Raw genomic sequence first — 112,683 nt, forward strand, 5'->3', positions numbered from 1 at the left:
TAATTGGATGTAAGCACAAAAATAAATTGAAATGAAATTGAAATGGTAAAGCACTCGCCAGATGCATGGTATCCTTTGTTGGGCCCATTCAGCTATTTCTAATTCTAATCAGTTATTACACAACTGGTGTAATAAAGGCTGTGGTATATTATTATATCCTGTCTGTGGGATGGTGCATAAACAAGATATCTTGCTGCTAATCAAAAAGAGTAGCCCAAGGAGTGGTGGCAGCAGCAGGTTTTCTCTCCCTTTTCTTTCTTTTTTTCTTTCTTTCTTTCTCTTTGTTTGTTTGTTTCTTTGTCTTTGTTTGTTTCTTTTTTCTTTCTTTCTCTCTTGTCACAACTGAATGTCAAAGAGTACAAACTAGAAATGTCAATACCATAATTTTAATGTTGCAAGAATAAACCTTGAATAGTAATTCTTTATGGATGATTGGCATGTTGTGTACGTACCACATATGGGTCATTTTAACTTACTTTTCATGCATCAGGGAGTATTTAAACAAAACATAATGTGTTTACTAACAGTTTATTACAGTCAACTAGCTGCCATTTCCATAAACACTCCTACAGGTATTTTGTTCATATGAAGGACATTTCAATAGTCTAGGTACTAAGTGTGCTTTATAAACACACAGATACACAAGATTGCTCTTCGTGTGTGTGCATGCATAAGTGTGTGTGCGTGCATGTGTGTATGTGTGTGTGTGTGTGCATAAGTGTATGTGCACATGCATGCATGTGTATGTGTGTGTGTGTATGTGCATGCATAAGTGTGTGTGTGTGCATATGTGTGTGTGTGCATGCATAAGTGTGTGTGCGTGCGTATGTGTGTGTGTGTGTGTGCACATGCATGTGTGTGTGTGTGTGTGTGCGTGCGTGTTTAAGTGTGTGTGTGTGTGTGTGTGTACATGTATAAGTGTGTGTGTGTGTGTGCATGCATATGTGTGTGTGTGTGTGCGTGCACATGTATAAGTGTATGTGCATGCATGTGTGTGTGTGTGTGTACATGCATAGGTGTGTGTATTCATGCACATGCATAAGTGTATGTGTGTGCATATGTGTGTGTGCTTGCATGTGTGTGTGTGTACATGTTTAAGTGTATGTGTGCATGTATAAGTGTGTGTGTGTACATGTATAAGTGTGTGTGCATGCATAAGTGTGTGTGTGCACATGCATAAGTGTGTGTGCGTGCATGGGTGTGTGGGTGTGCATGCATGCATAAGTGTGTGTGTGTGTGTGTGTGTGTGTGTGTGCACATGCATAAGTGTGTGTGCGTGCATGTGTGTGTGTGTGTGTACATGTATAAGTGTGTGTATGTGTGTGTGCGTGCATGTATAAGTGTGTGTGTGTGTATAAGTGTGTGTGTGTGTATAAGTGTGTGTGCACATGCATGTGTGTGTGCATGTGTGTGTGTGTGTGTGTGTGTGTGTGTGTGTGTGTACATGCATGTATGTGTGTGTCTGTCTGTTTGTCTGTGTGTGTGTGTAGCCATAAGTGATTTTCTCAAGTAATTTTTCAACTGACTCTTTTGTTAAGAAATAAATAATGATTTTTCTTTTAAATACTTCAGTAGGCTACTTTATTAAGACCTTGTTGTTTAAGAAAACCTAATCACTCCCGCACCCCATCACTCCCTTGAAGCTAGTTCAGTGACAGTATTATAAAAGAATGAAATACCAATGCTCAATATGGTCACATCCTAAATGGCATTCTATAATCTAAGGTAGGGGAACAATTATTCTCTACCCTCAGTTTTGTTCATGGTGAGATGGTCATATAGTGAGGGATGGGTATCTTAATTTGAGGAAACACACAGAGCTATGGGCAAATGAAAGTGTGTTTTTGTTGTGATTGACTAGTTCAAAAAGTATTATAAAAGAATTTAATACCAATGCTCAATATGGTCACATCCTAAATGGCATCCCATAATGTTAGGGGACAATTATTCACTAGCCTCAGTTTTGTTCATGGTGAGATGGTCATATAGTGAGGGATGGGTATCTTAATTCGAGGAAACATACAGAGCTATGGGCAAATGAAAGTGTGTTTTTGTTGTGATTGGCTAGTGAATGATAAACAAGTCATGTAGTACAATGTGTTTAAAGGCAGTATCCCTTGGTCAGATATAAGATGTAAACAATTTTCAGTGTAATATACAGCTGCTCGATAGACCATAGTTTTATTGGTTGAACGTCAGACATTATATAGACCAATAAAATAAATCTGAAAGCATTGAAATGTGAAGCTAATAATAACACTTCCAGTGTTCATGGGCATTTGAAAGTAAGTTTATGTGTTTTGTTGTTGTTGTGGCAAAACATCTTGACTGGAAAAGCCTTAACAAGAAATTAATAATAAATCATGAGAAAATTACCTTTTGCAGATAGTCATTGTGTGTCAGTGATATTGTAGTTTTCAGTAAAGCAAGGTAGGTAAATAAAATATTGTACATGTATTATACATGTTTATATCACACATGTGTCAAAGAATATTTGATGAATAGAGTTACAGGGATTTGCATGACATATAAAATTAATAACTTTTTTTTTATTTTTTTATTTATTTTTTTATTATTATTATTCCTGTAATAAAAGTAATGAACCTAAATTGCAAACATTTGCCAAACATTTGAAAATAGCATACTAAAATTGTAAAATTTTGCCAATATTGTTTTTGTTTTTTTTGGTTTTCAAATATTTAATATACTATAATTTAGATGTATATAAAATTTAATATTATTCATTTCATCTTATTATGCTAATATTCAGAAGAAAAATTACATCTATAAACATCTGGTGTTAGTCTGATTTTAGTAGTTTAGTTTAGTTTATTTCCCTAAGGAAATTTGAAATGTTGGGATTTTAAGACTAGTAATATATTTTATGCCATCTATAGACAAACGTCATGTTATAAAACATGTAAATACATGTTTTGTACATCTAATACAAACAATTCTGTTGACTTGCCCTACTGGAACTAGTCCAGCCCTTTTTGTTTTTGTTCTGTGTTTATAAACAACCATTCCAGCTAGTGTATTTAGGTTCGAGAATGACACCCATCTTAAGACCTTGTTAACTCTAATTTTATCCCGAGGTGCAAATTTATGCAGAAGATGAAACGAGTCTGAAGAATCCACCCTCACAAATCCAAACAACCATTCTCAATTGGCACGACACAAAAACTGCAGTTTACAAACTGAGTGACCTGGGTTGAAGCTATTTTCATTCTTTTCAGCAAATATTAATTTTATATATTCCCTATTCATTAGTATTGTATACACGGTTTCCTACCAATATATCACTGGTTCGGTCAATATGGTGTTCTGCTTGAATGTCCATGACTGATCAGGTGTGTTCACATAAACAGACTGAAGTACTCCGGTCCTTAGCAAGTACAAATTGAGATTAATATCAACAACATAGGGAGGAAGCTTTTAAGAGGGGACATGGGCTGTGTGGGAGTGAAAGATAAAAAAATATATATGTTAATTTTATTTCAAAGATAACAAGTATTAGTCGATATGATTGAATAAAGAGGCTTAGATTGCTTATGTATAATTGAAAATCATGGTGTGGTGACATTTTTGAGATTAATATCAACAATTTAGGGAGGGAGTTTTTAAGAGGGGAGATGGGGTGGGTGGGGATGAAAGATTGCCAAAAACAAATGTTAATTTTATTTCTAAGATAAGAAGTATTACTAGATTTGATTGAATAGGGAGGTTTGGATTGCTTACGTATGGTGTGGTGACGTGAATTAGCATTTGACGTCATTAGTTGCGGGACGGGACGTAGCCCAGTGGTAAAGCATTCGTTTGATGCATGGTCAGTCCAGGATCTATCCCCGTCGGTGGACCCATTGGGCTGTTTCTCGTTCCAGCCAGTGCTCCACAACTGGTGTAATAAAGGCAGTGGTATGTACTATCCTGTCTGTGGGATGGCACATATAAAAGATCCCTTGCTGCTAATCTAAAAGAGTAGTCCATGAAGAGGCGAAAGCGGGTTTCCTCTCTCAATATCTGTGTGGTCCTTAACCATATGTCCAACGCCATATAACTGTAAATAAAATGTGTTGAGTGCGTCGTTAAATAAACCATTTCCTTCCTTTCTTCCTTCATTAGTTGCAGTACACCACCTAATATTTTCTTCCCATTATTGACCACTTCTCAGCTGGTACCGTTCACACATAAATACAGACTTGGTGTGAATATATATATTTAATGCAAGTTATTACAGGGCCGCGGATTGTATCTGAAAGTGGAGGAGTCGCTGTCAATTTGATGGTCTGTGGAATGAACATACATGTATTTGAGAACCCAAACCTTTTAGACGGGGTTCGAGGGTATGTTCCCCCAAAGAAAAATTTGAATTTAAAATGTTGCAATATAGCATTTTTAGCCTTCTGAGCACAATAACAGGGTAAAGTGAGGAGCCATAGCCCATGCACGCACGCACACACACACATACACACACACACATACACACCACTGTCCCACAGTCCCGTATTATGCTTTTCAAAATAGAATTTTATTGAAATATCAGTATTTATTGCATTTCCTCACAAACATTGTATTAAGAAGACACCATAAATATAATTATGTTGCCATGCATGTAAGCAATCTAAACCTCTCTAATATTACATTTACAACATTTATCTCCCCTCCCTTCACACCACTGGCATACCGGCCCCGGCTGGACTGCTGGTGCTCCCTTCCTTCCACCACCCCCACCTTTCCTGTCCTGGATGGAGGAGCCGGCCAAGGCCAGCACCTGTGCCCAGGACAGGCATGCGCTACAACAGCTTGCTCGGAATGTGCACGTTAAACCCTCTGACCTGACCTGACCACTGGCGTACCAGTACATTGCATCACACATCACTTGCATGTATTGCATCACACACAACACTGGCATACAATGGGAGTGAAAAGGATGTTTTTGAAAACAGCTAGAGGTCATTCATCTTGCCCCATGCTGCAGTGGTGCAATTGTCATGTTATTTGGTTTACAGTTGCTAGGTACAGAATTCATATCCCATCCCAGGATGTAACTCAGTTTTAAGAGCACCATTAAGCTCAATAATTTTGAATTTTGAAGTAGAAATATTTCTGCCACATAAATAATTGATATTTGCAATGGAAGGCAGTTAAGTTATGTAGGGTGCCATGGAATATTTCCCCATGAAGATATTTTTTAATTGCAGGTTTTCTGTTATTTTAAATTAGAGAGATGGAGTACCGACTTGCATATATTACTGGTGTATGTAAAGGATATGTTACAGTTAATTAGAAAAGATAGCTTATGTGATTGCAATTTACATGTAGGTGTCTTCTTTATCTGGGATCTTTTACAGAGTGATTGCAATTTACATGTAGGTGTCTTCTTTATCTGGGATCTTTTACAGAGTGTCACATCTACCATAATTTAGATGTCACCTTAAGGGGATTTATCAGTTGCTTCCGGTCACTCCCTTGAAACTAATTCAAAGAGAGTAATTTTTAGCTCCCTTTAGCATGTAAATTTATATTGAATCAATATGGTAATATCTTAAATAGCTCCCCATGATCTCTGTTAGTGACAAAATTAGTCATTTCTCTCAAAAACAAGTTCATGTCATGGTCTGTAATTATGTATGGCAACTAACTGGTCATGTCAGATCATAGGGTTTAACATGTACATTCAGAACAAGCTGTTGTATTGCACGCCTGTCATGGACACGGGTGTCGGCCTGGGCTGGTTCCTCCATCCTTGACAACTAACTACTGTTGATTAAACTATATTCTGAGTACCACGAAACATTCCTTTCTTTTACCATTTAGCGATTTCCCTAGAAATTAGGCAAGGCATGGTAGACCTAACACTTTTGGGGCATTTTCAGGGCACATGTATTTCATTAAAAATACACAAAAATTAATTGAAATAAACATCAATGTAATTTATGTGCTTGATTTAATAAATGAATGGCAAAAGATATAAAAGGCATATTTTATTAATTAATAATACCTTTTTTTTAATGTTTTATAAAGGCAATTTTAGAATTAATTACTGAAAAAGGCTTGTTTAATCTCAGGGCAGCATGGTGCTGATTAAGGCAAGATGGTGCTAGGCTATTGAGGCATGGTGCTGCACCATGGTAAAATAAGCTAGGGAAAACACTACCATTTAACAAAAGCCATCTTGGACACTTTACACTCAATGGTCCTTTATGTACCGAGCCACCCACATCCAGCAGTGCTAATAGGTGCCGGACATTCCCAACGATCAAATATACCACTTTTCAAGAAAACAGAATTAAGAAAGTCTCAAATTCCTTTTACATAAATACTGTCATCCTTTCCACGTTTATTGTTGTAAGTGATTTTTCCTGTCCTTTTTTGTTTTCACAGACCTGCGAAAAACAACCTGTTGTGTCTTAATGCAGACAATGAAGGGTGTAGTTCTGCAGTTGTGGGTTGTCACCGAATCTAGTCCTGAGGTTTAGAAGCCAGCCGTGTATACTATGACAAATAGACAGAGGGATTTTACCATGCTTGTGGAATGTGCTGGGCAATGCAAGCAGCACGTGTCACGGTAACTCTAGAGAATGATGTGGGCAACAGTAATGTAAGAAAAGCTGTGGCCTGGCTGAAGGTAGGTTTTAATTTGTACCAGTGTGATTGTGGTTAACATATATGTTTAGCCAGTTCACCGAGTGCGGGAGGCAGTAAGTACAACTCTGACCATGCTGTCTAAATTACTTGTTGTATTATAATGAAAGTTTGTTAGAATTTTCCATATGGCTGTTTACTAGTAATTACATAAGAAAATTAGAGAGAGAGAAGGATTCGTCACAGAATATGAAAAATATCAACCAAGTCTTTTTTAATCAGTATTTGTTGAGGCTCTACAAAAACAAATACTAATTAACTAGACAAAAAAGAAAGAAATGTTTTATTTAACGATGCACTCAACACATTTTATTTATGGTTATATGGCATCAGACATATGGTTAAGGACCACACAGATTTTGAGAGGAAACCCGCTGTCGCCACTACATGAGCTATTCTTTCTGATTAGCAGCAAGGGATCTTTTATTTGTGCTTCCCACAGGCAGGATAGTACAAACCATGGCCTTTGTTGAACCAGTTATGGATCACTGGTCGGTGCAAGTGGTTTACACCTACCCATTGAGCCTTGCGGAGCACTCACTCAGGGTTTGGAGTCGGTATCTGAATTAAAAATCCCATGTCCCGACTGGGATCCGAACCCAGTACCTACCAGCCTGTAGACCGATGGCCTAACCACGACGGCAGAGGCCAGTCCCAGATAAAGAAGACACCTACATGTAAATTGCAATCACATAAGCTATCTTTTCTAATTAACTGTAACATATCCTTTACATACACCAGTAATATATGCAAGTCGATACTCCATCTCTCCAATTTAAAATAAGAGAAAACTACATAATTTAACTGCCTTCCATTGCAAATATCATTTATTTATGTGGCGGAGATATCTCTACTTCAAAATTATTGAGCTTAATGGTTCTCTTAAAACTGAGTTAGATCCTGGGATGGGATATGAATTCTGTACCTATCAGTTGTAAACCAAATAACATGACAGTTGCACCACTGCAGCATGGGGCAAGATAAATGACCTCTAGCTGTTTTCAAAAACATCCTTTTCACTCCCATTGTATGCCAGTGTTGTGTGTGATGCAATACATGCAATGTGTGATGCAATGTACTGGTATGCCAGTGGTCAGGTCCGGTCAAAGGGTTTAACGTGCACATTCAGAGCAAGCTGTTGTAGCGCATGCCTGTCCTGGGCACAGGTGCCGACCTTGGCCAGTTTCTCTATCCAGGACAGGAAAGGTGGGGGTGGTGGAAGGAAAGATCACCTACACTAGAAGGTGCAAGGGAGCACCAGCAGTCCGGCCGGGGCCGGTATGCCAGTGGTGTGAAGGGAGGGGAGGTAAATGTTGTAAATGTAATATTAGAGGTTGAGATTGCTTACATGCATGGCAACATAATTATATTTATGGTGTCTTCTTAATACAATATTTGTGAGGAAATGCAATAAATACTGATATTTCAATAAAATTCTATTTTGAAAAGCATAATACGGGACTGTGGGACAGTGATCCGAACCCAGTACCTACCAGCCTGTAGACCGATGGCCTAACCACAATGCCACTGAGGCCGGTAATTAACTAGATGAGGTTGATATTTTACATATTAAAAACCCGAGAAGCTAATTCTATTTATATCCTATGACATTTCTAAAATAAGGGCGGGATGTAGTCCAGTGGTAAAGTGCTCGCCTGATGCGTGGTTAGTCTAGGATTGATCCCCGTTTTATACCTTGTTTATTGTTTCCAGTGATGCGAAACAACTCTTAATTACCAAACATGTTAGGTGAATATCGTTTATAAGAAGATCAAATTTAAATTGGATCGCAAATTTGTGAAAATTTGGTTTCTTTTAACAGTCACATGTTCTGTCATTTTCCTTCTTTTTAATTTGATTGGATTGGAAATGATTTAATGGTGCATGTTCATAGCAAGCTGTTGTAGCACACGCCTGTCTTGGACGCAAGTTCTGGCATGAATCAGCTCCTGCATCCAGGATAAGAGTACTTTTTAACATTTTATTCATTTCAACTTATTTTTCAGTTAAGGTTCTGGCATGCTGTCCTGGGCACACACCTCAGCTATCTGGGCTGTATGTCCAGGACAGTGGGTTAGTTGTTACTTGTTAGTAAGAGAGAAGAGGGTATAGTGATTTTACACCTACCCATCGAGTCATTAAAACTTGCTCTGGTACCTACCCAGTACCTACCAGCCTTACGTTCCGATGGCTTAACCATGGTTTTAAAATGTAGTTTCTACACTTTTATACAGGCAGTTCAGTTTGGTTTCATAATTTGCTTACAATCTCCAAACATACTCAAGCTTCAATGACAACTAAAAAACATATAGCTCTCACTGACTTAATTAGTTTTTGTAAAAAAAGAGGTCCAAATTAGCATTTTATTTTCCACACCTTTTAGTATATATAATCTTTATTTCATTTTTTTCCAACTATCCAATTAAAACAAAGCACTCTCAAAGCTTGCTGTTGATTGGCCCCCATGACTTGTTTACAATAGGGAAGTTACCTTGTGGTGTGGAAGTGTAAAACAAACAGCACTAGGTTTTGTTAATCACCTAACAACACCCTGATCTGTGTGTCAACATAATTACAGTCCATTTGTTTCAGTGTTCCGCCATCTACGAGGCACTTCACATGTAAACGGTACTATACCACAGGAAGTCCATCCTTCCTGAGCTACCTAACCTTCAACATGTTCTCAAATATTAGTAATTACAGTGGTTTATGTCTGTAGCCACTTCACTTTCTCATAACTGTCAGATTCTATCAGTGAATATCTATGAATTTTGTTTTATTACTTGTGTGACATACTCGACTGTGACATATTATCAAACAGCTGATTTTCATTGGCTGACAGAAGATCAGTCTTATGTGGTATTGCAGTAAGTTTGCACTTGGTGACACATGTTTTACCTGTTGTTTGATGAATTCAGTTTTTATTTATTTTGAAGCGTGTGACTGATGGGTTTTAAAATAATATTATTATGAAATAAATTTCTTGGGTGTGACCTGAAGCTACGCCCATTGGATGGGGGTGTTTTTTTATTGCACCAATGAAAATAAGTTTAGCTTCTTTGTGGGCTTAATCTTTGAACACATATTAAGATATATGACAAATGTTTATGCCACATACTATTTTTAAAATATTATTTGTTACGCTATGATGACTAAGGGAAATTTGCCAATCATCTTTGTAGTCTTTATTCTGGACAAGAATAATTAAATATAATAGAAGAAGACAGGACAAAAATCCTTACATATATTACTGATTAAACAAATATATTTTAATACAACAAACATATTTTACAAAATTAATTTCTCTGTTTTCTCAAGAATTTTGTTTTACTGGTAATGATATAATTTCGACTGTTCTTACTTTAATGTTTTGTGTGATAAATAGAAAATAATACATGAGTGGCCGTTAGATACCATTTATCTCACAACGAGTTGTTTTAAAATGTATATAATGAGTGAAAGCGAGATTGATACGTTTTTAAACAACAAGTTGTGAAATAAATCTAACAGACACGAATGTATTATTCTATTTCTTACATATCCTCAAAAACCAGGTTTAAAGCAAATTTTAACATCTTTATCGTCTAAAAGATATTTACAACCCTTTGCACTTGTAGCTGACTTACGCATCACAGACACATGATTGCCAGATTAACTATATGTCACAGTGTACGGTAAACAATTTCCACCATGCTGCTTTTTTATTGGATGTATGGCTTTGGTGACCTGGTCATCACCTAGGAGCAGCTAGTCATATGTCTTGAAATTGTTAACACACGTATGTCTAAATATCTATGTGTTATCAAAAATAACACATGGTGTTCTCACCAACGTGTGTGTAAGTAAATGCATTTTTAAAAACATTATGTCTCATTTTGTGTTTATTTTTTGGCTGTTAGGAATGCTCCTCTGTGATCATGCTGCACTGCAACATCCAATCCTGGCAATTAAAAGCACACACTGTATAGTTCCAACCTGTAAAAATGTAAACTAAATGTAACTTTGGTTAATTTACAAACCTGTAACACATTTGGATAAAGTTACAATTGACTGAAACTAGAGTCTATGACATCGAAACGGTGGAAAATAGCCTTAAAAAGTAGACTATACAGTTGATCTCCATAACCAGTACATGCATTTTCAAAAATATGAAAACTGTTTCATAGAATTACAAACAACAGAATGACTAGAAAGACTTCGGATGTATAAATATGGATAATCTAAACAATAAAATCTAAGTAATGTCTGATTTCAATTGTTAAAAACTGAAAATACTGTGGTAATCTTCACAGCATGGCCGATTGTCATGGTTAATTGCCAGGGTTGACATCAACACTATTTCATCTTTGGGCTCATTTACAATGAATGTAGTGTGTGTAGGTGTGGTCCAACTCTTGCATGTGTTGTGTCTGCCCTGTATACCAGCTGCATTCCAGCCACAGTTAATTAGCTAACTGCAATGCCTTTTTATGTCAAACATATTGAAAGTAGAGCTGTGTTTTGAACATTTATAAGAGATGTATTTGTCATCTTTATTATTGATATATACATATATACCGTTATATTATAGCGATATATTTCAGTGAAATCCCTCTAAAGCAGACACCAATGGGACCAAGTAAAAAGTCCAGTTTTAAGTACTGTAAATCTTAAAATTTAGCAAATCCAAATAAGTGACATATTATCGACAAAAAACTTTAGCGAGATCTATCATATCAGAAACTGAAAAAAGAAGAATTTAAGCTTAAGTTGTAGGATCAGCTGAAATAATATTTTTGACAAATCTTAACATTACAGCTTAGACATCTTGAATTTAGTTGAAAATTGCAGTGATGTGCATGCTATCTAACTAGTGTCATTTCCTATCATTTGGTTTATTCAATAGCATGTAACCATTGTTGCGAGTTCAGTTAATCATAAACAAGACAATTGCACAATTTTGTTTTTAAAACAGTCTGTTGTACATCTCTATAAATTTAGCGTCATCAAATATTTGTGTCTTGTATGACCTCACTAAATTCTCTAACATTTTATGCTCACTAACATTTGCTGATTTACAGTACATTGAGTGTCATATCTGTTTTATTTACAATTTTAAATCTGTTATCAAAGTTATAGTCCCTATACTTTTTTTTAATACAATCCCATATTCAGTAGGGTTATCATTATTTTTGGAGTGGAGGGATATCCAATATATATATATTCTTACGACTGGTACTGTATATTAAAGCTCATGGTATGTGCTGTCCTGACTGTGGGAAAGTGCATATAAAAGACCCCACATTGTTAATGGAAAAATATAACTAGTTTCCTTCAAAGATTTTATGTCAGAATGATCTAGTGTTTGACACCCAATAGCCAAGGATTGATTAATGAGTATGCTCTATGGGTACTAACCAAAACATACTTTAATTTTTTAATAAATTGATTCCTGTTAAAAAGCCAAATTTACTGGTCCCAAATTTCTGTCTTATTTGTTCCGTGTATTAAAAACTCAATAAGCTAGAACGTGTCATGCAAGACTGAAAACAGTATTGATTTTGAAAGTCACGAAGGTATTGTCCTTAATTAAGTACCCTGAACAATAAAAAACTGGTCTTCCAGAACCGAATGACAATGGACTCAACTGCACACTTAACAATGACAATCAGAAATTGATATTAAGTCACAGATCACCAGTTTCTGGAAGTCCCAGTCCAGAATGTCAAATGCTTGATTGATCTCAATTGTATTCTCAACAAAAACATTTGTAGTAAAATGCTCACAACAGTTTGTCAACCAGGCTTCGTAGCACTGCAATTAAGGCCATTACCTGTAGTCTTGTGGCTGGTCGATACTTGGTTCACGTCCCCAATGCTGGATCCAACCCACAGTGGGCTCTAATGGTATAGTAGGGAGGTATATGGCTTCTATGCCAAAGTATCTCTCACTAACCATTAACAACTACCCATTGAAAGATTTTCGCCTAGTAATCCCCATTATATTGATAAATGACATGTATAAAGAGGGAATCTCATTCGATCCCAAAACTAAACCTAACCCTAACACGAACCCTATTCCTAACAATGAGGTCTGGGTGTGTGTGTGGAGGTGGGGGGATGTAACAGTGGGATATTTGAGCCCAGATAGCTGAGGTGTGTGTGTGGGGGTGGGGGGGGATGTAACAGTGGGATATTTGAGCCCAGATAGCCGAGGTGTTTGTGTGGGGGTGGGGGGATGTAACAGTGGGATATGTAACAGTGATATTTGAGCCCAGATAGCCGAGGTGTTTGTTGTGTGGGGGTAGCCGGGGGTGTGGGGGTGGGGGGGATGTAACAGTGGGATATTTGAGCCCAGATAGCCGAGGTGTTTGTGTGGGGGTGGGGGGGGATGTAACAGTGGGATATTTGAGCCCAGATAGCCGAGGTGTTTGTGTGGGGGTGGGGGGGATGTAACAGTGGGATATTTGAGCCCAGATAGGGGTGTTTGTGTGGGGGTGGGGGGGATGTAACAGTGGGATATTTGAGCCCAGATAGCCGAGGTGTTTGTGTGGGGGTGGGGGGGATGTAACAGTGGGATATTTGAGCCCAGATAGCCGAGGTGTTTGTGTGGGGGTGGGGGGGATGTAACAGTGGGATATTTGAGCCCAGATAGCCGAGGTGTTTGTGTGGGGGTGGGGGGGGGGTAAGTGGGATATTTGAGCCCAGATGTATGTAACAGTGGGATATTTGAGCCCAGATAGCCGAGGTGTTTGTGTGGGGGTGGGGGGGATGTAACAGTGGGATATTTGAGCCCAGATAGCCGAGGTGTTTGTGTGGGGGTGGGGGGATGTAACAGTGGGATATTTGAGCCCAGATAGCCGAGGTGTTTGTGTGGGGGTGGGGGGATGTAACAGTGGGATATTTGAGCCCAGATAGCCGAGGTGTTTGTGTGGGGGTGGGGGGATGTAACAGTGGGATATTTGAGCCCAGATAGCCGAGGTGTTTGTGTGGGGGTGGGGGGATGTAACAGTGGGATATTTGAGCCCAGATAGCCGAGGTGTTTGTGTGGGGGTGGGGGGGATGTAACAGTGGGATATTTGAGCCCAGATAGCCGAGGTGTTTGTGTGGGGGTGGGGGGGATGTAACAGTGGGATATTTGAGCCCAGATAGCCGAGGTGTTTGTGTGGGGGTGGGGGGGATGTAACAGTGGGATATTTGAGCCCAGATAGCCGAGGTGTTTGTGTGGGGGTGGGGGGGATGTAACAGTGGGATATTTGAGCCCAGATAGCCGAGGTGTTTGTGTGGGGGTGGGGGGGATGTAACAGTGGGATATTTGAGCCCAGATAGCCGAGGTGTTTGTGTGGGGGTGGGGGGGATGTAACAGTGGGATATTTGAGCCCAGATAGCCGAGGTGTTTGTGTGGGGGTGGGGGGGGATGTAACAGTGGGATATTTGAGCCCAGATAGCCGAGGTGTTTGTGTGGGGGTGGGGGGGATGTAACAGTGGGATATTTGAGCCCAGATAGCCGAGGTGTTTGTGTGGGGGTGGGGGGATGTAACAGTGGGATATTTGAGCCCAGATAGCCGAGGTGTTTGTGTGGGGGTGGGGGGATGTAACAGTGGGATATTTGAGCCCAGATAGCCGAGGTGTTTGTGTGGAGGTGGGGGGATGTAACAGTGGGATATTTGAGCCCAGATAGCCGAGGTGTTTGTGTGGAGGTGGGGGGATGTAACAGTGGGATATTTGAGCCCAGATAGCCGAGGTGTTTGTGTGGGGGTGGGGGGATGTAACAGTGGGATATTTGAGCCCAGATAGCCGAGGTGTTTGTGTGGGGGTGGGGGGGATGTAACAGTGGGATATTTGAGCCCAGATAGCCGAGGTGTTTGTGTGGGGGTGGGGGGATGTAACAGTGGGATATTTGAGCCCAGATAGCCGAGGTGTTTGTGTGGGGGTGGGGGGATGTAACAGTGGGATATTTGAGCCCAGATAGCCGAGGTGTTTGTGTGGGGGTGGGGGGATGTAACAGTGGGATATTTGAGCCCAGATAGCCGAGGTGTTTGTGTGGGGGTGGGGGGATGTAACAGTGGGATATTTGAGCCCAGATAGCCGAGGTGTTTGTGTGGGGGTGGGGGGGATGTAACAGTGGGATATTTGAGCCCAGATAGCCGAGGTGTTTGTGTGGGGGTGGGGGGGATGTAACAGTGGGATATTTGAGCCCAGATAGCCGAGGTGTTTGTGTGGGGTGGGGGGATGTAACAGTGGGATATTTGAGCCCAGATAGCCGAGGTGTTTGTGTGGGGGTGGGGGGATGTAACAGTGGGATATTTGAGCCCAGATAGCCGAGGTGTTTGTGTGGGGGTGGGGGGGATGTAACAGTGGGATATTTGAGCCCAGATAGCCGAGGTGTTTGTGTGGGGGTGGGGGGGATGTAACAGTGGGATATTTGAGCCCAGATAGCCGAGGTGTTTGTGTGGGGGGGGGGGGGGATGTAACAGTGGGATATTTGAGCCCAGATAGCCGAGGTGTTTGTGTGGGGGTGGGGGGATGTAACAGTGGGATATTTGAGCCCAGATAGCCGAGGTGTTTGTGTGGGGGTGGGGGGATGTAACAGTGGGATATTTGAGCCCAGATAGCCGAGGTGTTTGCCCAGAAGAGGATGCTTGAACCTTTATGAAAAGGAAAATATGTAATCAAAGAAACAAATGGTTTGGGATGCAACCGCTAACACAAAATTTATATGTTTATAGTATCTTGAATCATTATTATGATTTTCTGCAAGAATTAAAAAAAGAAGTAAATGTAAACACATTTTACGACTTGCAAATATGACAACCTGCATGAGATGTTGCAATGTTTCACTCAGTAATTCTCAGATTCATTTGTTAACACACACAGAAATGTATGTACTAGCACTAATATTGGAGAATTTCAGAATAAAATAATATTCCCAATGTCCTTTACATGAAATTGTTTGAATACTACAGAATAGAATACTGTTTTTTATGGCATTGCCATTTGTGGAAACATACTAGTCCATGGGAATTTGAAAACTGAGATAACTATGCATGCCTGGCAAGTTTGAGTTGAAGGTCAATCTCTTTGCAAGTGAAGATGACATTCATCCTATACTTATCTTGGCAGCTGAAATAATACTTTGCAAACAAATACAATGCCTCTTGCTAACAGTTGCATTGCTACATGTAGAAACTAGCTAGAAACTAAATTATAAAAGGAACTTACAATATTAAGAAAATGTGTTTATGGGTAGATTTCCTTTTTAATTTGAATTTAATTTAATATACAGTGAAACTCCTCTAAACTGGATATGCTAGGGACCAAGTAAAAAGTCCAGTTTTAAGAGGTATCTGATTTGGAGAGTTTCTCTTCCGCACAGATATTTAAACAAGGACTATGAAAAACATCTGGTTTTGAGGGAATTCCGGTTTACAGAGGGTTTGGTTTTGAGAGGTTCCACTGTAATTAATTTTCTTTAAGCCATAATTTATATGCATTGCTTATTATTCAGTTGCCCTACCTTTATAGCATTACATAGGCTATTGAATTATTTTAATTCAACAAACACGTGACACATAAAAAGTGTGAATATTAAAATATATATACAGTGAAACCTGTCAAAACTTGAACCTGAACAAACAGGAATCCTGTCAAAACTGGGCAAGTTTAATGGTCTCACATTTTCTAAATTCCAAAAATAAATGCCAAAATCTGTCTAAATCGGATAAATATTAGATCTCTGGTATGATTCAGTTTAGACATGTTTTAATTTTCAATTGATATATACTCGAAACTTGTATAAAACTTCAACTGCTTGTTAACTGTATATTTTTAAAATCATTGATATTCTTTGTCTTACTATTATTAATTATTAAGAAGAAGCGAAGGTTGTTGCTTTAACAACACCTTAGAGCATTGTGTATTTTAATATCTATCGGGCGTAGGTAGCGGGGGCAAGGGGGGAAAGGGGGCATGTACGTGCCCCCCACTTTCCAAATATTTTGCTTTATATTTATTTTATAATAGTATAAAAGTGTGCCCCCCCCCACCCCCCCCCCCCCCCCTTTTTGGCACCTTCCTATGTCACTGGTTATGTGTGCAGGAACATAAATATTAATCATCTTAAAGGTAGGGTCAACTCAAACAAGAGCCTTATGTGTTGGAAAGATGCATACCCGGAGCACCAACACATACCAACACTTTAGCAAATGAAAAACGCATAATTTTAGAGTTAATAAAAAAACATGATTATTCCTGCTAACTGGGAGCAGCCATTTTGTTTCGTTTTTGTGACGTGCGGTGGGATAGCTTGGGGCGAAGTGATGTCAGCTCCTGACCATCTCCTGTATGTAGTGTAAACAAAAGCAGTAATTTTCGACAAGGCGCTTCTCTTTGATCAACCGGACTTGTAAAACAGCATAAATGACGTAATAATATAATAAACTATTGAACTAAATATATTTCAAGTTGCATTAACGGAAAAAAATGGGGTTATAGTATTTTTCTCTGTTTAATAATCGAAAGGAAAAATGTACACTATTAGGCCTATTGATATGCTATGTTAGAGCAAAAACGACAACTCACGATACCGAAGTGATAATTTTCTTTTCTTTGGGACTATGTAATTGGTCAGTTCTGTGGTTTTAGATGGAAAAGTCTACTTAATCAATAGTTTTACAGAACTATTTACAGTAATAAACCATGTCCATTACAATTTTAGGGGCGACAGGTAATATTCCACAATACCAGTATGTATTTTTGTGTCTAGACAGCATCAATTAATTGGCTCGTCTGGTTACCAATCAAATACACACCTGCCAATCAGGAATCACAGGTAGAAGCAAATAACAGCATAGACCAATTAACTAAGAAAACACTCAGTGTATCATTTCAGTACATAGGTTCATGCATGGGCAAAACACTGTTAATTGTTTCGACTCGTGTAGCTACTTTGACAATGGTATTTTATTTTGTATTGAAAAATAATAAATATAGTGCTGGATATACTTATTACTGGCTTACGGGGATGTGTATTATTACAGAACATTGCAATGTATGACTATTTATCATCCCGCAAAAACCAGGTAGATTGTGTTTCTCTAGTTCTAAGGCTCATTCCTGACGTGACGCGTTAAGTATTACGTAACCACCAGCTCGCCAGAGGGCATACTCACTGAGATGGTACAAAATGGCTGCGCCCGTTATATATAATAGCCGTCACATTTAACCATTTTATTATATAACTATACGATTATAAGTGTTGATATTAAGCAATAATGTGCATTATATATCGTTGAATATGCATACCAGGCCAAATGCCTTAATTGTCCTCTCCTTTAAAGACATTTGCAAATTTAAAAATCCCCCAACAAACTCTTAAAACCCCCAAAACAACAAACAAAATTAAACCCAAGACCTAGCCCTAACCGTAACTTATTTCTATTTGCATACAAATGTCCCCAACACATGACTGCATGATTTCACGAAGGTATGTATTTGCATAAATTACTCTATTCCAGTATACATCACTATTTTCTGATACACGGACTCACCTTGTTAATCAATGCATTAATTGTTATCTACATGATCTTTTTATTTGTCTGATGAGGTCAATTTAGTACTTGAGCGACTCCACCCTGAAATGTGGGGGTTTGGCATGGCTGGTTGCATCTCCTTGCATGCCTAAGGCTCACTAATATGCATTGGTATGTGAAACTGCCTTTCCTCAATCTCTCCAAGAAGCTACATGTATCTCCACATGTGTGTATGAGTTGTGAGCCATATGAGAAACATTTTCAGTCAAATGCCAACCTTAAGTGTTTACAAGTCGTTCCCATAGATAGTCCGTTATTGTTTACTCAGTATAGGTTGTTCCACTCTTAGACATTCATGAAATATGAAGTGTTCTTTTTAAAATAATTTTATCTGCATTTATTAGATAGGGCAGTCATACATTTATTATTAGATTTTAGGCTGGGTTACTTATTTTTATTTACTTACAGTGAAACCTCTAAAAAACGGAACCTCTGTAAACCGGAATTCCCTCAAAACCGGACATTTTTCTTGGTCCCTTTTAATAATCAGTACAAAACTTAACCTCTCTAAACCAGATACCTCTTAAAACCAAACATTTATTTGGTCCCAAGGGTGTCCGTTTAGAGGGGTTTCACTGTATTAATAATTGGGTTTCATTTGTTTTCTTGACTTTACAAAGTAAAAAAGGCAATACATGTAGGGACTATTTTGCCTATGTGTCAACTTTTGCAGTTAGCTAGCTCAACGTTAAAGTTCCACATTTAGCTTCAAATAAGTTCTGCATCAATGAAACTTGGTTTGTAGTTATGGTATGAATATTCAACTCAATGCATGCTTAAAAATATTAGAAATTTATTTAATTAACTTTCTTTTTCTTTTTTTTAAATTTTAAAGTTTAATTTTTAAAGGTGTTTTATTTTTTTATTATTATTATTTGTTTGTTTGTAACATAAATGTTTTGTATTGCCTTGATGAAGTAGAATGTAGGTGTTATTTTATAGGCAGTTGGCAGTAACAGCATCAAGTTTTGTTCAATATTATAACTCCATTTCATAGAAACTAACAAAGAAAGAAAGAAATGTTTTATTTGATGACACACTCCACACATTTTAATTACTATTATATGGTGCGAGTCATATGGTTAATAACCACAGAGATAATTAGAGAGGAAACCTGTTATTACCCCCACCATAAGCTACTCTGTTCAATTAGAGCAAGTGATCTTTTACTTACATCATCCCACAGACAGATAATACATACCACAGCCCCTCCTGCCCCGGAACTGGCCACTGGCGATGTCAGAGACTATATCCGGGGTTGGCATGCCTGAACCTTTAAGGATATGGGCACGTTAATAGAGTTCCCAATTCCCATATCACAGCTTTTGTTACACCAGTTGTGGAGCACTGGTTAGAATAAGAAATAACCCAAAATTGGTGACCATGGGTGGTCAAGGTGTCCAGACACTGTATTTTGACTTTATAATAGAACATGCATGGAAAGGTAGTAATATAGGCCAATGGTACATTTTCTAATTTACTTATACATATGAAAAGAAATATTGTTTAAACAATTATAAACATACATGCTGTGTTCTGTGGTACATGTATTAACATTAATTCTTTCCTGTCCTTCATCTACCATATATTGTCAGTATTTGATCCAGGAAATTGTTTTACAACACCCATTATTGTACTGTAATCAGTGGCTATCAGACATCAACTGGAAACTTCTATAGAACCAGTCTATCCATATATCATTGTTAATTAGATTTTGACTTTGTAAGTGCCATCATTTACAAATATCACTTCACATTAATTGACTTAATATTGATATAGCATGGAATCGGTTTATTCTCAATTAAGGCAGCAAACTTTTATTGAAAAACAAGGTTTTCTCTACATCATATTGTTGTAAATACTTTTTATAATAAATTTATTAAAACATACCACTTTTGATTAATCAATTTTTAAACAATAAATTGGGCAAAATTGTTTTTCTTTTTTTGTTTTAAAGACTTGTACATGACCACACTTTTTCTGGTTATAATGTTTTTTCTTGTGAAAGTCACAAACTTGTATCAACTGATTAATAATAAAAACATATTCTATATTAGATATTTAGTAAACTTGTTTTTGTTTTAAAGACTTGTACATGACTAAACATTTTGGGGGATTGTAATTTTTCTCTTGTGAAAGTCACAAGTATTAACTGATTAATGATCAAAATATAGATATTAAATCTTTAGTAAACATGTTTTTGTTTTAAAGACTTGCATGTGACCACACATTTTTGGGCTGTCATTTTGCTCTTGTGAAAGTCACAAGTATTTACTGTTTAATAATCAAAATATTCTGTATAAGATCTATAGTAAACATATTTTATTTTAAAGACTTGTACATGACCAAAACTTTTGGGGTTGTAATTTTTTCTTGTGAAAGTCACAAGTATTATTAACTGATTAATAATAAAAATATAGATATTAAATTTTTAGTAAATATATTTAGCTTTAAAGACTTGTACATGATTAAACTTTTTAGGGTTGTATTTTTTCTCTCATGAAAGTCACAAATATTAACTGATTAATAATCAAAATATAGATATTAGATCTTTAGTAAACATCTTTTGTTTTAAAGACTTGTACATGACCAAAACATTTAGTGTTGTAATTTTTCTCTTGTGAAAGTTACAAGTATTATTAACTGATTAATAATCAAAATATTCAGCATTAACTCTATAGTAAACATCCTTTTGTTTTAAAGTCTTGTACGTAACCACACTGGTAGATCTCACAGATAACAGAAACAGACTGTAACAGTGGTTAAGAGTGAATGGAAGGAAGTCATTAAGTAGTTTGCATTGTTGGGGTCTGAACAAACCACAAGTCAAGCTGTCGTAACTTCTCACCGTAAAACCAACCCGTGTACTACATGAAATATTTCTGAGCTGCGGTTGTATGAATGACGTTTGTCACGTGCCAAGTACAGGCTTTACCTATGAAAACATACAGGGAGCCGGCCGGAAGTATTGCTTCCTTAACGCTGACTGGTGTGATGTCACAACTAAAAGAGTGTGGTTTTGTAATGCACGTGGGCTGGGGAGGGTCCTGCGTTTAATGTGTGTTTGTGTGAATGGAGGCTTAGCCCAGCCAGGATACAAAGGGATGTGAAGTATATAAATATGAAGTTCAGCCACATGGCTCAGTTATTGATTGTGCTTATCAATAGTTTTTGTAAAGTTGGTTTTGTGGAAACAAGGTGCAGACATTTGAACTGTTGTCATTCATAAAAGTGTTCTGCTGTATATGTTTCAATCCAGTGTTGATATACACTCTGCTGATCTGTTGAATTAGAAAGTGTAAACTTGTCTTCAGTAAGTATTTGAACATATTTAAATATTTTCAAACATATATACTTTGTTTTGTTTTTTTAAATGTTATTTAACTAAATAATGTTGTTGATTTTCTGGAGAATAAATAAACTAAAAAAATTCCTATACCTGTATTTTTAAACTTTTATTGTATGGATATAGATTTACAAAATTCTTGTTGTCCAATTATACAGTAATTAAAGGCTTATAATACGTTTATTTTTAGCACTATTGTGTACTGAAATGTAATTTTAAACACATTAGCTAGTTTTTTATGATTAATTTAGTATCAAAAGTTTTAATGTAAAAATTGTTTCTTAAGATTTATTTCATAAATTTTATTACCATAGATGACTAATCAATTAATTGATTGATTTAGTTCCTGCATAACTATTAAATATATAGACTTTGGGTTTCTTGATTAATCACAAAACTGTCATATTTGATTTTATATAAATATTGTTTAAAACATTTAAAAAAATTAAATATTAGAAATAAATCTATCAAAAAATTACATATAGAATTCTAAATTTAATACTAAAAGTTAAAAGTTTGATTTGTTTAATGACACCACCAGAGTATGTCGATTAAATTTAATACTAAGTATATGACATACTTAACAGTGGACAGCCTAATAACGTGTTTCAAAAGAGGGCAGTGTTTGTGATCTGATTCCTGGAATGTGCTTGAGGCCACTCCAGTTTTTCACACCTCTTGACTCTGATAGCTAAAATGTCAATTTGCCTACAGTAAAACCCTGTTTTGAAATCTGTCCATCCGTGTCCACATAACATTATGCAAATGTTACATGTTTATTATGAAAGCTGTCTCCATAAACACTGTCTGCTTGAACTGTGAAGAGAAAATAGCTGCTCAGGTAACAGAATGTATTTGTTTAGGGTACAGATTATCTAATTAACATGGTCGATGTTCATGCTCGTGCAACTTTGAACAGTTGTAAGAATTTGTAGTACTTTTGGTAAGTGGCATTTCATTGTGTATATAGGTTGCTATTTGATGGTTTTACAAGTTGGCATAAATCAGCTCTTGTGAAACGATGACAATATGTAAATATGTTGGAACACTGTTCAGGACATACCAGTACTGCGTACTGGCGAAGTTGAAGGCTAAGTCCGGGGTGGGTGTGCCTGAACCTTAAGATAGTTCCCATTCCAGTATGCATGCTGTTCTTAATGGTAAACGGACATAACCCCACCGGAAAAAAATGCACACAGAAAAAAACCACTCGGACATAACCCCACTCACTTATCTCAATATATAACAAAATCTTATCTGGAGTATTTCTTTTTTATACAAACAAGTGTAGCAAATACAATATATCTACCTCTCCCACCTCTTTCTCACACAGCTTGAGACCACCCTTGTTGTTCTTGATAACCTCCTTAGTTATATTTTATTTGATTCTTCCAAAATAGAAATGCTAACTTTATTTCACATCTTTCAGATTTATGTGTAAAATGGTCACAGTGGGGTTTTGTCCGGGTGGGTTATTTTTTCCAGTGGTTTTTTTTCCCCCGAGTGGGGTGATGTCCTGGATTCATTCTTAATAAATGATGGTCTGAAAAATAGTTATTGACTGGAACGCATCATGTCCATTTAAGACATTTTATGACATTTCAAAATGAATTGTTGATTATACTGTAGAGGCCATAAAAACATCTTAAATAGCTCAAAACTACAATTCACTATCATGTGGTCATTTAGACTTCATACAATGGCTAAAGTTAGATATGTATCTATAAAAATAACCATTAAGACATCTTACAGTGTCTCCATATTTAGGAAGTAACCATGTGGAGTTTTTATATTTGTGGTGTGATAAGTGTCTCTTTAATGCCCACAAATGTCATTTTTGACCAAGGTTAAACATATTTTGGCAACAGACACACACATACTATATATATTCACCCACAAATCTGAAATCTCCATATGGCATATCCTGAATATGTTGGGAGGGCATTATTTAGTTTTTTAATAGAAATATCTATCCGACTATACAAACTGTAAACCCATCACTTTCTAATGACTGGGTCTTATTGTCAGTTTGATGACAGCAAAACAATGTAATTAACCAATCACATTACGGAACATGCATGCTCACTTTCAGTTTACTCATTCATTCATTTCAACTTATCTTCATGCTTATATCCAATTAAGGTTCAAGCACGTTGTCCTGGGCACACACCTCAGCTATCTGGGTTGTCTGTCCAGGACAGTGGGTTAGTTGTTAGTTGGTTAGTGGTTAGTGAGAGAAAAGAGGGTGTAGTGGCCTTATACACCTACCGATTGAGCCCGTAAGAACTTGTTCTGGATTTGAGCCAGTACCAGGCTGCGAACCCTGTACCAAGCAGCCTGTAGTCCAATGGCTTAACCACTGTGCCAACGAGGCCAGTTTTAAGTTTACAATAATTTTTCACTGAACCAATGGGCATTTAAACATTTTAAAATTTCGACATCAGTATAGGCCTATATAGTGCTTAAGCCTTTGATCTTAAGGCTGGGAGGAATTTAATGCTGGGCTTGTATACACTGTACCGGTACCGGTTCCCACCCAGAGTAAGTTTAATAATGGTTCAATTGACTATTAGCTCCTAATTAAGCATGCTTGAACCATAACAAGATACATGTATTAGCATAAAAATCAAGTTTAAAGGAATGAATTATATGCATATAAAACAACTCCACTTTGCCAATAGTATATACATGTAGCTACAATGTATATAGAAGCAGTGAAACTGGCTTTGGTGGTGTCGTGGTTAAGCCATCAGACATAAGGCTTGTAGGTACTGGGTTCGCAGCCTGGTACCGGCTCCCACTCAGAGCAAATTTTAACGACTCAATGGGTAGGTGAATAACAACTAACAACTAACCCACTGTCCTGGATAGACAGCCCAGACAGCTGAGGTGTGTCTGGGCTGTCTATCCAGAACCTTAATTGGATATAAGAATGAAAATAAGTTGAAATGACACAAAGCAGCAGTGCAGTCTTTGCTCCTTTGTTAAACCAATTAGTGCTGCAATAATTATCACATGTCGACTAGCTAGCTAGTCTGATGATAACCCATGATAAAACAGTGTGCTGGTATGTTAATGTTACACTGGCATTCCTTTCTTAGACCCTGTCTGTGGGATGGTGCATATAAAAGATCCCATGCTGCTAATCAAAAAGAGTAGGCCATGAAGTGGCGACAGCAGGTTTCTTCTCTCAATATATGTGTGGTCCTTAACCATATGTTCGATGCCATATAACCATAAATAAAATATGTTGAGTGCATCGTTAAATAAAACATTTTCTTTCTTCCTTCCTTTCTGTCGATTTAACCTCTTACTCTGCTTTGTTTTCTTATGAGGTATTGTAAACAGTTTCAACTATATAGACAAATATTTTCGAGATATTTTTAAACCTGCTGTGTCAGTTAGTTCTTGTACAAACATAGTATGAATAATCCTGATCACAAAATTGTCATCATGAATTTAAGCCAATCTTTGATCTGTGAGACTTTATCTCTCTTTTTTTTATCATTTTGACAGTAAATGCTGGGTTAAATTAACCACTAGGGTGTCTTCTTAATGTATTCTTTCAGTCTTGTTTGTGTCAAGACGCCAGTGTTCTACGTAGCACGAAGACTGTAAATACAGATTCTAGTTAAAACCATGTGTAGTGGGGCATATCGCTTTTTTATTGTTTCATTGGGTGTGCAAGTGGAAAATGGGCCAAACTTCAATAAACTGTTGTAGTAAATTATTATAAGTTTTGCAATTTGTAAGCAGGAAATTAAAACAAAAACTTGCTTGCGATGTTCATTTGTGATAATTACCAGCAGTTAATTCATGAATTAAATACCAGTGTTCATTTTTGTTAATTACCGGCAGTTGATTTATGAATTATATACCAGTGTTCATATATTGATGAGGTTAGTTTGGTGTTTGTTGTTCTAGTATTGTTAGTTACAGGAATGCATATAATAATTAACCAGTTAAGTGTATTTTTATGTGATAAACAGAGTACACTATAGGAAGAAATTTCATCTCAGGAAAGAGGTAGGTCTAAGTGTATTTTTATGTGATAAACAAAGTACACTCTAGGTAAAAAAAATCATCTCAGGAAAGAGGTAGGTCTAACAAGTTCTTACGAATCTTAGCTAGGTAAATATGTCTATAGCTATTAAAACTGTAATTTTTGTATTCCACATAAACACAGATGATTATTCTTTGTCTTATGACTTAAAGCTTAATTAATTAATTATATTAATTGTTTTATATAACACATAACTATGCAGGTATCTTTATTGCCAATTTTATAATGATTAAACAAAAATGTTTGAAGAAACTCATAATTAATTCTTTAAAATTTTCTTTAGTGGTTGGTAGATTGTCAGAATTACATATGAAATTAGTGTAAGCAGAAATTTATATTAAGATATTACATACATTAGGATCACAAGAAATGTATTGAATACACACAAAAATTCATATAGTAATAATAATAATGAAAATGTAAACTATGTTATAATTTTACTTGTGAAACAAGGCTATATTGTTTAAGAGCATTTTACAATGACTATAAATTCAGGTTAGTATTATATTAAGGCTATTTTTGGTGGAGTTATTAATTACTATCACTGATCAGTTGGTAATTACAATTATTTGCTTTAATTTATATTGAAGAAAGGGTAGCAAATGAAAAGAGAAACAAAATTTATCTGGGCAATTTTGGTGAATTGATCTGGTTTCAGTAGCAAAGAAAATCATTTATAATACATTTTTAAAATTCAGAGATAAAAAGCCTTCAATGTTTTGTTATTATTTTTTTTTAATGGTTGGATTTTAGAACCACCTGAAAACTGTTCCTGGCCTTTTTCTTTGCTGAAAAGCTGGTAATAATCGCCTAACTTCCTTTCAAGACATTGCATGTTTTGTGGATTTTAGAACCACCTGAAAACTGTTCCTGGCCTTTTTCTTTGCTGAAAAGCTGGTAATAATTGCCTAACTTCCTTTCAAGACATTGCATGTTTTGTGGATTTTGTTTTGTTTAAAGTCACAGACCCTAGTTTCAACCCATGAAAATGGTCACTAAGTTCCGTTAATCTACAAACCAGTAAAACATTTGGATAAACTTACAACAAAGTGAAACAAGAGTCTATGACATTGAAACGTGAAAATACCTTTAAAACTAGACTAGATCTTGTGTTCATTAATGTAACTTATATGTAAAGTATATGCAGGGTTGTTTTAAGTATGACAAATTAATTTCTTGTATTAGAAACACCATGATGACTAGAAACACCAGATGTACAGAAATGGAAGGAAGGAAGGAAATGTTTTATTTAACGACGCACTCAACACATTTTATTTATGGTTATATGGCGTCAGACATATGGTTAAGGACAGAAATGGATAATCTAAATAATAAAATCTAAGTAAAGTTTGATTTGAATTATCAAAAAACAAATCTAATAGTTAATAACAATATGCCATAGTGCTTAAAAACTAGAGTTTGTCACTTTAAGGTCCTTTTCATCTCTACAAATGGGTAATTAATTTAATTTTTTTTAAAACACTTTGATTTCTATACAAAATTTTAAAACAAACTTTACCTTGATTTATATATTGTATTATACTTTCCCGCACAGCTCCGTACACTGTGGTTTTACATAATTACATAAATAATATTTTCATATACATGTACTTACCTTTTGTGACAGCTACTTGTGCTGGGGTATCGTTAAACATTCATTCATTCATAAAAATGGGCAAGATAGTTCATGTACAAAATCATTTAATATTTATAAAGAAGTAAATGGTTTTGTTAAATTCTTCTTTAGGTTACTTCATGTTGTGAATCACACTACCATATGCAAAGTGATCTTTTCATTCATTGTTGTTATATATGATGAAAAGATTGATTTGCTTATAAATTAACTGTATTGAAATAATCTTTTATTATCAGTCCCAACAGGTATTTGGTATATAAAATTAAAATATAATTTATAAAACATTTTAGAGTGTCAATAAGTGGTAAAGGATTCATGTTGGTTGGCTTTTCGTTCATGTTAGATTTTCTCCAGAGAAATTTGTTCAATCTTGGTCATTACAGTACAGGTACATGTATTATTTGATTTTTAAAGAATCACTGGCTTCATTACAGGTATTATTTGATTTTTAAAGAATCACTGGCTTCATTACAGGTATTATTTGATTTTTAAAGAATCACTGACTTCATTACAGGTATTATTTGATTTTAAAGAATCACTGGCTACATTACAGGTATTATTTGATTTTTAAAGATTCACTGGCTTCATTACAGGTATTATTTGATTTTTAAATAATCACTGGCTTCATTACAGGTATTATTTGATTTTTAAAGAATCACTGGCTACATTACAGGTATTATTTGATTTTTAAAGAATCACTGGCTTCTTTACAGGTATTATTTGATTTTTAAAGAATCACTGGCTTCATTACAGGTATTATTTGATTTTTAAAGAATCACTGGCTTCATTACAGATATTATTTGATTTTTAAAGAATCATTGGCTACATTGCAATCAAGTAACGTAAAAAATCAACAATGTGGATGTAAAACAAATCCATTCTAATAAATAAAAGTGAAACCCCCTCCGTTAAACAGGAAAGGGTTCGACGTTTCTAACTGCATTCAGGTGCATGCGTTTGCAAAAAGTATTATACTGCGCATGTGCAGTTAGTCATTTTCCATTTTTAAGGCAACTACATGAAAAAATATATGTTTCTTAATTATGTACAGTTGTCGAACACTTAATTTATTAATTTTTTTAAAGGAAAAATTCAATTTATCAAGCGTTCTGACCGGTCCGCATTTTATCAACACACATCGCTCACACTTGATGTCAATACTGATAGGCATTACGTTCATACCTGCGAATAGTTTGTAAAATATCATTTTTTTAATGAATTGATTCTAAATTAACACAATTTATATACTCAAAATTATTTACAACCGTTATGAATGGATTATGAATACTATTCACTACAACAGAGGCACAAAAATGTAAAATACCTTTTGCAGATTGAATATAATAATTGAAAACAAATTCTAACAGGGGTCTTAAAAATTCAATTCTTTGGCCTTGTTGATCTGGCACGTGTGAGGTCATGTGACACACACCGAATGTTAATTCATCTTTCTCCATTTTAAGTCAATTTCTATGAGTCATGTGGACCCGATATCGGTAATTTTAAATAATAAATAAAAACGACTTACTGTCCGAACCAAACTGTTAACAACTACCAAAAATTACTCTCCTACCTTTATTTTTCGTTAGATTTTACTCACATTTTGTCTTGACAGAAATCTAGGAAAAACCATTGCAATGACACAGATTCCACATACTAGATGATAACCATGTCACCAATATCGACATCGCTGAGATCGCATAGGGCAAAAAGCATGTAATTTTGTGTCGGCTGCCATTTTGACTTTTTATGGAATATTCTCCTAGAGGGGTGAAAGGATATGACTTAATCTAGCAACGTCATAACATGTTATGATATAAAAGCAAATGTGATGACGTCATATTAAATTTTTAAATTCTTTTTTGTTTGTTTAAATATACCACTACAGATCATTGATTTTATATTAATTATGTCACATACTTTGGAGGCTTTCACCCTTCTTGAAGAGTATTCCATAAAAAAGCAAAATGGCAGACAGCAGAAAACTGCATGTATTTTGCCCAATGCTATCTCAGCAAAGTTGATACTGGCGACATCGTTAAAGTCTCATATGTGGAATTTGTGTCACTGTAATGTTTTTTTCACAACTTGTGTGTGGACAAAATTTGGGGGAAATGTAACGGTAATTAAAGGTAGGAGAGTAATTTGTTGTAGTTGTTAACATTTTGGTTTGGACAGTAGTAAAATTAATGGTTTTAGGGGTTTGTAAAGTTTTGTATTTAGATACTTACTTTTCTCAACTGTGTTTATAAAAATGTTACTGAACTGTGAAGAAAAACCTCATAAATGAATGACATGCCGATGACAACAAATTGGATGTTGATTGCGTGAACCGTGCACGAGAAAACAAAGTGAACGGAATTTGAAGCATAACGCAGTTAGGGACGTTGACGATATTATTTGATTTTTAAAGAATCACTGGTTACATTAGAGGTATTATTTGATTTTTGAAGAATCACTGGCTACCTTACAGGTATTATTTGATTTTTAAAGAATCACTGGTGTCGTGAAATTAATTGTTTCAAAGAGCATGATCCTTTAAAATTAAATTTCAATGTTTCACCGTGGCGTGGTCATCTACGTCTAAACTTGACGTTTACCGTTATTATTTCTTCCATTATTTGAAGTAATTAACGTGTAGATGGACGGACCAATGTCCGAGATTAAATGGTATGTCATTATAGTTCAGTAAATACTTAACTGAATATTAATATTGGAGTTATTTCATAAAAAAACTTAAGTATTTCTCGAGATAATGTCGTCTGCTTTGCGAGCGGAAATGCACAAGACAAACTATTTCCGGTTTGCTGTAAAGCACTGTTGGTTAATAGACCGGAACCGTGGCGTTATCGCTTAACCTGCGAAAACAATGTTATTGTTTTAATTAATGTTATGGATAATAATTAACATTGATATTAGGAATACATGCTCAGATATTTGTTGATTTGTGTATCCGTTGTTTATTGTAAATTGAGATTATATTTGACGTCATACCAGAGATTCAAAAAGACCAGTGACGTCAATGTTGGGGTATAAATAGAACTGTTACGTCAGTTGTAAACAGTGGGATCCAAATTTTGACAACTATCAGCTGATCGAGCTAAACTTCACAATTATAACGTTTTATTGAATATTTTTACATGTTGTTTGGACAGCATTGAGAGGTAAATAGACGATTGTTTTTAGCTTCCTTTGCAATCTTTCTAAATTAATAGGTTATCCAATTTAAATTACTTTAAAGTAAAGTTTTGGGATCCAACTCAATAATTACACTTTCTTGTTTATTTAAGATAGATAATTAATTAATTAGTCATTGAGAGCATCTTGAGATAATGGGCAATTGTCTAGTCTCCTGGTGTTGTAGTCAGTCACTGAGAACACTCAATTGATAATCATAATGGTTGATTGCCAAGCCTTTTGGTTGTTTAAATAAATATCTGTAACTGTAGTTAAATATTATAGTTCTTTTGTGTATAACTCTTAACTATTGTCCGAACCAAATTGTTAACAACTACAAAAAATTACAAAAATTACTCTCCTACCTTTAATTGCTGTTAGATTTCCTCCAAAGTTTGTCTAGACATAGATCGCAAAAAAACCACTACAAATATACAGATTCCACACACGAGACTGCAATGATGTCACCGATATCGTCTTTGCTGAGATTGCATAGGAAAAAATACATGCAGTTTTCTGCCGTCTGCCATGTTGCTTGTTTATAGAATATTCTTCAAGAGGGGTAAAAGCCTCTAAAGTATGTGACACAATTAATATGAAATCAATGATCTCTAGTGGTATCATTAAAAAAATAAAAATAAAAATAAAAACTAATAATAAATAATATGACGTCATCATGTTTGCTTTTATATCATAATATGTTATGACGTTGTTAGATTAAGTCCTATCCTTTCACCCCTCTTGAAGAATATTCCAAAAAAAGTCAAAATGGCAGCTGGCACAAAATTACATGCTTTTTGCCCCATGCGCTCTCAGCGAAGTCGATATAGGTGACATAGTTATCATCTGGTATGTGGAATCTACATGTAGGCCTATGTCATTGTAATGGGGTTTTTTTTCAAGATTTGTGTCTGGACAAACTTTGGAGGAAATTTAACGGCAATTAAAGGTAGAAGAGTAATTTTTCGTAGTTGTTAACAATTTGGTTCGGACAATAACTGTTCATTGAGAGCATCTTGAGATAATGGGCGATTGTCTAGTCTCCTGGTGTTGTTAGTCAGTCACCGAGAACATTCAATGGATAATGGGCGACTGCCTAGTCTTTTGGCTTTTTAAATAAATATAGATTTGTAACTGTGATACTTGTAATTGACGTCACTGGTTAACTATATGTTTTCATATTTTTTCATAGTTTAGTGTTAATAGTATTCTTAGTTCATAGCTTTGGTTGACGTAAGACCTCCTCAATGACGAGACCGATTAACCAATGAAAAGGGAACCTTATAGCATCCAGGGCCGTATGCTAGATGGTTTTACTACTATGACTTTCTGGCATCTTTCTACTGGTTGATTGAACCAGAATTAACAATTGAATACCTCTTGGAACTGCTCGTTTTAAGAACCATCTGACCATGTCTTGACATTGCAGCACCATCATTTTAATCACTACATGGGTTTTTTTTAACACACAGCAAGGCTCAAACTTCATTTTATAGAGTAGGAAGCAATATTTGCTTCTCAAATATTAAGCTAGAAAGTGATTTTTAATGCAAGGGATTTACCCAGACATTCTATGGGACCAAACATACATTTATAGGCCCCTTCCCAAAAGAAAGTGTCTGAAAATTTTCAAATTCTGTACTAAAAATTCTGAATAATTATATTTAATTATGTCTGTTGTAATAAATGTTATTGAACAGTGGTATACTGCATTATTCAGTGGCTTGAAAAAAAGATTCCAAGTATAACCTACTCATGCTAATTTTCCGAATCGCATCAGACCCTGGTGAAAACTCCTGTATAAATCCCTGATTGCCCCTGTCTTCATTTTGTTTTTTGTTTGTCACAATAAGCAGATGTCATTTATTTTTCATATCTTTTCATTTTTCACATATTAAGCTCGAAAGATGAAACAATTTTTTTTTTTTCAACTATCTGTCAAACGTAGCTTTACATAAAAAATATTATGGTAAAAATATATTATTATTATTTACAGTGCCACAATGTCTTGCCACAGACTGTGATGATAAAAATTAAGTAAAAAAAAATAAGTAAAAGGAAGGAATAGTTAAGTATCAGTCTAAGGCAGTCTAAATGTGTCTCCAACTGTCATGAGTAAGCATTTAATATAAAATGATATCATGTTACGTTCTCAAACAACAGGGGAGTGTCCAGAACTTTATAAATATATATTAAAAAATTAATTAGATATGTACCTAAGATTATTTATGTTGAGTGTATTGAGTGACGTTTTTTCCTGGGTGAAACCTCAGGGACTGGACCCACACACAGTCAAAGCCAGAATACATGTGTTTACCTTGTGTCACCTGTCCGTTTTACCAGTTAACATTATGTATGACATACTGTACATGCTACACCTTGTACGTGCTCTAGCAGTAATTTGGGAGGAGTTATGGGAAGGAGTATTTTTGCTTGCGGAATTTCCTGTGTCCTCTCTTTTATCGTCCAGTTAGAATTGCTGTAGGATCATGGTTTCACTATTAATACAGGGGTGTGCCTAGATACTTTTCAGTGTTGGGCAAACGTGAGTTAGTGAAAGCACGTATATTTTTAGGGAGGTCTAGAGGCACGCACTGTCATAAACTGACAAAATAACTGACAAAATATCAAAAAGTTTGTTTTGTTTAATGACACCACTAGAGCACATTAATTTATTAATCATTGGCTATTGGATGTCAAAGATTTTGTAATTTTGACACATAGTCTTAGAGAGAAAACCTGCTACATTTTTTTCCATTAGTAGCAAGGGATCTTTTATATACACCATCCTAGAAACAGGATAGCACATACCACAGTCTTTGATATATCAGTCATGGTGCACTGGCTGGACCGAGAAATAGCCCAATATTAACTGGCCCACTGATGGGACAAAATATCAATGCAAGGCAAAGTTGAAAGTGCCAGCTAGTCATTTAGAGTAGTGGGTATAGCTAGCCATTTGTCCAGTGTGGTTACATTCCTGTAATAATTATTTGGTATATAATGAAGATATGTAGAATAAACTCTGTTAAAATGTATCTTAGAGTTTACAGTGTAATTTAATAGAAATTGATAAAATATTGTAAATATAGATCTTAACAATAGGTAGCAAATCTTCGATTTTTCTAGCAGCAAATTTATACTTACATATTTTATATTAATAAATTTAAGGGCAGTAAAATTCTGTATATAACTGCTATTAAATGAGCATCCAGACAGTCTTTCCTTTCATTTCTGTTCTCCACAATGCAACCATTTCAGCTGCAAATGTTATCAAAACATAAACATGGTAACTGGAAGACGAAACTTGTGTTTGCCACTTGAAAACCAGAAGGGCTGTTTAGTCTTATTACCATGTAAATTAACATTCTATTTTTTCAGCTGCAATGTATGATTCAGAATATTCAATCTTAAATACCATGCATGTACATGAACATTCTCTCTTTCTTTCGGTCACAATGCTGCATGATTCATAATATCCATTTTGTCATACCAGTTCATTAACTAGATGTGTGTTTTATTTTTCTTCTTCTTCTTCTTCAGAAAAGCGGTATAAGAATGCAACTATGTGCAATATGGCTGTTTGCTATTATAGCAGTTGTTTTCTGCATGGTACAAACTACCTCAGGTAAGAACATTATCTTAGTAGGTACCATACATGTATATGAAAGGTTCATGGAAATAACCTATATGTCACATTTTTGGTAAGGTAATATTTTTGAATTTTAAAGTTTACCACTCTGCAATAGTGGAATATTTATACTTAACAAAGCATAATTTACCAACAACCTTTAATGGCCTACCATAATTATAGGTTTTTAATTTAGTGTGTCATTGTGACCTGGATTTATAATACTGACTATATGTTTGAACATCATAGATTATTCCCATGGATCCTTCATATGTTATAATGTTACAGTCAGACCAGGCCCATAGCCTTCGGAGGGCATTGCCCCCCCCCCCCCCCCCCATTAAAAGCAATTGGCTCTCATTTAAATACAATCTGCTATTATGTAAATGTCTTAAATACGCTACCTCTTAAAAATGGAATTAACCCACTTTCTTTCTTCTTTTTTTCAACTTATATTTGTGCTTATATCCAATTACGGTTCAAGCACACTGTCCTGGGCACACACCTCAGCTATCTGGGCTGTCTGTCCAGGGCAGTGGGTTAGTTGTTAGTTGGTTAGTGGTTAGTGAGAGAGAAGAGGGTGTAGTGGCCTTACACCTACCCACTGAGCCCTTAAGAACTTGCTCTGGGTTGGAGCTGGTACCGGGCTGCGAACCTTGTACCTACCAGCCTGTAGTCTCATAGCTTAACCACTGCACCAATGAGGCCAGTTAATTAACACAGTAAGTGATTCCAACTGGCTATTGTCCTCAGTTATCACCAATGGTCAAGATTTTCTGTGTTGGTTTCTCGAGAGTTCTTTCAAATTGTTGTTGATTTTATGTCATTGATATTCCGCAAGGATAACAACTAGATTAGTTTGTGTTGAACAAAACTTTTATTCAGTGTAAATGTATTGGCAAGTCCATTTTATACCATATACCAGCTTGTCAGCATTGCTGAGGCAACATGTTAACAGTTAATTTTCTTTGATATCCACAAGAGCACCACATCAATTGTGTTAACATGTGATTGTTGATGTTAATGTTTTAGACTATCGTGCCATGATAACATCACAACATCATTTGGTACAACTCACATTTTGAAAAGACATGTGTAAAAAGGAAAAAAGACTGGCAAAACCAATTAATTAACAATCTTTCATTTATTGTTTTCAGTTAACCCATGCTGCTCATTCCCATGTCAGAACAATGGAGTCTGCATGACCACTGGCTTCTCTTCATATAGCTGTGACTGTTCACAAACCGGTTACTATGGTGACAACTGTGAACATGGTAAGTAGCATTTTAACTGGATGGATTTAAATAAATTGGGAGTTCCAGGCAAGAGAATCACTGATCTCCTTAGAGGTCTTAATTTAATTTAATTTTTTCTAAATCCCCCCCCCCCCCCCCAAACCAGGATTAGTTAAAACTGATATTAATTAACTATTGCAAGCTATACACTGTAATAAAAATATGCAAAATTGTTTACTAATCCACCGGACAAATACATCTAGAAATCTACTTGTCTGCCAATATTTCCACTTGTTCAAATAAATGGGTTTTTTTATTCAAGTATGTGATTGCTAAAAATGAAACTGCATTGAAAATGTTTACTTGTCCACTGGACAACCACTGAGGCACATTTTGCTTGTCCGAATAGATTTTCACTTGTCGGGACAACCAGACAAGTGCTTATTTCGATCATTGATACATAGGGGTTCCTAACAGGCACAAGATAAGTTGAGAATAATTGCTGAGGTTACCAGGAGGTTTCTACATGTCTAAGTTAACAACGGAACTTGGTTCTCCACAAAATATGTTATTAAATAAAAACTACACCACATAAATTTGGATTGTTTTTGTATTATTTAAGCTATAATGTCACTATGGCATATGCTATAGTGACATCATAGCCTACGATGGTTTTACCATTTCATGGGCTTAATTCACAAAGGTCTCGTAGGCTCTGCTAGACAACAAAGCATCCTCTTTGCAAGTCTTTTGGCATTGCACTGCGAGATCGCAACGTTGTGAGAGTTTAGTGAATTAGGCCACATAACACTAACATAGCTTTGAAAATCTCTAGCCTAGACCATATATAAAAATACACATACTTGTGATGCAGTAAATATTAAGAACAGTCTTCATGACATTGCACATGATACCCCACACAATAACAAAGATATTTTGTATTTTATTTTACAGTCACCCTCTACAAAAGAATTGTAAAATGGTTGAAGCCAACTCCGGATCAACTCCACTATCTGCTCATCAACTACAAATGGTTTTGGAGTTTTGTCAATGCTGTACCATTTCTCAGCAATGCTATCATGAAAAAAGTTTATTTGTGTAAGTCAGTTTTGGGTTTTTAAATTATTTTATTTGATTAATGAACCATTTTTTGTTTTAGGTAAAATACAGTTCTGTATAATTGTGAACCATTTGTTTTGTGTAGCTTACAGCTATGTAATAAATTGATATTTATTAATTTATTTATCCATCCATTCGTCCGTCCATCCATCCATCCATCCATCCATCCAACCAACCATCTATCCATCCATCCATCCATCCATCCATTCATGTGTCTGTCTATCTATTTATTTATTAGTAAAATATTAAATTCATCCATCCATCCATCCATTCATGTGTCTATCTATTTATTTATTTATTTATTTATTTATTTATTTATTTATTTATTTATTTATTAGTTATGTATTAAATTGATCCATCCGTCCATCCATCCATCCATCCATCCATCCATCCATCAGTCCATCCATTTGTCTGTCTCTTTATTTATTTATTTAATTATTGTTTAATTGTTTAATTGTATATGACAGTGAGATCGGACATCGTGGACAGTCCCCCTGTGTATGAAGCTGAACATGCGTATGCTACATTTTCTATACACACCAATGCCAGCCACTTTGCCAGAACACTTCCACCAGTACCACTCAACTGTCCCACACCGATGGGAGTCAAAGGTAACATAATGAATATAGTATATCAAACAGTTACAATGGAATTGTTTATAAAAGGACACCTTGTATATATAATTGATTTTTTATCATTGTTAAAAGCTCAAAGTCATATAAAAGGAAACGCTGAAAAGAGATAAAAGGACAAAGTATTCTTAAAATGTTCATTTTATTTTTTTAAATTAAATATTGTATTATTTGTCTCATTATGAAAAGCATTAAATCATAAAAAAAAAATATGAGGAAAAGAACTTTTTTCTTTTCCCCTTTTCCTTTCTCTACAAGAACATATTGTATTGATTTTTCTCATCGTGAAAAGCATGAAGTTATATAAAACATCAAACTTGAAGTTATTTCATTTTCTTTTTCTCTTTCAATGCAATATTGCTTTTTTTGACTCTGAAAAGCGCACAATTATATAACAAGTCAAGTGGAAAAAAGAGACAAAAAAGAAGCTATTTCTTTTTCTTCTTCTCTTTCAATGGATTATTGCTTTTTCTCATTGTGAAATGCTCTAAATCATATAAAAAAAAGTCAAGTGGAGAAGAAGACACTCCTTAAAGAGCCTGTTTTAACCTGTATGCACAAGTCAGCCAAGTGTGATAAACAGTAAAAGTGGTCATACAGTCAGCACAATGGTTTCACTGGTGCAGAACGATTGCCCATGTACAGGCCCTGATGTGTCAGTGTCAAGCGTGTCTGTCAGAAGTTGAAAGGAACTCCATGCCTTTAAAGCGCAAATGTCACTCTGCTTCTTACACGCTTCACTTTGCCAAGTAGTATTTTATCGTATTTATTTATTACTAAATTAATTCCTTATTGTGGATATGAATAGATTATTTGATTTATTCACTTTTTTCCAACATGTTGGTACAAAATAGATAGAGTTATGTCGAAAAAATTATTAAAGTGGATGGAGTGTAGTATGTGTATGTACTTTACAAAATTATGTTTATAGAATAAGTCTCTGTTTAAAACCCATTGGGCTATTTACTACCCTGTCTGTGGGATGGTGCATATAAAAGATCCCTTGCTGCTAATCAAAAAGAGTAGCCCATGAAGTGGCAACAGTGGGTTTCCTATCTCCTCTCAGTATCTGTGTGGTCTTTAACCATATGTCTGATGCCATATAACCATAAATAAAATGTGTTGAGTGTGTCGTTAAATAAAAACATTTCCTTCTGTTTAAAACCACACGGTAAAAGTCTCACCATTTTGTCAACCAATTGTTGATATCGTCAGGAGAAAACTAAACATAAAAAACAGGAGATAAGTATTAAAAATTATGTTTATAAATATTTATCAAACCTAAATGTGTTGCATGATTAAAACTTCAGACTGCAAAATTCATGACAGCAATCGGCAATGCTGTCACAAAGAGCAATTGCAAAAGTGAGCTGCAATAATAATATTATTATCATTATTGAGTATTTACTTTGTTATTATGTCTTCTAAATTGCCATTGTAAGATGATCTTAATTTTTTTAGGGCTGAAGCTTCACCGTTGTTGAGATAATTATGCCCCACTAAACTGTGTACTACTGTGTATATCAAAGGCTGTGGTATGTCAATAGGATGGTGCATATAAAAGATCCCTTGCTACTAATGGAGAAATGTAGCGTGTTTTGTCTTTAAGACTATGTCAAAATCACCATCCAGTAGCCAATGATTAATAAATCAATGTGCTCTAGTGGTATTGTTAAACAAAGCAAATTGTCAGCAAGATTTAGCTCAGTCAGTATAGAGTGTTTGCTTGGGGTGAATGCAGTTCACAATCCTAACCAGTGTCCTAGGTGTGTGACGTAGCTCAGCGGTAAAGCGTTCGCTTGATGCGCAGTCCTTCTAGAATGCCTCATGACTTGTATCTCAAGTGCTCTTATATGTATTGTCCTGTCTTTGGGAAGGTACATATAAAAGATATCATGCTGTTTTATCAATAGGAGTCTAGTCTATATAGAGGTAATGGATTTACCCCCCATTTTCCCTGTCTCTCTCTCTCTGTCTCTGTCTTTCTCCCTGGGAGCGGGACACAGCTCAGTGGTAAAGTGCTTGCTTGATGCACAGTCAGTTTGGGATTGATCTCTGTTAGTGGGCCCATTGGGTGATTTCTCGTTCCAACCAGTGCACCACAACTGGTATATCAAAGTCCATGGTATGTGGTATCCTGTCTGTGGGATAATGCATATAAAAGACTTCTTGCTACTAATAGAAAAATGTAGCGAGTTTCCTCTCTAAGACTATTATGTAAAAATTACCAAATGTTTGACATCCAATAAACGATGATTGAGAAATCTGTGTGCTCTCTGGTTTTCTAATTATTACAATGTGATACATGGCAATGAAATTTCTTTTGTTGAATGAATCATGAGAATGTACAGAACTATGACTAGGGAATGTAACACCATTTACCAAAATGGCATCATTTAATTAACCCAGTGTGATAAATATTTTTTTAATTAAAAAGTAATCTTTCTCACCATGGTATAGTATTAATTATAAATCATCTGCACTTACCTTGCATTTCACCTTCATTTGTAACTATCATTATATTTACTTGGGTTACAGAGTTCACAGAATGTATTTTAATGTGGGGAGTCACTGTCAGTTTGATGGTTTGGGGGATGAAAATACATGTATTTGAGGGCCAAAACCTGTTGTTGAGGGGGTCGGGGGAATTGTTCACCAAGAAAATTTTGAATTTCAGGTGCTAAATTTCCAGCCTTCTGAACAGAATAATAAGGAAAGGTGAGGGGTTCATGGCCCTTGCAGCCCTCCTGCATCACAGCCCATGAGTTACATGTTTTCTTCTTCTGTTTTCCAGGTAAGAAAGAGCTGCCTGATGTTGAGGTGCTGATAAAGAAGTTTTTCACGAGAAAGACCTTTCGACCGGACCCACTGGGAACCAGTGTCCTGTTCTCGTTCTTTGCCCAGCACTTCACCCACCAGTTCTTCAAGACGGATCTCAAGGCTGGGCCTGGGTACACCTGGGCTGGCAATGGAGTAAGTCAGATACTGTAGTATACATTATTACAGTCCTTTCACTTTTGAAAATATCAGGAGAGTGACAAATCACTCAGTTTACCATTGTTGAATTAATTCTGCCATCCAACTTGGCTGATGCACTTCACTCTGGGTTGAGGGGCGAAACGTAGCCCAGTGGTAAAGTGTTCACTAGATGCGCAGGTGATCTAGGATCAATCCCCATCAGTGGATCCATTGGTCTATTTCTTGTTCCAGCCAGGGTTCCACAACTGGTGTAATAAAGGCCGTGGTATGTACTATCCTGTCTGTGGGATGGTGCATATAAAAGATCCCTTGCTGCTAATCGAAAAGAGTAGTCCATGAAGTGGCGACAGCGGGTTTCCTCTCTCAATATCTGTCTTGTCTGTAACCATATGTCTGACGCCATATAACTGTAAATAAAAATGTGTTGAGTGCATCGTTAAATAAAATATTTCCTTCCTTCACTCTGGGTTGTGAACCAGATTTAGCTCAGTCAGTATAGAGTGTTTGCTTGGGATGAATACCTTTTTGCAATCTTGACCCATTCCCCATGACTTTTACATTTAAAAATCTTGAGTAAAACTTGCATATATTGACAAAAATAAGTTTTGAATAGAACACATTTTAAACTATACTAATCATAATGATCAATATTCAAACATTTGGACCAGCTATATTAAAGCATCTTATTTTCAAACAACCAGTAGGAGGCATACTGTTACCATATATTTTTAGGTGGACGATAAACAATGCTCATGAGATAGAATTAAGGTATGACTGTTATTAGTCCCCTACTGGTCCAATAGCTTTATCATGTAGAGTTAAAGATCAAGTTTAACCTTTATGACGATTTGCTAATTATTGATAAAATTATGGCCCTGGAACTTAGGAGATATGAAAAAAAAATTGGGTCCGGTAGGGCACATAATATTATTTTGCTTTTGCAATACTCTCAAAATGCTTGTTTTCACTGGCATTAAAATTTTTGCAAATAAGATTTGTATTGTCATACCTTTTGGGAAAAAACATATATAAAACTATAATTAACAAATCCCTTGCAACAATATAGTAGTAGAAGCTTACCTGTGTGGTTGCTGTGGATTCTTATCTCACTTTAGATGAAGTGTTGTTATAACAGTTTGTTAGATATCAAAGAGCTTGAGAATAAGATTGTGCTGAAATGTCTTTAAACAAACATTCCTTTCATTTTCTTTCCTCCTCTCATGAACTACACGAATGTTGTCCTTGTGTTACAGGTTGATGTGTCTCATGTCTACGGCAAAAATACCCAGGTAGAACTTGCTTTGAGAAGTCATAACGATGGGAGACTAAAATCTCAGGTATGTTTTATTTTCTTTCAGGAACTGGTATTTCTTCTTCTTTTCGTTCGCTTGTTGACTACACGTCGAGGCCAGCAGTGACTATGAACGATACTGTTCTCTGTAGATCACTTCTTGTGCCATACAGCTACTTTTGGAGAGTTGTAGTAGTTGGCCAGGTAGTCTCCCTCAGCTGCTGTAGGTTTATGGGAACTGATATTAAAACACAAATGAATATTCATTACTGTAACACTGGCTTTAAAGGAACTTAATTTCAACCCATGATGTTTACTATTAGGGATATCTTCATTTTAAAAAAGTGATGGTTCTCAGATTGTTTGGGTTTGTTATACAGTGAAACGTTCTCACCACTGAATGGTACAGAAAGAGTTGTCTGTCTTGAATTATACATTTTAAAAAACCCAAACAGAAAATAAAAGGTAGGTTTATATACTGATTTAATAAAATTAAAGTTTTTGTTTATTTAATTAACATTTTATTTTATGGCTGTGGTCATTATATCACTGATAAATAAACAAATGAAAATGTACATATGTATTGTTTCGGTTTAAATAATTTTGCTAACTAAAAACAAACTTTTTGTCTCACCTTTTGAAGTTAAAGGCAGTGGCAACGGTGACAGTGTCACATTTTGCTTCTTTTTTTTGGTGTGTATTTATATCAATTTCCTAGATCAATGAAATATTTTTTTGGTTTTTTTGGTGGGTTTTTTTAAAACAAAACAAAAAACGCCACAGACATTTAACACAGAGACAAAGACATTTCTTTTTGTATTTTGGACATTACAAACATGGATGATGATGAGATGAATGGTGAAGCCGCAGTATTTCCATTTCAGTATGGGACTACTTGACAGGTCCGTGCTCCACGCTTGCTGTCAGTTGAGCTATCTCGGTATCACCCAGCACGGAACCTGCAGTTCAAGCCGGGTAATCATCCCCATGTGGGGTCATACACCCATGAAGTGGGTAAAACTCAGTGTATGTGGCCTTACACCTACCCATTGAGCCTAGCGTTGCACTCACTCTGGGTTGGAGCCGGTACTGGCATGAAAAATTCACCCATTGCCTCAGGTGGGATACGAACCCAGTACCTACCAGCCAGAAGTCCGATGGCATAACCACTACACCACCGAGGCCAGTTTCTCACAAACTATAAGTCCTAGATCAATGAAACTTGGTTTATAGTTGCATCTTAGGATGTTCATCATGTTTATGATAATCAAGCCACTTGGAAAAGGCAATGAAATCATGGAAATCTTATTTATTATTTAATTATTAATTTTTACTTTGTAGATGATCAGTGGTGAAGAGTACCCACCATACCTGAAAGATGTTCCTGGCGTCACCATGAGATATCCACCAAACATGCCGGAGAACATGAAGTTTGCAATCGGCCACGACTTCTTTGGCTTGTTTCCTGGACTGTTTGCGTACGCTACCATCTGGCTGAGGGAACACAACCGGGTGGCTGGCATCCTGAAGCAGGCGCACCCGGAGTGGGACGATGAACAGCTCTTTCAGACCACAAAACTCATCATCATTGGTCAGTAACAATCTATGTATCCTAAACGTTTTGAAGAGATGAGATGTTTCTCAATCTCAAATCCCACACTGTCTCGCATGGTGGTGTGATGAGAATGCATTCTCAGCCATTCACAACTGCAGTTTCAAATACATAGAATGTGTACTGCTCACTGAATGTTAAGAACTTCCCATTGGTGAGGAGGGATGAGGAGTGATAGGAAGGTCAGATCACTCCAGGTGTTATCTATGCCCTGTCTAAGAACCTGTCTAAGACATTTTAGCATAACATTAAATCTAGCCATACTTTAGCCATTTGGCTTTTGCAAAATGCTTTTGTGGATCTGCTGAATTTATTTACCAGTTTCAGAGGCCTAGCTTCTGTATACACAGGTATGCAGCTGCGTGCCACCGGAGATTACAGATATTTGTTTTAATTAAAATATATGATGTAAATGCGTGTATGCAATAGTGTTTTATTCCATCGCCAAAAAAGTCCAAGTTCTTATTTACTAGTTTTGTACATTTATAAAAAATTATACTAAATGTATCTTCCTGAAATTAAAATTATGTGTCTTTTTCTGTTTCAGGAGAGACCATTAGGATAGTAGTTGTGGACTACGTACAGCACCTGAGTAACTACCACTACCAGCTTGTGTTCAACCCAGAGGTGCTGTTTGGGGAGTCTTTCCAGTACCAGAACCGCATCAACGTCGAATTCAACCACCTCTACCGCTGGCATCCTCTGATGCCCGACAATTTCAACATCACCGGAACAGTGTACAAGATGAATGAATTTGTCTTTCATTCTGAGCTGGTCATCAAACATGGCTTGACGGATTTCGTGGAATCTATGTCGAGGCAACAGGCTGGCAGGGTAATCTATTGTTTTATGTTACAGTAATAGAAATAAGCAAAACTGTTAACTAGTCTACCGAACCAGTACATTTAGAAATCTTCTTGTCTGCCAATATTGTTACTTGTCCAAATAAATGGTTTGTTTCATTCAAGACAAAGGACAATGTTTTTTACTGCTCAAAATCAAATTGCATTGAAAATGTTTACTTGTCTATAGGACAACCATTGAGACCTTTGATATACCAGTCATGGTGCACTGGCTGGAATGACTTACAGCTACTAAGACAGACACTCTTCTTATTCAATCTATCGTAGTGAAGCACATTGTCAAAGATTGATATGTGTCCAGATTATTTCTTATTCAAAATTATTTTCTCTGGAATAATTTTAATAGGCATTGAATTTATTCTCATACTTATGTGCTTAGTGGGGATTAGGGGTCAATTCCCAATTAATATTCTTTTTTCATAGTATTTTGTTTATGGGGAGCATGATCTACATGTAAGTTCAAAGTTAAACTTTGTTTTATTTAATGACACCACTAGAGCACATTGATTTATTAATCATCAGTTATTGGATGTCACACATTTGGTAATTTTAACGTATAGTCTTAGAAAGGAAATCTGCTACAATTTTCCTAAATCGACCACACATCAAGCGAACACTTTACCACTGGGCTACGTCACGCCCAGAATAATTTTAGAGTTTGGTAAATGATGTAAAAATCTGTTTGTTAATTATAAATGTGTTTTGCTATATAGATGAGTCATCACAACCATGGGCCAATGACGGTGAATGTTTTACGGGAAACTATTCTTCACGGTCGAGAACTCCGCTTTCAGCCTCTGAATCGCTACAGGCAACGATTCTCTTTGACCCCATTCAAAACATTTGAAGAGTTAACAGGTAATGTTTTGTTTTTCATATGTTTTCTTCCATGAGTAGGTAGGGTTTTAGTCTGTATAATATCAAATAAATAACTCTGATTGCATTAAATATTGTATGTGTAATATACAAATATACTGATGGAAAGAAATATGGGAACACATCAACTAGCGTAGTAATGTCTGTATTTCATACCAAGTTGTAATGTGGGATTGAATGTCTGTAGTGCTGAATGTGCTGCCTATAATGTTCCCAGTCAACTTCTGACAATATGAAATCATTTTTGATGCAGTCATTATTTGTTGTTGCTATCTGTGTGATCCTTTATTTCTTTCCATCAGTATATAAAATGTTTATTACTGAGATGTTATCTTGCCCTAGAACAAAATTAATCTTTTTTATTGTTTTAGTGCTATGACATCACAGTAAATGTTAGCTATAATTATTATTAGCGTGGCAAATTAGTATCTACATTACAATATCTAGGGAAAGATAAGCCTTCTGGATGTCATATTCGATGTGTTTTTGTGGTGTGATATTATAATAATGTCTTTTTGTGGTACATATTAATATCATTTGAAAATGTTTCATGAAATTAGAAAGACAATGGGTAATAAACTGAATACACAAGTTAATACTCATCAATATTGTTTATGTTGCACTTGTGAATTGACATTGTCCTACATTCTTCAAAGGCTCGGGACGAGATGTAGTCCAGTAGTAAAGCGTTTGCTTGATGCATGGTCCGTTCAGGATCAATCCCCGTTGGCTATTTCTTGTTCCAGCCAGTGCTCTATAACTGGTGTAACAAAGGCTGTGGTATGTACTATCCTGTCTGTGGGATGGTGCATATAAAAGATCCCTTGCTGCTAATAAAAAAGAGTAGCCCATGAAGTGGCGACAGCGGGTTTCCTCTCTCAATATTTGTGTGGTTCTTAACCATATGTCTGACACCATATAACTGTAAATACAATGTGTTGAGTGCGTCGTTAAATAAAACATTTCCTTCCTTCCTTCTTTAAAGACTCATGGTGGACATATGGAAAAAAAAGAAGGAAGGCATGCTGTATTTAAAGACAAACTCAACACATTTTAATTAGGGATTTATGGTTAAGGACCATTCAGATAATGAAAAAGAAAACCTGCTGCTACCACGCATTGGGTTACTCTTTCCAGTTATCAGCTACGAATCTTTTAGATGCAGCATCCCACAGACAGGATAGTAAATGTCTTTGCCTTTGTTACACCAGCTGTGGAGCACTGGGTTGGAATGATGGACATATTGATTCCTATGCTAGATAAACAGTATTGTCTCATAGCTCATCGAGTATTCGCTATTTCTTACGTATATATATTCTTTGGTTTACAGGTGAGACAGAGATGGCAAAAGAACTGGAGGAACTTTATGGTGACATCGATGCACTAGAATTTTATGTTGGACTCCTGATGGAGAAAAGACGAACAAAAGCCATGTTTGGAAGTTCCCTCATTGAAATAGGAGGACCTTTTTCTGTCAAAGGCCTTCTATCAAACCCTATCTGTAGTCCAAGACACTGGAAACCATCGACGTTTGGTGGAGAGGTCGGTTTTAATCTCGTGAAAACAGCAACATTAAAAAAACTGTTTTGTGAAAATATAAATGGACCGTGTCCACTGGTGTCTTTTCGTGTCCCTGACTATGTTGAAGTGGAGGTAGACTCAGAAGAAGACATGGACTATAGTCATGAAGAATTATAGCATCTGTTGTCATAGACTTGATCACATTTCATATACAATAACTGCTGTTTTGGGACATCGGCAGCAGATCTGCATTTACTGTGATGACATCAGACATGGGCGTACAGCCTCCCATTTTTGTAGGGGGGTTGTTGTGGTGGGTGGGAGCAGGATGATGTTTGCCCCAATTAAACAAAAATGCCCAATTCTGGATAACATTTATTCATATTAGCATTACTGCCATACAGCTATATAGGGTTGGAAATTAATCACTACACATTTTTAAATGAATCACAACTAATATTGTTGGTAGAATTAATGAAAATACATGGTGAAAAGGTTTCAGGTTAGCTGAGTTCGCCCGAATATCTCCAATGTTTTGCCTGAATTGTTGCCCCCCCCCTCCCCCTCTCCCCCCCACTCCCATTTCATACACTTACGACACCAGGTGCTTTACCAGATTCTAGTGGCATTGCTGAGCCATTATTGTCAGTGGCAGCAGAACTATTTCTCATTATCATTTTTGTATGTGTATATTTATTTATTGTTTTTACATCACTCAGACTTATTTTCATTAATTTCATAATCATAATGACTATCCTATTGTACATAAATTCATCATTTGTTGTGGACTTAATTGATTTTGTAGCATTTCCATTAGTTCTTTAGGAAATTCAGGTGGAATTTCTGATGTACATTTGTGTTAGTGACAGCAAAAATATTTTCATTGCTGTTTGATTTTTGTAAACAAAAATTAGCTTCCCTCATTTCTTTTACTTTTCATTGCTTTTATAACCATTAAAGCAATTATAATTAGTTCTATTTTATAGCGCTTTATGAAAATACTCCATTGTTTTTTTAAAAACAAAGATTTAGTTCAGTGGTAAGATAATTTTTTAATAATACGCAAGTTAATAATGTGAACTTTTTATTATTTATTAGTCTTTTGTTTACATTTTATTTAAAATACTCATCTCCAGATTTTAAAATCTTGACATATTAGATCAGATATTTATCATTTTACACACCATAATTTGAACTTCAATTATATGTAATATAATAATACATGTATTATATTTTTACAACTATTCTCTCACTAATTTATGCAAATTAAAAGATAAAGCTAGCACTATATTTGCAAAGCTTAATTATCAAATCATACAATTAAACAGCAATATTTAAATTAAGAAATGATTATTATTTGATTATTTTGCTGTGATGCCTCAGATATACATACACGCACATGTATATGAGCTTATTCTAATGTTTATTGAATGTATTTATTTTGAGCAATTTATCAAACATATTTATTATTTGCACACATTAATTTGCATACATAGACATTTATACTAGTAATCACAAGAAGTAGTTGAAGAAAAGGTCATAATTATATTTTAAAATAGTTATTTAACTGTACATTCCAAGTGAAAACCCCCCAAAACAATTTGACCAAAGTAAAGTGTAAAGAGAAATATACTTGTGTTATTCCTACATGTATATAGGTACCATATTTACAATCAGTTACTGTATACGTTAGAATATCACATTTAACGTAAGCAATATTTATGACTAATTTAATATTTTATAGTACTGAATTACAAATACCATGGCAACAGCATAATAAAAACATCAATGTTATTTACCATATCCAATATAGTTTTTTTTATGTTGCATCTGTTTTTCTTATCAATTGTTTATTTAATATCAGTACTTGCATGATCAAGATGTGGTAGATATTTAAACTGTTTATTGCATGATCAAGATCTGGTAGATATTTAAACTGTTTATTGCATGATCAAGATCTGGTAGATATTTAAACTGTTTATTGCATGATCAACATGTGATAGATACTTAAACTGTTTATTGCACGGTCAAGATGTGGTAGATATTTAAACTGTTTATTACATGATCAATATGTGGTAGATATTTAAACTGTTTATTACATGATCAACATCTGGTAGATATTTAAACTGTTTATCAGATTACAACCACTGTGATATGCTTGCTATGCCTTTCCTTTGCAATATAATCTGGTATAGTCTATTGGTCTCTTTTACAAGTCAAAGAACATTCATTTACACTTGATTATTCATCACAATGAAAGACTGTGCATGTATTTATTGTATTGTTTTATTTTAGTAAATAAACCATTCTAATAAAATTTTCTTTGCATCTATGCACTTTATGGCAATCTGATTGGTCGAGAGGTGTGTACTTTTTTACGTTCATATCTCAAAAAAAAAAACCTCCCCCTAGACTCGCACTACTTTTCTGCAACTAGCCGGATTATTCAAGCAACCATTTTGAAAAAACAAAAAAAACATGTGCAAGATACAAGCAATACAATTGGGACACAGATACCACGTAATCGTACACTTTTTTAATATAATAAATTAATGGAAAATGCGGAGTAGACATACCCATTGATGAAACATGCAAGACTAGCGGAAATGGCGTCACTTATCAAAATTATGTCATTTACCAAATGACGACATTTGGCATTCACCTGATTCAAGCAATGGTGAATGAATGTTTGCATTCTTATGCAATATATGTCTCAATGAAGTTTACACAAACAATACTACAGACTTACTAAAAGCTAAATAAAACAAATTCAGACATGTATTGTGCCTATAAATTTAATTAAAAGATTTGACTGCAATTAATTTTTTGCTTACGCAAGTGCACTTTAAACAACGAAAAAACAATGTACATACTTTTGTATGATCCTATACACACAGTCATACAGTATGCACTAGTTCATTAAGATACATGTCTCCGGCATGGTATTTATTATTGTGATGTTTATTGCTGTGCTGGAGGTCAAAATGTTAAAAAGTGGACCGTAGATGTTTACCTTGGTGAACTAAGTATGCACCTGGGGATTTTTGGTTCATACTTGCATGAACCCAAAAATAATTGCTATCAGTTGTTAATTATTTCAAGTAAATCACATTCGTTGTGGCATTGTATACACAGTGACACACACACAGTGACACACACACAGTGACACACACACACACCTAAACTGGACACCCTTAGGACCAAGTATAATGTCCGGTTTTAAAAAGTATCTGGTTTAGAGAATTTCTCTTTTGTACTGATATTTAGATGGACTTAAAAAGTAATAGACATTTATAATATAAATAGAAGATTTGTCATGGTTGTTTTTTAATATGAAAAGTCTATGTTAATCAGTATTTGTTGAGGCACATATTAAAAAACATGAGTAGCACATTTTGTTTGTCCTATAAGACTTCTAAAATCACATTTTAATTTGATATTTAGTAAATCAAAGTTCTGAAGTCACTTGACCAGTAATAAGATGTGACACATTTTTAACTATATCTCAACAAAACGTTCTAATGCTGGAAGTACTCGTTAACCCTTTCATGGTAGCAGATGGTCACTTTGTGTTCAAAGCAAAAAGATGTTAGAAACAATACAATAACAAAATTATACCTGTGAAACTATTTCTTTTATTATCAATAAACTTTGATTTTGTTTATAAAGCAATACTGCCATGGAAGATCAAAGCAACAATGTTTAAAATAAAAGCAACAACCATGATAAACAGAAATAAATAAACCTGCAACAACGATTATAAACAGAAAAAAATAAAATAATAATAATATAAATAAAAAACCAGCAACAACCATTATAATGAAAACTGAACAAACCTATCACTGTAACTAGAAATAGCTAATACATCATGTAGCAAGGTTCATACATCGATACAAATAATGCTGAAGAATATTACTCACTATTCCAATCACAAATACAGTGAAACTCCTCTAAACCGGACACCTTCTCGACCAAGTAAAAAGTCTGGTTTAAGAGGTATCTGGTTTAGAGAGGTTCTCTTATGTACATATATTTAAAAAGGGCTCATGAAAAACATCCGGTTTTGAGGGGATTCCGGTTTACAGAGGGTCTGGTTTTGAGGGGATTCCGGTTTACAGAGGGTCCGGTTTTGAGGGGATTCCGGTTTACAGAGGGTCCGGTTTTGAGGGGATTCCGGTTTACAGAGGGTCTGGTTTTGAGGGGATTCCGGTTTACAGAGGGTCCGGTTTTGAGGGGATTCCGGTTTACAGAGAGTCTGGTTTTGAGGGGATTCCGGTTTACAGAGGGTCTGGTTTTGAGGGGATTCCGGTTTACAGAGGGTCCGGTTTTGAGGGGATTCCGGTTTACAGAGGGTCTGGTTTTGAGAGGTTTCACTGTACATTTTATGATAAAACACCATGGGCTGAATTTACAAAGCTGTTTATGTCTTACACGCATGTAAGCATTTACAGAAGTTAAAGTTTGTTTTGTTTAAAGACACCACTGGAGCACATTGATTAATTAATCACTGGCTATTGGATGTCAAACATTTGGTAATTCTGACACGTAGTCAGCCGAGAAAACCTGCTACATTTTTCTAATGCAGCAAGGGATCTTTTATATGCACTTTCCTACAGACAGGAAAGCACATACCACAGCCTTTAACCAGTTGTGGTTCACTGGTTGGAACAAGAAAACCCCCAAATCAGTTGAATGGATCCACCGAGGTGGTTCGATCCTGCACCGCAAGCAGCACTCAACCAACTGAGCTAAATCCTGCTCCTGTAAGTATTTACAATGCTTAAACACCTACGTTTAAGAAAATAGGCTTTGTAAATTGGCCCCATCTGTTGGAATGTTCAGTGTTTGTGCAGTTTACACTGTCAAATTTAATTGCAGTTTTATAACATATTTGCTAAACTGGCTAATATTGAAAGAATTGTTTGTCTTAAATTAATTGCAGTTGATGTTATATATCTTGGGTAAACATTTACTTTACAATTCTAACACAAGGGCACCATGTATATTATTACCCATATGGTTAAAAATATCTTGGTACATATCAAAGTGATACGTTCCACTAAAATGCCAAGTGGGACGTAACACTTCGATGTCACACGATGATGTAATCGCTTGGCGCACTACAATTTTACAGGAACATCAACCAAATGAGTTGAGCGATATATATTTAAGAATGATTAATTATGGGTAATAAGTAGGATATTAAACTCGCTACCATTTCGTATCGCTAAAGCTCGTAGCAACTGAAAATTACTTCACTCAGGACATAAACATGATAGGAAATGGAAGCTTGTTTAATATCTTATATTTATAAAATTCTGTTCATTCATAGTTGTGCATTATGTAGCTGCAGAAGACTGTCCATATAACTATATATAAATAGGACTTCAATATGAAACAACAATTTTCAAAAAACATTGGCACAAATTTTAAAATATATAATTGGCTGTAACTGCAAAATAAAACAACAAACATATATATTGAGAGATCGACCAAAATAAATATACATTTGTGTAATACCTGGTATACTAAATACATGTAGTACGAACATCAGATTCTTTGGAACAAGGGACACTAAGCATTTTAGAGTAGCAGGGGAACGTTTGGCACCTTGAGGGCTGGTTCAAAATTACCATGGCTTTTCAATTACTTAAACATTTTTTAAATAATAATTGAAGTAATGTATTGCTGCCTTAGTATAAGACAATGGTGGGTGTGGCTGTAGTTATAACACTTACACTGATCCATTTTATAAAATTGCAATGTGAATCAGTATATCGGGCATGATGTATAAGTTTGTGTTCAAGGACTAGAAATTGAAATCATCATACACCACCAAAATAGTTGAAACAAATTTCATAAATAAACAAAACTGCAGGGGAGGGTTTTGTTATTGGTGTGATTAAATATGTAAGAAATGACTTATGAGTTAGCGTTTTGTTTCTTTTGGGTACCCGATGTGTGACAATGACCAAAACTTGAAAATTATTATCTTAGTTATTATAAATGGTAGAATTATGAATGAAATGTAGAACTTCAGATGAAAACAAATTAAGGGAATGCATGGTATTTGAGATCAAATTTCTTTCACTTGTAGAGAATTTATACCTGAATAAAATACACAGATGTAATGTGGGACTGAATGTCAGTACTGAAAGAATGATTACCAGTCACACAGGCAACTTCCTAAAACTGTGGATGAGGGGTTTGGTTTGTTCCCGGGGCTAGCTTTGGGTGAGTAGAAAATGTTGCCAAATTATCTATTAAGCTTAAAAATTTCAGAAACCCAGTTATGTTCTAACAAAATATCAATTATTTTATGAAATTATTTTGCTAAATTAAAATAAAATTTCTTAATTGCTTTTAAAATTCACAATTGGTGAATTTGGTGAGTGCAAGAAGTAGCTCTGTGTTCCCTTATATTTGTTCTCATCAGTATATATTTGTTGTAAAGTTTAGAATACAGTAACCATTATTGTAATAAAGCTTTTGCAGTTTTTAATTTTCTGAGCAAATTTTTTTTTGTTAAATCTAAAAACCCTGTATGTTAATGATGAAAGACATAATATTATTATTTGTTGCACAATTCCATGTTATAAAGTTCCCTTAAATAAGAATCTCTCCCCTGGTCTCATCAATCATTCGTTCCATCGGTATTGGTGACGGCGTATTTTTCTCCACTTGCGACGGCTCGTAATGACCAGTCATCTTGCGTTTCCGCCGCACATGCCACGCACCGTAAAGTAGCACTGTGGCCAGTAAGACTAAAACAATGACCACGCACGCTGCCACCACGCCCATACTCGGAGAACTGTCGTCAGATGAGACCTGTCCCACTGCACTTTCACAAAATACACCTGAAAAAAACAGAAATGCAAACATGATTGTCTAAACCGGATTCTGTGTAATCCAGCTCTCTGCTTAAACCGGTCCATTTCTAAAGCCCCGTCCAGCTACCATTTATCTCTTAGGTATAAATCTCTGCCTAATCCATACTCTGTCTACTCCGGACTCCGGATCAAAAATCAGGAACGAAAGAACCATTCATACATTAAATACCTCTGTCTACACCGGATTGGGATTTGACTGAATGACGGGCTGCTTAATTAGTTGAACAATGATCATCAATTGCCGAGTAATCAGGACGCCGCCGCAAGATTGAATACAAAATGTAATCGCACTGGTGTGAAGTTTACTCTTATTGCAGTAGGCCGTTAGATCTGGATTTTGTATTCAAATAATTTCGTACGTACGAATAAATAATGTTTTAGGAAATAAAATGAAATTTAACCTAGTACAAATATTAGAACGACCAGAAACACGTTTAATATGCAGCCACTAATATTTTATGCAGACAAATATATTTGATATGTAATTACAATCGTTAAAAAAAGTCTCTGTTGGTGGATAACATCTTAAAAATTGCAGCAAACTCAGGAATGTCCCTTTAGGTATATTTTTTATGTCTGTGAAATAATCAATTGCAAGTTTGGCTTGTATGGCTGACTGTGTTTCCCAACCATCCATGGGTTCAAATGTCATTGTTGATCGCGAGTTGTTGATCATTCAAGAACCATAACTCTGGATGAACTCTGTCTAAACAGGTCCTTTGTAAACCGGACTATTTCGACGGTACGAAGTGAGTCCGGTTTAGACAGAGTCCACTGTGTATATATATATATATATATACACACTATATAACATTTTAAGTCTGTCTATGGCAGTTTAAAAAAAACAAAAAACTTTCACAGCAAATAAACATGACTGAAAGGTTATTTTACTATATGTTATGAAGACATATTTTGAATGTACAAATGTTAAATACTGACAGATAATGTATACCAAATTGTATCCAGGGCCCGTGCTTATAAAACATTTAGAGTCCAGACTCAATCTCAAATGACAGCACATGCATGCAGTTTGTATGGCATTGCCATGACGTTACTGTCTCAGACTCTCAAGTCTAGACTCTAAAAGTTTTATAATGAATGAATGAATGAATGTTTAATGATACCCAGCATGAAAACTAAAAGTTTTATAATGAATGAATGAATGAATGTTTAATGATACCCAGCATGAAAACTAAAAGTTTTATAATGAATGAATGAATGAATGTTTAATGATACCCAGCATGAAAACTAAAAGTTTTATAAGCACCAGGCCTGTAGCACAAAATATGCCATTGGTGCTGTCATTAAGTTTAATCCCTGCTATAATTACTTTACATGATTCAACAATTTATGTCCAAGGTCATTATCATCTCTGTATATATTCCACTCTACCTTTAGTACCTTCAGCTAACAGTATTATCAAGATATCAGGTTTTTATGACCCCAGCAGAGGGATCAAGGCATTAAGTATTTTCCACGTTATCAGTTGAAATTAAGACTACTGTAAACACTAAACCTGTTGAGAATCAGTGAACCTGATACACCTACAGCTAATACATGTCACTGGGTAGTTGTTAGACGATTCATATCACTAGCTTGTTGGTGAAGTTATTGATGGGTAACAAGTTGATGGTTGTGCTATAGCTTGTTGGTGAAGTTATTGATGGGTAACAAGTTGATGGTTGTGCTAAAGCTTGTTGGTGAAGTTATTTATGGGTAACAAGTTGATGGTTGTGCTATAGCTTGTTGGTGAAGTTATTTATGGGTAACAAGTTGATGGTTGTGCTATAGCTTGTTGGTGAAGTTATTTATGGGTAACAAGTTGATGGTTGTGCTATAGCGTGTTGGTGAAGTTATTTATGGGTAACGAGTTGATGGTTGTGCTAAAGCGTGTTGGTGAAGTTATTTATGGGTAACAAGTTGATAGTTGTGCTAAAGCTTGTTGGTGAAGTTATTTATGGGTAACAATTTGATGGTTGTGCTAAAGTTTCTAGTTTCTGACATTTTAATCCTCTTAACTGTTTCATTTTATTTCAATTTGTTTTCGTGCTTATATCCAATTAAGGTTGAAGCACGCTGTCCTGGGCACATACCTGAGCTATCTGGATTGTCTGTCCAGGACAGTGGGTTACTTGTTAGTTGGTTAGTGGTTAGTGAGAAAGAAGAGGGTGTAGTGGCCTTACACCTACCCATTAAGTTGGTAAAACTCGCTCTGGGTTGGAGCCGGTACCGGGCTGCAAACCCTGTACCTACCAGCCTGTAGTTTGATGGCTTAACCACGACGCTATCCAGGCCTATCTGTTTCAAATGTATACCATGTTTGTTTTCTTGTTACAGCCTATCCAACTAAGATTCAAGTTTGCTGCCCTGAGCATGGATTTCAGCTACCTTTGTGCTGTGTAGAAACCAAAGGTAAATGGACCATTATTAGAGAACAAACCCACAGCCATCAATTGGGCTATCCCTACCAAAAGCACCAAGAGATTGTTTATATTCTCTCTGTCTCACATATGTTTATTTAATAACATACTCAAATGAAGGGTGGGATCTAGCTCAGTTAGTGGAGCAGGACGTAGCCCAGTGGTAAAACACTCACTTGATATGCGGTCCATGTATGATCGGTTCCAGTCAGTAGGCCCATTAGACTATTTCTCATTTCAGCCAGTGCACCACTACTGGTATATAAAAAAACGTGGCATGTGTTAACCTGTCTGTGGGATGGTGCATATAAAAGATCTCTTTCTAGTAATGGAAAAATATAATGGGTTTCGTCTCTAAGACTATTTTTCAAATTTTTGACATCCAATAGCCGATGATTAACAATTCAATGTGCTCTAGTGGTGTCGTTGAACAAAACAAACTAACTTTAACTAGCTCAGTTAGTAGGACCAAATTCCCTCAGTGGACCTATTCCCTAATTCACAGTTCTAAAGTTGCCTCCAGCACTAACATCACGATTAGCACAAATGTAGTTTGATGTCACATTATACTCAAATTTATCCTGCAACCACCGTTTCTATTGACAGAATATGATGTCGGATAAAGCAAAGTGATATTCTGCTACTATCGGGATATGACTTTTGACATCACTCATGTGACGTCACATGCATAGCCTACATTACAAAATCACTCATTTGACCTCTAGGAAATAATAGCTTTTCCCCTTATTTTTTATGGTCTGCAGGATAAAGATAATAACTAGTTAATGATGTTGGATATCTGCTTTATCCTGTTCAGGCCGAATGAGAAATTCCACTCAGCAAAGCCTCGCATAATTTCCCATTCTTACCTTCACAGGATAAAGCAGATAAACTAGTTATTCTCTATATACATGTCCTGTTTGCTTTTAAACAAAAAACTCATTGACAGCAAAAAACATATTAACCAGGTTAAAAATGAAAATACCATATGTGTTTATAACATGGATATTATGGGTAAGTTATAGGATAAATTTGGAATATTAGACTGTAATCAGAATGTAATAAAGCTTACCAGTTCTTTGACTGTAATCACAAGTAATAAAGCTTACCAGTTCTTTGACTGTAATCACAAGTAATAAAGCTTACTGGTTCTTTGACTGTAATCACAAGTACTAAAGCTTACCAGTTCTTTGACTGTAATCACAAGTAATAAAGCTTACCAGTTCTTTGACTGTAATCACAAGTACTAAAGCTTACCAGTTCTTTGACTGTAATCAGAAGTAATAAAGCTTAACGGTTCTTTGACTGTAATCGCAAGTAATAAAGCTTACTGGTTCTTTGACTGTAATTACAAGTAATAAAGCTTACTGGTTCTTTGACTGTAATTACAAGTAATATAGCTTACCGGTTCTTCGACTGTAATCACAAGTAATAAAGCTTACCAGTTCTTAGACTGTAATAGCAAGTAATAAAGCTTACCGGTTCTTTGACTGTAATCGCAAGTAATAAAGCTTACCAGTTCTTTGACTGTAATCACGAGTAATAAAGCTTACCAGTTCTTTGACTGTAATCACGAGTAATAAAGCTTACCAGTTATTTGACTGTAATCACGAGTAATAAAGCTTACCAGTTCTTTGACTGTAATCACGAGTAATAAAGCTTACCAGTTCTTTGACTGTAATCACAAGTACTAAAGCTTACCGGTTCTTTGATTGTCGCAGCTACAGCTGTACCCGCCAGGCAGATTTACACAAGTGGAGCCCGTCACACATTTATGTGAACCATCGCCACACTCATCCACATCTTCTTCACACAACTTTCCCTGATATCCCGTCTCTGTACAATCACATGCGAAGGACCTGTCCCCATCGACACAGGTCCCGTTATTTCTGCATGGCCGACCACGACACTCGTCCACTTTGGTCTGACAGAGCGGGCCGGTGAAACCCGTGTTGCTGCAGTTGCAGGAGTAACTGTCGATGCCGTCCACACATCTGGCACCATGTTGGCAGATGTGGCCTACGCAGTTGTCGATGTTTATCTCGCAGTTGTCTCCCTTGAAGCCGGTGCCACTACACATACATGTGTAGCCGTTGACAGCATCCGTACAACGTCCTCCGTGTTGACAGGGAGTGCTATGACAGTCGTCAGTGTTCTGTCCACACGTCTGTCCAGTCCATCCGTCGGGGCAGCGGCAGGTGAATGTCCCAGGTAGATTGGTACACGAACCTGAAATTAAGGGAACGCATATTGAGGTGTTTGCATATCAAAAGTTAAAGGTTTTTGTTTTCCAACACCACTAGAGCAATTTGATTTATTAATTTTCTACTATTGGATGTCAAATATTTGGTAATATGTATTGACTCAAAAGTTTTAGAGGAAACCAGCTACATGGTGTCACTAATAGCAATGGATCTCTTATATGCACTTCACCACAGATAGGACAACACATACCATGGCTTTTGATATACTAGTCATGGCATACTGGTTGGGATGGGAAAAACCCAATCAAGAAATAGATCCACTGAGGTGGTTTGACCTACGATGCAACCACCTCAGGGGAGCTCTCTATAGTAACTAAGCTAGATCCCACCTATGTCCTTGCTTCAAGTTCTATGTATCTTTATTTCTGACCAAGCCTATTTTGAAACTATAGATATAATAACTGACACAAGTGTCATAATGCATATCTTTCATCTAGCACAACTGTGATTTTGTGGTCTGTAAAATATAATTAATATAACTTGAGGCTGATAGAAAAATGTGTGTTTAACAGATTTTAATGTGGGCTCAGTCATTATAGAGTTTTTGAACTGTGGTGAGATGAATACTAATTGCAAAATAGCTACGCAAAACAAATTCAAATTGCTACATTAACAATTCAAAAATGGACTCTTTAGCCACAAGTTTGTACTATGACACATGTTGATTGAATAAATATTTAAACAAATGCAAAATAAAGAGGACATTATAACAAAAACAAATCATAAAGGGGTGTTTTGTTTGGGTTTTTAATCATTTCAAATGCATGCAATATGTATTTTCCCACAGTCATTCCAGTGTTAATGAGAACAATGTTTGTTTTGGTTATAGTTATGATTTGGATAAACAGAATTCAGTCTTAAAACTGCAAATAGCATCACAAAAAACTGAGTCACCAATGTCATTTTTTCATGCTTATAACTCATAACATTAATAACTACACAAATAATCTTTATTGCCATTTGTAAGATGTGACAGCACCTTTATGATTGACTTACCTCCATTAAAGCATACAGATTTAATATCACATTCATCTATATCTTCTGAGCAATTATTTCCAGCATAACCAGTTCCATGACAATCACACGAAAACCCACCGACAGTGTTTACACATTTGCCACCATTTTTACAAGGGGAGGCAACTCTGCACTCATCAACATCGTCCGTGCACTGTGCCCCTGTGAATCCTGTCTTGTGACAGTCACACCTGTATGACTTGTCGTACTCTGAACAACCAGACACCGTGGAACACAGACGCTGCTGACAAGTCTCGTTGTGCCAGCCACACCTGCTGACGATGTTGTTACAGCTACACAGGCCCTGATAGTGACACGTCCCACCGTTAAAACACGGCTGGCTGAAACAGGAGTCTGCGATGTGCTCACAGTACGTCCCAGTGTAACCGGGGAGACAGGAGCAGGTGTAACCCGCTGTCATGTCCACACAAGTCGCACCATTTAGACAACGATGACTGTCGCAGTCGTTAATGTTTATCTGACAATGACGTCCCGTGAAACCCACTTTACATTCACAAAAGTAACTCTTGTCAACGTTCTGTAAACAGTTGGCATTGTTCTGGCAAGGAGATGACTGACAAGCTCTTCTGTCATATTCACAGGTCAGTCCTTCGAATCCTGACAGACATTTACACTGAAATGCATTTTGAAGTTCTACGCAAGTACCGTTATGCAGACATGGATTACTGGAACATTCTTGTGTCTCTGTTTCACAGTTGTTCCCCACAAAGCCTGGAAGACACTGGCAATGATATCCTGCATAAAACATCTTGTCCGGTTTGGAACTACTCTCTATACACCTTCCTCCATTTTTACATGGCTGTGACAGACATTCGTTGATATCTGTCTCACAACGCTGGCCTGTGAATCCAACACGACAGTGACACTGATGGATTAAGAGAGATTCATTAAAATAACACGTGGCACCGTTATAACATGGATTAAACCTGCACTGATTGATGGGAGTTTCACAGTTTTTCCCGGTGAAGAAGAATGGGCATTCACACCTGTATGTACGAACATCATTACGACATTCAGCATTGTTTTCACATGGATTGGAATAACAGTGGTCTGTATACTGACAATACACCCCGTACGTACCAGGAACACAAGAACAAACATACGCACTCTGTTGTAACACACATGTTGATTTATTGGAACACAGGTGATCGTGACAGTAATTATACTTCTCACACTGTTTTCCCATATAATTATTCACACACTGGCATTTGTAGTTCGTGTTGTCATCATTTGGTACACAACTTCCACTGTTGTAGCAAGGACTGGAAGAACAGATACGTCTAAACTGACATTTCTCACCAAAGAACTCACTCGAGCACCGACACTTGTATGAATTGATCAAGTCTGTGCAGTTAGCTCCATTTAAACAAGGCTGAGACAAGCAGTTATCTATATCTTTGGTGCAGTTCTTTCCGGTCCAACCTGCTTTACACTGACATTGGTACTCTGATGGCAAGATGGACAGACACTGAACAGTGTTGGCTGGGAAGCACGGATTGGTATCACAGATCCTGAACAGTGACTCACAGAACTGTCCCGTGTAATTGTGCGGACATTCGCAAACATACGACTTGTGGTCGTCGAGACACCGCCCTCCATTCTGGCACCGATGATTCTTGCAGTCATCCACGCTGGTGGAACAGTTCACACCCTCCCAGCCGCCGAGACAAGGACACGAGTACAAATTCCAGTCAGAGTCGCAGTACGAGTTGGCGGGACAGGGGTTCTCCGAGCAGACGTCGTCACCATGGCAACCAGAACGAATGCTGATGTTGGTTGCCACGACACCAGGCTGAGGGGCGTGGCTCGGGAGATAGTTGAGATAAGCCTTGTTGAAGGTCACAGATCGCAGACATCCTTTGAAAAAGCCAACCATCTTACCACGATATCCTGAAAGAGAAATTTAAAAACGAAATAATAATATATATCTACTCAAAAGAATTTAAGGGTCAGACGATATTTTCGACATTATTTTCTGAATGTCAATTATATTAGCTAGACCATAATGTCACGCATGGTATTGTTCCATTTTGACGAAAGTGGGTCTAAGCAACCCATAAATGAATTAAAATCCACTGTCATTGACACTGTCGACTAGTTCTAATGGCGAAAACATGCTTACATTTGCACGTAAATTAGGGCGAAAGCGAAAGGTCTGCTAAGTGCCCATAACTTGCTTTTTCACAAAGCGCTTCATTTGCACGCTTTGCACGTGTATTCCATGTTCCCAATGCTGAATTTCCGTATAATTGGAGCTTGCGTTCGTGTACGGTGCACACTCCAAATTTGACAATGGTACGACTTCAACTGACTATCGAAGATCGAGGAAGGGCTATTGCTTGGCTTCAGGATAGCAATACGCAAAGAAATGTTGCTCTGAGACTTGGTGTCAGTCAGAGTGTCGTTGGCCGGCTGTGGCAACGGTACCAAGCAACGAATTCTGTTCGAAATCGTCCACGTTCGGGAAGACCCCGAAGCACTACAAATAGAGAGGACCGCTACATCACCAATATGGCTCTACGTCAACGCACAACCACTGCACGCCGATTACGTGACAATCTGCGGACTGCGACTGGAACTCGAGTGTCTGATCAAACCATACGCAATCGTCTGAGAGCCAATAATCTACGCTGCCGTCGCCAGGCTGTTCGACCACCACTCCTACCACGTCACAGAACGGCCAGACGTCACTGGTGCACGCTTCATCTGCGGTGGCAACGTGTTCAGTGGGGTCGAGTGATGTTCACTGATGAGTCCAGGTTTAGTCTCCAGTTCAACGACGGTCGGGTCCGTGTCTACAGACGTCCTGGGGAGCGCTTCGCTGACGTTAACGTTAGACAATGTCACCGGTTTGGTGGTGGCAGCGTCATGGTGTGGGGTGGCATCTCTATCCACCACAGGACCCCCCTCTATGTGGTGGATGGCAATCTGAATGGAATCCGCTATCTGAATGAGATTATCCGGCCGTTGGTTCTCCCAGGCCTTCAGCAGATTGGCGGCGGGGCAGTTCTGCAGGATGACAATGCCAGACCCCACCGCGCCAGGGTGGTAACGGACTTTCTCAGACAACAAGGTATCGCCAGGATGGATTGGCCAGCATATTCGCCTGACTTGGCCCCAACAGAGCACGCCTGGGACGAATTAGGCAGGAGAGTTCGGAATAACCATGCCCCTCCGGCCAACCTTCATGATCTGGGTCAACTTCTTATGGCAGAGTGGCAGGCCATTCCCCAAGAGTTCTTCAGACGTCTGATCAACAGCATGAGGCAATGATGTGTCGAGTGTATTCGCGCCAGGGGTGGATTCACACACTATTAAACGAATGTTCTAATGTGTAAAATCCATGTTTGACAACCTTCAACTTTGACAGCATGTCATGTGACTTTCTTGTATACAGTGACGTTTATTTGTGGTTTTTTGTAAATATGGAACAATAAATAACATTTTTGGTGTAGTTTACATCATCAATCTAATACACTCTGAAACTTATTTGGTTATACATTTTTGACCCTTAAATTCTTTTGAGTAGTATATATATAATAATAATAATAATATAATATTGATTAATGCACAGAATTTATTAGAAATTTCAGCAGCTTTGCTCTTTTTCTGTTGTCATTACAATGTTCTTTATCTGTAAATACTAGCAGGTTAACCTTTCTACTCCTTTTTAGCTATCACATTTTCTGTGATTCTAATACAATCCACTGGACATGTTAAATTTGTTGTCATTTTAATACAATCTCTTCTGCAAGGACATCAAAAAGATCGACGCTTACAAAACCAAATTGTTGGTCATATTAATCTAGTGGAATTGATTCATGTTTTATTTATCTCTCATTCTGCAAGGAATTCATTCATCATAAAAAGATCCCTTTGTTACAAAACCACAGTAGGTATTTAAAATTACAACAAATTTCAATATGATTCATATTTTAAGGACTTTTATAAATCATATTAATTCTTTCATTCATTCTAATATATATACAAAAACTCTCAGTGTAATTCATATTTCTGCTCAAAAAAGAAAGAAAAACCCCAAGTCAAGTTAAAATTGACTGTACCAGGAGTGAGAGGCTGAGCTCCGATGTAAACCTTGATGGTGGTGTTGAAGTGAGGACTGTAGAGGTCAAATTCAGCATTAAGTTTCTTTTGGACATCATCCACAGACACCACCAGACTCCTGCCATCTCGTTGCCACTGAACCATGTGCCACTCTGCATCAGACAGTTGTTTTGGAAGCATCAGAGTTGCTGAAAAATAGAAATAAATGAAAATGAAGAGATAATATTGCATGTACATTATTCATTCATTCATTTCAACTTATTTCCATGCTTATATCCAATGAAAATTACATAGATCATAATCTAAAAATATATATATATACAAGGTGAAAATAAGGTATAGTATCAAATTATTTTACTTAGTGCTGTGTTATATTACATTTCTAAAATTCAAAATTTTAAACCCTTTATAATCCTGATAAAACTACATCTGTACCAAAATGATATGGCATTGTTTGAAATTGGTATGTAATGAGCTGTTATATGTAGAAACAAAATGTGACAGCAGAAGCAATATTACTTAATTTTAAGACTGTACTGGAAAGCTGAAGTCATCACTTTAGTCATATACTGGTAACTTAGTTGTAGGGTGTTGTTAACATTTATTTCACTGTGGTTTCCAATGAATTTTGTCTCATCACAATATATCAGACAGAAAACTATAGTTTTTATTTTCAGTTCATTGTAGATTTAAGTGAAATTTCTCTTAAGTGATGAGACCACCAAAACTAAGCTTTTTGTGTTATTAAAGTGACTGACCTAAGGCTTAAAAAAAACTATGTATTTTTTGTTTTACTATTAAAGCTATTTTTGATAATTAAAACCAGACCTTACTTTTAGATTTTATTGTTAATACAGTGAAACTCCTCTAAACCGGACATGCTCAGGACCAAGTAAAAAGTCTGGTTTTTAGAGGTATCCCGTTTACAGAGGTTCTCTTCTGAACAGATATTTAAAAAAGGCCCATGAAAAACATCCAGTTTTGAGGGAATTCTGATTTACAGAGGGTTCGGTTTTGAGAGGTTTCACTGTATTAACTATTTCCATACATCTGAAGTGTTTCTGGTCATCCATGTTTTTTTTATACTGAAATAAATGTTTCATAATTTTAAAAACACATATACTTCTGAGAAGTAACTGCTATTGAGCCAGGCTCTAATCAACTTTTAGATAATATTTCCCCGTTTAAATATCACAGATTTATGGTTTATAACTTTATCCACAAGTGTTTCAGGTTTGTAGATTAACCAAAGTTAGTGTCCATTTTCATGAGCTGAAACCAGGAACTGTGCCTTTAAGACTCAAAACTGAGGCAGTCAAAAAACAATCTAATTGTACCTGAAATTATGTCAATCTTTATACTGACCTCCATTGAAACTGGAGACAACCTGTAGTTGCTGTTTATACAGTCGGAACTGTAACCCTCGGACTTCCCCACTGCTTCGTTTTGACAGCTCAATGTGCATGAGTGTGGAAGTCACTTGTCGAGTGCGAAATTCAAAACTGCCGTCATCTCCAAAAGGAAATCTAGACCTATCAATTGTGATGTCTGCAAAACTTTTCAACCCATCAAATGTAGAAGATGACACTGAAAATGTTTTAAAAGACTCAGTGTTAAAATAAATTCTTTAAAAATATATTACATGTATATTCAATATTTAAAAAACTATACTTTGGCAAAAAGCAAACAATGGCAAACATTTCTAAACTATATTAATGATGCTATATCTGTAAAACATGTAACACTTATTTGTATTTAAAATAAAGGCTATTATAATATTTTTAATTGATGTATACAATTTTTAAAATCATGTAATCAATTTATGCTTTAAAGAGATTGTTCTGCATTTTATGCTATTGTAACACATTTTCAACTAAACAGAGCGTTTCTAATGACAAAAGTCACATTTCAGATACATAGTCTTGTTTATAATATCAGTGTGTATATACGGTACCAGAGTTCATTTCCCTCACATTTCAGATACATAGTCTTGTTTATAATATCAGTGTGTATATACGGTACCAGAGTTCATTTCCCTCACATTTCAGATACATAGTCTTGTTTATAGTATCAGTGTGTATATACGGTACCAGAGTTCAGTTCCCTCACATTTCAGAGACACAGTCTTGTTTATAATATCAGTGTGTATATACGGTACCAGAGTTCATTTCCCTCACATTTCAGATACACAGTCTTGTTTATAGTATCAGTGTGTATATACGGTACCAGAGTTCAGTTCCCTCACATTTCAGATACATAGTCTTGTTTATAGTATCAGTGTGTATATACGGTACCAGAGTTCATTTCCCTCACATTTCAGATACATAGTCTTGTTTATAGTATCAGTGTGTATATATGGTACCAGAGTTCATTTCCCTTACATTTAAGATACACAGTCTTGTTTATAATATCAGTGTGTATATACGGTACCAGAGTTCATTTCCCTCACATTTCAGATACATAGTCTTGTTTATAATATCAGTGTGTATATACGGTACCAGAGTTCATTTCCCTCACATTTCAGATACACAGTCTTGTTTATAATATCAGTGTGTATATACGGTACCAGAGTTCATTTCCCTCACATTTCAGATACATAGTCTTGTTTATAATATCAGTGTGTATATACGGTACCAGAGTTCATTTCCCTCACATTTCAGATACATAGTCTTGTTTATAGTATCAGTGTGTATATACGGTACCAGAGTTCAGTTCCCTCACATTTCAGATACATAGTCTTGTTTATAGTATCAGTGTGTATATATGGTACCAGAGTTCATTTCCCTTACATTTAAGATACATAGTCTTGTTTATAATATCAGTGGGTATATATGGTACCAGAGTTCATTTCCTTCACATTTCAGATACATAGTCTTGTTTATAATATCAGTGGGTATATATGGTACCAGAGTTCATTTCCCTCACATTTCAGATACATAGTCTTGTTTATAGTATCAGTGTGTATATATGGTACCAGAGTTCAGTTCCCTCACATTTCAGATACATAGTCTTGTTTATAGTATCAGTGTGTATATATGGTACCAGAGTTCAGTTCCCTCATATTTAAGATACATAGTCTTGTTTATAATATCAGTGGGTATATACGGTACCAGAGTTCATTTCCCTCACATTTCAGATACACAGTCTTGTTTATAATATCAGTGTGTATATACGGTACCAGAGTTCATTTCCCTCACATTTCAGATACACAGTCTTGTTTATAATATCAGTGTGTATATATGGTACCAGAGTTCATTTCCCTTACATTTAAGATACATAGTCTTGTTTATAGTATCAGTGGGTATATATGGTACCAGAGTTCATTTCCCTCACATTTCAGATACAGTCTTGTTTATAATATCAGTGTGTATATACGGTACCAGAGTTCATTTCCCTCACATTTCAGATACATAGTCTTGTTTATAGTATCAGTGTGTATATATGGTACCAGAGTTCATTTCCCTCACATTTCAGATACATAGTCTTGTTTATAATATCAGTGGGTATATATGGTACCAGAGTTCATTTCCCTCACATTTCAGATACAGTCTTGTTTATAGTATCAGTGTGTATATACGGTACCAGAGTTCATTTCCCTCACATTTCAGATACATAGTCTTGTTTATAGTATCAGTGTGTATATACGGTACCAGAGTTCAGTTCCCTCACATTTCAGATACATAGTCTTGTTTATAATATCAGTGTGTATATATGGTACCAGAGTTCATTTCCCTTACATTTAAGATACATAGTCTTGTTTATAATATCAGTGGGTATATATGGTACCAGAGTTCATTTCCCTCACATTTCAGATACATAGTCTTGTTTATAGTATCAGTGGGTATATATGGTACCAGAGTTCATTTCCCTCACATTTCAGATACAGTCTTGTTTATAATATCAGTGTGTATATACGGTACCAGAGTTCATTTCCCAAACAGGATATATCCATTTATATAATTTAAAAAAAATCCTGATTTTGCTACAACATAACGTGGTGTATATTATATATACAGTTTTAACATCCTATAGATTTCGTTTTTATGTAAACTTTATTGTCATATTGTTAAGTTGTATTAAAATCAGTACACCTTCATTGTTATTCTTAACTGTTTATATGAAGTTTATATTTACAGCTATGTAATATAGGTTGCCATGTATATTGTATGTATATAGAAGAGGGACTCTTAAGTTGTCAAACATGTACCCGATTCTTTTGTTCTTTGTACAATAAAATATGTTTTCAATCAAACTCTACAATCAAACAAACAAAACTGGCATATTTCTCGTTTTGGGTTTTGGAAATGAACTCTTGATATGTAAATTAACATTTGGTGTCAAAGCGGCATGACAGAATTCGTCTACTCAAACCTACCTTCAGAACAGTTCTTTCCATGGAAGTTGACAGAGCACTGACAGCTGTATCCGACCCAGCCTGTGGAGCAGACGCCAGCATTCTGACACGGGGAAGGGAGGCAGACTTCCTCCCTGGGGCAGCCAGGCAGTGGGGGTGGGGGATCATTGCCAAAAATGGAGCTGATGTGTGTGGTCAGGTTAATGGGGTAATTGTTGATGGTGAGATCTCGCAGACATCCAGAGAACCTAGTCATCACAAGTGAAAAACATGATAACAGTTATAAGTCAGTCCCACAGAGAATGCCTTTTTTCATACTATGAAATTTACTACAAGTTATTTACTTCTGAGCCAATTAATTTGTAAATTGCAACACAAAAATAGTATTTTTCTGTTATTTCCAAAACACTTTTATTTTTCTTCTTAAGTCAAAGCACATTCAAATTATTATAAAAACATGGGACGGACTGTAGATATTCTATAGATTTATTCAATTGAAATCCCCTTAACTGATCAGGGCCACAAGAGTTACTCCAGCCATTCAGGCTTTAGCTGGACCATTATTTTTGCTTTAAAAATCCTAAAATAAAACCCTGAAAAAAAACAACCACAAGCAAACCAAAAATTGGGAGATGGGTTTCTGAAGTATTACTCTGAATTAAGGTCTGCTATTCTAAAACAGCTTAATGGTAGTCAATAATGTGTACTTTCATTTTCATAAAGGAATTGAAAATATAATTTAGCACTCGAGAGATACCGGTACATGTAATTGTTTTTATAAGTAACCATATAATATAAATAATAATAGGCCTATTAACTGCAGTATTAATTTAAATGTTCCAGCAATTACAGATGCCTTGAATAAAGTCTGTCAGAATATTTACTTTCATAATCTAATCATTGTAAAGATTCCCAATCAAAGAGGAACAATTGAAATAAAACTAAATAGAACTTTGTACTCAGTATATCAATAAAAATAACAGTAACATACAGAAAGAAAATTAATATTCTTTGTAAACACATAAACAACGTTATTGGCAATAAGTGAAATAATAAAGTTTTTTTTATTATTAAAATAGATAGAGGTGCACATGAAAAGCAAAAAAACAAAAGAAAGAAAAATGAGTGTTATATATGGATATTGTGAAGTTCCATAACATTTATTTTGGAATATAGTTTATAATTTTATTGAATAATATCTTTGTACCCACCCATCTGAGGTTGGAATCTTGGATGGTCGAAGACGCCACTTGTCCAATGCTGGGTGATCATGAAGTTTACCCACAAACACTGGCATCGTAACCAGGATGAAGTTACCAACGGTGCCAGTAGCCGTCCCAAACAAGCCAGTCATCTCTGTAGATACTAGAATATAAAATATATTCTGTACATTTTAAATTACAGTATCATTATAATTATTTCCACCAGTGCTAGAAAGAAAACCCCCACTGCCACCTCATATGCTATTTCATCAGCTACAAAGGATCTGCCAGAGGGTAAAATGGGTATGGCATCATACCCTAATTTTTTGCAGATTTTGTTTTTAAAGTTAACCTTTTGACAAAATTAATTACCGTACTCTTATCATAACTGTATTATTTTCTTAACCCTGACCCTAAACTTAACCCATTTTCTTTCTGAGGAAGGCCACCCATACCCTCTGTTGACTATGGTTGCATTCAATTTCATAGCACCATACCCAAAAACACTGCACAGACAAGACAGCACAAACCACATTTTTTTAATATTCTGGTTATGGAGTAAAATAATATTATTCTCATTTGTATGTGATATTTTTCAATATAAGGCACACATAATTGAAATAGCATGTATTTATTTATTATTAGGAAGCAGGCAGGTTTTCTTCTATGGCAATGAAAGTTTGCTGACACACTGATGTTTTTATTAACTTTATTGATCAACAGAAATGTTCTATAAAATATCTGACAAATAGAGGATCCATCACAGGTGGGAGTTTTTAATGTGAATTTATCAACTGTGTCTACGTTAATTAGTATTGGTCGAGGCTCTGTTTATACAAATACTGATTATAACTAGACAAGGTTGATATTTTACATACTTAAAACATAAATATCTGACAAAATAATATCTTACATCTAAGAGTGAATCTGCCACCAGGGAAGGTGAGACTGATAAAAGAATATCTTATGTCTCAGTGTGAACCTGCCCCTGGAGAAGGTGAGACTGATAAAAGAATATCTTATGTCTTAAAGTGAACCTGCCACCAGGGAAGGTGAAACTGATAAAAGAATATCTTACGTCTCAGCGTGAACCTGCCCCCGGAGAAGGTGAGCCTGATTAAAGAATATCTTACGTCTTAACGTGAATCTGCCCCCGGAGAAGGTGAGACTAATAAAAGAATATCTTATGTCTTAAAGTGAACCTGCCCCTGGAGAAGGTGAGACTGATAAAAGAATATCTTACGTCTAAGAGTGAACCTGCCCCCGGAGAAGGTGAGACTGACATGGTACCAGTCCCCACTGTCCACACCATACCCAACTCGACTCACGAAGTCGGTGTTCTCTGACACCAGCTGGAGACGGATCTGACCTCGGTCCACCATTAACGCCATCGCATCAGACGTCAGCTACAAAAAACAAACAAAAACACACAAAATTTTCAACGAGCTCAAACCACAGATGTGTCAATATAAAAAGCTTGTAACCGAACATATATTTATTTATATCTCTGTACATAATTTCTAAAAGTGTCTTACATGTACTGTAGTAGTGTTTCCTTTCTAAATTTAGTTCCATGGTTATAGAAGAGAAAGAAGTTTGTAATTTGGCCCTACACCTCCCCATTGAGCTGTGCACTCATTGTGGGTGGGAGCAGGGGGAATATTTCCTAGGATATATACCTCCTGGGTGAAAGATTCCCTATGACAGAGGTACTAGGTTATGAATCCATCACCTACAAGCCTTACACATGATGGTCTAACATGATGGTTCTTATAGACTTAGCTGGAGAAGACCCTATATTGTGTGCCCTAATACTTGCTTTACTTCACCAATAGGTATGTTAGCATAGGTATGGTCCTTAATGCATCATCTTGTATTGATATTGCATGTAGAGAACAGGCGTCTGTGTAGGGGGAGGCTTTCAGGGGGCAAACCCCCTCTGCTGAAGCAAATGTTTTTGGGTTTTTTCAATTTATTTTCTGGAGGAGCATGACTCAACCTCCGTATAAATTGTGTTCACCACAGTCTAGACCATTCTTTCTACAATTGCTGCACATGCTTCCAGAAAACCGACTTACCGTGTAGAGGATAATTCCGGAAGCGTTGGTGGTCGAGATCCAGAACGAGAGTTCAGTGATGTGCGACACGCCGCTGAAGTATAGCAGTGAGCCGGGCGAGAAGTGAGCCATGTTCTGGAACTTACACGACTCACCGGAGAAACCTGGTCGACACCGACAGTACTTCCTCGTCCACACGTCAACACACGTCCCTCCATTGTGACAGAAACTGGGGGTACACGGTTCATGGCTGGAGCAGCCTGGAGCTGGTGCTGGTGATGTAGAGGTGGTGCCATCTGGGGTTAGCAGGCTGAGTGACTTCCCATTGATCACAAAGTTCTGAAGCATTAACAAAGTATGTGATATGTTCTGATTATTTTTCAATATACAATGTCATGGATAATTATTTAAAAAAACAAACATATGAGACCACTAAAGGAGTATTATTATGAAAAAAATAAGCATTCTTTGTTGGAAAGATACGTATCCAAACTTCCTATAAAAATTGAAAAACAGAATTATGTACCTGAATCAATTAAAAAAATCCTGATTATTTAATGGAGATGGCCATCTGTGTTTAAATAGTGAAAGTGTTAGTATGTTTATCGTTATTTAATTAAATATGTGATTTTTTAAATTGTTATAGCAAATTTGTGTTAAAAATATATCAACTAAAGTCTGTAGTGGTAAAAAAGACTTAATTTAACATTCCTTTAAGAGCAAGGTTAAAATGAAAATGGGACAGTACTTAAGTGCATTTTCTGTGCAGAATGAGCATACTAGAAGAGCCATATCCTTCAATATTGTTTATTCCATGCACTCAAACACAATTTTATCCTGCAACCACCATTTCTATTAACAGAATATGATGACAGATAAAGCAAAGACATGTGACATCACACGCATAGCCTACATTACAAAATTGCTCATTTGACCTCTAGGTCATCGTACAATGAGGCTGAAATAACAGAAATAATAGCTTTTTCCCTTAATTTTTAGGGTCTGCAGAATAAAGATAATAATTAGTTTATGATTTCGGATATCTGCTTTATCCTGTTCAGGCCAAATGAGAAATTCCACTCGGCAGAGCCTCGCTGAATTTCCCATTCTTACCATTACAGGATAAAGCAAATATCTGACGTCATTAACTAGATATTCTCTATTTAAACTGATAAAACATAATTTCATTCTTATATCCAGTTAAAGTTTAATTCCACTTTTTGGGACACACAATTCAGCTTCTTGAGCTATCCATTCAAGACAGGTTGATGTGTTAATGTAGAAACAATCCTGATATCACAAAATGGCTACTCTTTGTTATGAATTCCAGAGGAGAATCCCTTACCATGGTTCTTCATATACAGTCAAATCTGTGTTAAACAGCCACCAATGAGAGTATCAAAAAGTGGCCTTTTAAGTAAGGTGGCTACTTTAAACTTCATAACATGATCTTAGTCGATGGTCAAAAATTAATAAGTGAATAATTATAAATACCCCCAGACACCCAGTGAAACCATCCACCGTGTGGAGTTTGCTGCGGACGTATGGAGTAACAACGTTTAGCTTCCCAAGCTTCAGTTTGTTCTCCAGATTCCAAGGTAAAGTTCTCTCTTGTTGATGAAGTGAAAGATGACAGCTGGAGTCATCCATGTTACAACTGCTGGGATCCAAGGTGATGTTGGAGGAGGATGTTGTCATGGTGATGTCCACGGTGTGACTGAAGATCCCGCCAACAGGTGGTTTTAGTACTAACTGTCCTGTGACAGTGCTCTCACCACGACTTTGTGTTACCCATAATGCCTTGTTGAAGAGTTCCACACCAAAATGCTGGGGTCTGCCTTGCGAATCAGTCTTAAAAAGATAACAAGAATATTATATATAATAATATATTTATACCAGTCATTTTGGGAGTTATTTATACCAGTCATTTTGGGAGTTATTAAGAGGCAGTACTATTTCTTGATAACTGTTAGCTGATCAAACGATATAATTTATAAGTTAGGGCAAAACAGTTGCAAAGTGCAGTGGTAGATTATGCAAATGCAATTCATGTACCAGTAATTGAATGAGCAAAAAACCATGAAAGAAGAATTTTGGTTATGTTAGAAATGTATATATTTTTATTCACAGTTTAAAGGTACTATCTTAAAGTTGCATAATGGTGGCTTCCTGCCAAAATTATTTAGTAACTTTTGCTTTAAAATATAAACATTATATCTTCAACTATATACTAAAAAAAAGAATTACAACTAAAACATTTAATTTACTATTAGAATTTAAAAAAAAAAAATATATATATTGGAAATGTTTTATTGGAGACCAATGGAAGTTGAGGCGAACACTCTATGACGTTATGCCAGGCAGATGTTCATGTTGCTGACAAATTTGCTGTCTTTGTGCAACTCATCTGTATCTGCTGCTGACAACTTATCACATTCTGTGGATTTGCCAATTTTATCAAATTTGATATAATGTGATAAGACAGAAATCTAGTTGTACTGAATGTTACACACTGCAATTTCAATAATCCTTAGTTTTTCAGAGTTATCAGGGCTAGCTCTGGGTGAGAAAAATATTTCCCCAAATTGTCTATTCAGCTTGAAAAATTGCAGAAATCAACAGTTATTTTCTAAAAAATGTCAATTATACCATAATATTTTTTTGCCAAATTAAAATAAAATTTCCCAACTGCTTTCAAAATTCGCAGTTGGCAAATTTGGTGAGTGACCGACCTAGCCCTGGTTATTTAAGATAGGTAGTTGCTTAATGTAAGAGGTTGTTTCCCACCTAGTTTTGTTATTTTGTGACAAATTGTTAGTTATAATTTCATAAAGTTATGAACACCACAAAAAGAAGATGTCACAATACTCACTCCTCTTGTAAAAAGCACCACTCCCTTGGTAACTGTGGTAGTCAGGGTGAATCTGATTGATATACTGGGTGTGGATGTGGCCGCTCTCCTCACCCTGCGTCCAGTCGGCAGCCAGTCTACACGAACCTCCAGCCCCTGCTGCCCGTCAAACGTGGCCGTGTACACAACATCACAGCGCGGTCCGGACACACCGCTGGGACACACACACGTGTATGAGTTCGGTGTCAGCTCTTTACACACACCGCCGTGTAGACACGGGTTGGAGGAACACTCGTTAATATCCACACTGCACGTTTTACCTGAAACATATAAACATTATTATAGTTATCATCATCATCATCATCATCATCATCATCATCATCATCATATTCATATTGTTGTTGTTGTTAAGTTATATAAATATAATGTTTTGTATGCTGGATAGCAAAAAACAGGCAACTGCCAAAATATCCATTCAGTTCTAGTTTTGAAAATGGCAATCCTCCAGAAGACAAAGTACTAGTAATAAGGATGTATTGTCCTACCTTGTAGCTGTCATATGGACAAAACATATATCATCCTGAAGATGGCTGTCCTATGGACAAAGTATCTAACAATAAAAGTTAAGGTTGTTTTGTTATATATTGTCAACCAGTGAGTGGATATGTTCCTACCTGTATATCCTGGAGCACACTTGCAGAGATAGTCATTGTCTCGGTCTTCACACATACTGCCCTCCTTGCACGGACTACTGGCGCAGTCATCAATGTTCAAGTGACAGGTTAAACCTGATACACACAGACAAACAATTCACTAAATCTTGAAATTATATTTTAAACTAAACTTTTAGATATTGTGAAATCACTTTCATTCATGGCGGTCTAATATTCATGTAATTCATGGACTAGTGTTGTCAATGAATTTAATAATTCACAGCTGAAATAGTGATACATCAACCATAGGTCATCAGGATAAAATAAAACTCCTTTGCAGTGAAGGAAGGAAGGAAATGTTTTATTTAATGACGCACTCAACACGTTTTATTTATGGTTATAATATGGTTAAGGACCACACAGATATTGAGAGAGGAAACCCGCTGTCGCCATTTCATGGCCTACTCTTTTTGATTGGCAGCAAGGAATGTTTTATATGCACCATCCTACAGACAGGATACCACATACCACGACCTTTGACACCAGTCGTGGTGCACTGGCTGGAACGAGAAAAAGCCCAATGGGCCCACCAATGGGGATTGATCTTACACTGACCGCACATCAAGCAAGCACTTTACCACTGTGCTACGTCCCACCCCACCTTTGCAGTGAAGACAATTTTGTCTAATATCTGTAATATATGTTATATGGTATTTAAATCAGACACAATTGAAAATGGAAGTGCATAGGGTAATTTTAACAAAAGAAAAACTGTGCATACTATACAGATTAAACTGTATTATTGAAGATAATGACAAACCAACAAATGTCATTTTTATTGTGTTCATTTAGATAGCTTGAACAACACAAAACTAAAATTAGGAGTATGCATGGGATGTTACCTTCAAATCCTGGGAGACAGTCACATCGAAATCGATCTCCCAAATCAACACACGTTGCATTGTTCATGCATGGTTTATAAGCACATACATCTATCTGAGTCGTGCAAAAGTCACCTGAAATAAATAAACAAATAACTGACTATCAAACTCACATGCTGCATATTTTATATCTGTGGAGAGATATATCAAGCCATGTACAATGTAGCCAATTGGGATTTTTGTAATCAAAAGTCATCTAATACATCTTAATTCATTATGGACAAGATTAAATTTTATGGACTGCAATAACTTAACTTAAAGTTTATAAGAAATATAAGAAAAAGCAGTTACTTGTCAGTGTAAGGTGGGTAAAACTATTGTTACAATTGTCATGTAAATCATCTCTTAAAAACAACAATTCTTCATCATTGTCATCATCATCATCATCATAATCATCATCAATAGCATTATCATTATCATACCATTATCATTATGTCATCAAGACATCATCATGACCATCATCCTGTGTTCGAAATAAGCACTTGTCCGTTTGTTCTGACAAGTGCAAATCTGCTCGGACAAGCAAAATGTACCTCAGCAGTTGTCCAGTGGACAAGTTAAAATGTCCAATGCATTTTCATTTTGAGCAGTCAAAAACATTGTCCTTGTACTTGAATAAAACAAACTATTTATTTGGACAAATGAAAATATTGGTGGACAAGTAGATTTCTAGATATACTTGTCCAGTGGACTAGTAAATCTTTCTGCTTATTTCTATCACTGTCATCGTGATATCATTATGACCAACTTCATCATTGCAAACAATATGTTAATTACACAAAACCCATTACACTATTGTTCTATTAATCTCAGTATCAAACTTACCTGTATAACCAGGAGTACATTTACACTGAAAACTTGGACCAAAATGGTCGAGACATGTGGCACCATTCTGACAGGGGCTAGGATCACAGTTGTTAATGTCCTCCGAGCAGTTCTTGCCCGTGAATCCTTGAGGACACAAACAGAAGTAGTCGTGGACTCTGTCGATGCACGTCCCTGAATTCATACATGGCCGCAGCTCACACTCATCAATATTGTCTTCACAGTGCTCACCTGGAAACATAGTAAAGAAAAAGTTAGTTTGTTTTGTTTAATGACTCCACTAGAACACATTAAGTTATTAATCTTGGCTATTGGATGTCAAACATTTGGTAATTCTGATATATAGTCTTAGACAGGAAACCTGCTACATTTTTCCATTAGTAGGAAGGGATCTTTTATATGCACCATCCCACAGACAGGATTGCATATACCATGGCATATGATATATCAGTTGTAGTACACTGGGCTACATCCCACCCTTGATATTACAGAAAGAATATTATATTACTGGTTAAAAGCATCTTGCCGTGTGGTTTCTAACATAGTAAATTTGATGGCAGAAACCTCAATGCCACAAAGGATCTTCTATAATTATATAATTATTATATGCACTTTTCTACAAATAGGGGTGGGACATAGCCCAGTGGTAAAGTGCTCATCTGATGCGTGGTTGGTCTTGAATTTATCCCTGTTGGTGGGTCCATTGGGCTATTTCCTGTTCTAGCCAGTGAAACCAAGACTGACATAATAAGAACATGTTATGTACTTGCATGTCTGTGGGATTCTACACATAAACAAATCCATAGCTGCTAATTGAAAAGATACCATAACCATAATTAAAATATGTTGACGGCATCAGTAAATAAAATATTTCTTCTTTTCTTTCTTTTCCACAAACAGGAACATACATGCCAGTTGCTGGGTATTAACTGGAACAGGAAAACCATATTCCTCTTGAAAAGTTGTTACTAGTTCCTCCCCAATCAGACCAATAGTGGGGGGGAATTTAAATGTGTCAAAATCCAAATATTACATTTATTCATCATTCAATATAGAAATAACTTTGTATTTGACACAAGCTACAAAAGTATTAAGCCCACCAATTCCAATTTATGGAGCTTGTATATATACTTTTGCTGTTCAAACATCCACCCACTCAAAAACCAAAAAGTTCTTGCGGCCAGTTATGCTAACACTATATTATAGTTGCCACAAACTACACATGTATATTTCGTGTATATATCTATTCAACTGTATTTGCCATCTCTCAAAATGCAATAATGTATATTTACATCACAAAAAAACTTGCTTAAAACCCCACCCATATCCAAACAAAACTTACATAGAAGAACAAAATAAATTAAGGGCCAGTAGATATTTTGGAATTTGTTATTGTAATATGATACAAACTTTATCTGTTTTTGTTTATATAAAAGCATACAGACTTGGAGCTTTTATTCTCTGTTGAGACTGCTAGTCGTATGGCAAATTGACATTAAAAAAGTTAAAAAAATTGTGATTTACAATGATTTTAAACAGAACAACTTTTCAAACAATAACACTTTTCCATTCAGTAAATTACTGTCAATAGCGTGTGTGACCTCCATGTGCTTGAATTATTGTTCGGCATCGCCTTGGGAAGCTTTGTACCACATTTCAAAACTCGGCTTGAGGAATTTGGTGCTATTCTTCTTCCAAGGAGTCTGCAAGTTCTTGAAGTGTATTTGGAGCTTGTGGTCGCTTAGAAATTCTTTGTTGAAGAATGTCCCAAGCATGCTCTATTGGGTTGAGGTCAGGTGAGTAAGCTGGCTAATCCATACATTGAATTGTTTCCCTGTTGAGATAGTCATTCACCAATCTTGCTCGATGAGGTCTGGCATTATCATCCATTAACAGGAACCTATTTCCAATAGCACCAGCATACGGTCGAACAATTGGATCAAGGATCTCATTTCGGTATCTTATAGCAGTCAAACTTCCACTTGGAATGACGTATAGGTCTGTAGACCCATCCAAACTGATGCCTCCCCAGACCATAATGGAGCCTCCTCCAAAACGATCATGTTCCACCACACAACAATCTTTGAACCTTTCATTTCTCTGTTGCCAAACACGTCGTCTGCCATCATGAAAGTCCAAGCAAAACCTGGATTCATCTGTGAAAAGGATAGTATGCAAATCTTCTACAGGAATGTCGATGTAATTTCTGGAAAATTGGACTCGATGTTGACGATGATGTGGGTGTAATGGAGGGTGTACAGCAGGTCGCTGAGCGTGTAGATGAGACTTATGCAGCCTGTTTCTAAACGTAGAAATGTTTATGCCAGTGGCATTCCTGAATTGTCCTTTGAGTTCTGTAGCCGAAGACAGATGGTTTCGTTTTGCCATCAATGTGATTTGTTGGTCCTGAGGAGCTGTAGTTTTCTTTGGACGACCAGTTTGTGGTCGTCTTTTGACAGTTCCAGTGTTTTGGAACTTATCCCATAATCTACCGATTACACTGTGACTAACGCCAAACCGATTCCCAACCTGACATGGATGAACCAGCTTGCAATAAACCAACGGCTCTAGCAGCATCTTCGGTTGTAAGGTGGCGACGTTGTGGCATTCTTCCGATTTTAACGATTTAAACAGAGAAAAAAACAGCAAGCAAAAGGACGTGGGTCGTATGGGATTACCATAAAATTAAATTAACAACAGCCGAATTTGCAACACGTGTTGGGATATTCACGAAATAACTGCCCCGTGCACGATTTTTGTGCACACCATGAGTTGCAATTTACTCACGCACCGTTTAGAAATCATATCTGGTCAACACTTGTTGAAATAATATAATATGAACAAAATTCCGTCCAAAATATCTACTGACTCTTAATTTATTTTGTTGAGTATAATAATATAGACTGTAATAGGTATGTTTCAGTTTTTATCCCTTTACCAGGAATATACCTCTTAATGTCACTAATTGCCAGATTGTACACTTACCTGTGTATCCAGGGAGACACTGACAGGTGTAAGTTGGTCCATCCTGTACACAGGTAGCAGAATTCTTACATGGCTTCACTTCACATCCAGGTAGTCTAACTTCACAGAACGCACCTGTAAGGCCTTCAGAAACATAGCAAGAGGTAAATTTATTATCAGTAAAATATTCATAGCACATAATGTTTAAATATGGTATATACTGATGTCCAAACAAACTGTACCAATACTCTAAGAGACTACTGAAGAAAAAATTTAATATGTTGCATGACAGTGTGTTTTGTTTTGGCAAATTAGGAACAAATTTTCATTCTTAAAAGCAGAAACATATGTAATCACCATTTTATTTCCATTATTCAAATTATAATGGCAATTAAACAAATTTTCCTTGGTATACACAATGTAGTTTCTTTTTGAGGTCAGTATATTATAGTAATTGTTAAACATGCTGAAACAACTATTTGTTTTAAAGGAGTGGAACGAAACCCAGTGGTAAAGCTATCACCTAGGTCTAGGATTGATCCTCATCAGTGGGCCCATTGGGCTATTTCTTGTTCAGCCAGTGTAATGGTGTAATAAAGGCCATGGTAAGTACTATCATGTATGTGGTAGCATATAAAAGATTCCTTGCTGCATGGCAGCAGAGGGTTTCCTTTCTCATTACCTGTGTGGTCAATATAACATAAGTCTCATCTCATATAATTGTAATTAAAACGAATGTGTTATTAAATAAAACATTATTTTCTTCCTTCCTTCCATTTGTTTCAAAAGGTGTAAAGTAATCATTACTGAGTTAACTTTTAAGTATACCTCCCTCCCACCTACCCCACCCCCCACTATCTACCCATATAGTCCATCCCATCATCCTACAAAAATATTTTTTGTAAATAATTTCAGTTTGGCTTGATAAGAAGAAAAGTAAGAGAGTGTTTTGGAAATAACAAAAAACTACTATATGTGTGTGCAATGTAGAAAACAATAGGTTCAGAAATAAATAACTTGCAAGGCTAGCTCTGCCACTTGCCAAATTTGCCAATTGCAAATTTTGACAACAAACGGCAAATTTTATTTTAATTTGGCGAAAAAATATTGTGTTATAATTTATATTTTGGTGGAGAAAATGGCTATAGGTTTTGCATTTTTTAGATAATTTGGCGAAATGTTCTGATCACCCAGAGCTAGCCCTGACTTGTAATAAATTCCATAGTATGAAAAAAAAGACGTTCCCTGTGGGACGGGATACAGCCAACCATTGATCTGGTACCTTGTCTGCAGTGACACTGTGGATCTGCACCGATGACTTCAGTACAGGATCCGTTGTTGTGACAGGGGTGAGAGTCACACTCCAGGACGTCCAGTGTACAGTTGTGTCCCGTCCAGTACTGGGAACACACACACTCATGTCTCTGACCCACGCGGTTCACACAGTAACCGCCGTTCTTACACGGCCGATGTTCACACTCGTCCACATCAACATCACACCTCATACCCGACCAGGTGTGGGGGCAGTCACATCGGTAACCTGAGAGGAAAGGAATATTTGGTTAATGTAATATAATAGAATAGATGTTTAACATCACACCAGCATGATAAATATATCGGCTATTGGATGTCAAACTATGGTAAATGCAAAACACTTAAGTCATCAACAACATCAATGTAAAAATTCAAAGAGGTGAGCCCATTGGGCTATTTCTCATTCCAGCTAGTGCACCACTACTGGTACATCAAAGGCTGTGGTATGTACTTCCTTGTCTGTGGGATGGTGCATATAAAATATCCCTTGCTGCTAATCGAAAAGAGTAGCCCATGAAGTGATGACAGTGGGTTTCCTCTCTCATTATCTGTGTGGTCCTTAACTATATGTTTAACACCATATAACCGTAAATAAAATGTGTTGAGTGCATCGTTAAATAAAACATTTCTTTCTTTCTTTCAAAGAGGTGAATATTTGGTTAAAGACACCTCAGTACATTTATGGTCTGCAGGTTAAAGATACTAACTAGTTAATGACGTAGGATATCAGCTTTATCCTGTTTAGGCCGAATGAGAAATTCCTCTCAGCAAGCCTGCAGAATTTTCCATTCTTACCTTTACAGGATAAAGCCAGTATCCTACATCATTAATTAGTTATTCTCAATGAATACAAATATGAATATGTTTATTTGCACTGCTGATCATGTCACAGCATGTTCCACATAAATACATTACAATGTATATATAAATATACATCTAATTAACTAACAGTAATGTTAAAAGTAAATATATAATTAATGTTTACAGAAATTTGGTTGACTTGTTTTTAGTAATATGATTTTAAAATACCGTAAACACTTTTAAAATAATTTCATTGATGCATAAAACTTATGACATCTTGAAAAAACGAATTAAAGAAAATATTATCATACTCAAATCTTAATTTAACACACTTAATGGCATTGTTTAACATGCATTTAATATAAAAGAGAAAAGGAGGTATACAACTTAATAAAAAAATATATAACAGTGATATATATCACTATTTCTATATACAGTGAAACCCTCTAAACCAGACACCCTCGGGACCAAGTAAAATGTCAGGTTTTAAAAGGTATCCAGTTTAGACAGGTTAATTTTTGCACTGAGTTTTAAAAAAGGGACCATGAAAAATGTCTGGTTTTGGGGAATTCCGGTTTACAGAGTTTTCACTGTACTAATATTATTGTTAACTCCAAAAATTATATGTCCCAAATTTACCTTCAGCAGTTAACACACAGGTTCCGCCATTAAAACATGGCGAGGATAAACAAGCATGCTTGACCACTTCACAGAAGTCTCCCCCGAACCTGTCTGGACACTGGCATTGGAATCCAGGCTGACCATTGGTGTTTTCAACACACGTTCCCGAATTCCTGCAGGGATTTGATTGGCACTCATATATATCACCTTGGCAACGATCACCAATGAAACCATCAACACACTGGCACATAAATCCACTGGTAACGGTATTGTCATGGCGACACGTTCCGCCGTGGAGGCAAGGTTTTGTGTAGCAGACATCATTGTTGATGTCACAGCTGTTGCCGCTGTAAGGATAGGGACATCTACACGTGTAGCCGACTTCGTTGTTAATGCAGGAAGCATTGCTGACACACGGGTTGCTATGACAACTATCGATCCTGACTTTGCAGAGCTGTCCAGTCCATCCAGGGCGACAAGCACACCTGAAAGTGAAGAACAGACAAAGAAAAGTTAAAAATATGTTTTTAAGAATTGTCTGTTATTTCTTTTATGCTCATCGGGGGATGAAAAAAAAAATCAGCTGCAAACTGTGTGAATCGTAAAGCCATTCTCACATAAGTTTGTGCATGAGTTGTTTTGTTCATACCCAGATAAACGTAAAAGAAATAACAGACAATACTTATAATTAAATTTGAATCATACAGGCTAATAATAACACTAAAGCATCATATTTTATTTTTCAATTATTTTTTATCCATAAACAATAATGCTCTATAAGACAACTTGCCCATATAAAATGATGTTATCAGATATGACGTTCCATGATGACGTAATTTTTACGTTCATCGAAAAATGAACAGACTCCCTTTGCTACGTCTGGACCAATGGGATGACGTTACGTTGTAATGAATGTAACAGAAATTTAATTATTGTTCAATAACACCAGTAGAGCTCATCAATTCATTAATCATCAGCTATTGGATGTTAAATATTTGGTAATTTTGACACGAAATCTTAAGAGGAAAACCTCTGCATTTTTCTATTAGCAGCAAGGGATCTTTAATATGCACTTGTCCACAGACAGGATAGCATAAGCCTTTGATATAATACCAGTTTTGGAGTACTGGTTGCTAAGGGAAAAACCACAACCAGAAAATGGTTCAAACCTACTGTACAATGCAAGCAAACACCTCAGCTAAGCGCTCTACTGTTATATGTGGTAAACAAATTATAATAAACTTACCTTTGATATTTATAATTCATTGAAAGAAGTGTTTTATTTAACAACGCACTCAACACATTTTATTTACGGTTATATGGCGTCAGACATATGGTTAAGGACCACACAGGTTTTTTTAGAGGAAACCCGCTGTCGCCACATAGGCTACTCTTTTACAACAGGCAGCAAGGGATCTTTTATTTGCGCTTCCCACAGGCAGGATAGCACAAACCATGGCCTTTGTTGAACCAGTTATGGATTACTGGTCGGTGCAAGTGGTTTACACCTACCCATTGAGCCTTGCGGAACACTCACTCAGGGTTTGGAGTCGGTATCTGGATTAAAAATCCCATGCCTCGACAGGGATCTGAACCCAGTACCTACCAGCCAGTAGACCGATGGCCTGCCACGATGCCACCGAGGCCGATTTATAATTCATTGATAAATTTACCACTGTCTGACACCCAATAGCTGATGTATTTTTTCAACTGGAGTGTTGTTAAACAATTTTTTGTTTGTTTGTTTATTTATTCGTTCGTTCATTTATTCATTCATTAATTTATTCATTCTAATTATTGTGGAGGATTCTCACTAATGATATTTGGAAAAACATATGTTGAGAAAAGTAACTGAATTTATTGTGTTTGATGAATGACATATGTAATTGTAATCATCAATAGTGATGAACTGAACATCCAAAAGTATAGCCTCACTGATCACATGTTTTACAGATTTAAGATTTATTGTTTATCATGACATGTATTTGGTACATCCCTAGCAAATATATAATACAAGCAAAATCTGCAGACTCACTGACCTGTATCCATCATAAAGGTCTTCACAGACCTGGTAGCTAGGACATATATTTGGTAAATCTCTAGTGAATATAGAATACAAGCAAACTGCAGACTCCCACTGACCTGTATCCATTATGAAGGTCTTCACAGACCTGGTATCTGGGACATATATTTGGTATATCTCTAGTGAATATAGAATACAAGCACAATATGTAAACTCCCACTGACCTGTGTCCATCATGAAGGTCTTCACAGACCTGGTAGCTGGGACATATATTTGGTATATCTCTAGTGAATATAGAATACAAGCAAACTGCAGACTCCCACTGACCTGTATCCATTATGAAGGTCTTCACAGACCTGGTATCTGGGACATATATTTGGTATATCTCTAGTGAATATAGAATACAAGCACAATATGTAAACTCCCACTGACCTGTGTCCATCATGAAGGTCTTCACAGACCTGGTAGCTGGGACATATATTTGGTATATCTCTAGTGAATATAGAATACAAGCAAACTGCAGACTCCCACTGACCTGTATCCATTATGAAGGTCTTCACAGACCTGGTATCTGGGACATATATTTGGTATATCTCTAGTGAATATAGAATACAAGCAAATTGCAGACTCCCACTGACCTGTATCCATCACGAAGGTCCTCACAGACCTGGTATATGGGACAGACAACGTTGAGACAGTGGTTGATGCTGTCCTGACACTCCGGACCGGTGTAACCAGCTTTACACATGCACTGGTACTTATTCACAGCGTGCTCGTAACACGTCCCACCGTTTTGACACGGGTTACTGGTGCATTCGTTCACATCAACTTCACAGTTAGGACCAGAAAAACCTATATGGATATGAATTCTTGAATTGTATGATAAGACTTTCATCTTGTAAATTAGTTGAATTTGTGGTAAGGCCTAAAATAAAACATTGTATACTTCAGAGAAAGGGCAGGGAAGGTCGGATTTAAGAAAAAAACTACATTCACCCCTATGTATCTAAATAAAATGATCTTATGTACTTTTCTTCACTTACATGTTGATAAAAAAAAGAAAAGAAAAAAAGGTAGGCCATTTTTTGTATTGTGTTAGGTTCCCTGAAACACACTTTTTTTTAGGTGTACGATATTAATATTATTTCCCCCATTTGTAGCAAATCTTCAGTCTAAAAGAACAAAATAAGGCAACTTGAATCTTTTTTTAAATGTTACCGGAAAGAGGAAACAGCAAACAAAATTTGTATGATAAATTTAAAATACTGCCAAGAGCAATTATTGAAAATTAAAAATTTTGCTCTCCATGTAATATTGGCATGAGACATACATCTAAGTTAAATTTTGTTAGTTTCTGTTGTTCATTTATTCATTAACAGTCACCAGGTTTTAATGATGTAAAACACTGCATACCGGGAAGACAAGAGCAGTTGTACATGTCGACACCATTGGAGCAGCTGCCACCATTACGACATGGATTCGAAACACACTCATTGATGGCAAACTCACATCGGCTGCCATGGAAACCAGGTTTACAATAACATTTATAACCACCTGGAAAGAAAAAGACATATTTCATAAAATTTATTCTCAGCTAGGAGTCTTTTAAAGACACTTTTCTACATTGGCTGGAATGGAAAAATAATCTAATTAATCCATCAAGAAAAAATAATATGGTGCATTGCTCCTCAAAAGTAAAGTTCTACCATTTCTTTCATTTAAAAAAAACACACTTTTTGATACAAGTTTCTGTGCTACATAAGGTTTTTCCTTAGCATAAAATGCAGTTGGAGCTATCTAACAAACACCAGCATGACAAGAAGCACACTGCATTTGCCCAAAGTAATACTTCACGAAGAAGTTTTAGGTAATGTGTAATTCAATGGTAAAAAAAGCAGTAATTGCGGGATATATTTTACACTGCCTATAACAGACCTTGACTTGAAAAAGAATTGAGGTGAGTGATTATCGCCAAATACTGTTTTTTTAAATATAGACTCAAGAAATATTTGTTAAAATAATATCATTTGTACATTAAGTTTTATGTCATATATGTATTTTCTATTTGTTCATAAATGTATGTATTGTAATTCTGTATTGTTTGTACCCGAGGGCCTCAGGGAAGATTAGCTATTGCTAACTGTGTTACCCTCACTAAATAAAGAATTTATTACTATTATTATTATTATTATTATTATTATTATTAATTGCTCCCCTAATTATAGTCTACCATTTAAAATATTACCATACTGATACCATATAAATTAACATGGTAAGGGGAGCTAAACTAGTCTCAGGGGAATGATGGGGAGCAAGAGTGATAGCTCCCTTTAAACAGCGAAGTCAGCTATAGGCCTACTTAGGACAGCCTGCCTGCTTAGCTCAAGTGTGCCTGTATATCGGCTGATGAAAACATACCCGCAGGTCTTTCCACACAGATGCCATTAGAAGCACAAGGGTTGTCCATCAGACAGATTCTGACAACAGCCTGACACTGCTGTCCCATGTAGCCCTTCCGACACTGACAGCGGTAGCCACCGACAAGATCTACACAGGTCCCATTGAACAAACATGGCTGACTCAGACATTCGTTGATTTCCGTGCCGCAGTCCCTGCCTGTGTAACCTGAAATACAACCAGTTTTATTGTCAATGTTTTGCTATCAAGGAATTACAGCCAAAACGGCTAGTAGGTGTTAACTTACCAGTATGCCTTACTTAGTTTATGTGGTTTTGTAATGGCATAATTTTAATAGTTATAGGTTCAATTTGTTCCAGTATTACAATATGAAGTATTCCTAAATGTAAAATATATTCATTCTTTTGATAAGGGGGCAGAACATAGCCTAGTGGAAAAGCACTCACTTTATCATTCCTGCCAGTGCACCATGACTGATATATACTGGTATGTGTTATACTGTCTGTGGGATGGTGCATATAAAAGACCCCTTCCTAATAATGGAAAAATGTAGCGGGTTTCCTCTCTAAAACTATGTGTTGAAAGTACCAAATGTTTGACATCCAATAGCCGATGATTAAAAAATCAATGTGCTCTAGTGATGTCATTAAACAAAACAAACTTTTCTTTTAATAATGTAATAAATTAATTATATTATTCACAATAATCTGCACCAATTGATTCTGGTATTATACGTATACAAGATGATCAATAGGCTGAAAGTAGACTTTATTCTCAAAGCTGTATTTACAATGGGAGAAAATTTATCATATTTTGTTACTTATTGGTACCACAGTATTAGATGATTTAAGCACTGAACTTGTCAATACTAAATATAATATCATCACAAGTTTAAAATCTAAAAGCACTGAGACAAGGTGTTGACACATCTGACAGCTGACAGCTAAAACTGCCGACAGTGTTAACATATCTGACGTCATTGAGACAGGGTGTTGCGACATACCTGCACTGCACTGACAGCTAAAACTGCCGACAGTGTTGACACATCTGACAGCATTGAGACAGGGTGTTGTGACGTACCTGCACTGCACTGACAGCTAAAACTGCCGACAGTGTTGACACATCTGACGTCATTGAGACAGGGTGTTGTGACGTACCTGCACTCTACTGATAACTAAAACTGCCGACAGTGTTGACACATCTGACGTCATTGAGACAGGGTGTTGTGACGTACCTGCACTCTACTGACAGCTAAAACTGCCGACAGTGTTGACACATCTGACAGCATTGAGACAGGGTGTTGCGACGTACCTGCACTCTACTGACAGCTAAAACTGCCGACAGTGTTGACACATCTGACGTCATTGAGACAGGGTGTTGCGACATACCGGGTGTTGCGACGTACCTGCACTCTACTGACAGCTAAAACTGCCGACAGTGTTGACACATCTGACGTCATTGAGACAGGGTGTTGCGACATACCTGTACTCTACTGACAGCTAAAACTGCCGACAGTGTTGACACATCTGACGTCATTGAGACATGGTGTTGCGACGTACCTGCACTGCACTGACAGCTAAAACTGCCGACAGTGTTGACACATCTGACGTCATTGAGACAGGGTGTTGCGACGTACCTGCACTCTACTGATAACTAAAACTGCCACAGTGTTGACACATCTGACAGCATTGAGACAGGGTGTTGCGACGTACCTGCACTCTACTGACAGCTAAAACTGCCGACAGTGTTGACACATCTGACGTCATTGAGACAGGGTGTTGTGACGTACCTGCACTCTACTGACAGCTAAAACTGCCGACAGTGTTGACACATCTGACAGCATTGAGACAGGGTGTTGTGACGTATCTGCACTCTACTGACAGCTAAAACTGCCGACAGTGTTGACACATCTGACAGCATTGAGACAGGGTGTTGCGACGTACCTGCACTCTACTGACAGCTAAAACTGCCGACAGTGTTGACACATCTGACGTCATTGAGACAGGGTGTTGCGACGTACCTGTACTCTACTGACAGCTAAAACTGCCAACAGTGTTGACACATCTGACAGCACTGAGACAGGGTGTTGCGACGTACCTGCACTGCACTGACAGCTAAAATTGCCGACAGTGTTGACACAGCTGACATCATTGAGACAGGGTGTTGCGACGTACCTGCACTGCACTGACAGCTAAAATTGCCGACAGTGTTGACACATCTGACAGCATTGAGACAGGGTGTTGCGACGTACCTGCACTGCACTGACAGCTAAAATTGCCGACAGTGTTGACACATCTGACAGCATTGAGACAGGGTGTTGCGACGTACCTGCACTGCACTGACAGCTAAAATTGCCGACAGTGTTGACACATCTGACAGCATTGAGACAGGGTGTTGCGACGTACCTGCACTCTATTGACAGCTAAAACTGCCAACAGTGTTGACACATCTGACAGCACTGAGACAGGGTGTTGCGACGTACCTGCACTGCACTGACAGCTAAAATTGCCGACAGTGTTGACACAGCTGACAGCATTGAGACAGGGTGTTGCGACGTACCTGCACTGCACTGACAGCTAAAATTGCCGACAGTGTTGACACATCTGACAGCATTGAGACAGGGTGGTGGAACATGGCTACACTCGTCAACATCAGTCTCACACAATGCACCAGTGAATCTGTAGACATGATGAAAAATAATGATAATAATGATAACAATATAACAATACATGTTATTAATAACGACAATAACTGTATTAACAATATATTAAATAATATTAATGATGATAATAATGATAACTTAATTATGGTGATGATAATGATGGTGGTTATGGTAGTGATAATGATGATCAGATGATGGTGGTGGTGATATTGATAATGATGATGGTGTTGGTGATGGTGATGATGATGATGATGATAATGATGATGATGGTAGTGGTGGTGATAATGATGGTAATGGTGGTGGTGGTGATAATGATGATGATGATGATGATGATGACAATGATGATGATGGTAGTGGTGGTGATAATGATGGTAATGGTGGTGGTGGTGATGATGATGATGATGATGATGATGATGATGATGACAATGATGATGACCTAACACCCTCCCCTTGAATCTGTGCCTGACCAGTGGCTGCTTATTAAGGGTGACCATGTAAGCCAATTTGACTCTAATTTGGAACAAATACCAGCACAAGTTCAAAGAATTTTGAAGTGGTCATTACAGACAAGTTATAAAACTGTAAAATGTAATTAGATAACTTCCATTCATTTAAACAAAATTATCACTGTCAGTATTCCTATTTAAAAACTTCCACCTAACTTGACTCATCTAATGCACATTAATGTTAAATATGATCTTCAAAAGTCTTCCTTTGAATTCCGAAACCATATTATGTTGCACAGGATAACCAGCTTCCAATTATCTTAGCATTCATTATTTCAAACATGACACAAAGAATTTCAAAGACAAAAGGAAATTCGACAAACTGGGGATGATGGCATGGATCGCACAGCATGACTCCAAGCATCGTAACAGTGTCAACATAACTGAAAGAGGGCATTACAAAAGGATGGAGTAATGTCCCTTTGCTGAAGGGTTTTTACAAGAAGTTATGAATGCTGGACAAACACAGTTAATTGCACAGTGCCAGCTTCAGCAAGTAATTGTGGACTTCTTGTTTCATGGTGGTGTTGTTTTGGGTGAGATAATGACAGACTGAAGTACAACAATATCACTTGGTGATTTCAGATGCTGCAGCACTCATTAGTATTAAAATGCTGTCAATGTGCTGTCATAATAAAAGAAACATTTCAAGTCTGTATGATATCAAACAAAAATGTATATTTTTTAAATGCCAGAAAATACTTTCTTTTTCTTTTTTCTTTTTTAGTATTCCACCCCTTTTTTCCCTAATTTTAATACATGATTAATGACATTGGGAGGAACTAAAATGGAAAAGACAATATAAAACAAATCTCTATTGGTATATTGAAGGAAGGAAAGAAGGAAATGTTTTATTTAACAATGCACTCAGCACATTTTATTTACAGTTATATGGCATCAGACATATGGTCAAGGACCACACAGATATTGAGAGAGGAAACCCACTGTCGCCAATTCATGGGCTACTCTTTTCGATTAGCAGCAAGGGATCTTTTATATGCATCATCCCACAGAGAGGGTAACAGCACATGTAAATGACTTATTGTTTAAGTTAATGAAAAGACAATACAAAACAAATCTCCTATTGGTATATTAAAATAGTTCCATATTTACTGGCATCAGGTTTTTTTCATTTTCTGGAAGAATAATATGCTATTATAATTTTTATACATATTAAACAGTAACCAGTTAAACACTAAGGCTGTCATTACACAAACATTTTTCTCTTAACACTAGATTTCCCCCTTGTCATATAAGCTTAACAGTCACAGATTGATAATGTACTATGGTGTTACTTAACAAACATGTCTTCTTTGTGTACAACTCACCCTGCAGGACATCTACATCTGTTTCCTGTGTCACTGACCACACACTTGGCATTGTTCTGACAAGGATTCGAAGCACAGTCCTTGATTTCTGCACTGCAGTACAGTCCTGAAACAGAAAAACACATCAACATTCATAGGTTCAGATACCTAGATGTACATCAGTCCATTAATCCTGCAGTACAGTCCTGAAACAGAAAAACACATCAACATTCATAGGTTCAGATACCTAGATGTACATCAGTCCATTAATCCTGCAGTACAGTCCTGAAACAGAGAAACACATCAACATTCATAGGTTCAGATACCTAGATGTTCAGATTATACTAAATGTAAAAACACATCAGGTTCCATACCTAGATTACATCAGTCCTGCCTGCAGTACAGTCCTGAAACAGAGAAACACATCAACATTCATAGGTTCAGATACCTAGAAGTACATCAGTCCATTAATCCTGCAGTACAGTCCTGAAACAGAAAAACACATTCATAGGTTCAGATTATCATGCTTCAGTGTAAATCAATCCATTACTCCAGCAATCCACTAATCCATCTGTCCATTTCATTCATCCTTACATCTGTTCATTCATCATGCCATTTATTCATCTATCTATACATCCACCATCCATCATCCATTCATCTATCCATAACATCCATTTTTCCAAGCAAAGATTTAGATGTGCAAATAAACTATAATTTGTAAGTCACGTTTTACAACACAGCAAAAATAGATTAATGGGGATATCTTTCTATAAACCAAAATCCAAGTATACACGTGTAGTACAGGTATATATACTGGATATATCATATTGTGTAATTATTAATTCTTTCATACTTCACAAATAGAGCACATAGTTAAAAACAAATACAGCATTCATCCTTTTTACCCTTTCTTCCTTCTTTGTTAGTAAATTCAGAACATTATAATTATTATGTTTTATAATATAAGCTAATGCCTGTTGGCCAATCCCCAGACCATAATTTTTGGAACAGCAATAAATATTGTTTAAACCGAAAACAAATAGAGCATTATCACAAGGAATAACCAGTTTAAATAGTATTTATGCTACACAATTTCTTAATATGCATAAAAGAATAACTAGCTGTTAAACATTTATGATTCCAGACAGTTCACTGGCCTCGGACATAAGGCTGGTAGGTACAGGGTTTGCAGCCCAGTACCGGCTCCCACCCAGAGCAAGTTTTAATGACTCAATGGGTAGGTGTAAGACCACTACACCCTCTTCTCTCTCACTAACCAATAACAACTAACCCTCTGTCCTGGACAGACAGCCCAGATAACTGAGTTGTGTGTCCAGGACAGTGTACTTGAACCTCAATTAGATATAAGCATGAAAATATTTTTAAAATAAAGAAATGAAGACAGTTCATGTAGAAAACTAAGACCTCCTTACTCATTAACGTTAATTATACTGTCAGTGAAAACCGGGTCATGGTCACACCCAGAAATTCAATTACAATGTCGGAGCAGGAGGCCTAAACACACTGATGCTGTGTAATTGTCAGATCCATGTCCTAATCAGCATATCAATTAGTCCCCTTGTGCCATATGTTTACTTCAGACTATTTTGAAATGGCTTAATGATATAAATATTTATTATTGTGATTAAACAATTCAATTACAAAAGCTAAACAATAATAATTAATAAAATACGAAAGTTAAATACTAATATTTGATGAAATGCAAAAGCCATAAAATAATTAATGTTTAATGAAACTGAAGTTTTATATTATGAGATCTGTTTATTTAAAGAAACTTTATTTTCATTAATTTAACACACACACACACACACACACACACACACACACACACATTATAAGATCTATTTATTTAAAGATTTCTTCTTTTTTTCTTTAATTTGACACACACCCACACACAATATTTGATATAAATGCAAAAAATATTAACAAACATTGTCTTTTATTAAAAAAGAAGTATTGAATATTATGCTCAGTTTTGACTACTGTTCCCAAAGATCACTATTTACTATATGACTAATTCATTAAGACATCTTTGTTGAAGCAGCCATCTTGTAATCCCTCCAAATGTTGCCAGTCCTAATCTGCAGATCGACCAACGTGGTGCTAACTGATGATCACACAAGTACAGGGTACAAACAGTGGAGGGGTGGTGCTAACTGATGATCACACAAGTACAGGGTACAAACAGTGGAGGGGTGGTGCTAACTGATGATCACACAAGTACAGGGTACAAACAGTGGAGGGTGACCCTGTGAGGATACAGATTAGTTTGGGGTTGCTATGATGATACATTTAATGACAAACAGTGGAGGGTGACTAATTCAATCTTCAGTGATCTGTATAGCAGCTGGTTTATATTTATTTATTTATTTATTTACTAGTATTTTTAACCTGTAGTTAAAAAGCCCCACTAAATCACTCAGCAGCTATTATCCTTTCTTAACTGATGAAATATTTAAAAACCACACACACAAAATATTGTCCAACACATGTACATTAAACAGATATGAGATCAGACATTCTGGTAGAAGTAAAACAAAATCAACTTTATGTTGATTATCATATTATATGAGGAAACAAGTTAAACCTTGACAGACCCACATGGGGGTTGGGGGGGGGGGGGGGTGGCACCACCACTGCTGTCTCATTTTCCCATCCAAGATCCACATGGGGGTTGAGGGTGTAGCACCACCACTGCCATCTCATTGTCTCATCCAAGCTCCACATGGGGGTTGGGGGGGGTGGCACAATCCCTGCCATATCATTCTCCAACCCAGCTACATGCATTTGCATGAATTTGGCGCACACACATGTATTTTCAGAAACAAAGCAAATTTCCAAACACCATTTGCATTGACCCCAAAATGGTAATTTCACAGTCAACTCCCTAAGGACCCATTTTACCACCAGTGTGTGCTGTAATCCAATAATGTCATTAGGAATTAGAAACATTATTAGGAATCTCTAGGCAAAAGCAATGGGTGTTTAAGATTGCAGATAGAGTGATGATGAAAACACAGACCATGGTTCGTATAAACTGCTACCATTTGAAAATAATAATGATTCACCAAGTGCTTGTAATGCCATATTAAACTGCACACCATAAAAGCTCTTGTAATCTATTGGTCTCATGACAATATTTGTCAACTGTGCTTAAAACGACATGTCAAAAATATGAATGGATAAAAAATATGAAACATCTGTCTGCAGTGATAAATTTAAAAGATATGTTAGGCATCAACCATAGTTCAAGACAAACAGTGCATATGTTAAAAACCATAAACAAATTTTCTGAATAAAGTAGAATAAATAGGTAAATGTTTTTTGAAAAAGTAACAAATGTTTCAAATATTTTATGCATATTTTTCAATCCATATTTTAAACATTAAATGTTTTGTAAGTTTTTAAAACTTATATTTAAACAAATTTTTTTTATTTAGTGTTCACTTTTTCAACGATTGTTATACAGTATATGTTTAAATGAAAATTCTGTCAATTAGAATAATTTTATATCTTATGTATTTGGTGCATACTTTTTAGGAGACATTGTATTTTAGGTGAGACAAAATTACATTATTAGGTTCCACGGCTATACCGTGTGAGATTCAAGGAGGTTGTACCCTCATAAAGCAACAGTAACAAGAAACAAGTGATTAATTTAGTTTTATAACATTTATATTTTTGGTTAGCCCAATGGTAAAGCGCTCATTTAATGTGCAGTCGGTCTGGGATCGATCCCTGTTGTTGGACCCATTGGGCTATTTCCCGTTCCAGCTAGTGCACCATGACTGGTATATCAATGGCTGTGGTATGTGCTATCCTGTCTGTGGGATGGTGCATACAAAAGATCCCTTGCTAATAATGTGGGTTTCCTCTCTAAGACTTTGACATCCAGTAGTCGATGATTAATAAATCAATGAACCCCTTTAGTGGACCCATTCTCTGATTGCTTGTTCCCCATCCCAACCAGTGTCCCATGACTGGTATATCAACGGCTGTGGTATGTGATGTCCTGTCTGTGGGATGGTGCATACAAAAGACCCCTTGCTATTAGCCAGTAGTGGATGATTAATAAATCAAGGAACCCCTTTAGTGGACCCATTCTCTGATTGCTTGTTCCCCATCCCAACCAGTGTCCCATGATTAGTATATCAAAGGGCATGGTATGTGATGTCCTGTCTGTGGGAAAGTGCATATAAAAGATCCCTTGCTGCTAATGAAAAAATGTAGCGGATTTCCTGTAAGATAATAAATCAGAATTACCAAATGTATGACATCCAATATTAGCCGATGATGAATAAATCAATGTGCTCTAGTGGTTTCATTAAAGAAAACAAACTTTAAGTTTTTTTGTTTTGATGGAGAAGACTGTATATTACTATGGCAATATTAAGTTTTACTGTCTCTGCTTCGTCACCAATTATTTTAGGCTAAGTATGGCCCTGAATTCAAAACTATGGCATTTTCACGTGTGAACCTTGATGTCATGAACTTTAGTGAAGATTTTCACACCAGATGTTTCTTTCCAGAGAGAAATCAATATGCTCTGTTATGAATCTAAATTAGTTAAACTGTTTGAACAACTGAGAAATCCTGAGATTAATGTATCAAATTGTAATACTTACAATTAAATGGATTATAAATTAAATTCTATACAGTTCTGTTTTATCCTACATGCATATAACTATGTATTTAACAGAATGTTTTTCTTTAACATGTATTAATGAAGTAATAGCAGATGGGCAATGGCTAGAACCTTAGTGAATAGAAAAACTTTCAATTGCTGTCTAAAGTTTCCAAAAGGGATTCATTATAAATGACATTAATCAGTTCTTAAAAACAGTATGGAGTAATGTTTTAAAACATTGAAGTAATCAATATTTTGACAATTTCTTTGGTTCTTTTTTTCTTTTCTTTTTTTTCTTTTTTTCTTTTTTGCACAATGGGGATGGAGATGGAAAAGGATTAAAAGTTTAAACACAACACACATATATTACATAAGAATTCTGTAAAAGTCTTATGCATTAAATATACAGAATTTCACATACGTTGTTTTTGCTTCCTATTTATTGTACGAGTTTATTTTGTGCAAGAATATATACCACGAGACTGCGTAGCAGTCAAGTGATATGTTCTTTCACAAAATAAATGAGTGCAATAAATAAGAAGCGAAAAAAACGTATGTGAAGTTCTGTATTTATTACATACCTTCTTTTATGTTACAAAAACTGTTTTTAATTTAATGTCATAACAACACTTTGTTAAATCTATGATCAAAACTCCTTTCATGGATTCATTTAACGTTAAGAATTATACTCTGCAGCAGCCTTGTATAATGTTTCAAATACGATATGACGTCATTTGTAAATCATACATGACGTAAGTAAATAAAAGGCACTAACTGCAGTAAAAAGAAAAAGGGAATTCCACATTTAAAAGTTCCAGTCCAGATTGCACATATGTGTGATACAGGATAAATTTATTATATGGTTTTAAAAGGCCTTTATCACTATAGTAAGACTGAATAGGTATGTAATAATTTTACTTATTTAAATCTTTTAATACTTTTATCCATCCACATTACCGAAAACCTATATTTCATGTTTATGCATCATTTAACATCGTCTCAATAAAGCACTGCAAAACGAGCCTCACCTCACTATGACACTAACCCCAGCATCCATTGATTGGTGGAGTTAATTAGAATTGATGTGATAAAGAAAAGCACTGCCTGGGTCTGTAGATTGAAAGGTTGTTTAAGTCAAGTCAGACTGCGGTCAAGACAAATCGGACCTGTCGATCGGCCATCAGTCTTAGCAATCCGACAAAGTAATGTGAGGCATTTATTCTCCACTTACAATGGGATGTGCACAGAATACAAATTATTAAACTCCATGAAATTTCTGTGATTTGTAGACATTTGAGGATGAGATTGAGGGGTGGGGGGTGGAGGAGGACCTGCCCCACAGTTCTGGAACACATCCTCAAATTCGGAAAAAGATTATAGATATTCTTTATAACAACACTTCGGCAAATGGTTAAGTAATGAACAATAGCATAGTTTAAATTAAATGCATACCAATGGATGATTGGATAACAATGACCATACAGTGCCAGCACGATGTTTGTTAGTCATTGCATAAAAAACTTTGGCTCTTTACATTGCTCAACAGCATATTCACTGAAGAGCAGAATCAAAGCAACCTCAAACAACCTACTTGCCCACCTGGGGCCTAATTCACTAAACTCTCGCAACTTTGCGATCTCGCAGTGCAATGCTAAAAGACTTGCAAAGAGGATGCTTTGTTGTCTGGCAGAGCCTAAGAGACCTTTGTGAATTAGGCCCCTGTGGTGTACAGGTGTGTAGGTCAAGTCTGAATGTGTAAATCACTGGCACAAGCTACTGTATATTATGTAATTAGTTTTGCATCTGATGTTTAAATATGCATGATCTATGGATCACTGGTCTGAAATAAAATGTATTATTATTAAATTATTGTTAACCAAATAATAAAATATGAACTGAACTTTAAGTTTGGAAATTGCTAACTAAATTTTTTTGTGGTGCTTAAATAATTGATTAAGGTTGATTAAAGTTTACTATATGTATAACATGCTAATTGATAACTGGTCTATTGTGGTGTTTAATATGGTATAACTATGGGACATTTTTTGCATGCTTCCATCAGAAAACTGTTAAAGCATGGCTGTCATGTGCACAAACTTTGACTTCACCAGAGTTCTGCCCATAACAGGGTTTAATATAGAGTATCTTATATTTTAAAGTTGCTAATTACAGAATGTGCTGGGATCCATATCTAAGCCAGATGAAATGACATAAAGAGTTTTTCATTCTACAGGTATGGTAAAGTACCAAACTTATGAATAATACCACTAAGCCCTCCAATCACTGTCAGACATCCATCCTGTCAGAAGCTGGCTTTGGTAGAAATCAATATAACACAAATAAGAAGATAGTTATACGCTGCAGGTTGCAGATGCATGGCTGTTAATATAAGAAGGAAAAAAATGCCCCATTTAATTGTCATCTTCAAAGTAATTCTTTACACTCTTCACTGATAAAATATCTTAAGAAGGAATAAACATTACCTAATTTCCACTACTGAAATATCAAAATTAATGTCTGTGCTATGGTATATGTGGAAGAGACTTTGTTGTTAATTGTTAGAAGTAGCTAGTAAAGAGGGAGTGTGTGTGTGTGTGTCTGTGTGTGCACGTGTGTGTGTGTGTGTGCATGTGTGTGTGTGCACGTGTGTGTGTGTGTGTGTGTGTGTGTGCACGTGTGTGTGTGTGTGTCTGTGTGTGCACGTGTGTGTGTGTGTGTGCATGTGTGTGTGTGCACGTGTGTGTGTGTGTGTGTGTGTGTGCACGTGTGTGTGTGTGTGTCTGTGTGTGCACGTGTGTGTGTGTGTGTGCATGTGTGTGTGTGCACGTGTGTGTGTGTGTGTGTGTGTGTGTGCACGTGTGTGTGTGTGTGTCTGTGTGTGCACGTGTGTGTGTGTGTGTGTGGGTGGGAGTCATCTATTAGCTTCTTTTTTTTTCTACCAAGGTAATCTGTGAATTTCTGTTTTGAACAAGCAACTAAGCTCTGTCTTGAACAGACAAGTATAAACTTGGAGTGTGTGTCTGTAAAAGATGGACATTATTAAAGGTTTAAACAAAACAAATTTTAACTTTAACTTAACCTTTAATGGATGTACTATCATGTAGGCTCCTATCAAATGGTTCATACTGCATGGGCAGCCCAGACATTGGTATTGCATGCCAATGAGAGCATCTTTGAAACTTAATTGAATATAAGCCTGAAAATAAATTATACCATCAGCCCTATATAAGCAGGAATCTAATTTCTTATCTGAAGATCTACTACTAGAAAACATGCTAATAAATGAGCACATTTCCCCCATGTGCAAATGGATTTAGAGAATTCACCATCAGTGTCACGTTAATGAAAAATATCCAATAGCATGACCCAAGGAGGTCCTCCAAGGTGAACTCTGGCTTGCAGACCACTGCTAATGGCCGCAAATCACAGTTAATTAAGTCGAATCCCAATTGGTCATTAACAGGAGAGATTCAAACTGGCCTGGGTAGAGATTCTACAGAAGATGATTGGCCATATTATGCTACAAGCCTGGACAGGAAATAGCGTCCTTTGATGTTTGGGAAATGGCCTAACAAGTATAATGTTTATTATTTGCTGAAGGCTGGTTTTAACACTTTGTGGACATGGTCGGATTATAATAACACAAATGACGACCATTAAGGCTTGTGGGTCTGCAGACAATGAGCCTTGGATCTGAAGACATGTCACTTCAAGCACAAGACAAGCTCCACAGGGAGTTCTCTCTCATTGTATGTAGTGAACACACACTGCCTCGTGTCTGTATCTCCAGCTCTGTATTTATCTTAGTGGTTATAGTCTTCACTACTTGAGGTGCAGTGGGTTGTAGGGTCAATCCCACTCAGTGGGGGCTTTCCTGTTTCAACTCAGGGCTCAACCTGTCCATTGCCAAATTAGTCAATTACTAATTTTTATATAAAGTGGCTACAACATTTAGTCTTTGGCTGATAAAAGTTTCCTTAAATTAACCAAAACAAATTAATTTTCAAGGAAATACTCTACATATCAGAAAATTAGATAAACCAAAATTTGTTCCAGTGAGAGTCCTGCAACTAATGATCAACAAATGATTAAAAGTCCATAGCAGATGACATACTGTTCTGTTTGTGAGAATGTTATTATAGAAGACCCTTTCATATTAAAAAATAATTGTGGTAGGAAAAGGGGGAAAGTTTAAAGTCACAGACCCTAGTTTCAACCTGTGAGAATGGACACTGAGTTTGGTTAATCTACAAACCTGTAAAACATTTCCAGGATAAAATTACAATAGAGTGATACATGTGTCTGTTATGTTGAAATTGGGAACTACCGTTATAAATAGACTAAAGCTCATTTCCATAAGTGTTACGTTTCAGAAATATATGCATTTAAAAAAAAATATATATATATATTTTTTGGTACATGTATTAGAAAACCCAGGATAACCAGAAACATTTAAAATTCAAATGTATGAAAAGGAATAATCTAAACAATAAAATTCAAGTAATGTTTGATTATTAAAAAAATGGCTCTAACAGTACAAGATATGTTATAGTGTTTAAAAATAGGGTCTGTCACTTTTAATGAGCCTATAAACTTGGTACCAAGACAGAAACTAATTAAATGAGTTGTATAGTAGGTGTTGACCCTTAGTGAGTGACACATCCATCGACATTGACTGACAGTTTGATCAAGATGATGATGATATTATCCTAACAAATTATCGTGATCTGCAGAGAATCTCTTAATGGCCTCTGACATGGTGAAAAGGTGGTGGAAATATTGATATGTTCTGCCTTCCATCAATCACAACGGTGTGAAGAACTTCATAAAGCCATTAATAAATAAATGTGATACTCACAGGGGCTTGGGATCCATCTGTTCTTCCCCCCACCCCCTCCCCCCGTGCTATGCTTTTGTGAATTTTAAAACAATTTTGTTTACTGTAACCCAAACAATTAATAATAATTTTTTAAATGACTTACTGTACTATTTTAACTAATCAAAAATTACCAAATGCTTGACATTGAATAGCCAATGATTGATGAATCAATGTGCTCTAGTGGTGTCATTAATACCTCAAAGTAGCTAATATAGGATAACAAGGATATACATTCAGTAGCTATTTGTCTTAAACTGCATGGATGACATGACCGAAGTTTAACTAACGGTAACATTTAACATGTTACTACAAAACAAGATATTTTTAGCATGCCTGTCCTGGACACAAATTCTGACCTTAAAATCTTGGAAATTAAGAACTACATTTAAAAAATATTTTAGCAGATTATAATAGAGAACTTCTGTTTGAAATTTCTCAAAGTACATGAAATGCAGTTTCAATTTCAACAGATTTCAAGCTCATAACCACCTATATCCATCCCATCATTGTATAAAAATGTACATGTATTTTGTAAAGAATTTCACTTTGGTTTGACATAAGAAGAAAAGTAAAAGTGTTTTGGAAATAACAAAAAAAGAAAGACTATTTTTGTGTTCAATTTACAAATCAATTGGCTCAGAAATAAATAACTTGTAGTAAATTCCATACCATAGTATATGACAAAATGTGTTCACTGTGGGACGGACTATAGTAAGAGCTCTTATGATTTGTTTTATTACAAACCCTCAAATTATTTTCTGCCCGAAAACCTAAATAATAGTCTATTATAGTTTAATAAAAATCAATAACAATTTTTTCATTTAAAATAAAATTTCAACCAGAATGAAATAAACATACATGTATAATGCAATTTATGTCTTACATCAAATTGATGCACAGGTTACATCCAATCAAGATCTTTTTTAACCTGCACATAACCCCAAGAAAAATCAAGATTAATTTTTATGGATTTAGAAAGAAATGTAAATTTATTTTAAAACAAAATGTGATGTAATCACTGGTCTAAATCAAACTGATGCACAAGTTGAAACCAATCAAGATTTTTTTTTGTCTCTCATAAAACCCCCATGACCAATCGAGATTTGTTTTTACAGATTTAAAATGTAAATTGGAAACCCTGGCTGAAAATACCAACTTTGATGTGCTGCACATGAATCACATTGCGCAATCAAACAAACACTGCGAGTGACAGGTCGATTTCCTGAAGATGTCACATCAAAGAACAAAGCTTTTTCCGCCGCGACGTCTTGCGAGATCAGGGTCTCCAACACAACAGTTATTAACCCATCTGTCTGTGCCGAGACCGTCACAATGCAATGAAATTATCCGACATCTGTCTTTGTTCTTTTGGCATTCTGTCTCCAAGATGCCTCGTTTAACCATGTTAAATGGTGTCTGTGTCTGCACAGAAATTCTTTCTCTCTAATAGACTGGTGCCAAAAAATTATCAGCACTAAAACAATTTGGATTTTTTTTTCGTCCTCGGAATGCTTTTAAAGCCCTCGTCTTTGTGATTTGAACACAGACACCAAGGTGCTTGTGTTTCTGTGGAATTATTCCGGAGCCTTCGAGGTGTGAAGAAATTATCGAATGCAAAAAGTTTCTAATTAGTTCCTTAGAAGCCGTTAATTATTTCTGTCAAGGAGACATTTTGTCTGCATGGAGTTTATTGAAAAATGACTCATTTTGAAAAAAAAGAAAAAGATTTTCAATTATTCAAGATTTGTTTTTTCTTGTAACGAAATGCCAGCTGGATTGGCAAACCACACAAAGTTCATGAGTCATTCAGGTTTTATCACAGTGACATTTCTTTATTGTGCAAAACAGGGGAAACAATTGGTTGTAGAGTATTGCTCAAGGTTTTGCCAAATGCATGCTGCTAAAGGTATATTGACAGACTTCATAACCCCACCCCACCCTGGATTAAACACTCCAACAAAACACACCTGGACAACCTCACTAGAAAAAAATAAATAAAAAATCTCATCATGGCAGAAAAACTTAGACACATTCCTCTATTTGTAAAAAAATCTCTATGCTGATGGTTTAAATAAAATGAAAATAAATTAATTCATTAACAATTAAAATCTTCTTTTTAACAAATTAAGGTGGGTTTTTTTAATGATACCACTAGAGCACATTGATCTACTAATCATCAACTATTGGCTGTCAAACATTTGGTAATTTTGACATATAGTCTTAGAGACGAAATCCGATACATTTTTCCATAATAATAGCAATTTTTATGTATACCAGCCCACAAACAGAATAGCACATACCATGGCCTTTTATATACAAGTTGTTATGCACTGGCTGGAATGAAAAATAGCCGAATGGGTCCACCAACAGGAATTAATCCCAGACTGACCATGCATTAAGAGAGTACTTTACCAGCGGGCTATGTCTCACCCTCCTTTTTTTTTTTAAAGAGATATCAATTGTGTAATATTCCTGCGATCAAGACAACAACACATTGCATCTCAGGTGAGCATGTTACACCTGTATTATATCCCACACAGCATTTTGAACAGAAAGCAAATTAATAAAGATCCTGTCAAAGATAAGAACAATTCCTGTCAGACTGTGTCTGAGAACTCACATAATCTTGGGCTGATCCCAAACAAAAACAATCCCTGAAAACAACAAATATACTCCCCACAAAAAAAAAAAAAGAAATGTTTTATTTAACAATGCACTCAACACATTGTATTTATGGTTATATGGCGTCAGACATATGGTTAAAGACCACACAGATATTGAGAGAGGAAACCTGCTGTCGCCACTTCATGGGCTACTCTTTTCGATTAGCAGCAAGGGATCTTTTATATACCAGTTGTGGTGCACTGGCTGGAATGAAAAATAGCCCAATGGGCCCACTGACAGGGATCGATCCCACACCGAGCAAGCACTTTACCACTGGGCCACGTCTCGCCCCTCCCCACAAAAAAATTAAGCAGGTTATTAAACTTATTTTCATAAACCATCTTTCCAACTGTATGTCGACTTATTTGAACAATACCAATAATATGATACACACATGGCTATTCTATCTCACTTGATTTGACTTTAATCTTTTAACATGCTCCTATACCACAGAGGTTTCAAGCATGTCTATCCCGGGGTCCGTCTCTGGAGGCCAGGGGCCGGCTTCAGGACAAAAAATGTATGGGACAATTTTGAGGTTTAAACCAAAATACAATAGGGGAATTTAAGTATTTTGTTTGCGCAATTTGAAATTAATAATAATATAAAATCCAAATAAAAATAAATTAATAACATTTTTGCCGCTTAATTTAAGAGCAGACAGCCAAAAAGAAAATTTCTATCTCACAGTAAACAGTAATAATAATTTTTTGACCAATTTTTTATGGATTACAGGATAAAGATAATAACTAGTTAATGACATAGGTCATCACCTAAATCTTGTTCAGGCTAACCAGTAACTTCTGTTCAGCAAGCTTCATAAAATGTTTTATTCTTATGTCATGTTATTAACTAGTTATTCTTTATACACACCCATTGGTGAGAACAACATGTCATATTTTTGGCATTATATATTGATCTCGTCACATTAGCTGCACCACGATGATAACCCAGATTCCACAGCCATACTATCCACTGTAATAAGCATAACCAAAACTGATTGCTCTGTAAGATACAAGTTAAATTGAGACTGATTGAAACTGATTAATTCCCCTTTATTTTTCGGCAGGCCGTTCAAAAAGCACCCAAATTCCTTCATTAAAAGTGGGCAATCTCTCTCTTTGGCTTAATCCTACCAAACCCCACCCCCACCCCACCCACTACCGACCCCACCCGCTACCGACCCCGGTCGGGCTGCTTGTGCTCTCTTGCACCTGCCAGTGAGGACTGTTCTCTCTCCCACCCACCCCAACCCTTTTTCTGTCCTGGACATGATCCAGCCAAGGCCGGCATCTGCACCCATGACAGCCGTGCACTACAACAGCTTGTTCTGAATGTGCACATAAAACCCTCTGACCAGACCGGACTGATTAATTTGTGACATAGCCTGTTTAAATTATAAATTAACTGCAAGCACAGGTGCTGAATTTACAAAAGATAATCATCTCACATTTACTGTAAACAACTAAACACTTGCATTTATTACAAATTATTAAATATTCCTACTGTTTAGGAAAGTTACACTAAGGTAAAGAAGGAAATTTTTTATTTAACGATGCACTCAACACATTTTATTTCAGACATATGGTTAAGGACCATACAGATATTGAGGGAGAAACCCACTGTCACCACTTCATGGGCTACTCTTTTCGATTAGCAGCAAGGGATCTTTTATATGCACCATCCCACAGACAGAATCATACATACCATGGTCTTTGTTACACCAGTTGTGGAGCACTGAATGGAACGAGAAATAGCCCAATGAGGCCACCGATGGGGATCGATCCTAGACCGACTGTGCATCAAGCAAACACTATACCACTGGGCTACGTCCCACCCCTACTGTTTAGGAAAGTTACACCAAGGTAAGGAATAATACCTTTATTAAATTTGACGCACTGTCTTATATATTTAGTATAAACAACTGGTTTTATGCTGTTGTTTTGCTTTGTTATTTTTCTCTTGGAAAGCACAACGGCTGTGAAATGAGCTGAATATATTGTTAGGCACAATGGTTATCGATAGTGTAGGTAATTAATTATTTCACAAACCTAATACATGCACATGTATATTCTGTACTGGAATAACTGTTACCTCCAGTCTGTCATACACTAACAGCTGTTACAGCATTTATTCATAAATCAGTAGTTTCACCAGTATGGTTTCTTTTCTTATTTAAATTATATGTTTTGTATTACTAACTCTAAACATCAGTATTTTCTCTAACATATTTGCTTTAGTTTTATTTATATTACAGAAGAAGAAGGAATATTTTATTTAATGTCACACTTAACACATTTTATTTACAGTTATATGGCTTCAGACATATTGTTAAGGACCACACAGATAATGAGAGGAAACCCGCTGTCGTCACACAATGGGCTACTCTTTCTAATTAGCAGCAAGGGATCTTTTATATGCACCATCCCACAGACAGGGTAGCCGGCTGCGCATCAAGCGAGCGTTTCACCACTAGGCTATGTCCAGCACCTCATATTACAAGTTTTTTTTAAACAAGTCTGGCCATACAATAATATGGTAAAGAAAAAAACATAAGGGTAAACACTTGGTATCAAGTATTGCAGACCAAATTTCAGTTACTATTAGTGTTGTAATGTTTGTATATAGTACAAAGATGTACATGTAATGTGGGATTGAAACAATGTGTCCTAATGTAGCAAGGGATCTTTTATATGCACCATCCCACAGACAGGATAACACATACCACAGTTTTTGATTTACTAGTCGTGGTGTACTAGCTGGAAAGAAAAATAGCCCAATGAGCCCACCGACGGGGATCAATTTCAAACCAACCGTGCATCAAGCGAGCGCTTTACCACTGGGCTATGTCCCGCACTGTGGGATTGATGGTCAGTAATATAATTTGAATGGCAGTAACAGTTCATTTCATTATAGATGAGGCAGCCCATGGGAACAATACTTGGAGTAGGGGGAGGGCACAATCTCTACTGGAGAGGTGCAGACCTCTAGTGGGGGAACAAGCCATATTTTTAATCTTTATTTATTTTTAGAGCTGGAACAAAGAACATACATTTTCATTTCAAGGACTGATGTGGTTGCAGTCACACTTTTCTCTAAGTGTTGATGTGATCCCTTGTTTTTTCCCATCCAATGTACAATGAATTCTGTCATGGCTATTTCAGACAATGGTTAAACGAGCATCATGTCTGTGGGATGATACCGGCCTCAGTGGTGTTGTGGTTAAGGACAAATCACCTCAAATCGCCATGAAAGTCAAACTTGATCTGTAGCAGTATATAATAAAGCCACATGTATCCACAAAATTTCAGCTCAATATCTTGAGGCATTGCGAACAAATATTTTCTGAAAAACTATATGTGAAACAGGTGGACAGACAGACAGACAGACAGACAGACAGACAGACAGACAGACAGAAGGATGGGGATGAAACCGACAGTCCTCTCCAGTTGGACCGGTAGGGAACTAATGACCAACCAAGCATTACAGGTCTAGTTTACACGTTATATGAGAAACGCCATTTATAAATATTTACCTCTGAGAAGAAGACATGTCACCATTATAATCAGCCACCTGAATCCAAATGCCATCTTCTGATTGGTCTGTTCATCTTCATCCGTCCGACAGTGTGTCTGTCATTGCCAGCAAATCACCAATATCACTCAAAGAAATCCACAAAAACACAGAAATGTTTTGTTGCTGGTTTTTTGTTTTTTTACATCCAGCTAATTTGAATACCACACCATCTGTCAATGTCTGCTCCAGTTCTTAACCATACCATGTAGAAGCTTGTGATTCCATTAATAATACCTGTGTATCAAAGTTTATATAAAGCATATCTTGATATACATATGTCACAGATATACTTGACATATATATGTATACTCTGTATGATTACGCTGTCCATCACAAACAGTCGGTGTTTGCAAGCCAGTCCTGTTGAGCTTTCCCTGTCTGTTCTATCATCACAACATGGTTAATAATTGAAGTAACCAATAAACACGTAGCAGGTGAGTTGAATTAATTGGCTATATCAAACTATCAAAGAGAATTTCCATACACAAACTGACCTGTAACATATAATGTTACCTAGAAAAAAGCACAGTAATTAAACAAAAAATTAAAGTTTTTTTAACTGTTCAATATACAAAGTTTTTAGCTAACAATTTTGTCAGTACAAATAACCTATTCAGAATGAGTATGTTTTCACGTTCACACAAATGTACATTCTGTTGTTTAAAGTTTGAATGTAGTAAAAAATGTCAGCAAACTAGTCTTGAAATTCCAACACTGGATACAATAAGGAAGTCTTTTTCAACTAATCCATACATGTGACAGTCACAAATGCTGTCTGTCTGTCTGTCTGTTAATCCATCTTACCAGGCTGTTCAGTAGGAATCCATTGGATCACGTCTTCTCGTTTATCAATATTTCACGTTGTAGCAGCTGTGGATTTGTGTGACAAACTCGTCAGTGAAAACAGATGTTTCATTCATCAGAATGTTATTACTAATATAGGTGATGTTTACTGAGTGTCCACGTGTTACACCATAACCAATCACAGTTTATGTTAATAGTGATGTCACAAATCATTTAAAAGTAAGGTTTTTAAAAATTGACTGTTTTTGATTATCATTCATTAAAAAAGCAAAACTTCGTGATCACTTTTTAGACAATTTTACATATTAATAATGATTTTTCTTAAATAACAAATTCATGATACAATACTTTGGAATATAAAAGCCATGAAGAATTCTAACCTGTTATTGTCCATTAATTATTGAAATACATATAAATAATATTATATTTTAAAAAGAATGTATGGTATACATTTACATAATTGCATATTGACACTATAAATACACAATAAAAATTAAAAAAGATATCAGTAATAAAAAGAATGCACCCTAAAAAGGTTAAGTGTTAAAAAGTCACAGCTGAAACATTAAACAATTGATGGTAATTCTTCTAACATTCAGTCAGGTTTAGAAACCATTGAAATGTAACCACACTTCATCATGAACTAAAATATCAACTACTGGGAAATAAGCGTTTTTCAAGTTAAAACAATTGCCATTCACATAAGCAAGCTTCAAACAATTAGTTTCTTTAAAAAATGTGTAATTTAATTAAAATCCAGTAAAGTTTCTTTTTGTCCACAATGTCAAACACAGATACGATAGTTTAAAAAAAACTTCTTATTATTTTTTTTTAATTTTAAGCTAATACAAATTAGTGCAAATCACAGCACTGATAATAAAACACATTTTAAAAAAAATCCAGTCACTTTTCTTAAATCCTTCAATAAAGTATAAAGTCACACGAAGACATAAAGCACCAATATAACACCCCCACAACAGTACACTAATTGACCTTCATCACACAACACAATCGTAAAACTGTCTCAGTCACAGATTCTGAGCTCCCTGCATCCTTTCACCTCAACTCCTTTGAATTGACTCGCTGGTCTGTTTCCTAGAGGCAGCTCTGTGAGCCTGACTCACTGCGCGCGACACACGTCTTAGACCGCGTCGCACGTCTCAGATCGAGTCCACGTTAAGAAGGTCGTCACAGCTCGCTCTTCATCCCTTTATTCAGACGGTGAGCCGTGTCCAATAAGGTGCGATTAGACGGTCGCTGATTAAACGGGTCTCAGGCGACACGACAATCAGCTGTTAGTAATCTTTGGAAGGCTGTGCAGGATTTTAAAAAAAAAATATATTTTTGTGTGTGTTATTGATAGAAGGATGAACACAGTGGGTCTGAAGTCTTCAGGGAGGTGGGAGTTTTCAGGAGAACAAAGGAATTTGTTAGAAATTAGCTATGCAAGACTACAAATCTGTCATATTAAAAATGTTTACAAAGATTTATTTAAAAAAAAAAAAATAGTTTCTGATTTTACATAAAATTAAATGTATTATTTTTATAATTTGTTGTTTAAAAATAAATTGAATATATCATCTCTACCAATATCTTTTACAATGTTGATGAAATATAAAAAGGTTGACCTACCAAAACAAAGTAATAAGTTTGTTTTGTTTAACAACACCATTAGAGCACTTTGAATTATTACTGATTGGCTATTGGATGTCAAACATTTGATAATTAGCAGCAAGGGATCTTTTAAATGCACTTTTCCACAGACAGAACAGCACATACAATATATATGTTTTTAAAAGAAAAAAGACATATTTTATTTAACGATGCACTCTACACATTTTATTTACGGTTATATGGTGTCAGACATATGGTTAAGGACCACATAGATATTGAGAGAGGAAACCTGCTGTCACCACTTCATGGGCTACTCTTTCCGATTAGCAGCAAGGAATCTTTTATATGCACCATCCCACAGACAGGGTAGTACATACCACAGCCTTTTGATATATCAGTCATGGTGCACTGGCTGGAACAAGAAATACCCCAATGGGCCCACTGACAGGGATCGATCCCACACTGACCATGCATCAAGTGAACACTGTATCACTGGACTAAATCCTGCCCCATATATGTATGTCTTTGATATACCAGCCATGGTGCACTGGATGGGAATAACAAAACAAATGCAACTGGCAGTGAGGGTATGGTAGTTGGGCTATTTGGCTTAAATCAGCCCTAAGTTCAGCCAGCAAACGTTTCACTAACATTCGCGAACTATTTGATTGGTTCCCGACGTGGCCATTAGGTTTAACATGAGGCATCTAAACCAGTCTAGCAGGGGCGGGACATAGCCCAGTGGTAAAGCGGTCGGTCTAGGATCGATCCCCGTCGGTGGCCCCATTGGGCTATTTCTTGTTCCAGCCAGTGCTCCACAACTGGTGTAACAAAGGCTGTGGTATGTACTATCCTGTCTGTGGGATGGTGCATATAAAAGATCCCTTGCTGCTAATCGAAAAGAGTAGCCAATGAAGTGGTGACAGCGGGTTTCCTCTCTCTATATATGTGTGGTCCTTAACCATATGTCTGATGCCATATAACTGTAAATAAAATGTGTTGAGTGCATCATTAAATAAAACAGTTCCTTCCTTCCTTCCTTCCTTGATATACCAGCCATGGTGCACTGGATGTGAATAACAAAACAAATGCAACTGGCAGTGATGGTATGGTAGTTAAATTGGGTCATCTGGCTTAAGTTAGCCCTAAGTTCAGCCAGCAAATGTTTCGCTAACATTCGTGAAAACTATTTGATTGGTTCCCAACATGGCCAGTTGGTTTACCGTGAAGCATCTGAACCAGTCTAGCAGACATTTATTCGCTTGGTCTGGTTGAACATAGCCCTAATACTAGTAATAGGTCAGCCCTAATACTAGTAATAGGTCAGCCCTAATACTAGTAATAGGTCAGCCCTAATACTAGTAATAGGTCACTGCCTTCACTCCAAGAGGGAGTGAACATTAATTTCCTTGGGCAGGTATAATCCCTCTTTCTCAGTAATCACCACCTCCTATCTTAAAGTTTGTTTTGTGTAACGACACCACTAGAGCACATTGGTTTATTAATCATCGGCTATTGGATGTCAAACATTTGGTAATTCTGACATGTTGTTTTACAGAGACAACCGACTATATTTTTCCATCAGTAGCAAGGGATCTTTTATATGCACCATCCCACAGACAAGATAGCACATACCATGGCCTTTGATATATCAATCATGGTGGTATACAAGACAGAAGACAGTGGGTTAGTGGTTAGTGAGAGAGAAGCTGATGTAGTGATCTCACACCTATCCAGAGAGTTGTTGGGTTGGAGCCGGTACTGGGATACGAACCCAGAACCTTATAGCTACATGAATAAGTGTGATGGCTTAACCACACCACAGAGGCTGACAAAACATTTATGTTTTCAATTTAAAGAAAACAATTTTTATTCACAAAATTTGACTATGATAGATCTGTACTGTTTTGCCTAAATAATATCTAACAAATTTCTTTGGTCTCTTTAAAAAAAAACCCCACCTCCCCCAAATCTTTAGACCCATGCACTTTTGTCATCCTTTCAACAGGGAGCCGGTACCGGGATGTGAACCCAGTAACTATCAACCTTAAGTTCAATGGCTTAACCACTACACCACCAAGGCCAATACCCACTCTCTACTCAGGACTAGCAAAAAAATTCAGCAAATGATCTATTAAACTTCAAAAATGGCAGAAACCCAGTTACTTTCTAACAAAATATCAATTATTACATGAAATTATTTTGCCAAATTAAAATAAAATTTGCCAATTGTTTTTTCAAACTTATTTTTGTGCTTATATCCAGTTAAGGTTCAAGCACACACCTCAGCTATCTGGGCTGTCTGTCCAGGACAGTGGGTTAGTGGTGAGTTGGTTAGTGGTTACTGAGAGAAAAGAGGATGTAGTGGCCTTACACCTACCCACTGCATGAGCCCTTAAGAACTTGCTCTGGGTTGGAGTCGGTACTGGGCTGCGAACTCTGTACCTACCAGCCTGTAGTCCAATGGCTTAACCATTGTGCCACCAAGGCTGGTACCGAGTGCCAGAGCTGGCCTCAGACCACAATTAATTTCGCTATATGTTTCTATATAGCCTCAGTGGCTATAACATTTTTATTAATATCAGCAGGCCTGTGATGTTTTGTATGTACCTTTGCCTGCATGGGGGACACATACTCTGAAAAGGACAACCCCTGTTGTCCAGCTCTTTCTCCCAGCATATTGGTTTAAACAGACACACCCTCTAAACCAGGCCGGAGTACACCCATTTTACACAAAAAGCACTACTTTTGCATGGGCCGGAATTACCACAAACAAGTCTTCAATGTCAACAAGTTACACATGTTTACAAACTACATGCTATCCCCTGTCACTTCAGTCAAACAGTTGCCACTTCATAGCTGTCTGCCATGAAATAATCACAGTCAAACAGCAGACTACTTGCGCGGTGAAACTTCCGGATTTTGGACAACCAAATGGGAAGATAACTGTAATCTGAGGCCTATCAGTCCATTTTTTCCCCTAAAAACTGGCCCACACTAATGCATTCCAATGATATACATATTAAAGCAATGCTCAGTAAGTATCGGTATGTCACCTTTAAACTGAGAGTACACAGAGGCTGTGTTAAAACACCTACCACAGTGCCTTGCCATGGCCAATTTTAGCAATGGAAACTTGAGGGACACCAACTTCAAAATGTAATAACTTTATAAAATTTTGGAATTTCTTCATACAATGAGCAGCTATTTTTTCTACTACATATGTTCTATCTGCACAGTGTTGTCTTGGAAAGATTTTGAAATATTTAAAGGAAAAAACATCAATCATTAGATTTTACTTCATTTTTAATGAAATATTAAACTTAAATTAAATTTTTGAAAAAAAAAAAATCTAAAACTGTAAAATTTTGCATTTTAGATATGATAAGTGGAGGCTTAGTAAAGATACGGTGACTGAATTCATGATACATTATTAGAAATGTGTCAGAGGGATGGTGAAAGTCACAAAATTGGGGCCATTTGCAACAAATGTTTACACACTAATTTCAGGGAAAATTAGACATGATAAGCCTCATATTCAATTTTGACCTGCTGTATTTACTTAATCTACTTCATTTACTGTATTAGACATGTAGCCACTTTGTAAAAGGCAAAACAGTCCATATAAATGCATATTAATATGAATATGCCCTACAGATATTACTTAGGTATACACCATAATATGTTTTTTGTTGACGACAACTTTGAAAATGAAGATTTTGTCACAAAATGCTGATATAAATCCTACCAAGAGGTACTTGCACCATATTTTTCAGTTTCCAGTGATAACTGTTAACAAGTGTAGTCATGTGCCAGTGTCTGGGATACCTCAGTGTAGTATTTTTTGATTGGAAGGATGTTTGTAGTAATGACCACTGAATATGCATTATGGATTATTCTGCCATATGTATTACAAGCCAAATGTTAACCTTTTTGGCACATTTTCTGCAATAAACTTGACAAGTATACCAGCATCTGATTACTGAACACAATAAATACATTCAGACAGCATAGAATATTAGCCTATTAGATTTTCTAAGGATAAAAGACCATTTTTGAAAAATGACTGAAGTGTGTAATTTACATAAATGTAGGTGAAATGTATTATTAGAGTACTTAATCTTGTTAAA

General features: G+C 36.3%; 2 protein-coding genes across 5 annotated transcripts; one reads left to right on the forward strand and one right to left on the reverse strand.

Moving 5' to 3' along the window:
* The first annotated feature begins 6,532 nt into the window (after positions 1 to 6,532).
* LOC121382972 (prostaglandin G/H synthase 2-like) lies at positions 6,533 to 48,512 on the forward strand. 3 transcript variants are annotated; one of them, XM_041512668.1, is made up of 11 exons: positions 6,533 to 6,628; positions 33,980 to 34,064; positions 35,225 to 35,341; positions 36,257 to 36,400; positions 36,889 to 37,032; positions 39,848 to 40,026; positions 41,286 to 41,369; positions 42,665 to 42,914; positions 43,483 to 43,769; positions 44,512 to 44,656; positions 46,005 to 48,512. In XM_041512668.1, exons 1-11 carry the CDS (start codon positions 6,536 to 6,538, stop codon positions 46,370 to 46,372), a joined length of 1,896 nt encoding a protein of 631 aa, XP_041368602.1. In that variant the 5' UTR covers positions 6,533 to 6,535; the 3' UTR covers positions 46,373 to 48,512. The 3 variants fall into 3 exon arrangements, with proteins under 3 accessions (XP_041368602.1, XP_041368604.1, XP_041368603.1); XM_041512670.1 differs by lacking the exon at positions 6,533 to 6,628 and adding an exon at positions 21,265 to 21,527; XM_041512669.1 differs by lacking the exon at positions 6,533 to 6,628 and adding an exon at positions 30,323 to 30,423.
* Positions 48,513 to 50,893: 2,381 nt separating this feature from the next.
* On the reverse strand, positions 50,894 to 106,908 carry LOC121384157 (protein crumbs homolog 1-like). Of its 2 annotated transcripts, XR_005959353.1 has the most exons (24): positions 106,095 to 106,908; positions 90,390 to 90,495; positions 88,453 to 88,571; positions 85,894 to 86,100; positions 84,889 to 85,029; positions 84,114 to 84,327; positions 81,471 to 81,937; positions 79,999 to 80,256; positions 78,738 to 78,860; positions 75,753 to 75,983; positions 74,889 to 75,002; positions 74,008 to 74,121; positions 73,355 to 73,653; positions 71,977 to 72,333; positions 70,504 to 70,821; positions 69,669 to 69,831; positions 68,435 to 68,588; positions 67,245 to 67,471; positions 64,235 to 64,456; positions 62,869 to 63,057; positions 58,766 to 60,694; positions 57,207 to 57,734; positions 55,682 to 55,760; positions 52,924 to 53,052 (listed from the first exon to the last, which is right to left on the reverse strand). XR_005959353.1 is itself a non-coding variant. In XM_041514413.1 (23 exons), the coding sequence occupies exons 1-23, from the start codon at positions 106,147 to 106,149 to the stop codon at positions 52,802 to 52,804; spliced, it is 6,786 nt and encodes a 2,261-aa protein (XP_041370347.1). In that variant the 5' UTR covers positions 106,150 to 106,905; the 3' UTR covers positions 50,894 to 52,801. The 2 variants fall into 2 exon arrangements, 1 of the variants encoding a protein (XP_041370347.1); XM_041514413.1 differs by lacking the exon at positions 55,682 to 55,760 and having other exon boundaries at positions 50,894 to 53,052; positions 106,095 to 106,905.
* Positions 106,909 to 112,683: the final 5,775 nt, after the last annotated feature.

Source organism: Gigantopelta aegis, chromosome 10, assembly GCF_016097555.1.
Source record: "Gigantopelta aegis isolate Gae_Host chromosome 10, Gae_host_genome, whole genome shotgun sequence".
NCBI classification, from domain to species: Eukaryota; Metazoa; Mollusca; class Gastropoda; order Neomphalida; family Peltospiridae; genus Gigantopelta; species Gigantopelta aegis.

Excerpts from the sequence above, each read along its gene's own strand:
- LOC121382972 (XM_041512668.1), top strand. The coding sequence starts at position 6,536 with ATGTGCTGGGCAATGCAAGCAGCACGTGTCACGGTAACTCTAGAGAAT. Across the intron at positions 6,629-33,979 it reads AAGCTGTGGCCTGGCTGAAG|AAAAGCGGTATAAGAATGCA; the intron begins GTAGGTTTTAAT and ends CTTCTTCTTCAG. Across the intron at positions 40,027-41,285 it reads ACACCTGGGCTGGCAATGGA|GTTGATGTGTCTCATGTCTA; the intron begins GTAAGTCAGATA and ends CTTGTGTTACAG.
- LOC121384157 (XM_041514413.1), bottom strand. The coding sequence starts at position 106,149 with ATGGCATTTGGATTCAGGTGGCTGATTATAATGGTGACATGTCTTCTT. Across the intron at positions 70,822-71,976 it reads GTTTCACTGGGTGTCTGGGG|AACTTTGTGATCAATGGGAA; the intron begins GTATTTATAATT and ends TTAATGCTTCAG. Across the intron at positions 57,735-58,765 it reads ATCTGTATGCTTTAATGGAG|GTTCGTGTACCAATCTACCT; the intron begins GTAAGTCAATCA and ends CCTTAATTTCAG.